General features: G+C 42.2%; 1 protein-coding gene across 1 annotated transcript; it reads left to right on the plus strand.

The window, feature by feature from the left end:
* Positions 1-23,894: 23,894 nt before the first annotated feature.
* KCNIP3 (potassium voltage-gated channel interacting protein 3) lies at positions 23,895-109,423 on the plus strand (the record flags this gene model as incomplete). The annotated part of the gene is made up of 8 exons (XM_036749983.1): positions 23,895-23,913; positions 91,267-91,391; positions 92,057-92,126; positions 92,694-92,764; positions 104,698-104,805; positions 106,684-106,788; positions 108,291-108,353; positions 109,278-109,423. Coding segments are annotated over 8 exons (609 nt in total), but the record flags the coding sequence as incomplete, so codon positions are not given.
* Positions 109,424-144,179: the final 34,756 nt, after the last annotated feature.

The following is a 144,179-nucleotide window of genomic DNA, read 5'->3' on the forward strand; positions in this document are numbered from 1 at the left end:
TTCTTGTTTACCTTTTCATGCTTCTCTTGATTCTTGTGTTTGAAAGTCAAATTTTCTATTCAGCTCTGGTCTTTTCACTGAGAAAGCTTGAAAGTCCTCTATTTTATTGAAAATCCATATTTTGCCTTGGAGCATGATACTCAGTTTTGCTGGGTAGATGATTCTTTGTTTTAACCCTAGCTCCATTGACCTCCAGAATATCATATTCCAAGACCTTCGATCCCTTAATGTAGAAGCTGCTAGATCTTGGGTTATTCTGATTGTGTTTCCACAATACTGAAATTGTTTCTTTCTGCCTGCTTGCAGTATTTTCTGCTTGATCTGGGAACTCTGGAATTTGGCGACAATATTCCTAGGAGTTTTCATTTTGGGATCTTTTTCAGGAGGCGATCAGTGGATTCTTTCAATTACTATTTTATCCTCTGGCTCTAGAATATCAGGGCAGTTCTCCTTGATAATTTCTTGAAAGATGATATCTAAGCTCTTTTTTGATCATGGCTTTCAGGTAGTCCAATAATTTTTAAATTATCTCTCCTGGATCTGTTTTCCAGGTCAGTGGTTTTTCCAATGAGATATTTCACATTGTCTTCCATTTTTTCATTCCTTTGGTTCTGTTTTATAATATCTTGATTTCTCATCAAGTCACTAGCTTCCACTTGCTCCAATCTAATTTTTAAGGTAGTATTTTCTTCAGTGGTCTTTTGGACCTCCTTTTCCATTTGGCTAATTCTGCCTTTTAAGGCATTCTTCTCCTCATTGGCTTTTTGGAGCTCTTTTGCCATTTGAGGTACTCTATTTTTTAAGGTGTTGTTTTCTTCAGTATTTTTTTTTGGGTCTCCTTTAGCAAGTTATTGACTTGTTTTTCATGGTTTCCTTGCATCATTCTCATTTCTCTTCCCAATTTTTCCTCTATTTTCCTAACTTGCTTTTCCAAATCTTTTTTGAGCTCTTCCATGGCCTGAGACCAGTTCGTGTTTTTCTTGGAGGCTTTTGGTGTAGGCTCTTTGACTTTGTTGACTTCTTCTGGCTGTACGTTTTGGTCTTCTTTGTCACCAAAGAAAGATTCTAAAGTCTGAGTCTCAGTCTGCATCCTTTTTTGCTGCCTGGCCATGTTCCAAGCCAACTATTTGCCCCTTGAGTTTTTCGTTGGGGCTTGTAGAGTAGATAGTACTTTGTTCCAAGCTTGAGGGGATGTGCTGTTGTTTTCAGAGCTATTTCTATACAGCAAGCTCTGCCACATGAGCGCTCCTCCTCTCCCAAGAACCGCCAACCTGGACCTGACCCAGATCTTAAGCAGGCTCTGCACTCCAGCTCTGATCTGCCACTTAATTCCTCCCGCCAGGTGGGCCTGGGGCCAGAAGCAACTGCAGCTATAGTTATGTAGCTGCACCACCCCTGCTGCCCCTGGGGTGGTGGCTGAACCTGGAACTCCTTTCACTCTGACCCTGCAGCTTTTCCCACTAACTCTTTGGTGTTTGTGGATTGAGAAGTCTGGTAACTGCCACAGCTCACTGATTCAGGGCACTAGGGCCTGTTCCACCTGGTCTGGTTGGTCCAGGCGCAGCCCATGCTGGGCTCTGCTCTGCTCCACTCCCAGCTCCATGAGCGATAGACCTTACCCAGCCACCATCCAGGCTGTCCTGGGCTGGAGCCCTGCTTCCCTCTGCTATTTCATGGGTTCTGCAGTTCTAGAATTTGTTCAGAGCCATTTTTCATCGGTGTTTGGAGGGTCCCAGGGGAGATCCCTAAGCAAGTCCCTGCTTTCCAGCTGTCATCTTCTGTTCTGTTTTTTTTTCTCTTTGCTAACTTTAATTTTATTAGTTCTACTTCTGAGCAGGTGCAAACAGCTTCAGACAACCTCTTGCAGAATCACAGAATTTCAAAATTGGAAGGGGTCTCAGTGGCTTTCTAGTCTACCTTATACCAAAGAAGCTAAGTACTGCTGGACAAATAGTCTTCCAGCCTTTGCTTGAAGACCTCCAGGGAAGGGGAGGCCACCACTTCCTGAGGCATTCCGTTTCACTTTGGGAAAACTCCAGGAGGTGTTTTCTACAGCCTAAACTTGCCCCCCTTGCAGCTTAGGACCATTGCTCCTGAGACCAAAAAGAAAAAACACAAAACGTGGTCCCTATTTCACAAGACAGACTTCAAACACTTGGAGTTTGCTATAATTTCTCTCTTTGAACTTTTTTTTTCCAGGCTAAATATTCCCCGTGCCTTCAGCCACTCCTTGTACTGGCGTAATCCAAAGGCCTTTCACCCTGGTTACCCTCCTCTGGACACTGTCCAGATTATCAATGTCATTCATGAAATGAAGTACCTAGAACTGAACACAACCTTCCTGGAACTATCACCTCCTTATCTCTCTCTTAATGTAGTTCAAGATCACGTTAGGTTTTTTTGGCCACCATATCGCACTGTTCCTCACACTGAGCCCACATTCCACCAAAGCTCTCTTATCTTTTTCAGACAAACTATTTTCTAGCCATTCCTTCTCATTTTGGGAAATGGATTTTTTGAATCCAAGAGGTAAGACATTATATATACTCCTATTAAATTTCATCTATTAGATTCAGCCCAATATCCTAGCCTCTCAAGGGTTTTTTTTGGTCCTGATGCTTCATGCTTCATTCTCTGTGTTATTTACCTTCTTCAGTTTTATGTCATATGCAAGTCTCACAAGCGTGGCATCCACTCTTTTACCTGGGTCGTCAGTAGAAGTATCCTGTCCTTGACTCTTGGTTTATTTTTACCTCGTCTTCTCTTTCCCTGCCTCTCTTCCTTTATATTGTCCTTTCCCAACCCTTTCCCCCTTCCCTGGCCAGCCTAAAGTGATTGGGGTAGGATGGAGGCAAGTGAAGCCTTGGGGCATGCTCCATGTTAGGGGGTGATCAGAGATAAGGATGAGATCATGTTTGGGGAACAGCCAGGAAAAGAGAGATTCTTGACCTTAGTGAATGGTTCCTTTTTCCTTTCTCCACTTTTGTAGCCCTGGTAGTGTGTGGAAGATTGGTGTGACTCTGTGTCTCTTGTCCTGTTGTTCTGTTCGAGGCAGGATTCACATTGGTTACTCTGGCTTCCCATCACTGAAGCTTTCAAGTGATGGGTCTTTCTTTGCTACAGACAAAGCGAAAGATTCCAAAGGAGTTTGGGAAGCTTGAAGTCCTTCCTGCCACCCATCTCTGTCACTTTCTACAGAGCATGCCCAGAAGCTGTGCAGAGGAGAGCCATTTGGCTGAAAGGGGTTGAAACTCAGCTCTTCCTCCTCGTTGGGGTGTCTCAGCCTGAATGGATTGAGTCATAGGGCCCTCCCCCAGCTACCTCTCAGCTCTAATATTCCCACCTGCAATGTCTTATCAGTGAGGACCAGTTTCTTGGCAAATGCCCATATTCTTGCCACCCCAAGAAACTTGCCGCCTTCCTATCTCACCAGGCTTTCTCCTCACATACCTATGTCACTTTATCTGTAGTTGGCAATCCCTCGCCAAAGATGCTTCAGCCCCAAGACAGTTGGGTTATGTGACAGGCAGTGACTTTCCAGGGATGGTGATGAAGCCATCCAGATGTGCACAAAATATGCATCCCCCCAAGCTTCCTACCCCACAGGCATGTGTGTATGTATGTGTATCTTTAAAACCTGATTCTATTCGCTTTTAATTCAGATCTACTGATCCATTTCTGGAAATCAGGGCTTTGGCAGCTGAGCACAGTGGAGCTAAGTGATCTCCAAGGGGGGAAACGCGGCCTACAGTTTCAGACCCAGAAAGACAGTGATTGACGAGGCAATTGAAGGAACTGGGTAAGCTGGGGGGTGGGCAGGCCCCTCAACACTGGCCAAAAGTCAAGCGTCAGGCTCATTTCTCTTTAAGAGAAGGCCTTTAGCTATGCAGCTCTAGGTGTTAGGGTGCTGGGAGCTGGGGTCAGAGGGTGAGGCAGTCCAAAAGGGTGATTTTAGGAAGCTCCCAGGCTCTAGCACTCCCCCACATCCCAACGAGTTTGGAGGTTCCTGCTGCAACCCCAGTATGTCTGGGTAAGAAAGGTTAGGGGTCTGGATCCTTATACCTTCTCCTTCCCATATGGGTTTAATGTCAATGGAGCCTTTGACTCTATAACTTTGGGAAGCCTCACTAAATAGCTCACTAACCAAGGTGGACTTCCATCCCAAGAAGAAAATGGCAAGGAACATGGAGGTATTGTTCCTACTGGCATACCTGAGAACACAACTATGTAAGCTCACTTAATTACTTGTTAGGGGCAGGTCTACTCCATTAGTTCAAGTTCAATGTTGGGGCAAAATAAGGCACGTCTAAGTCATTGAACAGTTAATAAAAGGAGATCTCACAGCCCTACCTTAGCGAAAATATTCAGCAGGGTTCTGTGAATGTGGCTTTCCTTATCTCCATATGGAAACACATGTGGTCTGTAGGTCAGGGTGTGGTGACTCTTATGGTCGTCAGACATCCACTAAGTTACGAGGGGCCCTCATCCCATATGGATAGGATTTTTTATGCCCTTGTGTGCCTAGGAAGCCAAATCCAGAGGCCAGAATCCAAAGCCAGAGGCCACTAGGAATCTGTGTACAGAGGTGCAATTTGAACCTTGGTTCGCACCCCCATCTCCCCATAATGAAGCCCCAGCTTTTTCCTAATCTATGTAGGAGGCAGGGAGAGGGGAAGGCCTGGTAGATATTGGTCCCATCACAGCACCTAAGCAGGAATAAGAATTGAACTGAGCTTGAGAGGTGAAAACAAGAAGAATAAAAAGAATGGGGTCTTCCTTTCTCCTCGGTGAATGTTTCAAACTTGTGCTGATTTCACATTTTTGATCAGTTTCCCAGGATTTCAGCTTATCTTTTCATAGCCAAAGTAGGGGCCTTTTGCCTTTGGCCCCAGGGCTTTTCTCTTTTCCTCCTTTCTAAACTTCCCTCTCAGGGAACTCCAGTTTCCTTTATCTCCTTAACCTTGATGGTCCTAGAAATGGTTTAGATTCAGAGATTTGCTGCCCTGATTCCTAACTCTCTGCCCCCATCTCCTGTTGTAGCTATGTGACCAATTCTGGCATCTGTTCTTTCTTTTCCTCTGACCCCTGCTGCTGCTTAGTCCCCATCACAAGAGCCTCTTACTTGCATTATAACCCAATCTAGCAGAGAGATATGATATCATGGAAATATCCCAGATTTGGAGTTAGAGATCTGTCATCTTCTGCCTCTGTTATCTTGGGAAGGTCATTTAACCTCTCTTGGCCTCAGTTTCTTCAACTATGAAATGGATGGCATTGAACTAGATGTGTGTGTGTGTGTGTGTGTGTGTGTGTGTGTGTGTGTGTGTGAGAGAGAGAGAGAGAGAGAGAGAGAGAGAGAGAAGTTGGTAGGCCTTCAGTGGTTACCATGTGGGGTTTAAGGTCTTGTCCTTAACTTTGTAGGTTCAAGAGGGCTTGATGCTACTAGCTCTACCAGGATGATCACACACTGGTGGACTGAATCACCATATTCAAAAGAGACTCACTGATAAGTAGAATACCAGTTTATTAATTTACAAAGGGAGATAGATCCATTAGGATAACTGGAGTGGATCTTGTCTTCAGGGATATTCCCTTCTGATGAGTAGGTCCATTCAGGAGGCCAAATTAGAGATTGGGAGATAGCTCAGTGAACTTGAAACTGGAATATGGGCAATTCAATGTTGTTAGGGTTGTATTGGGAGGAATGTTGTTCCTCCTTTGTTTTTGAAGAGGACCAATGGTGTCTTGACTTGCTGGTGTACTGCATTTAAGTGTGGCAGAGTTGTGAAAATTGTCAGTCTCAATTTCTCTTTCTGAGTCACTGAAGCCCAGTGGCAAGATAAAAGTCGGGATGAATGGTGGTGGCCCAGGATGCAGTGGCTGACTTTGGCCTCTTTGATGTCTGACTAAGCTCTCATCACCCCACAGCACCTGCTTTGGCTGCTTTCATGGACATTGGAACAAATTGTTCTCACCCACTCATTCTGCTGGGGGAAGTCTTCAGATGTTTGGGGTAGACATCCCTCTAACACACCAACAGATCTGAGACCTGTCAATTAACCTCAGCCTGGTTCATTCCATCTTCTGAGACTGTTTTACCGGGAGGAAATAGTGGGAGGATAATAAATACATCAGATGACAAAAGACTTTGGCCATAACTTTGGACTGAAATTTCATAAGATGAAAATGAATTGGGAGAAATGGAAAGTCTTACACTTGGGTTCCAAAAACCTACTTCACAAGCAGAAGGTTTGTCTGAAGAAGAAATGGGGATTTTAGAGGCCTGCAAGCTTAATGTGAGTCCTCAGTGTGATATGGCTATCCAAAAAACCCTACTAATGTGGTGTTGGGCTGAAAGAAGGCTGCGGAGGCTTAGCTTTCAGTGATAGGAAGGTGAGGGCTCTCTTCTGTCCTGATCAAACCCCATCTGCAGTATTGTGCTCAGTCCTGGATGCCAGAGTTTAGGAAGGCGTTGATGCAGTGGAGATTGTCCAGGGGAATGCAGCCGGGATGATTGAGGATGTTTAGTTTGGAGAAGAGAAAACTAAAGAAAGAGAGGATGCTAGCTGTTAGTAGGAATTGGGAGGGCTGGCATAGAGAGGAGGCATTAGCTTTCATCTTTTTGATCGCAACGAACCAAGAGGAATGAGCGGAAGTTACAAAGAGACAACTTTAGGCTTGATGTCAGGAAAAAACAAAAACCTGAATAGTACTGGGATCATCCAAAGTCCTTATTCTCTGGCTCTCTTCTTTCTAGACTTCAGACAATCCATCCTCCCCCACCTCCTATTATGACAACCTTACCTCCAACAAGTTGCAGTTAATTAGATCATGGCTGATCTTACATTGGTTACATTTTAGTCTCCTTAATTGGGCAACATCCTAGTCCCTTGAGGCTTGGAAGGCATATCATTAGCTCACACACTTACCAGCCATTCTGCGGATGCCTAAACTCATGTATTCTATGTTGACCCTCATTCACATCCTTTTCACAGGCCAACCTTAATTCATCATCACCACCACCACCAACACTTCCACCAACATGATCGTTTTTATAGCATGTTCAGGTTTTCAAAGCCATTTACAAATTTGCCTCATTTTGTTCTCATGACAGTCCTGGGGAGTAGGTGCTATTATGATCCCCATTGTACATATGAGGAAACTGAGACAAACATTTAAGTGCCTTGCCCAGGGTCACACAGCTAGTAATTGTCTGAGGCTGCATTTGAACTCAGGTCTTCCTAATTCTGAGAATGCTCCATCCTCTGTGCTACTTAGCTGCCTTGTCTCTGACCTATTATCCCAATTCTGTGGGAGCATCTTAACTGGAGTTTGCTGTGTTGTGGTTAGGGGGCTGGACTTGTTCTTCTGTGTCTTGGTAGACTGCCTTTGAGAGTTTCCTCCTCCTCCTCCTCCTCCTCCACCTTCTCCTTCTCCTTCTCCTTCTTCTCCTTCTTCTCCTTCTTCTCCTTCTTCTCCTTCTTCTCCTTCTTCTCCTTCTTCTCCTCCTCCTCCTCCTCCTCCTCCTCCTCCTCCTCCTCCTCCTCCTCCTCCTCCTTCTTCTTCTTCTTCTTCTTCTTCTTCTTCTTCTTCTTCTTCTTCTTCTTCTTCTTCTTCTTCTTCTTCTTCTTCTTCTTCTCCTCCTCCTCCTCCTCCTCCTCCTCCTCCTCCTCCTCTTTCCCCTCCTCCTCCTCTCTCCTTCCAGTGCCTAATATACTACTTTGCAAATAATAATAATAATGATTCAGTTTATCCAGAGTTTTAACATAGCAGGAAACTGATGACTATTGCCAGTCTCCATCCCTTTGCAGGAATATTCTGGCTGTGGATCACCTTCACTGCCATCTTACCCAGTTCTAAGCACGGCGGAATACATTGGGACCCTGGTCAAATGGAGTCCACTGGGTAGAATGAAGCATAGATCTCAGCTGTTGCCCAAGTGGACCCTGCCATGTCTGGAGCTATACTCACAGTGATCTAGGGGCAAATCCTCTGACAGATGTTCTGGTTAGGCTGGTGATCCCTCCCTCAGCCATTGTTGGGGTGTCAAGCTTCCTCTCTGAGCCTCAGTAGTTTGGGGAGAGGCATCCCTTCCCCTTCACCTCACTCTTCTGCCTCCTCCCTCCCACCTTCCCCCATTTCCTCTCTGCCTCCCCAGAGAACAGTGTGGCTGAGTGAGATCATGGCTGGCCTGAGCTGCTAACTGGGGCCAGGTGCTCTGTCCATGAGGTAGCTGTGACAGGGCTATTTTCAGTACTGATTTCACTAGGAATGCATTTGAGGTTAGTCAGTGGGTAGACCAAAAGCCATGGGAGGCTAGGTTTGGGGTATGTGTGTTTTAAAAAGAAAATTGGGTCCGGAGAAGCTGTTCTTTGGGTAAATGTGATAAGAAAAGGCCCTTCCTCGAAGTGAAAGCCCCAAACTATGAGCCAGCTGCTCGTACTGTTCCTGGGCACCGTCAGCTTGGCATGTCTAGCAATGGTCACTGTCTTCAGGAAGCATGTAGAATCATAGGCTGTGGTCAGAGCAGAGTTTCTGGACTGCCATCACAGATGATTAAATAGAAACCCAGGCTCTATTTTAGGTGCTCTTGTATTTGGAAACTGAGATGGTGCCACATGTTGCCTTCAGACTGTGCACATGAGCACCTGGACTAGGGCTGAGCTTGTTGCTCAGCCTCCAGTGGGCAGAGCAAATGAACTGAGACTGGGTGGTTCGGAGGGGCTCATTATTGTCTTCTCCCAGCGGCTCGGGGTTCAGAGATCAGCCCCAGAGCAGATGCCTCACAGAAACGTATTTTCCCGCCCTACTCAGTGCTTCTTACCCATGATGTTCATAGCTTTGGTGATCTCCAGGGAATTGATCTAACACCACATTGTAACTAAGGAAGCCAAGGGTTAGTGACAAATAGAACCAGAACCCTCCCTTCACTCCTGTCTCCACATGGATGTCTATCCGTAGGATTCTGGGGTCTAGGAGTGCCTGGAGGAATTAGCCAGATATGACTCCTCTCAAGCCAACAGGTTCCTGTCCAGCCAATACTACCCAGTAAAGAGATGGGTATTTCTCTGTGCCTAGTGCTAATTCAGACTTGGTGGAGAGAAGCCTGCAAAGTCTTATGACCATCAGTGAGGCTGCTTGGATTAGGGGTAGGAAGGGTATAGAACTGTTTGGTGGAGGGGATTTGGGGGTGCTAAAGTCCTACATCTCTCACTAGTCTCGTTTGGGGCTGTGTTACGCATCGACCATCTGTGTTAAGTACATGGTTGGCTGGGGGCCCAGGGACACAGCTACACACATCAACAATTAAGTGGAATAAGTATTTACGGCCATTATGGCAGGCCTGAGATGGGGGCTGGATTGATTGCCTTCGATCCTGCTTACCGCTGTGAAATTGTCCCTGCTTACTCATGCTTTCTTAAAAACAGCCTCTTCCCTTTTTCCTCTTTAATAATTCAGTCTCTAATTGTCTCAAAATGCAAACTTTAAAACGCCAACTCAGGGACTTCATTCCCCCTGCTTATATCTCTCGTTCACTCCCCAATATCTTTTCATCTCTTGGTGGGGACCATGGTGATTTCCATGCCCCTGCCCGCTCACTATGTCCTCTTCCCTCTCCCTTATGAACATCTCCCAAGGAAAGGCTATGAAAATCACTTGCTCAGATTTAGGACTCTACTTCATCCTCCCTTTAGCTACCAAAGTGATCTCTCCAAAGCACAGCTTTGTCACCCCCCCATTTAATAAACTTCAATGACTCCCTATTACCTCCAGGATTAAATCTGTCATGCTGTTTTTAAAGCCCTACAGAACCTGCCTCTTTCCCACCTTTCTTTTCCTTTATTCCTCTCCATGTTCTGCATGATCTAGCTATCTGGCCTCTTTGCTGTTCCTCCCACAGGACACTTTATCTCCTGACTCTGCATTTTCATTAGATTTTCACAAGCTGTTCCCCCATGCCTGGAATGCTCTCTCTCCCCATCTTGTTCTTTTGGCTTCCCTGGCTTCCTTCCAATCTCAGCTTGAATCTCACCTTCTTCAAGAAAACTTTCCTAGGTCTGCCTTCCCTTTGAGATGATCTCCATCTTAACATGATTGTATGTAATTATTGGCATGCTGTCTTCTCTGCCTCCCCATCCCCCATTAGATTGGGAGCTCTTTGAGAGAGGTCCTTTGTACCCTTAGCACTTGGCATGATGCCTGGCACATAGTAGGTGCTTTGTAGAAGCTTGTTGACTTGACTGAACCTCTAGTAGCCTTCTCCTCAGCTGCCACTAGGTTACTTCTTGGCTTCCTCTAAGTTCTGGGAGTAATTGAATTTAAGAGCTTAGACAAGATATCTGTCAAGAAGTTCTAGATCCTCCTCTCAAGACTGAAGCTGAAGAGGAAGAGAGAGCAAGAAGAGTAAAGGAACAGAACTCTGATAAATTTATCTACGGGGGAGAAATCCAGGTAATTCACTTCAATTCCGCTTAATATAATTTAATGAATGTTTATGAAGGTTCATAAAGAGGCTCTATTACTACTTGTGTGACCTTGGGCAAATCACTTCATCTCACTGGTTCTCAGTTTCCTCATCTGTAAAATAAATTCTAGATAACCTCTAGAATCCCTTGCAGATATAAGTTCATTTAAGAAAAATTAAACTTTATTAATTTTCAATAGTTAAGTATTTATTTTTTTCTCCCTCCCAACTGTCCCCACACTGAAAAAAGGAAACAAAAACCTTTTTAACAAATATGCACAATCAAGCAAAACAAATGACCGTATTGTCCGTGTCTAAAAACGTGTGGCTAATAGTCCATTACCTCTCTGCCAAGAGATGGGTGGCATGGTTTATCCTCAGTCCTCTGGCATTATAGTCTATCACTGCATTGATTAGAGTTCTTAAGTCTTTAAAAAATTGTTCATTTTTTCAATGTTGTTGTAGAATATACTGTTCTCCTGGTTCTGCTCACTTTACTCTGAATCAGCTCCTATGAGTCTTCCCAAGTTTCTCTGAATTGTCTTTTTTCATCATTCTTGTACATTGATATTGATAAATTAGGGAATAGAGAGGCAGCTGAGTGCCGTGGGAAGAAAGCTGATCTCAGGAAGTCTGGGTGTTGGAGTCTTGTCTCTGACACGGATTGATCATGTGACATGTCACTTAGCCCTGGCAACTCTCTAAGACTAAACGGGCCGATCTGTGTCCATACAGGGAATTTCCTCATTGGGAGTTTGCTATACCAATGAAATCACAGGCCAAATCCCACCCCTCCAAACAGACAAACAAACAACTATACAGCATTCAGAAAAAGGCAACCAGGATTTTTTTAAAGTCCACAAATCATCATTGATGACATTTATATAGCACTTTAAAATTTGCAAGAGGTACCTAGATGGTGCAGTAGATAGAGTGCCGGGGCCTGGAGTCAGGAGGATCTGAGTTCAAACTTGGCCTCAGACACTAGCTATGTGACCCTGAGCAAGTCATTTAACCCTGTTTGCCTCAGTTTCCTCATCTGTAAAATGAACTGGACTAGGAAATGGCAAACCACTCCAGTATCTCTGCCAAAAAAAAACCCAATAGGGTCGTAAAGAGTTAGACTTGACCAAAATGACTGAATGACAAAAGGTTTGCAAGCATGCGTTTATACCTTGCCTGATGTTTATAATCATTTAAGAGTAGAATTTCTGTATTGTGTCTTCATGGAATTTTGAATGATTTTGATGCGTGGGTAGGAGATACTATGTTGGAAAAGAGCCTTCTTTAAGGTGGACTTTTGCTTCCCAAATCAAATGCTTTTTCATAATTACAAAAGATAAGCCCAGTGGGATCTTGCATTCTCTGTATCTTTCACTCAATTATGAAGCCTTAGAAGATGTGGTCCATTGTTGAATAACCCTCTTGAGTGTCTATTTGTTCCCTATAAAATCACTCCTTGAGGATATCCTCCTCAATTTAAACAAAGATGACACAAATGCCTTGCCAAAGATATTTGCCACTGTGAACATCAGGCCAAGTTGAAGGGGGAGTCCCTGTAGATGGTAAGGGCCTCCAGATGCTCCTGTTTGTGTATGAGACTATTACTTACATCACGCCTTGGAATGTTGCCGAATCTCCTGGTGCAAGTCTCTGACTACCTAAAAGAGTCTGATCTGACGCACATAGCAAATCCAAGTGGATGAAGAATTCTGATTGAATAATGTGCATTGAGATAGACAATTTCCACTGTTGTTCAGTTGCTTTCAGTTGTGTCTGATTCTTCATGACCCCATTTGGGGATTTTCTTGGCAAAGACACTGGAATGGTTTGTCATTTCCTTCTCCAGCTCATTTTACAGATGAGGAAACTGAGGCAATCAGGGTTAAGTGACTTGCTCAGGGTCAGACAACCTATAGAGCTTGTTGATCTATATCTATCCCTGGGACAGACATTACAGATGGACAATGAGTTGGGGTTAGAATTAAATATTTATTAGCCGTTTATTAAGCACCTACTATGTGCCAGGCATTGTGCTAAGCACAGGTATACAAAGAAAGGTGAAATAAAATCCTTGCCCTCAAGGAATCACAATCTAATGGGGAGACAACTGGAACAGCAAGCAAAGTGGGACTTTTTGCTGTTTTTTCTTTTGGAGTTCTATTTCTTCTCAGCACTAAGGCAATCAAGTGCCTTTGACTGAGTCTTGCCTTTGATTGAATCAAGAGTCTTTGATGACCTGCTTAAGTCCCATGAAAGCCCAAGTCACATGAGTTTGAGTTACATGAGCCTGGGTCATGAAGGTTGTGCTGCCCTCTGACCCTGAAGAAGTATATTTATCCTCTGAGATACTCTGAGGTTACCATTTTGCTTTGGGGCTCACTCATGGGAAGAGTGTTTGTGTGATTTGGCCAGATGAGACTCTGGGTAGCCATTAAGGAGCCCCTTGACTTTGAAAAACCCAGATGTTTGTGCTTCTCTCTCTGGTAACTATGTATGTATGTAATGGTCAGACAACTAGAAGCCCTGTCTGTTGATTTGTGTTATTTTCTCTGCTTGTAATTCTTGCTTGTAATTTCTGTTTGTGTTTTCTCTGAAGTTCAGAGTGCTGACTTTTTCCCCTGAACTAAGTTAATGATGTATATGTTTAATTAAAGTAAGATTGTTGACCCCTTTAAAGTTGCTTTCCTTTAGAAAGGCATGTCAAAGAACCTGTGCTAGCAGCCCTCCTGTGTGCTGGTGTTATTGGTCTTACACCCCTACAGCAGCTGCTAGCAACACTGTTGTTACAACAACAAACAAATATGTACAAACTACACATGTGACAAATAGGAAATAATCAATGAAAGGAAAACATTTGAATTAAGTGGGATTATATAGTATCTACTATGTGCCAGTCACTATGCTTAGCCCTTTACAAATATCTCATATGATTCTCACAGAAATCTCGTGAAGTAGATGCTATTATTATTTCCATTTCAAAGTTGAGGAAACTGAGGCAAACAGAGGTTAAGTGACTTAGCCAGGATCACATAGGTAGCAAGTGTCTGAGGCTGGACTTGAACTAAGGTCTTCCTGATGCATTATATCACCTAGCTGCTTCAATGATAGGAAAAGGTTTCCTCTAGAAGGTGGTATTTTCGTTGGAACTTGAAGAAAGCCAGGGAAGCCAGAAGGAAGAGAGAGGAGGGAAAACGTTCCAGGCATGGAGAGTGGGCAGAGATAATGCCCAGACCTGAGAAATGGAGCGTCTTGTTCATGAAACATCAAAGAGTCCCCTGTTACTGCATTGAAGAGTGTGTGGGAGGGTATCAAGTCTAAGAAGACTGGAAAGGGGGTGAAGTGGGGCAGTTAGGTTATAAAGGGCTTTGAACATCAAACAGAGGAACTTTTATTTGTTCCTGGTTATGAAGAGTAAAAGATGCCTGTCAAGAGATTGCATGATAGAAAGAGAAAGGGGGCTGGCCAAATGGCAAGAGTGAGGGGCTGGTACTCTCAGAATGTCAGGAGAAAGCTAGGAAGGTCTCAAACATATTGGGTGGACCTGCGGAGTCAAATGTATGGGACAACATGGACAAGAATTGCACAGAATGAGCCAGCATTGTGATTAACCCCATAAGAGGGAACTTCCAAATGGAGGAGATCATAGATCCTTTTGGATATTAAGGTTTGCAAAGCACCCGAAAAGATTGGGGAGGCATGTTTAGATGTAAATTGGTATGAAAAAGATCTGGGAGTACTGGTGGACTGCAAGCCAAAAGGAGTGAATAGTGTGGTATGGCAGTCACAAAAAGCAGTTCAGTTTTGGGCTGCGTTAAAAGACGTATAGCTTCCAGGGATGAGGAGGTGATGGCCCTACTATGTCTAGAGCATCGACCACATTTGGAGTATTGTGTTCAGATCTGCGTGTCTCATTTTAGGGGGGCCATTTATAATCTGGAAAGCATCCAGAGGAGAACAGAAAAGATGGAAGGGTCTTGAGCTCATGCCATGAGGGGAGTGGTTTGACAGAACAGAATATGTTTGCCTAGAGAAAAGAAGACTCGGGGGATGTGATAACTGGCTTTAAATATTAAAGTGCTGCTATGTTGAAGAGGGATTAGGTTTGTTCCGTGTGTTCCCAGGGGACCAACAGAACTAGGAGAATGGATGGAAGTTGCAAAGAAGCAGATTTCGGCTTAATATCAGAAAGATCTTACTGACAATTTGATCTGTCCCAAAATGGGATGGGTGGCCTCGGGAGGCAGAAGTACTCTGTTTCACTGGAAGTCTTCAAGTAAAGACTGAGTGATCTCTTAAGTAAATTGCAGAAAAGATTCCTTTTTTAAAAATTTTATTTCAAAATTTTAAATTTTTTTCTTTAAGTTTCCAACTATCTCTGTCCCTCTCTACCCACCCCACACTACACAGGGCCACCATTTGACAAAAATATATAAATATATGTAAAACTATACTATGTATACTTCTATTTATCAGTTCTTTCTCTGGAGGTGGATAGAATATTCCTTCATGGGTCCTTTGTAATTGATTTGAATATTTACAACACTCAGAATAACTTGGTCATTTGCAATTGTTCTTCGAATGATATTGCTGTTATTGTATACAACATTCTCTTGGTTCTTCTCATTTCACTCTGCATTATTTCATGCAAGTCTTTTGATGCTTTTCTAAAATCAACCAGCTTATCATTTCTTGCAGCACAGTAGTATTCCACCAGAAGGTATTCTTTGTATGGTATAGGTTGGGTTAAATGGCAGCTGATGTCTCTACCAACTCTGAAATTTAATGAATTGGTGCAAAGCCCTGTGCTGATTATCGAAATCATCTCTGTGCGGTAAGAGAAGAGAATATATACATCCATTCTTTCCTCTAGGCAAGATTATCTGACTAGGCCACAAAATCCTTCTCGGGACAATGGGAGCTACAGTCAATCTAGCGGATATTTCCTGAGTACTCACTATGTGCAAAACATACTATGCCAGGTACTGAGGGGAATACTAAATTAAATATGACACAGCCCTTGCTTCTGCCCCTTCTTGGATTGCAGGAGTCTTTGTATATGGAACTGGGCATGATGGCTTTATAGTATAAAGGACTGGGGTCCAAGAGGATTTTCTCCATCTTTCATGAATATTAGGTGTGTCTACAATTAGGCCATATTCCTCAAGAATGTGTCTTTTGCCCTTTTTGTATCAAGCAAGAATGTTATTGACAATTATAAGGATGAGGTGTATTTTTCAAATTCTTGAAAAAAATTAAATATCTTTAGTCAGTATCAGCTCAGAAGATATTTTGATGATCTGGTTTTATTCTGATTTAAGACTGACATATGGGCTATGTTCTGGTACAAACTGTAATTAATCATCTCCAGTAGGAGGAATAAATTTGTCCTTTGAGTAGTGGCACACATTTGAGAGGGATTAAGGAAGCAATCCATGGTTATAGAATAGAATTCTGCCCTGCCCAGTCCACATTGGGAAGATTGTGTTCTGATCTAGGGCAACCAGGCTGGGGAAAGACCTTGAGATCATACCATCTGCAGGTGAGTTGAAGGGTTATGTTTAGGTTTGAGGATAAGAGGCTTAAGAGGAGCATGGTAGCTGTCGGAATTCTGTAAGTCTGCACCAGCCTTGGTATTCATGCACCCTCAGGACTCTATTCCCCTCTGATTGAAGGGCACCAGTAGCTTCAGTCTTCTCTGCCATTCTGATTGGAGGGAGGAGGGAAGAGCTCTTCTCACGGCCTCCATTTAAGGAGGGTACTCAGGTCAGCCAGCTCTTCATTCCCCACCAGGCTACACTCACTTGAACTTTTCCATCATTCCTCCAAGCACTTGATTGACAAGAATCTTACCTTGCAAGACTGCCTCAGCCTTGGTCCTCAACACATCATCGGTAGTCTCAATATTCTCTGCCTCTCTGATTGGAGGGCCAGAGCAAAGACCTCCTCCCAAAGCTTCTGTCTGTTTAAGGGGGAACACTCTGGACAGCCATTTCTTCATTTCACACCCAGCTACACTCCCTTGGACTTCTCCACCAAGTGTACCCCACCCCCTCCCCCCTAAAGATTGTAAATTCCTTGAGGTAGAGACTCTTTCTTTTTCATTTTTGTATTCCTTGCAGTTACAATGACTAGCAAATAGTAGCCACTCGTTCAGTTGTTTTTCAGTCATGCCCAACTTTTTGTGACTCCATTTGGACTTTTCTTGGCAAAGATCCTGGAGTGGTTTGCCATTTCCTTCTCCAGCTCATTTTACAGATGAGGAAACTGAGGCAAACAGGGTTAAGTGACTTGCCCAGGGTCACACAGCTAGTTAAGTGTTTGAGGTCAGATTTGAACTCATGAAGATATGTCTTCCTGATTCTAAGTCCAGTGCTCTATCCACTGTACCACCTAGCTGCCCCTGGTAGTCACTTAATAAATGTTTATTGAAAGTCTTCAAGGATTTGAAGAGCTCTCTCATAGAAGAGAAATCACATTTTTTTCTGTATTGTCCTAGAGGGTAAAACTAGGAAGAAATGTGATGTAAAGAAGTTTAGAAACTGTCCCAAAGTGGAATGGACCTCCTTGGGGAATACTGGGTTTCTGTTGCTGGAGGTCTTCATGAAAAGCTTGGTTGACCACTTGTTGGGGCTGTTATAGAAAAGATTCTTGCCCAGGTGTGGGTTGATGTAGAAAGGCCTCTGAGGTACCTTGCAGTTGAATCACAAGAGGTTTTTTTTTAAATTTCAGTGGCCTTTTAGGGGACAGATCTTATGACATTTGTCTTATCAGCACCGAGTTCTAATAACTGAGCTGAATGAATGAAACCCTAGATGCTTCTGAGTAACTTCTTGGCGCCCACGGAGACATCTCCCGAACTACTGAGTTCTTTGTTTAACATTTCATATTCTAAGTGCCATATCCAGCTGATGCAGGACTTCTCCAACAATTTATAATAAATACAACTCTCTTAAGCTTTAGCTCATTAGATACTTGGTGCCAGAGGAGGCTTAGTGAGATAAGAATCTAGCATCAAATGTCCAGGATGGAATTTTCCCAAGTCACTCTTAGAACCTTGCCTTGAGTTTAACTAAAAAAATACTTATTTAAATATGGTGTAATGGGAAGACTGCTTTAAGAAAAAAAGAGGAGTAAAGAAAAGAAAAAGAAAAAGTATTAGATTTGGAGGCAAAAAAGCATGGGTTTAAATACTACTTCTGCCACTGACCACCTATGTGATGTTGCATGAAAAATTTAAGTTAAGCCTCAGGGACCTCATCCGTAAAATGGCGATAATAATGCTTATAATACCCATCTCACAGGATTGCTGTGAGGGTTAAATGAGGCAGTATGTATGAAAGTACTTGGTAACCTTAAAGCACTTCTGAAATATGAGCTGCTACTACTCCCACCTACTAACAACACATATTTAACTTTAAAGTACTTTGGTTCTGATGCCTGGTTCTGAATGCCACAAGGAGCTCTGCTCTTATGCTTTGTTCTTAGCCAGACAACCATCTTTCCTGAGCACTCAGTGGGTGTACAGTCTTATATTGGATTCTGTGGTGGAACAGGACTGAAAGCAGGAGACAGTCAATAAACATTTATTAAATGCCTACTAGGTGCCAGGCACTGAGGATACAGAAAGAGGCAAAAGACATTCCCTGCCTGCAAAGAGCTCACAATCTAATGGAGAAGTCAGCAAATAAACAAGTATGCACAAACAAGTTATATGCAGGATAAATAGGAAATGTTTAACAGAGAGAAGACACTACAATTCAGAGGAGCTGGGAGAGGCTTCCTTTAGAAGATGAACTTTTAGCTGGGACGTGAAGGAAGCCAGAGAAGCCAGTGGGCAGAGATGAGGAGGGAGAGGATTTCAGGCCTGGGGTCAATCAGAGGAGCAAAGAGATGGTGTATCTTGTTTGTGTAGTAAGAGTTTCGAGGCCAGTGTCACTGAATTGAAGAGTACATGGTAGGGAATTGGTGTAAAAGGACTGGAAGGGTAGGGGCACCAGATTACAAAGGGACACACAGTCTTGGTCACTTCAAGGCAGTATTGTATGGTAGAAACACCACTGATCTTGAAATCAAGGTATCTGGATTTGAATTCTAGCTCTGATACTTGCTGTGTTACATCGAATAGGTCACTTTATTTCTCCATGGCTGAATTGCTTCATCTATAAGATGGCCATAATAATACTAACACTCTTTCTTTCATTGGATTGTTATGAAGAGAATAATTTGAAAACAAAATGTTAAAGTATTTTATAAATGAATACTTTCCTTGAAGACCTTTTTCTATAACAAAGGCACATAAGATAGACATGTGCCCAAGGGCCAATTGCTTAAAGAGAATTTAAATACTTAAAAAGTATTTTTAAGTATCCAAAATAATGAAAAAGAACCCTTTAAATGCATAATGAAAGAGTCCTCTGCCTGATTGTTGAAGGAATGAATGAGGCATTTATTAAAAGCTTACTATATGTTGCCCTGTGCTAAACTTTGGGGATATAGGTAGAAAAGGAGACCATCCCTGTTCTCAAGGAGCTCACATTCTAATGATGGGAGAGAACATGCACAGGAGGTTTCAGCTGCAAGTCAGATGGAAACATCTCATGGTCAGAGTGCACTGGTAAAAAGGTAGTAATGACTCTTTGATTTTATATCCACCCATGAAATGCTATCATTTTTTGATGTTGAACCATTTGACAGTGGCAAGGACTTTGGTAGCAAGAGCTTTCTTTTCTCAGTCTTCAGTAGCTGTGAGAATACAAAGAAGGGTATGGGAGACCTGGATGGACTTAGAGAAGGTCACAGCTACCATACTGGGGCCGGCTAATTGAGTTGGTAAGAAGATTGTGCTTCTGGCAGAGTTTCTCATCCTAATCAAGTTCTCATAGAACCTTGTAGACTAGGAAATTTGGGCCTTGAAGGGTAGTGGTGACAACGGCTGGGGTGATGTATGGATTTAAGGCCCCCAATTCTGAATGTCAGATAACCCAGGCCTGGTCCAGCAGGGATGCCTTCTTTGAGTGCTCTAGAGCAGGGGTTCTTGATCTAGAGTATATGGACCTCCAAGGATTCTATGGATAGCTTTTGGGGGTTGGGGTGTCTGTGAATTTGAAGGGAAAAAATATCTTCACTTTCATTAATCTTATAATTTCCTTTGTCTAAATACAAAGCATTCCCTTGGGACTCTATGTATTTTATTTTATGCATTTAAAAATGTTATTCTGAGAAGGGGTCCATAGGTTTCACCAGATTGCCAAAAAAGTGTCAGGAACCCTTGCCCTAGAGTGAGATAGCCTAGTGGCAATAAATTTGGGTTTTCTGAATCCTCCATGCCATCAACAAGCCTTTCACTCTGTGACTCCAACAACTGATCAATGCCAGAGGCTTCAGATCATAGAATCAGAGATTTGGAAGACACCACAAAAGTCATCTAATTCAGCCCATACTGATCCTTTTCTCTCCATGTGTAGCCAGAATGGCCTTTGTTTTCTTTGAATGACTCAGCTTACCTCATTGAGCTTCCCTGGATGCTGGGGCTTGCTCTTCCGGGGCAGGACCAGACAACTTCCTGTGTGAGGAGTCATGGGGCTGGCTGAGGGGAGGTGTTAATGTCTATGCTAGGGGGAGGAGCCAACTCAGGAACCAATCGGCCCTGGTCATTTGGGCGGAGCTTGATGATGTCAAAAACTCTATAAGAGGGGAGAGGACAGCTGGAAGATCCTCTCTCTCTCCCTTTTCCGGTTGGAGCCAGAGGCAGTTACAGAGGCAGTTACGACAGTTACGTCAGTTACAGACACAGCGGAAGCAGGAGCTGCCAGTAGCAGAGCTAACCTACGGGAGAAAGCTGAACAAAGACTTCAGGCCATTACAGCGACAGTTACAGCGACAGTTGGAGCCAGAGGCAGTTACAGAGGCAGTTACGACAGTTACGTCAGTTTCAGCCACAGACACAGCTGAGGCAGGAGCTGCCAGTAGCAGAGCTGATCTACGGGAGGAAGCTGAACAAAGACTTCAGGCCAGTGGGTAATCTTATTACCATCGAGGGGGAAGCATGATTTTGCTTTACGCAATCATGCTTCTCTGTAGCCTCCTGGTTACTCTTGCAAGGCGTACTTATTGGGCCTGGAAGATTATGATCAACATATCAAAATGGGGTTGCTGGTTCATGGGTTGGTTACTGTTGAGCCTAAATAAATGTTTTGATTCTTCTGCCTTCTACTTTGAGAGTTTCTTATATCCGGCGGTTCCGAACCTTTCAGACATGTTTATGATCCTCTTTGAGATTATAAACTCTGCCCTCCTGATACATTTGGCGTCACGAACAGGATCGCTAGGTATAAGATCTCTATTTAGAAGCAGAACAATTCCAGAGGAAGAGATGAATATCCCAGGATGGGAGGATCCATTTTATTCCTCCCTAGCAAAAGAATTGGCTAAAAAAGCTGGACCCTGTGAAAACTGGGAACCAAGGCTACGGAGAGGAGATCCTAGGGATTTGGAAAAGTGTTTACGAGAAGTTGGGATTCAGTCAGGGGCATCACTATCTAGGCAAAGCTGGATAGTGTTATCAGCCTACCGGCTAATATACGAAAGATTGAGATTAAGTGAAAGACATGGGGGCACTCCTACCCCACAGGAAGAAGAGGAATCTCAGATAGCAGGAGACCAAACTGACTCAAATGAGAACTTTTCTATTAATGTGGCTAAGAGCAACAGGAGACCAAAAAAGCCCAGAGTGCATTTCAACCCAGCCCAGAAAGAGCCGGCTGAGGCACAAAACACTACTGGGGTTCAGGATGTGCCTCACACAGAGAATAGGAGATGGTTAAATGATCAGACAAGGGCTCGACCCATACAAAGGAGGAAGACAGAAACCCGAGGTGAAGATTCAGTTACAAGGGAAATTCAGGAAGATTTCTCACCGCAAGAGGTCACAGATATTTTGAGTAGATTCAGCCAAAGAATTGGAGAACCATTGATATCTTGGATGGTAAGACTCAGTGATCAAGGGGCCAGTGGAATATCAGTAGATGGGACAGACTGCATGAGATTCATAGGTATCAGCCATGATCCTCTAGTTCAACAAGCTTTTAGGGAACATCATCAGCAAGGAGATGGTGATAGCAGGACTACTCTGTTGGCATTAGCCGCTGTGGGATGCAATAAGAGATATGCTACTGATTCTATGTGGCCCACTGAGCACAGACCCTGGTATTCACTTAGAGATTGTATCATGAGACTAAAGGAGGAGGTAATGAAGACTGCCATTATGACAGGAACTGCAGACAAATATTACAATGATTCAATGGAACTGCCTCATAGGAATTTAATAATTAGGACAGCTCCCCCTGCTTATAAACAACTAATTTTGAATTTATTACTTGGAGAAGTAGGGAGCCGTCTTACAACAGTGATAAATAAGATTTTACAGTTATATGACTTAGGTGACTGGGGAAGGGATAGATCTCCTCAAGAGAGAAGGGTGAATAACCAGCAAACTTGGCGCCAAAGGAGAGTAACAAGGAAAGAAATGTTTACTGCTTTATTGAGAGCAGGAGTAGGTTTTGAAATGATAGATGGAATTCCAACCAATGAATTATACAGAATGTATAGAGGACTTGATAACACGAGAAATAGGGAAATAAGAACTGCTCCTGCAAGCCCACAAGCCACTCAGAGTGAAGGTGACCTTGTGTGATTAACGGATGAAAACTTGTACATTTGGGGAAAGGCTGGGAGGACAATCTTAGTCTCTATCTAGGGTGGGATCCTCTTGGCTTCCTCATTATGTTCCTTTTGAAAAGAAACATTTCCCACCTGAGTTTGGCTCTGATGTTGGATCTTTGCATAACTGAAATCTCAACCAAACTTGAGATGATTTTATTTGAAGAATTATAGTCCATACTTGTCTATTCTTTTGTCCTTTGTTTTGGCTAACCTTGTTGCTAGTTTTGTTTCCTTCAGGCTTAAGCACCCTGCACTTTCCGGTGACTGCCTAAGCATGTAGCATTCTTGGAATTCCTGCCAGCTCGTTAAAGAAATGACCTCTGGAATGGGACTTTTTGGGGGCAGGGCCATCTCTACATCCAATTTCAGCATGAAGAAGCTATGGAAAATGAGACCTTCACCCCTCACCCCAAGATTTTGAGCCCCAATCGTTCAAGGGGGGTGGAAATGATGATAGTGTTCTGTTTACTTATTTGTGTTATCCTTGCTGTGTTGTTTTATTGTTATGATATTATTGATCCTATGTAATGGATACAAGGATTTAGGGGTGGACATTTGAATTATTAATAATTATTTTGGGGATGATTGATTGAAGAGATTATCTTGCTGGGACCTAGGGGTGGATCACATTTGAATCGTAAACCAATATTTAGGAATGTCACCAAATGATATGTTTTGCTTTATAATGAATGATATGTTTTAGTTTCCTTTGTAATTGGATCACAATGTATGTTCTAGGATACATGGCTGATTAGATTATGTATCCTATAACAAGGGGTGGAGTGTAGCCAGAATGGCCTTTGTTTTCTTTGAATGACTCAGCTTACCTCATTGAGCTTCCCTGGATGCTGGGGCTTGCTCTTCCGGGGCAGGACCAGACAACTTCCTGTGTGAGGAGTCATGGGGCTGGCTGAGGGAGGTGTTAATGTCTATGCTAGGGGGAGGAGCCAACTCAGGAACCAATCGGCCCTGGTCATTTGGGCGGAGCTTGATGATGTCAAAAACTCTATAAGAGGGGAGAGGACAGCTGGAAGATCCTCTCTCTCTCCCTTTTCCGGTTGGAGCCAGAGGCAGTTACAGAGGCAGTTACGACAGTTACGTCAGTTACAGACACAGCGGAAGCAGGAGCTGCCAGTAGCAGAGCTAACCTACGGGAGAAAGCTGAACAAAGACTTCAGGCCATTACAGCGACAGTTACAGCGACAGTTGGAGCCAGAGGCAGTTACAGAGGCAGTTACGACAGTTACGTCAGTTTCAGCCACAGACACAGCTGAGGCAGGAGCTGCCAGTAGCAGAGCTGATCTACGGGAGGAAGCTGAACAAAGACTTCAGGCCAGTGGGTAATCTTATTACCATCGAGGGGGAAGCATGATTTTGCTTTACGCAATCATGCTTCTCTGTAGCCTCCTGGTTACTCTTGCAAGGCGTACTTATTGGGCCTGGAAGATTATGATCAACATATCAAAATGGGGTTGCTGGTTCATGGGTTGGTTACTGTTGAGCCTAAATAAATGTTTTGATTCTTCTGCCTTCTACTTTGAGAGTTTCTTATATCCGGCGGTTCCGAACCTTTCAGACATGTTTATGATCCTCTTTGAGATTATAAACTCTGCCCTCCTGATACACCATGCTACAGATCCACTGCCCTGAAGTAAGACCTGTCACAAATTCATGGCTATGTAGATTTTACAGAAGTTAATTCGATCATGGGAAGAACTCTCCAGGTAAAGGGAGGTTGGATGAGGCTGGAGGGTGGGACTTGGTTGAGTAGGACAAGGCTTAAAACTCTTAGCTTATGCCTATGTGAGGTCCGTGAATTGAAATTATTCTGCTTACTTCAATCTTTGTTTAAATGATGATTATGTTTTCTTTTAATGTTATTGATTTTTGTTTCTCTTATTCCAGATTGTCATTCACTTCTATGTATTTGCATTCCCAATCAATTGTTCTCTTTTTTGCTTCTTTGTTGAGACTTGCTATCATGGGTTCAAGTTTTCCTATTCCGCCAATTATTTCTGCAGTGAAAGCCATAAATTCTGCCTTTACAATTCTTATTTCTCTTTTAAACCATTCAGGAACACCCCACTGTGGTTCCATGCCCTCTTGGGAATCACATAGTCCTCTAAGGGTAACATAAGATAAAACTGAATTTTTTATCTCCTTTGACAATTTATGGTTCTTGTTCTTATATATTTCAGTCAGTTCCTTACATCTCTTGGATATCATTCCTTTATCAGAGAAACTTGCTATAAAGATTTTCCTCTTAGTTACCTGTTTCCCTTCTAATTTTAAATGTGTTGATTTTGTAAAAAACCTTTTAAATTTCATGTAATCAAAACTGCCCATTTTATTTTCTGTGATCATCTCTATTTCTTGGTTAGTTACAAATTCTTCCCCAATCCATAATTGTGAAAGTTATTTCCTTTCCAGGTCCTCTGATTTTTTTTTTCATGATACGATATCTAAGTCATTTATCCATTTGGAGCTTATCTTAGTATTTGGTGTAGGATATTCGTCTGAACCTAATTTCTGAAAACCTGCTTCGCAGTTTTCCAAGCAGTTGTTGAATAGTGAGTTCTTACCCCAGTAACATCTACTACCATGCTGCTTGCTTCTCCCTGTTGTGTTCATATCCACCATCTACCAGTTGAGTATTCTAGTTTTTAGCCAGTACGAGGCAATTTCAATGATTATTGTTTATAGTAGAGATTGAGATCTGGTGCTGCTAGTAGGCCCCTCACATTTAAAAAAAAAAATTACTACCCTTGAGATTCTTGACTTTTTGTTCCTCCAGATGAATTTTAATATTATTTTTTCTAACTCCAAAATAATCCTTCAGAAGTTTTGATTAGTATGGCACTGAATAAGTAGATCATTGGTAGTATTGTCATTTTGTTATATTGGCAGGGCCAACCATGAGAAATTAATATCTAAGCAATTATTTAAGTCTGTTTTTTTTGTAAAGAGTGTTTTGTTGTTGCATTCATATGGTTCTCATATGTGCCTTGGTAAGTGAATTCTCCAATATTTTATATATTCTGTAGTTATTTTGAATAGATTTTCTCTACCTCTTCCTTGAGCATCAATTTCCTCATTTGTAAAATTATAATAATTAATAATATTTGTAATAGTTAACTCACAGGTTTATTGTGATATACCATCATTATTATTTAAGTTATTGGTGATTCTATCTTCTCCTTTTAATAGACTGCAGGACCTATGAGGGCAGGAACTGTTTTATCCTATAGGAGGGGGAAACTGTAGCCTCAAAGTCACATATGATCTTCCATGTCCTTGGATGTCGCCTTTTGACTGAGTCCAGGTTTCACAGAACAAATCCTTTTATTAAGGGGATTTGTTTTGAAGTTTGGATTCAGTCAAAGGGCCTAACTTGAGGACCCAGAGGGCAACATGTGACTTTGAGGCCACAGGTTCCCTACCCCGACTAAACTTTGTATTTCTCCTATTGTCCCAACACAATGTATGCAGTAGAAAATAAGTGTTTATTGAGTTATACATATATTCCAGTTAAAGTCTATGCCTAAAAAGTGCACCTACTAAGCCCAAGCAAGTCTCTTAAAGATGTGTGGGCCCAGTGTTTTGAGAGTGGAAAGTATGCTTCTTTCTTGGTCCTCATTTCTTAATCTTGTTACCACAGTTAAGAGAAGGGGCTGGGCTGTGAGAAGATGAGAGATTTGTTAGTTACAGAGGAATTTTTCTAAAGGGCCTGAAAACTCTTGATCAGGATCCATTCAGTTTAGAGCTAGAAGGAACCTCAGAGAGATCACATAGTCCAAGCCCCTCCTTTTATGGATGAGGAAACTGCGAGGAGCAAGAGCCCTTAGAGATTTCTAAGCTAGGAAGGTTTGGATAACAATTAGAAATTTGGATTATCCTTTACATGTCCTCTCTTATTTGATCCTCACAACAACTTTGGGGGGCCCGTGCTGTTGTCATCCTCATTTTTAAGATGAGAAAATGGAGAGGTTAAATGTTTTACCCAAGGTCACACGATTCTAGCCGTGGAGAAACTAAATCCAACGCCATCCACTGTGATACCTAGATGACTGGAACAGTGCTTGAGGAAGTTAATTGTGTGCTTCTGTCAGGACTTGGCTGGGAATTCTTGGGCACTACAGGATTAGAAACAGGGAGGCTGGAGGCAGAGAGGCTGTAAGGTTAATGGGGAATAAGGTCTTCCCCACCCATCAACAGGCCTCGTGTGTGGAGCCCATTAAGGGAAGCTTGCTTGCTTGTAGGAAGGCTTTACACACCTTTTGTTAATTTCTAATTAACCTATTAGCTGAAAGAGTATATATTCTGAGAGAGGTAAGCTTTTGCTTTAGGGGCTCACTTATGAGAAAGATGTTGTGATTTTCCTGGTTGAAACTCTGAGTGGCTGTATGTTCAGAGCTCTCTGACTCCTCAGAGGTAAAGGCTCTCTTAATTCAGTGGTGGATGTAAAGCTTTCATTGGGGCAGTAGAGCTATGTCTGTTGGTCTTTATTTCTCTTCTCTCTATTTTTTCTGTTTAATTAAAGAAGATTGTTGACCCCTGAAACAGCTGTCTTTCCTAGTAAAGCAAGTAAAAGAACCTGAACTAGCAGCCATCCTGGGTATGCCAGTGTGGTTGCCGTTATACCAGAATGGAAGGACATCAAGATGACCTGTTCTAGAACAGTGGGAGAAGGAAGGAACAGGTCCTGAGGACTGTTTTTAAATTCAAGTCCAACGATCATTTCTTTTTTCTTTTTTTGTTTTGTCTTGGAAGCAATTGGGATTAAGTGACTTACTTAGGGTCACCAACAGCTATTTATTGATCACCTACTATATTCTGTGGATTGTGCAAGGCACTGAGTGTACAAAGACAAAAATGAAGTTCCTGCAAGGAGCTTACATTCCACTGGGGAAAATGACATGCACATAGGTCATTACATAAAATGAATGAAAAGTAATGTGAAGGCTTGAGAACATTGACAAGGGAATTGGGAAAGTTCTTTTGCGGGAAGGGGGACCTTACCTGAGCTTTGAAAGGAGATAGGGATTTTGAGAGATGCAGGTGAGGTCGACTAGTCAGGTAGGACAGCTTGTACAATAGTATGAAAATGGGAGATAGAATGTTGTGCATGAGGAAAATCAAGAATGGTTGACTGGAACACAGGAGGTCTAGGAGAAAGGGAAAGGGTCACAGAATCTGAAAGCTAAAAGAGAACTCAGAGTCCACTTAGTCTGAGCTGTACCTCAGCAGGAATTACATCTATACCATGCTCTACAAGTGTTCATCTAGGTAACTCAGAGTTGAAAACTGGGGGCCCTGGAGGAAAGTAGCATCATGTCCTCAAAGGGAAAAAGGGTGTGGTCATAGTGAGGACCACGAGGCCAATTATAATCTCTGGTTGAGGGACATTGTTAGGAAAAATAAATTCCTTGCATTTTTGCAAGGTGGCTGATGGCCTGAATGACAGCTGAGAAAGAGAGAAACAAGGAGCCACTGCTTATTGAGTGCTGACACTGGCAAATAGCCACAGGAACAGACGGTGGGAAACATCATCATCAAGATCTCAACTGAGAACTCATAAACAAGAGCTGGGACTGATTGAGCGTAACTGAGAAGTCATTAGGAAGTGCTGATCAAGGGATATTTGGGGATTGTATCTCCTTTTGGGTGACCAATGAAATTAGACTTAAGTACAAAGAATGGCAATTTATAGAAGGGACAATTACATAAAAACAAGTGAGATCAGATAGTCCCTGTCTAGAGCCTCCACTTTGACCTGGAGGATCGGTAATTAGTGAATGAAAGGTGTTAAGCTGTTTCCTTGTTCCATTTTTCCTTTGTCTTCTTACTCTGAAGAGTCTGACAAAGTGCTGGACTGGGGTTCGAGGCTCCAAAGAGCAAGAGGTGCTTCTCTGTAATGTCCATCTCTGCACAGGGTCAAAAACTGCCAGGTAGGCTGAAATTGAAGCAGTCAGCAGCTGAAAGGTTGATGAATTAATTTTTCTATATTCTTTGCCTACAGTAAGTCCTTAATAGATACTTGTTGAATTGAATAGAACTGAACTGAATTTAGGAGAGAAAAAAACAAACTCGATAAATGTGGGCTGGCTAATGCTGATGTTGCCGTAGTGTGCAATGGAAAAAGATGGAGGATCCTAGTGAGTCACCTGAATAATATCTAGCCAGGGTTTCACGATATATGTGTTTCTTTGAGGCATCCATGGCACATAGATACATAAATAACTTGTAGGAACCACCTGCCATGTATTTAGCAACTGGTCAGAGCCCTGATGGTTTTTGTTTCAACCACCACAACTGAAGAGAGAAGTGTGGAGCTTGAAAGACCAGAGAAGAACAAGGAACAGTGGGAGGAAGTGAACTTTATGATGAAAATCATAGAACCTGGAAGTTAATTAGCATGGGAGTAGAGAAGGCTAAGGAACAATGCACCTGCTAGCTGTCTGATCCTATTTAGGTAGTATCTCACTTCTATGCCATGAGTAAGGAGGTATCTTGTATATGATTTTTCCTCTGGGACTTTGGCTTGGTTTTCTTTTACTTAGAGTCTGACTTCCTTTCAGTGATCTTTTCCTTTCTATTTTAATGGTCATTGTGTATATGTTTCTGGTTCTTCTTATTTTGCTTGGCATCAATTCATATGGATTTCCCCACATTTATTTGAATCCTTTGTATTCTCACTTTGCACTGCACAATATAACATTCACATACCATAGGTTTTCTAGAATTACCAATCCACTAGTCTTTTTTGTTTGTTTGGGTTTTTTTTTTGGAGGGGTGAAGACAGGGCAATTGGGGTTAAGTGACTTGCCCAAGGTCACACAGCTAGTAAACGTGTCAAATGTCTGAGACAGGATTTGAACTCAGATCCTCCTGACTCCAGGGCCAGTGGTCTACTCACTGCACCACCTAGCTGGCCCCAAGAAATTTTCTTTATATACAACTTGGCTCTTTGGTCATTTGATCTGTTTATCTACATCCATAACACTCTGAATACATCTAATCTCAGAAACTAAGCAGGGTCAGGCCTGGTTAGTAAGTATTTCTTGGATGGGAGACCACCTGGGAGTACTGGGTGCTGTAGTCTTTTCCTTGAGAAGTAGCATAGTACTGAACTTGGAGTTAAGAAGACCTTGGTTCAAATCCTACCTCAGACATTTACTATCTCTATGCCCCTATGATCCTGTATCTCAGTTTTCTCATCTGTAAAATGAAAGAATTAGGCTTTAAGGCCTCTAAGGTCCCTTCCAGACCTAAATCTACAGTAATTACTATGGTTCCATGGTAATTAACCAACAAGCATTTATTAACTATATACTATGTGCCAGGCATTGGCAGCTAGGTGGCATAGTAGATAGAACATTGGGCCTGGAGTCAGGAAGACCTAAGTTCAAATCTGGCCCCAGACACTTACTAGCTATGTGACTTTGGGCAAGTCACTTTACCTTGTTTACCTCAGTTTCCTCATCTCATTTAAAATGAACAGGAAAAGGAAATAGCAAACCATTCCACTCTCTTTGCCCAGAAAACCCCAAATAGGGTCCCAAAAAGTCAGACCTTACTGAAACAAATGACCAACAACAACATCAACAATATATGCCAGGCGTTATAAAAGGTTCTGGGTATACAAAGACAAAAATGAGAATCCTTACCTTCAAGGAACTTAAAATCGATTGATTATGACAACAGCTATTATTCGAAGAGTTCACATCACTGTTGGGCTTTGAGGTTTACAAAATGCTTTCCTCACAATAACCATCAGAGATAGGTAGTAGTATTTTTCCAGATGAAAAACGTACTCTCTCTTCTCAAGTTTTCTTAGAGCCCTTTGGTCTGGATCTCTATCTTTGCCCCCATTGCATCTGACCTTCTATTATACTTCTATGTATTTCTTTCATATCCCCACTAATAGAAAGTAAACTCCCTGAGGGAAGGAATTGTGTCATTTTCTTTGTATTTCAGCATCCAGCATGGATGCCTTACACTGAATAGGAGCTCGATAAATATTTGTTAACTATTTGAATAATGAAGTGCCATTCTGTGGATGAGGAAAGTGGTATTCAGAAAGGTTAAATCACTTATCCAAGATGGCACTGCTGATAAAGGCAAGGCTGAATGACCATTTGTCCACCATGTTGCGGAGGAAATTCTTATTCAGTTATGAACTAGATGACCACTGAGGACCTTTACAACTTTCAAATTTTGTTTCTATGATATGGCAGATCTGGATTTTGACCATCCAAGTCTGTTCTCCAAATCTAGTTAGTGGTTTTTCTGTCCTACCATATTGTCTCTGTGGGCATGTGTTGTGGGTTTCATGCTCTTGAGGAGCTCTAGGTTTTTAATTGGACTTAGATCTCCCTGATCAGATTTTGACTTTGTTGATGGAATAGTGGGATAATTCAACAAGGAAACAGCTGCTTCCATCCCAAAGGCCTTGTTGGGAAGGAATCCAACCTACTATCTTCTCCTTTGCTTTCAGGATAATTGAGGGGAACAGGGGAACATGAAATAGTAGAAGAAACCTTTTAAAGCTCTGCCCTGATGGGGAGTGGAACAACTTGTTCAAATCTTTTCCAGAAGTCAGTTGGAGAACTTGAAATTATGGTGACTTAAGCAACAATCCATATTGTTGTGCAAACAGCCTTGAACTTGGAGTCGGAAACAATGACAGATGAAGATACTTTGGGGCCTCTAAGTAGGACATTTGTTGATGTTTTTGTCACTAGCTACAATATAACACTGAAAAACCTTAAAAATATATGCAGCAACCCTTTTAAAAGTGGAAAGGAGGTTTGTTGTTCTGTTACTTTATTTACAAGCAGTTTTTCACTCCCCAAAGCCCTACTGTAGTGCCGTCAAAGGCTATCCAATCCAACCCTCTCATTTTACAGATTACAAAACTGAGACAAAAGGAGATTCAGTGATTTTGCTCAAAGCCATATAGGTGCAAAGAATCAGAAGTGAGATTTGAACACAAGTTCTCCCACTCTAGAGACAGTTTTTTCCATCATACTACTGTACTGAAACAGCTATTTCTAAGTTGTATCTTCACATGGGCAGTAGGGGATGCTCATCCCCCTAGAGAGTATTATTGTGGGATTTGATGGGGAAAAGATGGATCTTGGAAGAGGGATGATCATGGTGATAGCACCTTGGGGGTGGCATGGATTGGTGGAGAGCAACAAGGCCAAGGTATGGAGGCTATGGTCATTGTGGAAAGGGAGTTCCTTAGATGTTGGTGCCCTGGAGCACAGCCTTAGTAACCCCATGCTATTTGTGGCTCTAGGACCCAGTGATGGGCTGTGTATCGTCTGAGGACCAGTCTAGCTAAGTTCAGAGAGGTTCACCCTTGGGAGACTGCAGAGTAATGACTTTTATGACCTCAGCAACTCTCAGAGACGCTATTAACTATTGAGTTGAATGTCATGTGCCCCAGTGAAGCGAGACAACATCAAAATTACAGATCCTTGGAGTATCTTTGCATCTTAATTATATTGAAATACAAAGATCAGCCCTAAGAAGTGCTCTCTTTTTATTTTGAGAACATACAAGGACTTGTCTTGCATGGAAGTCCTATTCCAGTGAACTCCTCATCATGATGTGGATATGACCCTGAGTTCTCAAAGGCTATGTCAGCAGAATTCAAATTCTGGCAGGTCCTCTCAAGCAGGAAAGACTTTGAGTACAGGCCTGGCAATGTTCAGAATGACTGTTGTCTAAGAACCAGCCTAGCTAAGTTCAGAGAAGTTCATCCACAGAAGGCTGAGTCCCCCTGACTTTTTTTGTTATAGCCATTCAGAAAACCATTTCTTAAGGCAGGGAGGGCTCAGATCTGCCTCAGTGGAGGAAGAACAACTAACAATGCAAACGAGGACCCTTGAAATGTAATAAAGACTTGTAAATTTATAAAAGGACTGGATTCAGAAAATACAAAAAGCATATTATCAAGTTATTGAAATAATCATAAATATAAAACCAAAGGCAATGAATTTGAGAGTTGACAATCATTAAATAAATATTAACAAAATCACATAATATTTTTCTAAATAATATGAAAATAATCTCATTAAGTAACTCTCACAACACTGGGGGCTCCATAGCTTGTGGGAATGGGTCAGACAGAGCAGGGGAAGCACTTCTTTGATCTCAACTACGTGAGAACTCCCTCCACTAGTTTAGATTGCTCCCTCCCCATTACCTCTCATCCTGTGTGATTCTTGTCCAATTTTTCCTGTATGTCTTCCATGGTGGGGGTGGCCAGAGGTTCATCTAATATTCAGCCTTCCTCTAGATCCCTTGGCAATGTGTAGACACCAACAGAGCATGTGGACTCTCTATTTGGTTACCCCTTGCTCTTATTGCATGACTAGCCCAACTTCATATATTTTCTCTGATTCCATCCCTTGTGATTCTTTTGTACAATTCTTGGTTGATAATGACAGACTACTTATGGCTGCCATACATCTCTCCATTGTCCTTTGGGTGACTCTCCACTTTTATTCTTTGGAGACTGTGGAATTCATGACTCATAGCCATACGAGAGTAACCAGCAGCACTGGAAGAATATTGTTGTTAAAAGGAAGAAATACAGTGTCATTAAAAGCACTGCACAATTTCCCCAAAGAAAATTCAGCCCTCCCTCTTCTTCCTGTTCAATTCCGGACCCAACTCACTGTACGGATCTAGTGTCTGTCTAAGATGTATTATGAATCAACAGACCAGCTCTATGAATTATCTCTCTACTGCATATCATAATATCATAATATAGCCATTCTTCATCCACTTAGTTTTTCCTAGGTGAATAGTCAACCTAGATTCTTTTGAGATATAAATTAATTAATTGAGATCTTAATTAGAAGGCTCTGCAATTGTTCCAGGGTTAGATATCAGTACAAAATCATCTGTAGGATCTCATTAATTTGTAGGCGATCTCTTTTCCATTTGAAGTCTTCTGTGGACATCGTCCATGACAGAGACAAACACCTTGTGAGCATATGTCTCCTACTTTATGCCTCAATCGATATTAATAATAAGAGAGTTGTTGAACAAATGTAATTCTGTGTAATTTTAGGAACCTTGTGTAATTATAACATATGCCAGGGAGAAACCCTATTAGGGGAGAGCCTTCAAGGCAGCTTTTTACTATTCATATCAAATGTAACTGGAATAATATGGAATGATTCATGAATTTGTGTGTCATGTGGGGCCATCACCAGTCATCCTGACCTATGTCTTGCCACTGAACTCCGATAACTCTGGGGGAGAGAGTGAGGCTGACGCCTTTACGCAGCCCTGCCTCACTTAAACCCTCACTTGCGAGTCGAGACGAGACATCACCCTCTTGACGTCCTTGGTCTTCTTGGAGAATGAAGGATGAACAACCGCAGCAATAATAATAATAGATGATATTTGTGTGATACCTTGGACTTTACAGAGTTTTACACACATCAGCTCCTCTGTGCCTCACCATAGCCATGCAGGAAGGCGCTACAGGTATTACTATCATTCCTGTCTTATAGATGAAGAAACTGAAGCTCAGAAGGGACTGGGTGACTTGCCTGTAGTCATGCAGCTAGTTGAGTTTAGGAGGCAAGGTTCAGACCTAGGTCTCTTCTGATTCGTTGGAGGCAACTCGGTGGTGCAGAGGATAGAGGGCTAGGCTGGGAGATAGGAAGACCTGAGTGCACATTTGGCCTCAGGCATGACCTTGGGGCAGTCACTTACCTGCTATTTCCCACAGTTTCCTCAACTGGATAATAACTGCATCTTCACCAGCATCTGCCTAGCAGGGTCGTTGTGAGGATAATACCCCCCACTCTGCCATCTGCAGTGCCACGAATCATTGTTAAGATCCCTAGGCTACAACGACACATGTATAACCTGTATTGAATTGCTTGCCTTCTCAAGGAGGGTGGGTGGGGAGGGAAGAAGGGAGAGAATTTGGAACTCAAAGCTTTAAAAATGAATGTTAAAAACTGTTTTTACATGCGACTGGGAAATAAGATACACAGGCAATGGGGTGTAGAAATCTATCTTATCCTACAAGAAAGTAAGGGGGAAGGGGATAAGAGAGAGGAGAGGGGTGGTGGGGTGACAGAAGGGAGGGCAGACTGGGGGAAGGGGTAATTGGAATGCATGCCATCTTGGGGTGGGGGAGGGGAGAGATGGGGAGAAAATTTGTAACTCAAAATCTTGTGGAAATGAATGTTGAAAACTAAAAATAAATAATAATAATAATAATAGTAATAATGCTAATGATAATAATAAAGATTCCCCAGGCTAGTGTTAAGCTCAGACCAGGGCCTGAGAAAGTGGTGTCAGTTCAGGCTTGATGGGGGAGGAAGAGACTGTGGGTCTATTGATAGCACTACTTGTGCCCCATCTTTTACCCAGAGGAGCTGGGCTAGGACAGGACCTGGAGCCCAAGGCTGTTGTGGTACTAAGGACAAAAATGCAATCCATGTAATAAACCAATGGTTTAAAGCCTGTGCTATGCAATCAATCGATTTTATTGTGGTCGTTCAGTCCTTTCATTCATGTCAGTCTGTTTGTGACCCCACTTGGGGTTTTCTTGGCAAAGATACTTGAGTGGTTTGCCATTTGCTTTTCCAGCTCATTTTACAGAGGAGGAAACTGAGGCAAACAGGGTTAAGTGACTTGTCCAGGGTCACAAAGTAGTAAGTATCTGATGCCACATTTGAACTCAGGTTTTCCCAATTCCCTGCCTTGCACTCTATCTACTACACCACCTAGCTGCCCCATGTATTAAGCACCACCTGTGCACCAGGCTTTGTGGGGCAGCAAATTTTACTTGCGTTCCAGTGTGGCTGCTTGATTAGATGTGTGGCTTTGGACAAATCACTTAACCTCTCTGGTTAAGAGGATCTCTGATCCTCTGTTAGGTTCTCTGCAAATTAGGGATAATTATACTTCAGAGAACTGTTGTGAAGGCTGAGTGAGAGAATAGAGATAAAAGGGCTTTATAAACTATAGCACTATGTGAATGTCAGCTATTAGAAGTGACCTGGGATAGTCTTGGAGTCAGAAAACCTGGCCTACCCTTCATTTACTCATGACTTGTGAGACCCTGGACAAATCACTTCTCTTTGTTCACTTCACCTAAGTCTCAATTTCTTCATCTGTAAATTGGAGATGCTATTTGCCTTATCTGCCTCCACCAGTCACTAGTCAGAAAGCATTTTAATTTATTTTTTATTTTTAATTAACGGAATAAAACAAGCATTTTCACAACATAGTACCATAAAAAAAGATGATTGCACATGAAACTTCAAATCTACTATGCACAACTTGCTATTCCTTTCAAATATACAACAAATTTATCATGTAAATTTATCAGTTCTTTGGGTGCAGATAGCACCTTTCTTCATATGTCTTTTATAGAAAACATTTTTAAAATCCCAAAGCACTCTATAATGTGAACTCTTGTCATGACTTGATGTTGGCTTCCATCTGGAGTATTGTGTTCTGGAGGCCACCTTTTAGGAAAGACATTGATGAGTTGGAGGGTTTCCAGGATGATAGAGGACTTGAAACCATCTCACATGAGGAGGATTGTTTAAAGTAACTGGATCTGAATAGGCGGGAGAAGATGGTTGAGGGGCTTGGGAACAGGGCAACAGTCACCAAGTGTTTGAAGGATGGTTCTGCAGAAGAGACACTCTATTTGTGCTTCCTGACCTGGGAGGGCAGCACAGGGAGCCATTATGGGTGTAAGCTTCCTTGGGGCACATTTCTGTTCAATGTAAGGAGTTCTTTCCCAATACTTAGAGCAATTCTGGAGTATCATGGGCTGCTTCTGGAGGTCTTCAGCCAAAGATGGCCAGACCACTTTGGGGGAGGTCACTAAAGGGACATTCAGGTAGGGGTTGAAGTGGATGGCCTCTGAAGTCTCTTAGAATTGTGAAATTCTTTTTATTGTTGTTCCCGTTAGTTGACACAGGCCTTGTCATCTAAGAGTGAGGAAGCCAAGATTCAGGCATGTGAAAGAGTGATATTGGCAGTAATAAAGTACAAGAGGGAAGAAAATAAGCATTTATATTGCACCTACTATGTGCCAGGCACTAGGTATGCTAAGCCCTTTACAAATATGATCTCATTTGTTCCCTACAGCAACCCTGTGAGGTAGGTGTTGTTATTATGTCCACTTTACAGTTGAGGAAACTGAGGCAAACAGAGGTTAAGTGACTTGCCCAGGGTCACACAGTTAGTAAATTGTCTGGGGCTGAATTTGAACTCAGGACTTCGGGTGACTTGAGCTCCTGCCCAGTGCTCTAGCCGCTGCTTGACCTAGGTACCTCAAGGTAAAACATGCAAGATAATGTGATGTAGGGCTAAGCTGCAGAATCTTCTCATAGGAGGCCAGAGGAGGGGAAGAGCAATGAGGAATCAGGAAAGAAATCAGGGAAGACTTCATGGAGGCTGGACTGGAGCTAGACTTTGAAAGTTGAGCCTATCTCATGGCAAAGGGAGGAAGAGGGAAGAAAGCCTTCAAGCCTGCTTCAGGGGAGAGGAGTGTGTTGGTAAGCAAAATAGGCTCCTTATCACTTAGTTCAACAAGTGCCCTTGAATAGTTTGGCTTTTGTTCCCTTCGAGTAATTCATTGAGCCTTACTAGGTGCTAAGCCCCAGGCCCAACGCTATTAGGTGTAAAACCTTAGTGGGTGTGGATTGGCAACTAAGGTGGGGCCCAAGGTGGGGCTAACTCCAGAGGGAGGGGCTAAGTTTACATGTCTGGGAGAGCAGAGGCTTTTAGACCACATGGGTTTAAGTCCGCCTCTTTGTGATGATTCTAGGTCACGTGGGTGAGTCGCATGTGTGACTCACCCCTGACGCTGGAAAAGATATAAAAACCAGGGGTTGGCTTTCTGTTCTTGGGAGCTCTCTTACTCACAGCAGTGGTGGCACGAGTGACTCTGGGCCAGCCCTTGTTCTGAGCTCCCGGGCTGAACCTAGATGTTGATAACTATGAATCTGTATTTGGTCTGTCTATTAATGTTTGTAATTTGTTTGTAATTTGCTCTGAAGTTCAGTGTGCTGGCTTTTCCCCCTGAACTAAGTGAATGCTGTCTGTATGCTGAATTAAAGTAAGCTTGTCAACCCTTTCACCTTGCTTTCCTTAGTTAAGCAGATCAAAAGAACCTGTGCTGTTGGCAGCTTTCCGGGTGCTGGCTGTGGGTGGATCTTACACTCCCACAGAAGCTGTTAGCCGGATTGTTGAAACAGGGAGGAGTGGGAACAAGCCTTCTTCAGTGAGATTGCCTCCTGCCCCGTTTTGAGCCTCCTCCCTGGCACAGAGCTCCCTCCATCCATCCAACCATCTTTTCTCTGTCCTGATTCTCCTCCGTCTCAGCAACATTGACAGTGTACTGGTCACCAGATTCTATGCACTCTCACCCCTAGGACTTCATCACCCTCTTCTCTCCTGGTGTTCTTTTTATCTTTCTGACCATTCCTTATCCTTCTCCTTAGCTGGTTCTTCATCCATGTCATGGAGGTCCCCCGTCCTGGACCCTTTTCTCTTTTCTTCCTATATTATCTTGCTTGGTCATCCCATTTGTTCCCACGGCAGCGAGGTGGTACAGTGGATGAAATTCTGGGCTTAGAGTCAGGAAGAACTGAGTTTCAATCCAGCTATATTTATTAAATATGAGCAAGTCACCTAATCTCTGTCTGTCTCAGGTTCCTCATCTACAAAATGGGAGAAAATAATAACATCTATTTCCCAGGCTTGTTGTAAGGATCAAAACAGATAATATTTGTAAAGTGCTTAGCACACTGCCTGGTACATAGTAGGCACTTAAGTGCTTCTTTCCTTCCCTCCTTCTTTCCCTTCCTCCTTCCTTCCCTCCTTCATCCCTCCCTTCCTTCTTCCTTCCTTCCTTCCTTCCTTCCATCCATCCTTCCTTCCTTCTTCAGCTCCAAGATCTCTGCTTCTAGTCTATCTCAAGCACATACATAACAACTCCCCTCACCCTTCCATCAGTTTAGCTGAATTTGTCTCAGGTGCTGGAGTTTCCAGTTGCAGCTCTGCCTGGGGCTAACGCTACAAGGGGTTTCTGATTGTTGGACAAAGATGAGAAATCAGGAGATGACTGAGTGCCTTCAAGGGGCTGGCCAGTGGTCAGGGTGACTGCTCCGTCCAGCAAGAGGTTTGTTTCCCGCTAAGGAGGCTGACCGCTGATTTCTGGCTCTAGACCCTCAGCAAGTCTCCTGTAACAGCCAAAGAAGTGGGTGGAGAAGAGAGAGTATCTCAACCTTATCCAAGATGCCCAGGACCCAGGCAGCGAGGCAGGCAGGCAAGCAGGGAGGCCTGCTAGGGAGGCAGCCGGCTCCAGTCCATTAAGCCAATTGGCTGGGGCTGCTAATGCAGAGTGGGCGCTCTGTTCTCCGAGCTATTATCCATTTAAGCATCTTTAATATTTTACAGCGCACAACAAGAGAATCAATGTCCTGTTTATAGCTCAGTGTTTATGGGAGTCACTGACATCCCAAGGCTGGAGAGATTGAGGCAGCAAGGCACAGAGTGGGAAGGAGGCGACCTCCTTTGGGACCAAAGACCCATCCCCACCAGAAGTTAGGAGGCTTGACCTTTTGTGCATGTGTGCCCAGGAACAACTGCCAAGTGTTAATGCCCCTTTATCTGTGGGACGAGGAAGGAGATCCCTGCCCTCGGAAAAGAACCCTAACAGCTCCCTGCACAGATTACTGTGGATTCCGCCAATTTGGATTTGAGGGTGGTTTGCTTTGCAATGAGGCTGACTTGGCTCCATCTGTGGAGTGGAAGGGCTTGCTAAGGAAATGAACTGAGCAAATAAGATTGTAGGGAGCACATTTAAGCTACTTAATAAGCCATTTTAAGGACTTCAGCAAATCAGTGGGTTTAACTTTAACAAATATAATTACTACTTTCTTTACTCACCAGCAGGACCTCTGATTAGGAATATAGTGGTTTTAATCCACCAGTAAATATTTACTGGGGGTGGGTTGGGGGAGGAAATAAGCATTTTACATAGCACCTACTATGTGCCAGGCACTGTGCCAAGTGCTTTACAAATATTCTCTCATTCGATCCTCACACCAACGCCGTGAGACAGCTGCTGTTATTATCCCCATTTTACCACTGAGGAAACTGAGGTAAATGGGGAGGTGAAATGACATGCCCAGGGTCACAAAGCTAGTGTCTGAGGCTGAATTTGAACTCAGGTCTTCCTGAAGAGAAGTAGTCTGGTATATTGGAAAGAAGACTGGACTGGCCGGTTGAGGGATTTGTATTCTAGTCCAGGTTCTGTCAATAACCAGTTCTGTGGCCATGGACAAACCACTTCAGCAATTTATTTCTACTCTAAAGACATTTCTTGAGCAACCTCTGTGGATTGGGTATTGGTGGGGGGGAATAAAAAAGACAAAAATGAGAAAACAATCCCTGCTCTCAAAAAGTTTACATTCTACTAAGGGATACCAGATGTACAGAGATCAATATTAGATAATCTGGGGAGGGCAGAGAGAGAGGAAGCTAACAGCTAGGACAGGGGCTCTTAATCTGTTCCCTCTTAAGCAGTCTAGTGGAGCCTATGCCTATCTTCCCAGAACCCTCTTTTTAAATGAATAAAATAAAATACATAGGATTATAAAGGAAACTGATTATGCTGAAATACGATTGTTACAGTGAAAAAACAAGTTCATGGGTGCCAGGTTAAGAACCCCTGAACTAGAAGGATCATAAAAAGCTTCGAGTAGGTGGTGGTGGTGGGTGAGCAGGGCCTCAAAGGGGATTCTGAGAGGTGAGGATGAGGAGGAACATGCATTCAGGTGTCAGGGAAAGCCCGTGCAAAGAAATGGATGTGGGAGATAGACTAGCACATTTGGGGAATAGTGAGTAGGTCAGTTTGGCCAGATCATGCAACATGTGGAGGGGAAGAATATGAAATAAGTCTGGGAGGGTAGGTGAGAGCCAGCCACGATGAGATTGTATTTGGTCCTAGAGACAAGAGGGACCCAGTCAAGGGAAATGGTTAGATCTGTGTGTGTCTTAGGAAGATTATTTTGACAGCTGTATGGAGGATGGATTAGAGAAGGGAGAGAATGGGGGAAGAAAATATAGCACCTACTATGTGCCAGGCACTGTGTTTACACAATTATAAAAATTATCTCACTTGATCTGTATAACAATCCTGGGAGATAGGCTATTATCATCCTTATTTTACAGTTAAGGAAATTGAAGCAAACAGAGGTTAAGTGACTGGCTCAAAGTCACACATTATGCTTTTTTTTTTTTGGAGGGGGGAAAGTGAGGTAGTTGGGGTTAAGTCATTTGCCCAAGGTCAAAGACCTAGTAAGTGTCAAGTGTCTGAGGCCAGATTTGAAATCAGGTTCTCCTGACTCCAGGGCCGGTGCTCTACTCACTGCACCTCCTAGCTGCCCCCATACTAGGCTTTTAAGGGGGAATTTGAACTCAGGTCTTCCTGACCTCAGGCCCAGCAGTCTAGCTACTACTCTATCTAGATGCCTTGGAAGAGGCTGATTGCTTGGTAAGATAGATTGGGGCCAGGCAGTGAAGGGCCTTAAAAACTGAATGGGAAGTTTCCATTTGCCCCTAAAGGCATAGGGAATCTATTGTCTCATGCCCTGTTGGTTGTATCCCCTCTCCTAGCTATCAGTAACTGGTGCATGATTCCATTTAACCACTTACCATTGATTAACTTTTATAAAGGGATATTCACTTTGAAGATAAAGCAACATGAAAGTACAAACCTTTTCCCCAGACGCAACACTTAGGGGTTTGGGGTGGGGGTGGGGTAGATGACACTCTTTATCTCAACTCTGTCTCTGGGGATAGTGAGCTCAGACTTAGCACACTTTCTGTATAATGTTGATCCCAACAGTCAGTCAACAGTCAAAGGCATTAAGTGCCTACTATACACCAGGCATGGTGCTAAGCACTAAAGATACAAAGAATGGCAAAAAATTGTCCTTGCTCTCAAGATCACAATTGAATTGGAGAGAAAACATGTAAACAACTATGTATAAAAAAAGATCTATACCAGTGAAGTTTGATGAAATCTTAGAGGAGAGGCACTAAGATTAATGGGGCTGAGAAAGATTCTTGTAGAAGGCAGAACCTTAGCTGAGACTTGATGGAAGCCAGGAGGCAGAGATGAGGAGGCAGAGGGTTCCTGGCATGGGGGGCAGCCAGTGAAAATGGCTGCATCTCAGTCAGGAGATGGAATGTCATGTGAGGAACAGCAAGGAGGCTGGCAAATCACAGAGAACTTGGAGAGGATAATGTGTAAGAAGACTGGAAAGGTGGGAAGAGGCCAGGTTATGGAAAGTTCTATAAGGCAAACAGAGGACTTTATATTCCAGAAGCAACGAGCCCTTGGGTAGCTGATTGAATTCCTGATTGAAAAGGGGAATGACATTGCACTTTAGAAAGATTAATTTCATATCTGAGTGGAGGATGAATTGTAGTGGAGAGATATTTAAGGTAGGGAAACTGAGCAACGAGGAATTGCCATGGTCTAGGTGTGAGGGGATGAGGGCTTGGACTAGGTGTTGCCAGTGACAGAGGAGAGGAGACATAGATGAGAGATATTATAAAGGTAGAAGCAACAGGATTTGACCATTGATTGCATATGGGGGTAGGGTGGGGATGAAAGAGAGTGATGAGTCAAGGATGACCCCTAGGGTACAAGCCAAAATGACTTAGAGAATAGTAGCATCCTTGATAGCAGCAGGGAAGTTAGGAAGGGGGATAGTTTTGGAGGAAAGATAATGAGTTCAGGTTTGGAGTTTAAGATATGTAAGAGACAACTAGTTCAAGATGTATGATAGATGGTTGGAGATGTGAGACTGGAGGTCAGGAGAGGGGTTAGGGCTGGACAAATAAATGTGAGAATAAATAGAGATGATAATTAAGTCCATGGGAGCTGATGAGATCGCTAACTGAAATAGTATAGAGGAAGAAGGGAAGAGGGCCCAGGACAGAGTCTTGAGAGACACCAAGGTTTAATGGACATGATCTTGACGAATATCCAGCAAAGGAGACTGAGAAGGAACATTCAGACACATAAGATGAGAATCAGGAAAGAACAGTGTCATGAAAACCTAGAGAGAAGAGAATATCAAGAAGAGAATGTTTGACAATGTCAAAAGCTGAAGAGAGGTCAAAAAGGATGAAGACAGAGAAGAGGCTACTGGAGTTGGCAATTAAGAAAGAATTTGAGAGAGAATAGTTTCAGTTGAATGATAAGGTCAGGAACCTAAATATAGAGAATTAAAAGAGAGGGAGAGGAAAACAAGTGGAGAGCACCAAGTGTAGATGGCTTTCTCAAGGAACTTAACCAAAAAAAGGAAGAAGAGATATAGGACAGTCATCAGAGATGGATGGATTAAATGAGGGTGGTCAACATATGAATGTGTTTGTAGGCAGTAGGGAAGCAGCCAGTAGACAAGGAGAGATTGAAGAAGTGAAAGAATGGAGATGATCTGCTAGACAATCTGCCAGAGAAGACAGCATGAAATGGAATCACTTGTACATGTTGAGCAGATTGTCTTGAAAAAGAGAAGCACCACCTCTTGTGATGTGGGAGTGAAGCAGAAGAAAATGGCGGAAGGCATCTGAGTGAAGTAAGATAGGGAAGAAGGAAGAAGAAGTTCTCACTGAATAGCCTTAAAATATTAGGTAAGGTTTTCAACTGAGAGGGTGGGGTGAAGTAGTTTATGAGTAATTTAAAAAGGAATAAAAAGGTTTAGAAAAGCTGCTTCAGTGAGTGGGATAGTGACTCAATTAGACTAGTGTAAAAGGATTGCCTTGCTGCAGAGAGAGCCCTGTTAAGATCAAGTAATGGAAATTTGTAGTGGATCCAGTCAACAGTTTCATGATTTTCTCTAGCTCCCTTCAGTAACATGTGAGTTAGTGTAAAGGCAGAGGATGGTGGGAATAATCCAGGGCTGAGGACTGGCAGACAAGACTTTTGATAGAATAAAGGGGCAAGGACTCAAAAGAAGAGAACAGTGTACAGCTGAACGTTCACCAACGGGTCAAGATAGGGAAGAGAGAGGAGTGAATCCAGTACAGCGGTGATGGCTTGGGAAAGAATTGAGTGTCAGAAGGACTGGAGCTTATGGTGAGGACAAAGGACAAGTTCTGGGGTTTTGACGCCAAGGGAGAGGTAGAATGACAATAGTTTGTGATCAAATAAAGGAAATTCAGAATTTATCAATATGGAAGTAGGGTGATTTGAAGGTGATGGCAAGGTCAAAGTTATGATCATCTACATTTGTAACTGTGGTAGGGTGGAGGAGGTCATGTGAAATGAGTAAGTTGAGGAACTGGTAGGTTAGGGTGTTCTTCAAGAGACACCCTGTATGTTGAAGACCTCTAATTTGAGGACAGGAATTGGGGAGGAAAGAAAGACTATGAGCCTGTCACAGAACTACAGACAAGTAGACAACAGCCACCAGAATCTTGAATGGGTGATAAAATATAGATTGAAGGGAGAGCCTGGAAGTGACAAGGGGGAACAAAGAACATTCTTTTTTCCAACTCCACTGGTATGACCACTGAAATGGGGTGGGGAAGTATAAGCAAAAGTGCTAGAAAGGGTAGGCAGGGAAAGTCTGTCATCAGGAGGGAGCCAAGTCTCAGCAAGTACAAGAAAATGGAGGGAACCATAAAGGAAGAGATCTAAGATGAAAACAAGTTAGCTATGGAGCAAGCATTCCTGAGAGCACAGTGGAAGAGGTAGATAGCTTTAGAATAAGTCATTGGTGGAGTTGGGTTGAGGGGGGTGGGAATAAGAGAACAGTCAGTGAAGGACCAAAAATAAGGTTTGAAAAATGGCAGGCACATGGGGATGATATGGACTTCATAATAACCTGGAAAAACCTACACGATATAATGCTGAGTGAGGGGAGCAGAATCAGGAGAACATTATACACAACCACAGACATACGGATTCTGTGATGACTAACCCTGACAGACTTTGCTCTTCTCAGCAATACAAGGTGCAAAGACAACTCCAAAGGACTCATGATGGAGAGGGCTATCTACATCCAGAGAAAGAACTATGGAGTCTGAATGCAGATTGAGCCTTTTTCCCCCCTTTTTTTCTCTTTTGTTTTTGTCTTTGGTTTTTTCTTTTTTTGGTTTTGTTTCTTCTGTCTCATGATTCATTCCATTGGTCACAATTCTTCTTTACAACTTGACTATCATGTAAATAAGTTCAATGTGAAGTTATATGTAGAAGATATATCAGATTCCATGCCGTCTTGGGGAGGGAGGGCGGGAGCGGAGGAAAGAAAATCTGGAACTCAAAGTTTGTGGAACTGAGTGTGTAAACTAAAAATAAAAAATCTTAAGTATAAAAAATAAATAAATGAAAAGAAAAATGGCAGGCATGGGTTCAGAATCACGAAGCTTGGTTTCCTGACTTTGCGAAACTCACAAAGTTGGAGGTTCCAATGCCTTCATTTAAAATGGAAAAGGACAAATGTGAAGGCCAAGGACTGAGGCCCATTTCATAGGACCACTTCCTAGTATTGGAGGGGACAGCCAAAGGCCACTCCTCTTAAGGCATTTTTTCTCACCTCAGTGGAATTAAAGAGATCCCCCAAGAACAAGCAGCAACAGAGAAATGGGTGGAGGTGCTGGTCACTGGTGCTTTTAGAATGCCTTCATCACATGGATTTACAGTGAATCGAAGAGCCTTGCTATTCACCACGTGGTTACCTAACCAGAACCATTACAGAACGTCTACACATATTCCAATGTTTTTCCAAGAAGCAGGCTCCTTCTTCCTTTCCACATGGGGAGCCACCATCAGAGGGAAGTTTGATTAGGAAAGGCTTGCTTGTAGACAGGCCCACACCCTTTTGCCATTAGGTGCTAAGCCCCAGGCCTATACAAGGTATATATACTCTGTGGGTAGCCATTAAGTTCAGTCTAGGGAGCTGTGGATACCAGAGGGCTTGGAGACTACAGAACTCCAAGAAGAAGAGAGAACTGGAAGAGCTCTGAGAACTGAAAGGGCTTTCAGAACTTCGGGAGGAGAGGGCACAGGCAAGTAGACAGTTAGGATTCATGAATGTTTATGGGAAGGCCCTAGCAGAAGGGAAGGTTACAGGATGGCTTAGCTCTTTGCTGTGATACTGTGTTTTAATCTCCTTGCTGTTACATTGAGGTGGACATACTGGTTTTGGAATACAATTACTGCTATATCAAATTGGAGTTATTGGTTCTGAGATTTGATCCTCTGGTATCTGAATAAATGTTTTATTTCCACCTTCTATACAGTCTCTTATAGTTTGCAATTCTGAACTATATAGGCATATTCATAGTCACCATCGATAACATGAATCTTGCCTAGTAAACTCCTTGAGGGCAGGGACTGGGTCCTTTTTCATCTCTGTATTGCTAGCATCTATTCAGCAAAATGCCTTAAAACCTTACACACAATAGGAACTTAATAAATGCTTGCTGAATAGAATTGTGTGCACAGCCTCTTATTAATCACTGCACAGACAATATAAAAAATGAAACCCTGGTACCTTACCCTTCCTCCCTCCACGTTTGCAGTCCTTTGGGACTTTTGGACCTCCTTTTTCAGCACCCTATTTTCTTCTATTGGCTTTCCCCATCATGATATCTTTTAGTGTCCCATGATCAGGCACTTGTATCCACAGCATGTGTTGGTATGCAGGTGTACAGGCGGGGCTGTTCTCTCCTTATACCAGCTTATGTGGGAAGGAATATTTATGTGTGTTTTCTTTGAGGATTGAGAGACATTTAACTCCCACAAAAAGGCACCAGCAACCCCCCAAACCTCTTCCACCATTCCATCCCCCACCCCTTCCTCAGTATTTTCCTGTTCAGTTTCTTCAAGCTGTCTGGAGGAAAATTCACTCTTAGGTGTTAATGAGTGCAGAACATGGGATTTTAGAATTGGACTCTCTGAGCCACTCCCAGCCAGAAGTGTTTACACTTTGAAAGAAGAGCCTGGAATGGCAATGTTTAACCCAAGAGAATGGATTTCTTCTAATGGATATATGTGATATCTAGGTATCTGGACATCAAGGGGCCTTTTCTATTTGTGTTGTGTGTGTGTGTGTGTGTGTGTGTGTGGTGTGTAAAGGAGGGAATGAAGTTCTGTTATCAGAGCCAAGCTGAGGATTCCTTCCTAAAGTGGTAAACCAAGGTGAACTTTGTTTCCGGAGAGTGGAGCCTCCCTTCTCTCTTCTCCCTCCCTCCCTACCTCTTTCTTTCTCTCCTTCCCTCCCTTTCGCAGTCCTTTTCCTCCTGGGCCGCTAGCACAGTGTGAGATCACCTTCTCCCAGGACACCCTGTCCACTCCCTGGACTCATGCCCTCCTCCCTAAAGCACCGCGCTATTACCACCAGCGGGTAAGGTGTTCCCCTGGGATGGCTGGCGTTGTCATGGTGATCCTTTATCTCAATCAATGCAGGCAGGACCAGGGAGGGGCAGAGAAAGGGGGAGTGGAATGAAGAAAGGGGAGGAGAGCAGAATGACCCACCCAGCCCTGGCTCCTGGCTCGTTCCCTCCTCCCCCTTTCTCCCCCGCTCTGAGAGGGGTGGGACACAGGGGGCTGGGCGGGGGAGGGGTGGGTTGGAATTGTTTTATAGCGGTTCTGAGGCCAATGAGAGTGCGTGGAACTGGGATGGAGGCTGGGAGGGAGCCGAGGGGTTTCCCGGGGCTCCCCGCCGGCCCCCAGCCGCCCAGTAGTGACCCCCGCCCCCTGCGCGTCACCCACCTGGGACCTTTCCCTCCCCCTTGCACTCACTCCTCCGCCCCTCTGGTCTTGGAAGAGGGCAGCTCCCGATGGAGGCGCCTGTGCCCAGGGATGCCCGGAGCTGCCGGGATCTCCGCTGGGCGGTAAAGTTTGCCGGCTGACTCGGAAAGTTGCTGCTTCTCCCCGCTCCGCTCTCTTCCCTCCTCTCTTGCCTTCTTGGCTCTGCAAGGCCAGTTTTTCCGTCCCCCTCCCGGCTCCCGCCTCCTGCAGTCCCCTGGCCCCTGCCTGCCTAGAGATCTCAGACACAGGGGGATGTGAGCCTCCCAGCTGCTGATCAGAGGGAGGGAGGGAGGGAGGGAAGGAGGAAGAGAGGGTACCAGGGAGCCAGCAGGGTACCAGGGAACCGCTGGTCCTCTACTGCTATCGCCCAGGAGACTGGGCTTATTGCTCGGGCTGGGTCACTCTCCCAGAGAACCTGAGCTGGCCAGGGGGACAAGTGGAGTGGCCCCAGCCCCACCGGACCTCGCCCCACCATGGGCATCCAGGGCATGGAACTCTGTGCCATGGCGGTGGTGGTGTTACTCTTCATTGCTGTCCTCAAGCAGTTTGGGATCCTGGAACCTATGTCCATGGAAGGTAATCTTTGCTGTGCTTCCTCTGGGCCTCCGTTATCCCCTCTTTCTATCCCCTCCTTTCTGGGCAGATGGGACTCTTGGAGGCTCCCTCCCAGTTGTCTTCTTTTCACAGCACTCCTGGATACTAAGAGGGACCCCCACCCCCGCAATTGCTGTTCTCCTCTAGGACTACAGCTGGCATCCTGGCCTGGATGATGGAGAGAAGCAGGGTGTCCTAGCTTTTTGCTGTCTCCCCCTTCCCTGGCTGAGTTGGTGGGTCTTCCCTAGCCATCTCCAGAGGAAGTTCTGGACAGCATAAAATGTTGGTTCCTTGAGACTGGCTGACCTTTGGGGATGATGGAAGAAGAGGTTTATTATATGAAGCCACTGAGCTCCTTCCCCCTGACTGACCCCCTTCTTTTCTGTGTTGCTGTGGCCCCTTTAAGTTAGTCTCCATCAATATTAACCCTTTCCTCCTTTCCTCGCTGACTTGGTCTTGGACAACTGCAATGTTTTTGGGGAGGAAGAGGAAGTTAGGGGTGACAAAAATGAATGTGAGGAAGGGGTAAGGGGAAAAAGTGGGGTCCTGCAGCTTTTCTCCCAAATATACTTTTCCTATGACCCCAGGAGGAATGCTGGACAGCTGAGCCAGGATTTAGGGTTAACAGTATAAAGCTGGTTTTAGAGCCTTGATGTATTCTATGCTGGCCAAGGCCCATTTTCTCTGGGATACTCAGATTTCCAGCATCCTGTTTTTATTCTCAGGCATGGAATATGTGTGTGTGGGAGAGCAGCCCAGCGTGTCCTCCATGCCATTCCAAGCTATTGAGGGTGACAAAGAGTTGTGTTCTAAGAGACATATGGTGGTAACAGGAGAGGAAGGGATGCGATCTTGGGGTAGAGATTCCTAGGCCCTCCCATCCCATCCCATCTTTCCATCTGATCAAGTTACTAGCGACCAGTAACACCTGGCTTAATAGATCTCCTATCCTGCCCATCCTCTTCAACTCTCTGGCAGGAAGGAAGACCCCACTGAGGTTAAGGTCATGCGTCTCCACCTGCAGCCATCGAATCCTCCTTAGAGAGAGGACAGTCACTGCCGTATCAGTTACTACAGCGCCACCTCAGCATTAACCAAAAAGCAAAGCGGCTTCTACTTGCCCTTAAATCAAGACATTGAATCCTTTCCCAGGACCCCTCAAGGACGCTTGTCTGCGGCTCCCTCCCCATCCCCACCCCGCCTCCTGCTTCCCTCTTCAATGCATCATTTCTGTGGCATCTGACCAACCAGCCTGGTTAAGAGGAACCAGAAGGGAGGTGGGATTCCTTAATGTATTCTCCCCAGCCTTTCTAAACTCCATTCTGGACCTTCCCTCCTTTCCTTTCCCTCTCCCCTCTACCACATAAAGTACATTCCCTTTCGCTCCCCCAAACCCCTCCCCCTTTTTCTTCTCCCAGCCCAGCCAGGGCAGCTCTTAGATAGAGATATGCTGGGATTGGATCAGTCACCACTGCCACTGCATGTCCCCAGATTCTGGAGTGATAGAGGACAGTGTCCTGCCTGCCTCAGCATTGTATTGACCTTGTGTTACTGACCCCAGCCCTGTGGGGCTGTAGCTCTGAGCTCCCTAAGTGAGGTATGGGGAAGAGGGAAAACTTCACTATAGATTCTTGTGCTGCAACAGCAGGGCAGTGTCTCCAGGGACAGAGCCACAAATCCCCCTTGCTCCCTAGAAGAGGGTGGTGCTACCCCAGCTTGGACAAGGAACAGCTGAGGTCAGGTTGAGAAAGGAGGAGCTAGGAACCCCAGTGTTTCTTTGCAATGAAGGGAGGGCATTAGTTGGGGCAGTGTGGCTTGTTGGTGGGTGGGAACTGCTGATGTGCCTTCAAATGATTCAACTATCTGCCCCTTCCCCAGGGTCCCAGGCAGACTTTATCTCTACAGGGATCCAGAATCAGGGAAACTTCTTCTTTATACAAAGTGTCACAGTGATCCCATCTATAAAGTATGGGGTTATATTTCCAATGAGATTATCGAATTCTAGAATGTAGGAGCTTGAAAACGACCTTAGAGGTCAGCTTCCTGAAAAGAGAAAGGGGAGACTCAGAGAAGTAGTGACTTGCCTCAAGTCTGATCTGGGATGATATCAACTTGGCTTTCAGGGATTCTTCCTGTTTGGGAGAAGCAGAACTCATAAGACAGTGAGCCCAGGGGCCTGATGACCCAAGGCTGCGTAAAATGATCAGTCCATTGATAGAGGAAGACTAGGGGCATGGGGTCGGCTCATGACAGGAAAATGGATGAGGTGACTCCGGCACACAAAAAGCTTTCAATTTGGAGGGAGGGAGGGAGGAGAGAGACAGAAACAAGAGACACACAGTCAGATAGACAGAGGGTGTGAGCTCCCCCAAGCCGTTCCAGGGTAGATGGTTGACAGCCTGGTCTAGAGTCAAGAAGACCCGAGTTCAAAGTTGGCCTCACACATACTTAATAGCTGTGTGACCCTGGGCATGTCACTTAACCCTGTTTGCCTTAGTTTCCTCATCTGTAAAATGAGGTGGAGAAGGACATGGCGAACCACTCCAATATCTTTGTTAAGAAAATCCCAAATGGGGTCATGAAGAGTCCGACAGTAAGAACTTTGCCAAAAGGCATCAAAAATTATAGGACACTGAGCACTTGGTGTCCTTTCTTGGCATAGAAACATGGATCTTAGCACCTAATTAGTAAAAATAATTAGTTAACATAGGAAGTTACTAGAAGACATGGCATGGTGGCATCCCAGGTGAACTCTTCTCTAGCAGACCTCTTCTGTGACATACCCTCAAATCCTGCTGCACTGGAGAGGTAGTATGTTACCTGGGTCCATTTTGTGCTATTTGCCCCAGACGCAAATATTTATATGTAAAGCTCTGGAGGGAAAATGCCATCTAACACTTCTTTAAGGATTTAAATCCACACTACTGGATTTAATCAATCAACATTTATTAAGCACCTACTATGTGCCAGGCACTGTACTAAATACTTTGGCTACAAAATGAGACAAAAGACAGTCCCTGCCCTCAAGGAGCTTACAATCTAACGGGGGCAACAACACGCAAACAAATATATGCAAAGCAAGCTATGTACAGGATGAATTAGAAATACTGTTCGTCCTTTGTTTTCGAAGGGGAACAATGATATCATAGGTGATGTCTTGACTTGTTCTTGAATTGGATGTAAGTGAGGCGGAGTTGCACAAAGTTGTCAGCCTCACTCTGTCTTCCTTTTGTCCTGCCACTGGACTTCAATGACTTAGGAAATAAAAAATAATTAACAGAGGGAAGATCCTAGAATGAAAAGGAGTTGGAGAGGGTTTCCTGTAGAAGGTGGGATTTTAGTTGAGAGTTAAAGGAAGCCAGGGAGGTAATTAATTGTAGTGGAGGAAGGAGAGCATCCAAGGCATGAGGGACAGCCAAAGAAAATTCCCAGCGTGGAGAAATGGAGTGTCTTGTTCATGGAACAGTCAGGAGGCTGGTGTCACTGGATTGAAGAATATGTGGTAGGGAGTAAGACTGGGAAGGTAGGAGGGGATGAGGTGATGAATGCTCCTGGAGACCATAGGGAGCCACTGGAGTTTAATGAGTAGGAAGGTAACATGATGGGACCTGTGCTTTAGGAAAATCACTTTAGTGGCTGAATGGAGGATGGACTGGAGTGGAGAGAGACTCAAGGCAGGCAGACCCACTAGCAGGTTACTGTAATAGTCCATGTGTGAGGTGATGAGGTACTGCACCAAAGTGCATTACTAGATGGCATTTTATGGGTCAGATCCTTTCTCCTAGCTGGAACTGGATGGGAGAGGAGGGTCAGTGCAGAAGTAGATTGTGAACTCAAATAGCTGGACATGACACCTCACACTCTGAGCTACTATTTTCTATGCTTTCTTATAGTGTTTAGGCTAAGCAATCATGGGGATCGTTAGAAGGAACATTCAAGGTCATTAATAACGCTCCTCCATTTTACAGCTGGGAAAATTGAGGCGCAGAGAGGGTGTGACTTGTTCCAGTTCACACAGATAAGTAAATAGCAGATTAGGGCTTCAAAGTCAGATGCCAGTGTCTAAGGAAAAGGACTAGATTGGGAATTGGAGCAGCTGGGTGTGAATGCCAAGTCATTTGACCTGTAAGTTAGTGAAGCTCAGTTTTGTCATCTGTAAAGTGAAGGGGTTGGAAGTTTGACATCATGACCAGATGAACTTGGGTCTTTCCCAGCTCTGAAATCTATGAAACTCTGAGTTCAAATACATCCAATTCAGAATTTAACGGTGTTATCTAAAATGATGTATGCTGGTGTCCTTCCTCTGGAAGTGAGTTCATAAATATTTTGTATATAATTTTCTATGTCCACTATTTACCCTCCAGTGCAGGAAACTCCTTAAGAGCAGAATTTTGTTTCATTTTTGCCTTTTCCCCCAACATTTCACATAGTTCCAGTTACATCGTAAAGACTTCAAAAATGCTCATTGTTGAATATTCTAGATGAGGGCTGGGCTACAGTTTGCTTTTCCTTGTTATATGGGAAAAAGTTTTCTGGATCAGATACATAGCGATATAGAAGACAAGGGACTAGGATGCTATTTCTAACAGAATAAGTCTTTCAAGCATTTTGGAAGTTCCTGTTTTTATATATTCAATTTAGATATGCCAATTATGAATCATCCTTACCTATCCATTCATAGTTATAGTATCATGTTCATGGTAGGTGCTTAATAAATTCTTGTTAGATTGCATTAGATTAAAGCAGACTCAGCAAGATCTCTAGTAGGCAACACGTTGCTAATCTAGTTCAAGTTATTATATGGATTTGAAATTACATTTCTTGAAAAATTCAGACTCTAACTTATATAGATTGTCTTCCCCATAATGATTCTCAGAGGGCTTAAGGATTGATTCCATGTCACTAGTTACCGTGGTGGCTCTAGTGTAGATTTCTAGACTATGAGGCTAGCAGTTTGATTGTGAAGGTGAGAGGGAAAGGGTGAGCGGAAAGAAGAGGAAGAAATTAAATTTTATTTTGAACTTTGAAGTGTCTCCCTCCCTTTTTTTCCTTCATTACCCACTGAGAAAGTGTAAGAAACAAAATTTGTTACAAATATTCATAGTCAAGCAAAATAAATCCCCATGTTATCCTGTCCAAAAAAATTGTTTCACTCTGTACTCTGAGTTCATCACTTCTCTGTCTGGAGGGATAATGTATTCCACCATGAGTTTCCTGGAGCTGTGGTTGGTTCCATTGTGTTGATCAGAGTTCCTAAATCTTTCAAAGTTGTTTGTCTTTATAGTATTGTTGTTACTATATAAATTATTCCCTTGGTTCTGCTCACTTTACTTTGCATCAGATCATACAAGTCTTCCCAAGTTTTTCTAAAACTATCCCCTTCCTCATTTCTTATAGCACAATAGCATTCCATCACATACTTACACTATAATGTGTTCAGCCATTCCCAGTCGATGGGAATGTTTTTAGTTCTTTAGTTCTTTGCCACCACAAGAAGAGCTGCTATACGTGTTTTTATACATATAGGTCCTTTTCCTCTTTCTTCGATCTCTTTGAGGCATGGACCTAATGACAGTATCATTGGGTAAAAGGGTATGTACAGTTGAATAGCTTTGGGGGCAGGGTTCCAAATTTTAGCCCTTTCTAGTGAGGCAGCTAGGTGATAACAGTAGATAGAACACTGGGCTGGGAGTCAAGAAAACCTAAGTTCAAATCTAGCCTTAGACACTTATTAACTTGGTGACCCTGGGTAAATACCTAACCTCTGTTTGCCTCAGTTTCCTCATCTGTAAAATGGGGATAATAATAGCACCTACCTCCTAGGGTTGTTTATGAAGATCAAATGAGATCATATTTGCAAAGTGCTTAGCATGGTGCCTGGCACATAGGCGCTACATAAATATTTAGCCCCTTCCCCTTCTCTTTCCCCCTTTCTTATTATTACTGACCCAGATGAGTCCTAGAAAAGACAAAACCCCAATGAAACATGTCGTAATGGAAAAAGCACCAGACAGGAGGCACACCTCTGCCCCTGAATAGCTGTAGGACCCTGGAAATGTCTGAGTCTGTCTCCTTGTCTCTAACATGGGCTCTGCCTGACTCATGGGGTTTGTTTGAGGACTAAGTTGATAGATATGAATAATGTTTTATATACATGCATAGAAGTACATATATGCATATATATGTGTATACACACATACACAGTGTTATATATGCCTATCATACATGAATATATATACATACAAGTATATATGGAGATATATGCATATTTGTATATGTACACAGGGTTCTCAAAACATTAGTGCATATTTAAGCTCTTAAAACTGCACTAAGACTTCTATCATAGGACCATAGGCCGTAGAATTATGATCTGCGTGACTGCTTTGGGGTTACTTCGAAGATTGGGGCACGATAAAAGCTTATTGCTGAGTAATCGATTAGATTTGTGCACCATCTCCAATGTGGTGGTCAAGACTGGACTGGTTATTCAACCTTTCTTACCCAATGGATCAGATCAGTCAAGATGATTCACTTGATGGCCTGGAAACTGGCCCAGACTGAGGCAGTGTGGCATGGAGATCCCTGTGCTGAACTTGGAGCCAAGACTAACCTGGGTTTGAATCACTTATTAACTGCATGACCCTGGGCAAGCCATTTAACTTCTTGGACCCTCAGTTTTGTTGTCTGTAAAATGGTGATAATAATAGCACCTATTTCACAGTTGCTGTGAGGATCAGATGAGGTAGTGTACATAAAAATGTAAGGCATGTTATAGATTGTAATGTGTCATACAAATGTTGCTGCTATCATCATCATCATCATCATTGTTATTATTGTAAACTGAACTGAAAACAACTAACTTGATATGGCGAAGAGACAGGACCCCTTTTTCTCCCTTTCATCCTCTGCCCCACCTTTATATTCTTACCTTCCTTTCCTGGGGTGTTGAGGATTAAATAGTAAATAGGTTTCACAATCTCAAATGGGCACACTAGGAGTGTAGTGAGAGCTCTTGGAGAATTAATTAACTGAAACATTTATGAAGAGGGAGCCCTGGAACTCTTGCTTGTGTCAGCTGGGATGTCTCTGAGATCCCATGAGGGAATTTCATGTCTGCTGAAAGGGAGAGGGGAGTGGAGACAGAAGGGAGAGATTATGGCATTGTAAGAAGGTGGACCCAGCCCTTTTCCTTTCTGGCTGTAGTAGATTTACAACTAGTCAATTCACAAAGGTTTATTAAGTGCCTCCTATGTGAAAGGTACCATTCTATCTATCTGTCTGTCTGTCTGTCTGTCTATCATCTCTATCCATCTATCTATTCGTCTATGTATCATCTATCTATTATCTCTATCCATTCATCATACCTGTCTATAATATGTATCATCTATATACACCTAACTATCCATCCATCATCTTTCTATCAATCTATCATTTCATGTCCATCTGTGATCTATTATCTCTATCCATTTATCATATCTATAATCTCTATCCATCTATCTATCCATCCATGATCTATCATATATTATATCTGTCATCTATTATCTACATCCATCTATCCATCTGTCTAACATATCTATCATATCTGTATTTACAATATCTATCATCTCTATCCATCCGTCCATCATCCATCAGCTGTCAATCTATCATACCATGTCTATCATCTATCATATCTATCCATCCATCTTTCGTATTGATCATATCTATCGATACAATCTATCTACCGATCTATCAGATCTATCCATCTACTTCTGAAATGTTTTGTCCAGTTTAGGACAATGCCAAATCAGAGCTTGTCTAGAGGTGAGGGGCTTGGAGATCATATCCTAGGAAAATCAGTCAAATAAAATGGCAGGTGTTTATCCTGGAAAAAAAAGATGTATGGGAGACATGATAGTTGTCTTGAAGCATTTGAAGGGCTATCATATGGAGCTAAGACGAGGTTTGTTCTGCTCGGCTCTAGAGGGTAGAATTAAAAGCTGTAGGTGGAAGTTACCAAAAGGCAGATTTTAGCCTGAAAAGCTTCCTAACAATTAGAGATGTCCAAAGGTGGAGCAGGCTTCCCTAGACATGGTGTGTTTTCTCTTACTGGAGATAGATTTTTAAGTAGATGGCAGATGACCACTTGTTGTCATGGGGATTCCTTTTGTGTACATGTTAGATGTGCTGATGACTGATGCATCTCTGCCAACTCTCAAATTGTTATTCTGCAAAGTGCCATGTAAATGCCAGATATTATTATTATTGTGCCCAATAGTCCACGCTAAATGTATTAGAGTGCTATTTGAGGTCTGGGGGTGGGGGAGGGTATTACTGATGTGCAGGCTCAGGGAAGATTTCACAGGAGATGTGCCACTTTTGGGTTGGGTTTTAAATTTAGGGAGGAATTCAAGGTGCTAGAGGAAATACAAAGTTTGGATTAGATTTGCTCAAGATAATGAGATCTCGAACTAGGGTAGTGGGAGTGAAAAGATGAGGATGGAGGTGAGAGATATTTTGGAGGAAGAAATTCCCATTGGAAATGGAAAAATAGAACGTTAACAACCTCCAGGGGTAGCTAGGTAGCTCAGTGGATAAAGCATCACTCCTGGAGTCAGAAAGACTCATTTTCCTGAGTTCAGACCTGGCCTCAGACATTTACTAGCTGTGTGACCCTGGACAAGGCACTTTACCCTGTTTACCTCAGTTTCCTCATCTATAAAATGAACTGGAGGAGGAAATGGCAAACCACTCCAGTATCCTTACCAAGAAAATTCCAAATGGGGTCGCAAAGAGTTGGATGTTATTGAATAAACATCCCCCAACATCCTTCAGCTACCTCTTCTCAAGCCCAACCCTTTCCCTTCCTCTGTCTGTCTACAATAATTTTGTGCATCTTTATTTCTGGAAGAGGAGAAGGGAATAAAATTGAAACCATCCAAAGAACAGCCCAATTCAGTGATACTCTATTAATCACTTATTATATATCAGACACTCTGATAGGTGCTAGGGATACAAAGACAAAAACCAAAACAGTCCCCGCCCTCAAGGAACTTACACTCTGCCACCTACATTCTCTGCTTCTCTGCCCCTATTCCTCCCACCCCCATGGAAAAGATAATGTGTGAAGGCAGGTATTATAGGGATAGGTGAAAGTGATTTTAAATAGCAGTAGGACCGGAAAGTTGTGAAGTGTAGTCTATCCTGGAGATTTTAGAGGAAAAGAGAAATAGGGAGAGGAGCAAAGAGGACCAGGGTCCCGTTTCTTAGGGAACTAAATGAAAGGCAATGTGATATTATAGAAAGAGCATGGGATTTAGAGACACAGGGGACCTTCGTTTAAATCCTGGCTCTACTTCCTGAGTGGCCTTAGACCAGTCACTTGGAGTTCAGATGAGAGGCCTGGATGACCTCTAACTAAATTTCTGTAATTCTGGGTTTGGTTTTCATCTCATTTCTACTGAGGCGCCTAGAAATACTCTAGAATGCCCCTTGGAAGTCCTCTTCTTCCCTCTCTTACCTTTCTGGTCCTCAGCTGCTTAGTTTCTCTGTTATTCTCTCCTTAGGGAAGGAAGCCTAAAGCAGGGAAGAGGGAGAGAGTCATCAGCACCACTTCCCCTCCTCCCTACAGCTCCTACCTCAAGCCACGGGTAGATACATTATATTTATCAAGGATGATTTTAGGATCATCTTGCTTCAAAAAGGTGTACTGGAGCTGGGAGGACCAGATGATCTCTTTTTTACCTTAGGATTCTCAATTTTGTTTTTGCAAGACTCCTAGATTCATGGCTCTAGTGAAGGATGTTAGATCATCCTGTTCAACCCCGCTTTGTTTTTTTAAACGGGGCTGGAGAGGTGGCATGACTTGCTTAAAGTCACACAGGTAGTCACAGAATTACCATTCATACCAGTTCTTCTGACTCTTAGGTTCAGTACTCTTTCTACTATGATAATACATTGCTGTTGGGGTAATTGTTTTTTGAATTCTAATATGGATTGAACCTCCATTCCCTTTATGGGATGGGAGAAGTGGCCAGTGAGTCCAATTCAGGGTTATAACATCATAAGATCAAGATTTAGAGCTTGAAGGGACTGGAGATGGAAGGAGTCCAACCTCTTGATTGACATATGAGGAAACTGAGGCAGAGAGAAGTGAGCAAAGGCCTCTGCTTTGGGAGGAATAAGGATTTCTCCCAGTATCCTTTTAGGGGCTTCACAGAATGCCCCAAAATCTCTTCTTCAAGTACTTGTCACCTGTTATTCAGATGAAACACACTCAGGTTCCTTTACAGAAGCATAATTAAAGAAGGAGAGAAGAAGAGAGGACAGGAAAGGAGACAAGATGGATGAGATGAGAATGAACCCCCTGGTGGGCTGTCTGGCACAACTCATTAGATATGGGGAAACTGTGACCCCAAGAAATTGTCACTTGCCTCAAGTTACACAATCATAGAATCTCAAGAGTTGGTCTTCAGAGGCCCTTTCAGTCTCAACAAGGATCTTCTCTATCACAGATCTAATAAGTTGGCCTCTAGATCTTGCTTGAAAACCTCTAGTTGGGGGAATGTCCTCCCTCCAGAGGCAGCCCATTCCTTTTTTTTGTAAATTTTTAAATTTTAAACTTAAATACAAAATAAGACAAGAAAAAAGCAAATAGTAAAACTGAAATAATACAAAATAAGAAAAGGAAAAAAAGCATTACCTTGTGCACAGCAGAGCATGTATATTCAAAATATACAGCAATAAATTTCCATTTCAAGAAAGCCTGCCCTACATAATAAATACTATGCATTGTGTTGAGAGCTGTACATCTTTTCCTTGCTTCTCTGTAAGTTTTCTTTTGTTCTCTACTGTGCATTTTTTACTTTGTTCTTTTTCCCCCCTTCTTCTCCACCTCCCCCCCACCCCGAGGCTACAATCAAGCATGGATATATTTATATATAGATACACACATGTGCACATATATACACACATACACACACATATAGACATATACACATAAAGATATACATATATGCCTAAACACACATACATACACTTACACATACATAAACTTGGTTATTGATAGTCATAATCATATATGGACATATACATTCATATGCATCTATATAAGACCATACTATACTTATTTATCCTGTGTTTCTCTGAGGGTAGATAACCTCTTCCGTCATAAGTCCAAGTCCTTCCATATTTTTCAAATTCCACCAACTCATCTTTCCCTACACCACAGAAATATTCCCACCTTATATATTGTCTGGTTGTTTTTAAATAGTCCAAAACAACATTGACACATAGTGTAGTTTCTCTGTTTTTCTCTTCTGATTAAATCTATTTTAGCCTTAACTTCATCCAAGATTATGATTATCACCCCTGCTCCTTTTCCCCTAACAAATTCTACCCCTGATTTTTATTTTATGCTTGTGCATCTCTTATTTCTTATCCCTCCTGACTCCTATACTTTACTTCTACCAGCTACCTTGCCTTCCTATTACTTAACCTACGCCCCCCCCAGCATCCCTCCCTTATCCTGCCATTCTCAGTAATCTAAACACCCTTGTATACCCCCTTTTAACTTATTCCCTCACCCTCCCCTCTAAAGACCCTCCTTTATCCTCTCTCCCCTCCTTATCTCCTTAGTATTTTTTTCTCTTTCCTAATTTAGAAGACTTTTATATTCTTCTAGATATATATGTATTATTCCCTCTTGAACCCATTCCCAATGAAAGTAGGTTTCCAGAACTACCAGCCCTCCTCTCCCATCTAATTCTTCTGTGTCAATTCTTCCTCTAGCAACTAATTTGTATAAGATAATTACTCTTTTTAGCCATTCCTAAACAGTTTTACTTTTTAAAGTCATATCATACTCAGGTGTACCCCAATCTTTCTTATGAACTACATTTTCCATACATAAAAGGTAAACAGTCAGTCTTTATTGAGTCCCTTGTAATTAGTCTTTGGTATGTACCTTATATTTCTCTTGGCTCTTGTATATCAAATCTTCTATTAAATTCAGTTTTTTTAAAACAAAATCCTGAAAGTCTGACAATTCATTAAATGTCAATTTTTCTTTTCATTCAGTATTATGCTTAGCTTTGCTGGGTATATTTTCGGCCAGAACTCCAGTTCTTTTGTTCTTTGATATGTAGTATTTCAAGACCTGTGGTCTTTTAGTGTCACTGCTGCTAGGTCTTGTGTGATTGTAATTGTGGCACCGCCACATTTAAATTGTTTTTTCTTGTTGCTCGTAATATTTTAGCCTTGAGCTGGGGGTTTCAGAATTTGATTATGATATTCCTGTGGGTTTTTCTTGCAGGATCTCTTTCAGGTGGTGATCAGTGGATTTTTTCTATTTCTACTTTTCCCCTCTGGTTCTAATGCTTCGGGACATTTTCCCTTAGTTATTTCTTGTATTAAGATTCTTTTTTTGATCATAGCTTTCAGGTAGTCTGATTATTCTTATCTTTTCTCTTCTTGATCTGTTCTCCAGATCAGTTGTTTTTCTTGTGAGATGTTTCACCTTCTCTTCTATTTTTTCGTTCTTTATATTTTGTTTTATTACTTCTCGATCTCCTATAACTTTGCTGGCTTCACCTTGCCCAATTCTGATTTCAAGGAGTCATTTTCTTCCTTAAGATTCTGGATCTCTTTTTCTAATTGGTTGACTTTCTTTTCATAATTTTCTTGTTTTTCTTAGATTGTTCTTATTTTTTTAAAGTTTATCTCAATTTCTCTCATTTGATTTTTAAAGTCTTCTATGAATTTTTTTTTGGTTAAGTGACCATTTGACATTACTCTTTGGGGTAGAAGAGGGTTTGTTTGCTTCAGTACCCTCCTCAGAAGACAAACCCTAGTCTTCTCTATTCTTATAGTAACTCTCTATGGTTGGATTCTTTCTCCTTTGCCAGTTAATTTTTATTTTTATTTGTAGCAGCTTCATTTTTATAATCACCTCTAGTCTAGGAGCTGGGAGATGGTGCCTCTAGCCTTGGATCCTCCTTTAGTTCTCCCCTCTGGCCTGGAACTGAAACCAAGATCTCCAGCCTCCAAGTGCCCACAGCCAGCAGTGTCCCCACACCACTGCTTCTGCACTCACTGGGCATGTGCTGGTTCCTTCTTGGCCTCCCCTGCCCCCCAAGTCTCTGCAGCACAGCTGGGTCTGGCATTCCTTGTCAGCAGAGGTTCCCTTGATCTTCCCAGTCAGATGCCCAACTCCCCTCACTGTCCTGGGTGTAAAAGTTCCTGTGGCTGAGGCCCAGCTAACCCCAGGGTTTGCTACTTGCTGTTTCAGTGGCTAGTGTTTGCTCTTCACCAAACCTCATCCTGGGATTTTTCTTCAGATCTTCTCCAATTGTCCCAGGAGGACCACTGTTCTGCCCCTACTATTATTTATTTTTACCTCTCTATGTTCGCCCTGAGGTGCTACTATTATCTGTTTGTGGGGGAAATCTGGAGAGCTTGGAATTTTCTGACCTACTCCGCCATCTTCCCAGAATCCTCTCTCTCATTTCATTTTTTGAGTGTCTCTAAATGCTCACAAATTTTCATAATGTGTAATTGAAATCTGCTTTTTAGCAACTTCTACCCATTGCCCCTATTCTGATCCCCGAGGCCAAATAGGATAAGCCTTGGGTCAGAGGCCATATCACCATGTTGTTTCAACTATTTCATGTGGACTTGGGTTCGAGTCTGGTTTTGCCACTTATTTACTAAGTAACTTTGGCCAAGTCATTGAACCATGGCAGGTGGCAGGTGTGTTTCCTTGGCTATAAAATGAGGATAACGATAGCTACCCTAAAGATGCCATAGTGATATGCTGTGAGAATGGAATGAGATATGAGTTTGGAAAATTCCTTGAAAAAGTTAAATGTGGTACGTAAACTCATAAAATCACAGAATTTAGAACTGGAAGAGATCTAGGTGGTCATTTCGTCCAACTCATAACTGAAAGGAATCCCCATTATAATCAGTCCATCAATCGATACGCATTGATTAATCATCTGTTTTGTACTGGGCACTGTCCTATAACATAGCCAATGGTGGTCATCCAGCATTTCCTTTAAGAGCTACAATGAAGGGGAACCCGCTGCCTCCTCAGGATGCCCATTCAACCTGAACGCAGCTCTAATTATCACAAAGCTTTTTCTGACATATTATGGGAAGGGAAGCTAGCTCCTAAAAGATAGTGCCAACTGGTGATATTTGGGGGTTTGTTCATAAGAGTCTTGTGCCAAGAACCTTCCTTTGTTCAGGTCAAGGTTCTGCTTTGGAGGATGGTGTTTTAATAGCAATGCTGCACCTTGCTCTGATATCTTTCAAATTTTCAAAATTTCATCTAAATTTTTTTAAGTCACTATATTTGTCAGTGTTCAGTTGAAAAAAAAACAACCTGGTGAAATGAAGTGACAGATCTTTTTCTCAGATGTCCACTGTTCTGATTATGTGAATTTTCCTGTTCAATTTTGGAGCTATAAAATCCTCTACATCTAGAAATAATAGAAAATAGAAAAATAGAAAAAAATCCTCTATATTTGTCTCAATGCCTCCTCCCCTCCTTCCCTCATCCCTCTATAGTATGTAGATTAACCCCGATGTTACTGGTCTGAAGCAGTGAAAATATATTTGGACTTTCATTGCCCTTAAAGTTTATGCTAAGATTTAAATTGAGGCAGAATGGGGCCTGGAGGAGGAAGAGACAGATGGCTTGAGGAGGGATCTGGGAGAAGGAGGTGATACAAGTTGTGAAAAAAGTTGGGAGTTTAGAAAAAAACTGAAAGGGAAAAAAGACAGAAATTTTAGGACATGAAGAGATGAGAGAGGAAACACAGCTATAAGTGACTAGAATGGGGGAACAACTAAGACCTTTCTTGGATATTCATCTTGGGCTTTGTACCAGGAAAGGCCCAGTCCAGTTCAGGGAAATTCTCAGAGTGAGGTCCAGGAAAGCCGCTGATTCAAGGTTTGGGAGGAGAGGAGGATGGAATCAGGACCCAGATGTGATGAGAAGACCTACAAGAAAGAGCTTTGGTGTAGTGTGGGGGTGGGGCAGAGACTGACGGGGGAACCTGTGTGGAAGAATAGTGAAAAATAGGAAATGGTTCTTGGATCTATGTGGGAATGTGCACCAAGATAGTGTGAGTGATAAGACCTGATTTGTAATTACCTACTTGTGTATAGTTTAACCACTGATGGGGAGTATGGTAGATGGGGAGAGAAATACTTTAGGGGAAAAGAGACCAGCTGGCATGTGCATGTTATCCTAGCAACCACCTCGGTGCCTTTGCAAAAGTGGCCCTCCACATCTGGAAAGGTACTCCCTCTTCCCCTTTGCACCATAGAATCACTTTAGATTTACCTACCTGTGTACATATTTGATCCCAACCACACCTCTCAAAGCACCAACCATCACACTGCCCAGCCCCACCCCCTCCACCTCCCGCCAGTGGATGATTTCTTTTTTTGTCTCTATGTCCTTATCAGCATTATACAATAGTGCCTCCCATGTAGTAGGTACTTGTTAAACATTTCAAAAGTTAAATTCAGAACAATGGGGATCCATTCAGTAAAATCATAGGAATATAGGATTTAGTGGTAGAAGGGATCTTAGAGGCCAACTAGTTTAAGTCTCATAATACAGATGAGGAAACTGAGGCCCTGACAGTGGAGGTAACTTGCCCAAGGTACCATGTGTAGTCTGTTAGACCTAGGATTTGAACCCAAGTCTTCTAAATTTTTATTGGTGTATTTTACTTTTATGTTATTTTCATTTCCTAACGTATACTTTCCCACTCACCCAGAGACCCATCCCTTATAACAAAGAATTTTTTAAAAAATTCAATTTAGCAAAACTTCTAACATATCAATCATTCGAATATCAAACCTACCCAGATTTCACTTACCTTTTTAAAAAAATGTTCACTTGACCCTACTATCCCCTCAAGCTATTGTCCACTATCTCTTCTCCCTTTTGTGTTTTAGCCGAACTCTTAGAAAATAATGTCTGTTCTGGTTGCTTCCATCTCCCTACCTCCCACTTTCTTTTCAACCCCAGGCTTCCATTTATACTGCTCGAATAAAACTGCTCTCTCCATGGCCAACATTGCTAAATCTAATGGACTTGTCTCAGTTCTCATCCTACTGTCTGCAATGTTCCGCCCTGTTGATGGCCTGCTCCCAGGTAGTCTTTTCTCCATGAATTTTTGTAACACTGCTCTGTTGTGGTCCTCCCCATTGGAGTGAGCCTACTCGGTCTCCTTTGCATGTTCTTCAGCTATGTCCGACTCCTTATTCATGGGGATACTCCAGGTCTCCATCTTGGGTCCCCTCCTCTTCTACATTCTCCATTGGTTATCTCCTTAGCTCCTTTGGATTCAGCTATCCTCTCTGTACAGTTAACTCCCAAATCGATATATCTAGTCCTCATCTCCCTCTTGAGATCTGATACTACACATCTCCAACTGTCTGCCACGCATCTCTACCTGGATGTTCCACTGTCGTTTATCAAATTCAACATGTCCAAAAAAGAACTTGTTTTCTTTTCCCTTAAACCCACTAGCTTCTCTGTTTCTGAAGAGGGTGTTAACGTTCTTCCAGTCACCAAGAGTCACCTTGACTTTCCACTCTTGCTTCACCTCCCATATCCAATCAGCCAATCAGTCAATTGTGTCAATTTCCTCAGTGTATCTCATATCTGTTCCATTTTCCTTACTCCCATCACAATCACCCTAATCTGATCCCTCATCACCTCTTACCTGGACTATTCCAATAGCTTCCTAATTGGTTTTCCTCCATCTAGTCTGCATCCTTTTCAATCCATCCTCCACACAGCTCCCAAACTGATATTCCTAAATTACAGTTCCAACCATGTCACTTCCTTGCTCAAGAAGCTTTAATGGCTCCCCATTGCCTTTGGGTTAAAATGACTCCTCTGTTGGCATTCAAAGCCCTTTGTAATCTGGCTTCAAACTATCTTTCCAAGATAATTATTCATTACTTCTCTTTACATACTTTATACTTCAGCCTGGTCTGCTTTGCTTCCTAGACCCTGTACCTTTACACATCCTAGAATGCTCCCCTGCCTCATATTTGCTTCTTGGTACCCCAAACTTACTTCAAAACTCAGTTCAAATGCCACCTCTTTCAACAAAGCTTTTCTGATTCCCCCACTTAGTGTCCCCTTTGGAATCACTATATATTTATTTTGTATACATCCTATATTTATTCATCTGTGTACCTATTGCATGTCCCTAGTAGAATCTAAGGTCCTTGAGGTCAGGAACTGTTTCCTTTTAGCATCTGTATCCCCAGTACCTAACATAGTTCTGAGCCCATTGTAATAAATATTTGTTGATGGATGGATGGATGGATGGATGGAAGATTTCAATTATCAAAGACACTTCCTATACCTCTTACTCTGCCAAATGCAGAACAATTAATAATTTCTTGACATGATTTAATGATAATTACCTCCTTCCAATAAAGGAAATTTCATTTCTGGATCTAAGTATTAATCAATAGAGAAGAGCTAGCTGCTGAGTTGGAAACGATAGGAACCTTGGAGGGGGATCGATCTTAGAACTAGTGACACAAGAGAAGAAAGTCTGAATGAACCCCAGATTTTGGGAAAGAAGACTTAAGAGGGTTCTAAGAAAGAATTAGTGGGATCCCATAACTTAAAATTGTACAGGGGAAGTCAGCCCAGGAGGGATGGGAAGCTCTTAAGAATGAAATTCTGGAAACTCAAACACAAAACCAGTTCCAGTTAAAAGGAAAAGGGGACATTGTCTTAAGAGGCTGATGTGAATGCACAGGGAATTCTGATCAACTTGGATTTTGAAAAGGCACCTACAAGAATTGTAAGTAAGGGCAAGTAGTGGGTGACGAATGCAAAAGCCTGGCATAGTCTTTGAAGCGTAGTGGCTGGAGTACTCAAGCTCGAATAAACTGGTATTGCAGAAGAGAGAATGGCCAAAGAAGGATCCAGAATGCTGTTCGGGGCAGTGAAAGCTACGAAGGAGAGCAGGCAGAGAGTGCCTCAACTCCTGTTTTGCTCCCACTTTTCATCTCAAGGAGAATTGCCTTTGGACCAGTGAGAACAGAACAAAAATGACTATGGAATTCATACGTGGGATAAACAAGGGGCTAGTGATGAGAGCAAGAGCCAGCACTTATATAGCACTTTAAGGCCCACAAAGTGCTTTACATATTGGGTCTCGTTGGGTCCTCACAACAGCCCTGTGAAAAAGGTGCTGCTGTTATTCCCATTTGACATATGAGGAAACCGAGGCTGAGAGGGGTTAAGTGATTTCTTCATGGTCACACGGTTAGTAATAATAGCTAACATTTATATCATGTTTTAAGGTCTACAAGGCACTTTACGTATATTAACTCGTTTGATCCACCCTATGAAGTAGTTAGTTGGTAGTAAATTGCCCAGGCTCATATGGCTATTAAGTGTCTGGGACAGGATTCGAACTCAGATCTCCCCAACTCCAGGTTCAGCATCGGGTCACCTAGCCACCTCTAGATGATTTCAATTCACCAGGCCCTAATGAACTTCATATCAGGGCCCTAGAAGAATTGGTAGATGCCATTGCTGAGAGACTGTCAGTGATCTCTGAAATATCATGAGCGACAGGAGAGGGGCCACAAGACTGGAGAAACACAAATGTCCTGGTTTTGCAAAAAGAAAAGTGAAATGGAGCCTTTAAATTATAGGTTGATGAGCTTGACTTTGATTCTTGACAAAATTCTGGAGCACATTACTAAAGGGATGGATGGTAAATATTTAGAAAGGAAAGCGACGATCACGAGGACCCAACACCAAGATTTTACAAAGCTGTCATCAAAAAGATGTTTCAACATCTAGCATTCCAGGCTAAGCTCATTTCGTATCCTGATAGGGTTACCAGTCTGTTAGAACAGGGGAATGTTATGGATATAATTTATCTAGATTTTAGCAATTCATGCCATTTTGGGGGGGCAAAATGGGCAGACATAGACTATGCAAGTTATCATTTGAGGCCCTAGAAGGCTACATGTGGCCTCAAGGCTGCAGGTTCCCCACCCCTGGACTACATAGTTAGGTAGATTTGGAAATGGTTGTGTGGCTGGATCCAATGAGTAAGTTATTAATTGGTTGATTCCAATTTGGAAGATCTCCAGTGAAGTGCCCTTAGAATCTATAATTGACCCTGTGTTAATTAAGATTTTGGTTAATGACTTTGATAAAGTGATAGATGGCATGCTCATCAAATTTGCATGTGACAGCAAGCTGGGTTGGAGAGCTAGCAAAATGGAGTCAGGATCCAGCTCTTAACCTATGCAGGGCTAACTGGTGAGAGCTCAGAACATGGAGCAGCCTCCAGCTACCCAGCCACATGATCTTCCTGCCATGCCATCATGAATGTACCCCCTCAACAGCTTTTGTGCTAGGAGTGGTTAACTAATCATGACTACTGTTGCTTCTGGAAATCAATTGCTTTCTGGCTCCACTCATTGAAACTTTTCTGTTATCCTTGACTTATTCATTCACATTCAACCCTTATGTCCAATCTGTTTCTGAATCTTGTCTGTTTTACCTTCACAAAATCTCTCTCATGTGCTCCTTTCTCTTCTCTCACATAGTCTCTGCTCAAGTACTGGCCCTTACCACCTCACACCTGGACTGCAATAGCCTCCTAATTAGTCTTCCTGCCTCCAGTCTGTCCCCACTCAAATCCATCCTCCACTGGCTACCAAAATAATCTTCCTAAATCTCAAGTCTGATCATGTCACTCCCCACCCCCACCTCCCACTCAACACACTTCAATGACTTCCTATGATCTAGCATCAGATGGTAAGTCCTCTGTTTGACAGTGAAAGCCCATTAATGTCCTTCCTAAATGGTGGCATCGAGAGCTGAAAAGTTAATGCCTTTTATGAATCTGGAACATAGCTACTTATTGTTAAAATATCAGATTACGACTTGCCCTGTTCAGAGTTCTTAAGGGGTGGGGTGCAGCATATAAATAGGTAATACTGTATTGATTTCTGATCTAAATGTTCTGTCCCTATTTAAAACATAAATACAAAGACTATGCTCCATATTAGGGTGAAGAGTTTCCAAAGTTTTCAATAACTGTGGCAGAAACAGCTTTGTACCATTTTCCTGAAAATGTACTAAATGTTCATCTTGACTAGAGGAAGCTTGGAGAGAGCTGTGGCGCAGCAGAAAAAGAATTGCATTTGGAGTCTGAAGACCTAAAGTTCTCTTCTCAGACCTGAGTTCTGGCTAGGTGGTACAGTGGATAGAGTGCTGGGCCTGGAGACAGGAAAACCTGAATTCAAATCCAGCCTCAGATACTTAGTAGCTGAATGACCCTGAGCAAGTCACTTCACCGCTATTTGCTGTAGTTTCCTCATCTGTAAAATGGAGATAATAATCATACCTACCTCCCAGAGTTGTTGTGAGGATCAAATGAGAAAATATTAATAAAGTACTTAGCACAGTGCCTGGCACATAGAAGGTTTCCTTCCTTCCTTCCTTCCTTCCTTCCTTCCTTCCTTCCTTCCTCCCACCCTCCCTTTTTCCCTCCCTTCCTCCTTCCATTCTTGCTTCCCTCTTTCCTTCCTCCTTCTTTCCTTTCCTTCCTCCTTCCCTTCCTTCCTTCTTTCCTTCCTTCTTACTTCCCTCTTTCCCTCCTTCCCTCCCTCCCTTCCTTCCCTCTTTCCTTCTTCCTTCTTTCCCTTCCTTCCTCCTTCTCTCTCTCCTTTCCTCCCTCCCTTCTTTCCTCCCTTCCTCCCTCTTTCCCTTCCTTCCTTTCTTCCTTCTTTTTCCAGCTCTGCCACTAGGTGACCTTGGACAAGTCTCTCAACATTTCAACCTTTTCAAGTATAAAATATGAATAATACCTGCATTGTTTACATCACAGGGCTATTGTGAGGCTCAAACAAGATAATGAATGTAAAGTACTTTATAAATCACAAAACACTATATAAATGCTATCAGCAGCCAGAACCATAGGAGAGATAACTGTCAATGATCCTGCACCCCACTCCTCATTGTTATATCCTGGACTTTTTTTTTTGCTAATCTAGGGTTATTCATCATTGCTTCTATCCTATTGTAAACTCTGCTTTGGTATACCCAAGCTAACAAGAATTAAGCTAAGTTCTTAAGATCATAGCTGAACAAGTAGTTTAATTAAATTAGAAAAAAACACCCCAAAGTAAATAGTTTCATTTATCATGGAGGATCAGTCCACTCACAGTTCAGTACCAAACCCCTATGGTAAAAAAACAAACAAACCATAGTTTAAGTTAGAATCTAGTTTGCTCAGCCGCAGTCTCCCACATGCTGCAGGGAGAAAGAAACAGAAAGTCATTGACTGATCCTAAGCATCTCAGTTTATGATACAGAGACAGCCTAAAATAAATTGGTGGCCACATAGAGGAGTGCTGGGTGAGCTTTGGCAAGCTTCCTGGTGGCACCTAAATGGGCCATTAGAAAATCAAGATCCCTCTCAGAGGCCTTGAGGTGCATCAGTGTGATTCATGTACTTGTTACAGAAGCCCCTTCTTTGGGGCTTAGGGGCTCCTAGGTTCAGTCCTGCCCAGAAACCTATTCATCACAAAGCTAACACTGGCAGCCAGCAGTATAGAGGGGGGAGGAGGGGAGGGCAGCATTACTAGGCTGCCAGCCAAGCCACATTGTGTCTCTTTTTTCTCCTTCAAATCTCCCATCTCCAATCCAGTTTCTGCCATCACATCTGCGGTATGACCAGTTTGGGCCCTGCTGGCAACACAACCAATCAGGAAATATCCCAGGCCTAGCAGTCTCTGCAAAGACATGGTCCCAAACAAATGCATTCCCTGCATAAGTCTTTGAAGGATTGATTGCCTTATAGAAGAGGGATTCAATTTCTGCTACTTGGACCAAGACAGCCAACCTGGGAACAGTGGGCTGAAGTTGCAGGAAGACAGATTTAGGCTGTATGTGAGGAGAAATCCTCTACTAAAGCTATCCCAAAGTGGAATTGTGTGCCTCCGCATGTAACAAGTTTCCCTTCATTGAAGATCTTTGAGCCAACTTTGGATGACCACTTGTTGGAAGGATTAATGGTACAGCTGATGATTGGACCGGATCGTATCTGAGGTCCTTTCCAATTCTGAGAGTCTTTAGCTGTATGGGGTGTTTACAGCGCGGTAGGGAGATAAAACAAGCACAGAAATAAGTACAGTCTGGGGGTAATATGGACCTCAGTGCCAGATGAATGAAACAGATTGTAAGAGATGAGGGAATTAAAGGGAAAGAGATTACTTCCAGCTGGGATAGTCAGGGATGGCTTCAGGAGGATGAAGGATTTGAGCTGGGTCTTGAAATCAGTCAATAAATTTTTATTAAGTGATACTACAAGTATTAGGTGCTGGGGACACAAAGAAAGGCAAAAGACATTCCCTGCCTCCCAGGAAGGGCAGCTAGGTGGTACAGTGAATGTAGCACTGGACCGCTTGTCTTCCTAAGTTCAAATCTAGCCTCGGATACTTACTAGCTGTTTGGCCCTGAGCAAGTCACTTAACCCCCGTTTGCCTCAGTTTCCTCATCTGTAAAATGAGCTAGAGAAGGAAATGGCAAACCACTCCAGTGTCTCTGCCAAGAAAACCCCAAATGGGCTCATGAAGAGTCAGACATAACTGTACAACAAAAGTCCTCAAGGAGTTTATAGTTTAATGGGCTAGAATGGGGAAGAACAGGCAGGATCTGAAGAGGTAGAGAAGGAGGAAGCCATACAAAGGGATGAGGAAGGGAATGGGGAGAGTAAAGGGCCTGAAAATATAAGAGGTTTGCAAACCATTTATGATATCTGGACTGGAAGAAAAATATCCTGAGGTCTTCTGCTAGTTCACTTTTATGTAGTATCTTACAGTTTACAAAGTGTTTTCCTTACAACAAGCCGGAGAGGTGGGGGGGGGGGCGCAGATATCATTATCACCCTTTTCCAGAGAAGGAAATAGGGTCAGAGGTGAATTACACCAGTCACATTAGTTAGAATTTAAACCCAGATCTTTCCTCTCATCACTATACTTTCCTGCCTCTAAAGAGGGTTCAGTCCTTATGACTCCCGAGGGTGGGTCCTATCCCTCAAGTTTCTGAAAAGCCACCTCAGCTGAAATTGGCAACACACCTAGGGGACTTTCCTTCATCTACCAGCTCTAGTTGACTCTGGTTGGAAGCTTCTTGTTCCCCTAGAAAAATGCTTCTCCCAAGGTGGTTCAGCAAAGTCCTTGGGTCACTCTGACTTTGCTGAGCAATAGAAAGTAATGGAATCGGACCAAGAGAAGAGGGGACAGCTGGTGTTGGGGAGAACTGTGACCTGGAGAAACAACATGCTGTTGGCACCCAGCGTGAGCCTCAGACACGAAGGCTAGGGGAGGGGCTAGCTAGGGGTGGAAACACCTCCTGCTCTTCCTTCCCTCCTCTTCCTCCCCCTCCTCCCCCCCACCAAACTACCTCCTGTGTCCTGTCTTTGCTTGAAACAACATATTGATTCAACAGAGCAGATACCCGAATAGCCTTCCCATTTTCTTTATCCCACCTTTCCTTAACCTCCTCTCCTCTATCACCCTCCCCTCCAACAGTGGGCAGAGCCAAACTGTTAGACAGGGCCTTGGTACCCTTGCTCCATTGCAAAACAACAATTCTAGCCTCCCTGCAATGCAGAAACTATGCAGGCGCTAGAGTCCCAGCTCCAAAATTTATTAGCTGTATTACCATATGGGAAAATCCTTTAATCTTTCTGAACCTCAGTTTCTCTCTCTGGAAGGCAGTGCAGATTAGTGGGAACGTGCTGGCCTTAGAGTCAAGAATATCTAGGCTTAAAGCATGAATTTTAGGACTTACTAGCTATGTAACCATGGATGACTCACAATCGCCCTCTACCTTAGTTTCTTCCTCTGTAAAATGAGTATTTTGAATTAGTGAAGATCTGGGTTTAAATCCTCACTAATGTGACTTGGTATATAATTCACCTTCTCTTACTCTGTTTCTTCCTCTGTAAGAGTGTCATAATGATACCTGCACAACCTGCCTCTTGGGCTTGTTGTAAGGGAAGTACTTTGTAAATCTCAAGATGCTGTATAGATATTATGTAACTGTAGTACTGCCTCCAAGGGCTGTTGTGAGGGCCAAGTGAGATCATCCAGAGAGTGTCACCAAAGTCTTAGTACAGTTTTAAACTATTAAAGATTAAATTTAATTTAAGTTATGAAAGCTTAAAGCTACACTAAAACTTTTGGGACGCTGTTTTTAAGACATGCCCTGGGAGTTAGGTGGCAAAATGGGTTGTGCCTGGAATTAGGAAAACCTAAATTCAAATCCCACCTCAGATACTTACTAGCTGCGTGACCCCGGGAAAGTCACTTTAGTTCCCTGTGCCTCAGTTTCCTCATCTGTAAAATGAGGATAATAATGGCATAGGTTGTTGTGGGAATCAAATGAGATAATAATTATAAAGTGCTTAGCATAGCACAGCACCTGGCACACAGTATGTGCCACATCAATGTTAGCTGTTGTTATATATTAAAGCGCTATGTCACCTGTTATTATTGGCTATAACAGGGAAATCATCATTTTTCATAGGACCACAGGGTCCAGAATTAGAGTGGGAGGGAACCTCACTTGGCCATTTTGTTGAACACTTTCCTCTTACTTGTTTTTCCTTTTTCTCACTTTTGTGTCCCCCTGCTTAACCCAGTACGTGGCACATAATAAGTGCGCAATACATGTTTGTTGATTGACTTACAGATGAGGATCCTGAGGTTCAGGAAGATTAAATGAATGGGTCAAGGTCACATAGGATAATCAACCAAAAAGTGTTTGTTAAATGCCTACTGTGTGCCAGATACTGTGCTAGACTCTGGGGGTGCAAGAGCAAAGAATGGAAGAATTTCTACTCTCAAGGAGCTTATACTCTATGGAAAAGGTCATACACATATATGTAATATATACTTATATATATACACACACACATATATAATACACACACTCTATAGAGATATATGTATGTGTGTGTATATGGAAAAATGGGATACTTTTATAAATCTTAGCTTACAGGGCTGTTGGGAAGAAAGTTCCTTGCCAAACTTAAAGCACATCACAAATGTGAGCTGTAATTATTAGTAATTGATCAATAAACATTTATTAAGTGCCTACTGTGTGCCAGGTACTATGCTAAGCACTAGGGATACAAAAAGAGGGCAAAAGCCCTCAAGGAGCTTATAATCTAAAGGAGTGAGACAATATGCAAACAATTATATACTAAGTGAGCTAATTACAGGCTAAATAGGAAATTCTATTTCTAGTTACAGAGAGAAAGAATTCAGGCTCAAGGAGGGAGAGAGGAGAGATTTTTCTTCTTTGTTCTGGCTCTAGCTTCACTATCCTGGCTGCCTTACCAGCTTATCAATGTCCTTCCCAAATAGTGGCACCCAGAACTGGAAAAATAATGCCTTTTATGAATTTGGAAGATAGCTACTTATTTTCCAAATATCAGGTTACAACTTACCCTGTTCGCAGTTCTTGAAGGGTAGAGCATGGAACATAAGTGGGGTAGCTAAGGGGCACAGTGGATAAAGTGCTGAGCCCGAAGTCAGGAAGACTCCTCTTCCTGAGGTCAAATCTGGACACTTACTAGCTGGACATATGGGTCTTTTATTGCTGAGTCATTTTCAGTTACGTCTGACTCTTTGTGACCTCGTTTGGAGTCTTCTTGGCAAAGATACTGGACTAGAATGGTTTGCCATTTCCTTCTCCAGCTCATTTTATAGATGAAGAAACCGAGGTAAGCAAAGTTAAGTGACCTATCCAGGGTCACACAGCTATCACGTGTCTGAGGCTGAATTTGAACTCAGGTCTTCCTGACTCCAGGCACTGCTCTCTATTCACTGGGCCACCTCACTGCATCATTAAGTGCTCCACTAGCTGTGTGACCCTGGGCAAATCACTTAGCCCTGTTGCCTCGGTTTCCTCACATGCAAAATGAACTGGAGAAGGAAATGGCAAACCATTCCGGTATCATTGACAAGAAAGCCCCAAATGAGGTCATGAAGAATCAGATATGACTGAAAATGACTGAACAAAAACACAGAACACAAATAGGAAATGCTGTCTTGATTTCTGATTAAGAGTCCTCTCCCTGTTTAAAAAACAAATTTTTAAAAAATGCCTTATGTTAAGATAAAGAATTTCCAAAAGTTTTCAATTACTATGTCAGAAACTACTTTGCACCATTTTCAGGCTCTTCATTTTAATGCTTATCTTGAATAAAGGAGTCTTTGAGAGAGCTGTGATGTGGTAGAGAGAGAATTGGGCTTAGAGTCTAAACTTAAGATCTGAGTTCCAGTCTCTTTTCCGAGGCTGGGTGACCTTGGGTGAGTCACTTAACATCTTGGCTTGTTTTCTCAACTATGAATTAGTGCTAATGCCTGCATTACTTAATATCGCAGGGTTATCATGAAGATCAAATGAGATAATGAATGCAATGTACTCTGTAAACCTGTTTGGGGTCAGGGCCATGGGACAAATGATTAGCAATCACCCTGCGTCCCAGTAAGGAGACTGGTATGTCCTGGTATGTCCTATTATTTTTTAGTCCTTTCCGAATTCATATGAGGCTCCATCCCAAGAGGAAGTTAGGGAAATGCTGCAACACTTTGTAAAGTTCTCCCCAAGCCTTCTTTGTGCTGGTGACAGGTGTATTGGGGCAGCTAGGCATTAGAGCGGATGGAGGGCCGCGCCTGGAGTCAGGAAGACCTGAGTTCAAATTTGGCCTCAGACACTTACCACCTGTGTGACCCTGGGAAAGTCACTTAACCCTGTCTACCTCAGTTTCTTCATCTGTAAAATGAAGTGGAGGAGGAAATGATGAACCACTCTAGTATCTTTGCCAAGAAAATTCCAACTGAGGTCACAAAGAGTTGGACACAGCTTAAATGATTGAACAACTGGTGTATCGCTGGACCTAGCTTTGCCTTACCTTGTTTCTTCTTTATCATAAGATTTTAATAGTCCGTGAGATTATTTACTGCCTCCCTCCCCCCACGGCGTCATATCTCTGATTTGATAATGGAGTCTATTAGAAAAATGGGATTCAACATACCTGTATTCATGTATCCCCACTCTGAGAAGAGAGCTGGGAAAGAAAACTGTTTACAATCAGATGGAACATCTGGCCCAGGGCACAGAGAAGATTAGTAGAAAGCAACCGGCACGGTGAAGGGTCCTAGAGATGACACCCTATCAGGAACTGGGGCTTTTTAACCTGGAGAAGGAAAGATTCAGGGAAAATATGATATCCGTCTTCAGGTATTTGAAGCAGATTTATTGGCTTGGTTTTAGTAGGAAGAAATAATATCAATGGCTAAAAGTCACAAGGAGGTGGATTTTTATTGAATGTATATATATATATATATATATGCACACACCTGTATATCTCTATATAGAGAGATCTAGTTATATAGATCTATCCATCTATCTACACATACACACTTCCTTACAATTAGAACTGTCCAAAAGCAGGATGAGATGCTTCAGGATAGCCTTTTGTTAGGCATATAGTACTAAGGATTCCTTTTGGGTGTGGATTGGACTACATGGCTTCTGAAACCCCTTCTAAGTGAGATTCAGTGAGGTGGTGATGAAGAATCAAACAATCTGTCAATTAGCAAGCATTTATTAAGTGCCTATTGTGTGCCAAGCACTGTGCTAAGGCACAAGGGATATAAGTGCAAAGAATGAATCCCTTCTTGCAATGAACTTACATTCTAGTGGGGGAGATATTATGTACATATATAAATATGTATGCAGCATAAATACAAAGTTAATGAATACAGATGTTCACAAGGCAGTTAAATACAAGGTAGTTTGGGAGGGAGAAGGAGGTCACAACTGATCAGGAAAGCCTTCATGAAGATGGTGCATGAGTAGCATCTTAAAGGGAGAGATTTAAGAGGTGGAAGTGCATGGAGGATGGCCAATGTAAAGGCATGAAAACTGAAGATGTGGAGTATTAGACATGAGAGGCAGGGAGAAAGCAAGGGGGAAAGAGAATGAATTTGGATTTAGACATACTGAGTTTCAGATGTATGCCTAGCACACAGTGGGTACTTAATAAATTGACTGATTAACTGTAGGATATCCAGTCTGCAATGTCCATTAGGCAATTGGCAATCCAGGACTGAAGCCTGGGGGAGAGACTGGGACTGGGACTAGACATATGGATCTTTTGTTGTTGAGTCATTTTCAGTTATGTCTGACTCTTCATGACCCCATTTTGGGTTTTCTTGGTAAAGATACTGGACTGGAATGGTTTCCCATTTCCTTCTCCAACTCATTTTACAGATGAGGAAACTGAGGCAAAGTTAAGTGACTTGCCCAAGGTCACACAGCTATCAAGCGTCTGAGGCTGAATTTGAAGTCAGGTCTTCCTGACTCCAGGTCCTGCTCTCTGTCCACTGCACCACCTAGCTGTCCTGCATCATGTATATAGAAATGATGGTTAAACCCGTTAGATCTGATGATGGATAGAAGGAGAAGAGGAGTGAATACAGGAGGGAACCTTGCGGAATATATACCCAGTTGGGGACTTAAAATGGATAAAGTATCAGCAAAGGAGAATGAAAAGGAGTGGTCAGATGGGTAGGATGCTAATAGTAATCAAGGTGGGACTTTTTGCTGTTGACCTTTAATGATTCTGGCCTTTGTCTGAATGGGGCAGATAAAGTGGGATGTTTTTGTGTTTCTCAGCACTGGGACATTTGGGAGCCATTGATTTGTATCTGATGTGATATTGGGGGCGGGGAACTTCTCCATGCCCAGCCTGGGTGAGGTTGCGGCCCTGAACAGGATATATAAGCGCAGAGGTTAGTGTTCTGTCTTGGACCTCTGAGCCACAGCAGGAGTGGTGTGTGACTCTGGGCCAGCCGTTATAATGAGCTCCCCGGCTGTACACTCAGATGTTGATAACTATGAATTGTATTTGGTCTGTAATTCAGGGAGCTGGTTTTTCCCCCTAAACTAAGTAAATTATATTTTTATGCTGGATTAAAGTAAGATTGTTAACCCCTTAACGTTGCTTTCCTTAATAAAGCAGATGAAAAGGACCTGGGCTTGCAGCGTTCTGTGAGCTGGCTGTTGGCTTTACACCATCACGGCAGCTGCTAGACGGATTGTTCATACGGTTGCACGAGTGTATAGAAGAGGAGAGTGGTTCAACGGGGTCAAGTACGGCAGATAGGTTGAGAAAGAGTCGGACCAAGAAAAAGCCATCAGGTTTGTCAGTAAGGAGATCATTGGTAACTTTGAACAGGGCACTTTCAGTTGAGTGATGAGGTAAAAAAAACATTTCGATAAGAGTCGGGTGAATGAGAGAGGGGGACATGGAGGCCATGAATATGGATGACTTTTTCAAGGAGTTTCACGAGGTATAAGATGATAGTGAGGAGATGGTAGAGCCTAGTGAAGGATATTTAAGGATGGCAGACGCTTGGTATGTTCGAAGGCACTAAGGAAGGAGCCACTTGTTAGACATGAGAGGATGATGGAGGCTGCAATCTGCTAGAGGAGATGGGAGGAGAGGGGATCAAGTGTATAGGTAGAAGGGTTAGCTTTGGCAGGAAAAATAATTACTTCCTCATCAAATCCTGGGGACAAGGAAGACAATGGGAGGTGAGATCAAAAGATTTTGAAAAGAAAAGAAGGAGAGAAAAGAATGTTCACATGAAATGGCCTCAATTTTCTCAGTTAAGTAAGAAGTAAGGTCCCCAACTGAGAGTGAGTGAGGAGGAGAAAGTGTAGGGGAGCTTCAGGAGGGAAGAAAAAGACTTGGAATAGCTTCTGTGGGGAATGAGATAGAATAAAGTGCTTTATAAACACTATAGCATAAAGTGCTATATAAATGCTAAATAAAGTACTACCATTCTATTCTTATATAATAATGTCTAGTATTCATATAGCACTTTAAGATTTACAATGCACTTTACACGTATCAGTTCATATTATCCTCACAGCAACACTGGAAGGTAGATGCTTTTGTTATCTCTATTTTACAGAAGAGGAAACTGAGGCAAATAGTGGTTAAGTGATTCATCCAGGGTCACACTGCTAGTAAGTGTCTCAGGCAGGATTTCAGCTCGGGTCTTCCCGACTCCAGGTCCAGTACTCTGTACACTATGCCTCATAGCTCTGACCCCTAATACGCAAATCCTCAGGATGAGGATGAGTGTGGGATGATCTGAGTCAAACGGAGCTTCAGTCCTCTGGAGTATGGCCCCTTCACACTTGATTAGCAGTCAGAGGAGTCAGGGGAAGCAGAGCCGCTTCCTCTTCACCTAGACGCTGTGAAGTAAGTCTGTCTGCCCGAGGCACAAGTACGTAATTAGAGGCTTAATTGGCTGTATCTCTCCAGGGGCTAGATCTCTCTTCTTTAAGGGATTGAATCACAGCCGTACTCTGTCTGGAGGTGGTCCCTCAGGGCCGCAGGTTGGAATGTGTTTGGTGTTCTATGCTGTCAGCCTCCCCCATTCAACCCATAAAGGGAGGGATTGCATCAACGCTTAACTTTCCCCTATTATAGTCTGAGCGAGAAAGTCCTAAGTCTGCAGCAGGAGGGTGTCTGCTCTTATATGGTCCTAGTATTGTACCTACTGTCAATCAGATCGAACCCGCTTCTGTCCTGGGGATGGCTGGAGCCAAACAGAGCAGGCTAGAGACAGGAGAGGCAGGAGTCAAACGGAAGTTTAACTTCAAAGTGAGGGAAAGCGCTTGCAAGCAAGGAGGCAGATTAAACACATGTGCCAGGCCCTGTCCCTGGTGGAGGGACCCAAGGCAGTGTGGGGAGATCTCGCACTCACAGCAATGGTTGCGCAGTGAGCTGTAGCCCTGACAATGAGGGGTAACAGCAGCAACGTGACCAGTCTGATGCATAGCAAGGCTTCATGACCAGAACGTGGGTACTTGTCTGACCTTGTCCGGAGCTTGTCCGAGCTCAGAGAGTACCTGGTGCTGATCAAAGCAATACAAGAATTATGGGATTTTCTTTGTTATTGCTCAGACCAAAACACCCCTCCTTGGCTGCCACTCCCCTATATTTCTTTTCTTCCTCTGTTAGAAAGAATATAAGCCACCTGGAATCAAGGACTCTTAATTTTTTGTATTTGTGTCTCTGGTAGTTTTGTATAGCACCCAGCATATAGTAAATGTTTAACAAATAAAAAAAAAATAATGATGGGATTTTACCAGAGGGTGAAATCATCCAGAAGGTGAGCACAGAGGATTGCTGTGATGCCAAGCTCAGGGCACAGCCTGATTGCTGGGCCTTAGCTCTGGTAAACAGGGCATCTCCTCATATCTTGACACTACTCTATGCCCAGAATCAGTTTTGTCCAGTAAGGCTGCCTAGGTGTTGTGATCCACCTCACTGAATGATTTGATAAGTAGAGAAATAGCCCAATTTCTCTTGCCTTTTGAGGTTGACAAGATACCTTCCTCACAGGTTGAGAAGAAATATTATTATCTTTACACTCTCATTTTACAAATAAAGAAACAAGTTCAGAGAGACTTTTGTTCATGGTCATGCAGGTAGCAAATACTGATTTGAGGCAGCGGTAGTACAATAAAACCTGGAGTCTGGAAGATGTGAATTCAAATCCTGCCTCAGATACATACTAGCTGTGTGACCTTGGGCAAGTCACTTAACGCTGTCTGCCTCAGTTTCCTCATCTGTAAAATGGAGATAACAATAGCACCTCCCCCTCCCAGGTTGTTGTGAGGATCCAATTAGATAACTGTGAAGCTCTTAGCTCAGGCTCTGGCACAAAGGAAGCGCTATACAAATGTTAGCTATTAGCACTTATTATTAATAATAATAATAATCTTTCCAGTAATCTTCCCCATCCCTGCTATATATCATCCTGCTTCTCTGTCCTTAAGCCTTAGTATGACTGTGTGGCCTTGAAGCCTGTCCTGCAATGACAAATGAGACCAGAAAACATGAGCCAACCTACCGAGCAGCTCAGATGGGGGAACTGATGATGAAAAACACAGGAGGAGAAAAGTAGGAGAGGCAACTTCATCATCATCCACATCATCATTGACTTTCTGTGGCCATTTGGAGTTTGCAAGAAACATATTTGTAGGGGCAGCTAGGTGGCACAGTGAGTAGAGCACCCGCCCTTGAGTCAGGAGGACCTGAGTTCAAATTCGGCCTCAAACACTTGACATAATTACTAGCCTTGTGATCTTGGGCAAGTCACTTAACCCCAATTGCCCTGCCTTCCCCCCCTCCAAAAAGAAAAAGAAACATTTTTGTTAAATATGTAAAATTATATATATATATATATATATTATACATACAAGATTAGTCTTAATGTCATAATACCTTATAAGGACAACTTGAAAAAATTGGGCATATTTAGCCTAGAGAAGGGAAGACTCAAAGGCACACAAAGGCTCCTAGGGGGCCTTGAGTGTTTGAAGGGTTATTATGTAGAAGAGGCCACACATTTATTCTACTTGGTCTCAGAGGACAGAAGCAATGGCTTCGGGTACACACTGCATACAGTTATATTTAGGCTTCATGTCAAGAAAAACAAAGTGAAGAGTTCTCCTAAAGTGAAATGGCCTCTTCTGTAAGTAATTGATTCCTTCCCAATGGAGCTCCTTAAGCAAAGAAAGTTTGGCTTGCTAGACTTGTTGGGGTAGTTGTAGAGGGGATTCTTGCTCAGGTATGGGTTGGATGAGGTGGCCTTGGAGAGCCCTCCAACCCTGAGATTCTCTAACTTTATAAATTCTGTGATTCAAGGGACAGACTAGGAGAAGGAGAAAAGGACTTGGCAAGAGGAGAAGACTTGTCTACTTACCAGACTTGCTAAGAACATTTATGAAGTACCTAACTTATTTCAAAGAAGAAATAGGACCTAGGCATACTGTTGATCTCACGTGATTTTTGTTTTGATGGGATGTGGCTTTGGGAAGAGTCAATAGAACACATGGGGAGATGAAGTAGAAGGTGATAGGAGCAAAGGAGAGCCAGGCAATGCCTTGTGGACGAAAAATTAAAAATAGTCTTCTGGGAGGCTGAGACCGGAGGAAAATTGCTTGAATGACCTGTCAGGGAGAGGAAGCTGCAAATGTTCAAGATTTTTAAGGTAAAGCTCTGACCCCAAGGTAGAGGTGATGACTTCCTAGACTTTACAGATAAATTCAACTCAATTCAATGAACATTTATTAAGCACCTCCTCTGCATCAGGCATTGAGAATCCAAAGACAAAAAGGAGATGATCTTTGCCTTCAAAGAGCTGGGTACAGATAAATAATTATAATGCAATTTCATGAGACATCAGATTCTCGCAAGAAATCTGATCTAGTCCATGACTGTGTCTCCAGAGAAGGTTCGGATTTTGTCACCCATATTCACCCCCCCCCCCCAGCAACCCACGTGTCAGAGCTAGAACAGAACCTTAGAGATCCCTGGCTGTCCCCCATTCTTGGAATGCTCTCCCTCCTCACCTCTGCTTCTTTGAATCCCTGAGCTCCTTCAAGACTCAGCTCAAACACCACCTTCTTTAGAAGGCATTTCCCAGAACACCTAGGTACTTCTGAAGTATATACACATGTTTGTATACATATGCACATATGCATGTAGTTATACATACACATATATGCACATACATACATGTTGTCTCCTTCATTAGAATGTGGACCCCTTGAGGGCAGGGATTATTTTTGCCTTTCCTTGCACCTCCCACTCTTAGCCCAGCGCATGGCACATAGTAAACACTTGAGCAATGCTTGTGGGTTGTTTGATTATCTTCTAGCAGCTGGCAGCAATGCCTAGTTCCTTACACCCCAGATATTACACTTTAGAGCACACCAGTACGACCCAGCTTTCCTGAGTCTGCAGGTCTAACAGAACCAACGTATTTCTCAGATGGTAGAAATATACTGGGATCCTTTCAGGTCGGTAGGTACATAAGACACATAGAACAAGAATCTATTCGGAAAACCTGGGTTTGAATCTTAGACCTGTCTCTGAGTCAGACACAGTTTAATTTCGTTGTTGGGACTTAATGGGGGCAGCTAGATGGTGCAGTAGAGGGCCAGGCCTAGAGTCAGGGACACCTGAGTTCAAATCTGGCCTCAGACACTAGCTGTGTGACCCTGGCCAAGTCATTTAACTCTATTTGCCTCAGTTTCCTCATCTGTAAAATGAGCTGGAAAAGGAAATGGCAAACCACTCCAGTATCTTTGCCAAGAAAACCCCAAGCGGGGTCATGAACAGTCGAGTACAGCTGAAATGACTGAACATTAACAAAAAGGTTGGTTATGATAGAATCCCTACAACAGAAAGGATCCCTCCTTGTCTCTATATCTAGTCAACAAGGCGGGCGTAGGGGCTCCTAAGGTTTGGGGACATCCACCACGTCTGAAGGGCACTGACTCCACACAGGTGGGCCTCCTTATGCCCTTAGGTGACCAGGCAGCCACGTCAAGAGAGGTATAGTTTGAGCCCTACCTTCTCACAGCCAATAACATCCCAGCTTTTAGTTTGGTGGGTTGGGGGAAGGAACCCTTGTAGATATGTCTGTCCTATCACACTCAGTCAAGGTCACACGGCTAGTAAGGGACAGCGTCAGATCTTCCACCCCAATTTTCAGGCTCCAAGTGTTCTTTCCTCTACACAAGGCTACAGTTCCTGTTGGTATCAATTAGCTAATCAATAAGCATTTATTAAGCAGCGACTATGTGCTAGGCACAAGGGCTAAGGATGGTAAGCCCGCATGTGGGGAAAACAGCTGTGTACCCAAAGTAGGCCACACACATGGTGGCCCACAATGTAAATTATATGTAACCCCCTGCACTGAGGCAGCCTTGGGTTGTACCTTTGACAGTGAGGATCCAAGGCTTGGTGCTAGAAACTGGGTGTGTGAATCAAAAGAACTGTAGTTCTGGGGGAACGGTTTCTGAGTTTGTTAGAATAGGGGAAGTCATTCTGGAAAATGACACACAAGGGAGAGTGAGAGTATCTTTGGTCCTAGAGGTTTATTATAGTGACTGTGCATCTGAAGGTCTGTGGTCAACAGTCCAATTGAGTGTGAATACAGGGGCCTCCTGCGAGAGTGACTATATGTGCATTTTCCAACATGGCCATTGTGGGGATTTATTTTGGCTGGACTATGCACATATGCATTGAAGATTTTTTTTTGTTTATGTTTTTATTTTGCTCAATGGGGAAGGAAGGAAGGGTAGCAAGAAGGACAGATTAATAAAAGAAAAATTAAAAGAAATAAACCATTTTGGCAATTTGTGGGTGGGAGAAGGGGGGGTGAATGATAGGGGTGACCCCAAAAACAACATCAATAGACATTTTATTTAGTGCAAGTCCTGTGCTAGACTCTGGGGATACAAAGACAGAAGTAAAATAATTCCTGCCCTCAAGAGCTTACATTCTCTTGTGAACAATATCTCATCCCATGTAGTTGTCAATCATATTCTCCTATCATTTCTTCTCAAGCTATTCCTCTTATCCCTCCTTCTCCCACAAGACTGTCCCACCTCTTTTCACCAGTCTCATGATTCCCCAGAAGATACCTGATATGCTACTTCTTGCACCTAGGTTACCGCTGGAAATACTCTATGTGGTTGTGACATTGAAATGTTACATATAATTTCTGAAGAATCAAGGTTATGAGATCTAAAATGAATTAAAGCAGCAATCATCAAAACTACTTGGTACTGGCTAAGAAACAGAGTGGTGGATCAGTGGAATGGATTAGGTACACTAGACACAATAGTCAATGACTATAGTAATCTACTGTTTGATAAACCCAAAGACTCCAGCTTCTGGGATAAGAACTCACTATTTGACAAAAACTGCTAGGAAAACTAGAAAATAGTATGGCAAAACTAGGCACAGACCAACATCTTATAACGTGTACCAAAATAAGGTCAAAATGAGTACATGATTTAGACATAAAGGGTGATACTGTAAGCAAGCTAGGAGAGCAAGGAATAGTTTACATGTCAGATCCATGGAGAAGGGAAGAATTTATGACCAAACAAGAGATAGAGAACATTATGAAATGCAAAATGGATAATTGTTATTATATTAAATTTAAAAGGTTTTGCAGAAACAAATCCAATGCAACCAAGATTAGAAGGAAATCAGAAAGATGGGGAACAATTGTTATAGACTGTCTCTGATAAAGGCCTCATTTCTAAAATATATAGAAAAAATAAAATATATAGAGGACTGAGTCAAATTTATAGGAATACAAGTCATTCCCAATTGATAAATGGTCAAAGGATATGAATAAGCAGTGTTCAGATGAAGAAATTAAAGCTATCTATAGTCATATGAAAAAATGCTCTAAATCACTGTTGATTAGAGAAATGCAAATTCAAAGAATCTGAGATACCACCTCATACCTATCAGATTGGCTAATATGACAAAAAAGGAAAATGATAAATGTTGGAGAAAATGTGGGAATATTGGAATACTAATGCATTGTTGGTGGAGTTATGAACTGATCCAACCATTCTGGAGAACAATTTGGAACTATGCCCAAAGGGCTATAAAACTGTATGTGTATACATATGTGTATATGCATGCATGCATATGTATATATGTGTATACACATATACACACATATATACATGCATGTATATATACACATATATAATACATATATTATAAAATATTATATATACATACATATATATACACATATATACATATATACGTATATACACACATATATATATACATATATATACATATATATATATCCCTAAACCCTTTGATTTAGAAATACCACTACTAGGTCTAGTTCCCTGTATCCGTAGGGCAGTAATAACAATGTAGATGATAATTGTCAGAATGCCTATGTAGTTCTGTAACACTAAGTATACGAGACTCTCCACATAGAAGGTAGAAGTAAACCATTTATTCAGACACCAGAGAACCATATGCCACAAGCCATTTATCCAGTCTATCAGAGCAGTAAAACATTCAATATGCAATATCAAAACCTGGAGCCTCGTCATCCCAAAACCTCTCCGACCCCCTGCTGAGGTCTTCCCAAAAACAAACTCACAGTACAGCTAAGTCAGCCTGTTCAGTTCTAACCATCATGAGGGCGGCCATTAGCAGCCATAACTGTACTCACTTCTCTCTCTCTCTCTCTCTCTCTCTCTCTCTCTCTCTCTCTCTCTCTCTCTCTCTCTCTCTCTTCCCCCCACCCATTTCCTGTGACATAACTTCCTTTTCCTGTCAGGAAGCTCCTCCCATCACATGTGACTTCAGCTTCCTGTGACATAAGCGGGTCACATGGCCTATTAATGGGTGGGAAAGATCTTCAAATCTAAATTGCTACTACATTCTCAAAGAGATTATAAAAAAGGGAAAAGCAAAAAAGAAAAGAATTATCTACAAAAGTATTTATAGCAGCTCTTTTTGTGGTAGCAAAGAATTAGAAATTGAGGCGATGCCTATCAACTGGGGAATGACTGAACAAGCCATGGTATATGAATGTAATGGAATACTGTTGTGCTATAAGACATGATGAGCAGGTGGACTTCAGGAAAACTTGGAAACACTTACATGAACTGATAATGAGTGAAGTGAGCAGAACCAGGAGAACATCGTACGCAGCAATAGTAACATTGTATAATGACCAACTTTGATAGACTTAGCTCTTCTCAGCAATACAATGATCTAAAATAATTCCAAAAGACTCATGATGGAAAATGCTATCCACATCCAGAGAAAGGACTATGGAGTCTGAATGCATATCAAAGCATACTATTTTCTCTATTTTTTTTCTTTCTTGTGGTTTTCCCCTTTTATTCTGATTATTCTTTCACAACATGACTAATGTGGAAATATGTTTGATATGATTGACATATATAGCCTATATCAGATTGCTTGCCATCTTGGGGAGGGGGAAGAAGAGGGAGAGAGAAAAAATTTGGAACTCAAAGTCTTATAAAAGTGAATGTTGAAAACTATCTTTACATGTAATTGGAAAAATAAAATACTATTAAGTAGGAAAAAATTAAAAATAAAAAAAGAATCAAGGTTATGGGTGGTGGGAGATAGGAAAAGATGATGAATACCTCCTAGCTCTCTTTCCATTCACATAGTCACCAGGATAGGACTTTGAGACCTCGTCTGTAACCCACTGGAGTAATTGGTTGCACAGAGGATAGAGTGATAGAGGATAGAGCCTGAAGTCAGAAAGAACCGAGTTCAAGTCTGGCCTCAGACACTTACTAGCTGTGTGATATTGGACAAGTCACTTAACCCTGTTTACCTCAGTTTCCTGATCTGTAAAATGATCTGTAAAAGGAAATGGCAAACCATTGCCAAGAAACCTCAAATGAAGTCATAAAGGAGTTGGACATGACTGAAATGCTTGAACAACAAAAAGAAAATGAGCTGGAGAAGGAAATGGCAAGCCACTCTAATATCTTTGCCAAGAAAACCCCAAATGGGGTCATGAAGAGTCAGACACAGCTGAAGCAAATTAACAATAACAATGACAAACAACAACAATCTACTGGAGGGACTAGTGTCCCTTAATCTCCTAACATCAGGCTCAGCTGCCTGCTGTGGCAGTGGGAAAGGGAAGCACAAATTAGTGCCCTTAGATCCAAAGGCAGTTCAACTTTTTTAGCTGTTCAACCTTCTTGTGAACTGTTTCCTAGGAATGGATCTGTCTCTGATTCCTTCTCTGCTAGATCAATTCTGTCCTCGTCATTTTAAATCTCCCCTTACCTTGGTTGGCTTTCCTGACTGCACCACCTTGGTTTCATTCACACTGTCAGCTCCAAAGCTGCCTGATCCCTGGTCTTTCTGTCCCTGTGGGTCTATGCCTGTATACTCTTAGGAATGTGCTCAGATGCAGATAGGTGTGTGACATTCAGAGAGTATCTGCTATTGCAGTCAGGCACATTAATCTTGTCTAGGAATGGGGAACATGTGTCCTTTCTAAGTTCTTTAAGGAAAGGAATTACTTCTCCATTCTCAGCATCACTGCGTGAACACCTTGTGCCATGCTCAGTAAATATTTGCCCTTACTCAGGGTGGAGCTCAACAAATATTTGGCGATTGATTGATCCATCTGGCTTGTTTGTTGATCCTGGCGGAGTTGTTGCTGATTTAGGACCTCTGTTGTTCTTCAGAGAGACAAAGTCATGTTTCTATGTACTCCGATTGTGCTGGCTCATCTCATCCTGAAGGGCAGTCTGACCTCTGTGTCCTAGAGGTCATTCAGAGAGCAGTACCTGTCTTCTCTTTCCTTTGCTTTATTACTCACTATGGCAATGTTGCTGCTCTCCTTAGTACCTGTGTCCTGTTTCCTCTGTTTCCCTAGCCATCCCCACCTCTACCCCCACCCTTATAGACCATTCTTATTGCCATCTTGTTGTTTCAACAGGATAACCAATCAACGATCAACATGCATATATTAAGAACTTACTATTTGTCAGGCACTGTGTCAAGTACTTGGGGATACAAAGAAAAACTAAAACAGTTTCTACCAGGTATGAGAAAACAGCTACATTAATTGGTGAAACTATGGATTTGTCCAGCCATTTTGGAAAGCAATTTGGAACTGTGCCCCCAAATTTATTGAGCTATGTATACTCTTTGACCCACCTATACTACTACTAGGCCTAGACCCCCAAAGAGATCAGAGAAAGAGGAAAAGGACCCATATGTACAAAAATATTTATTTGTGTATATATATATATATATATTTGTGTATTTTATACATTTATATGTAGTGTCAAAGAACTAGAAACTCCAGGGAATGCCCATCAGTTGGGGAATGACTAAACAAATTATGGTATATGAATGTAATAAAATGCTATTGTGTTATAACAAATGATGAAAGGGATGGTTTCAGTGAAACTTGGGGAAGACTTGTATGAACTGATACAGAGTGCAGTGAGCAGAACCAGGGAAACAATTTATACAATAACAACATTGTAAAGACCAACAATTCTGAAATACTTAAGAACTCTGATTAATTCAATGACTAACCACAATTCCAGAGGACTCGTGCTACTCCTGACAGAAAGTTTGTAGATTAAGGATATAGAATGAGACATATTTTTTGGACATGGCCAATTCTGGAATTTGTTTTGCTGGACTATGCAAAAATAGGGTTTTGTCATAAGGGCTTTCTTTTTCTTTTTTTTTTGGTGGGGGAAAGTGGGAGAAAGAAAATCTATTTTTGTTCATTGAAAAGAATTAAATTTGTATTAAAAATAAATCCTTACCCGCAAGGAGCTTACATTCAGTATATCTCTCTGTGTGTGTATATGTGTGTGTATATATATATATATATATATATATATATATATATACACACACACACACATATATATACACATTTACATACATATGTATGTGTATATACACATACTATATATTATATATGTATATAATATACATGTATATGTGTATATGTAAGATACAAAGTTGTTGTTGAGTCATTTGAGTCATGTCCAATTTTCCATGACCTCATTTGGGTTTTTTTTGTTTTGTTTTGTTTTTATTAGTTAATCGATTTATTTTTAGTTTTCAACATTCACGTCCATAAGTTTTAAATTTTCTCCCCCTCCCTTGCCCTCTCTCCATTTGGGGTTTTCTTGACGATGATACTGGGGTGATTTGCCATTTCCTTCTCCAACTCAGGTACCCAATAACCTTAGAGAAGACACTGGTATTTAAAGGATCTGCCTGCTGCAGAGGGTAGAGTTTGAGCTGAGTCTTGAAGGAAGCCAGGGATTCTAAGAGGCAGAGGTGAGGAGGGAGAGGCATGGGGAGACAGCCAGAACAAAGACAGAGAAATGGGAAATTAAATATCACCCGTGAGGAACATCCAGGGCTCCCATACTGTTGTACTGTGGAGAAGAGAGTAATGTGTAAGTATCCGGGAAAGGTATGAGGAGACCCAAATGCCATAAAGAGCTTTATGTGCCGAAGGAATTTATATTTGATTATAGAAGTAAGAGAAAGCTGCTGGAGCCTAATGTGTCAGATGGTATCATGATCCGGCGACTTTAGGAAATTTTCTTGTCAGCTTTATTTGGAACAGAGAAATGTGAGGCAGGCAGACTAGAAGGCTATTACAATGAGGCAGCTATTGCAATCATGTAAGGCGGTGGCTAAATGAGTATAGAGAAGGAGACGTACACAAAAGATAGTGTGGAGATAGAAATGACAAAATTTGGCCTCTGATTTGATATGTGGGATGAGATTGAAGAGTTGATAATGACACTATCAGGAGGATAGAGTGACTTCAGTAAAAATAAGGAAGTTCTCTAAGGGGAATGTTTACGGCAGAAAGTTGCGTCGTTTTTAATTTGTTGAGTTTGAGATGTTTCCAGGACATCCAATCTTAAGTGTCCCGTAAGCAGTTTTTGATGAGCTCAGGAAAAGAAACAAGGGCTGACTATGTAAATCTGGGAACCATCACTAAATAGAGATCATAAAAAAAAACCCATGGCAGTTGATGAGATAACCAAGCAAAAACGTACGGAGAGTAAAGGGAAGAGGGCCCAAGATAGAGGCTTGCAGACACCCGAAGTTAGTGGGTATGTCACGGGTGAAGCTCCAGCAAAGGGACTAAGAAGGATTAGTGATGTAAGCGGGGGGAGGACCAAGAAGATAGGGCCATAAAAACTCAAAGAGAAGAGAGTCCTAAGGAAAAAAAATGGTGTTCAACAACATCAAATGCTTCGAAGAGATGAAGAAGGATGAGGATTGTGGAAAGGCCATTAGATTTAGCAATTGGGAGATAAATGGCAACTTTGGGGAGAGCGGTTTCAGTCAAATGATGAAGTCAGAACGGAGATTGCAGAGGGTTTGGAAGAGAGAAGAGAGGAAATGAAATATATGTATACATACATATGTGTGTGTGGATATATATATATATATACACATATACATACACACACACACACACACACACACACACACACACACACACATATATATATTTCCTAGGAGTTTAGTGAAGGGGAGAAGAGATTTGGAACCATAGCTTGTGGACATAATAGGCTTAAGAAAGAGTTTTTAAGGAGAGGGAAAACATTGGGCATATTTTGAAGAAGCAGGGAAAATCAGTAAATCGGGAGTGATTGAAAATTGGAAGATGATAGTGGGGGCAACTTGCCAGAGAAGACAGGAGGTAATGGGATTGAGAGTGTATATATAGAAAGACTGGCCGTGGCAAGGTGAAGGGCTATCTCTATCATTAGAGATTGGTGTAAAGGAGAGGAGAACGTAGTGGAATGAGGTAAGGAGGATACAAGATGAGGAGGAGGAGGGGAAGAAAAGGAGTTTGAGATGAATGACTTCAATTTCTTGGGGGGGGCGTGAAGCATGAGATAAGGTCCACAATCCAGACAGTGGGGGAAGTGGATGCTGTTGTACATTTGAGAAGAAAATAGATTTATAATAGCTGCTGTGGTGAGTGGGATAGAGCATCAATTAAGGAGGAGTATAAGCTTCAGTGAAGTCCTAGGTGAGATGAGATAAATGTAAATTTGTAGTGGGTGCAGTAAGCATGGTGGTGTGACTTCTTCCAGCCCCATTCAGCAGTTCCTGAATAGGAGCAAAAGAAGTGGTGGGTGGTGGGAGAAATCCAGGTATGGGGTTTGGCAAGGTGTGAGTTCTGTTAAGACAACAGGACAAGAAAGAAAAGCATTTGAGAATAGACAGCAGTTTAAAATTGAACTGCTTTTTTCAAGGGGTCAAGATTTGGAAGGAAGGAGGGTATCACTAGAGCAGAAGTGATAGCCTTGGAACCTACCAAGGAGTGAAGATTATCAGGAAAATGAGAGATGAAATAATCAGAGATGATCAGGTAACAGAATTTTGAGGTTCTTGAACATGGAAATGGAGCACTTGTGGGTGATTGCATGATCAAAGGCTTCTCCCCTTAATTCGGTCCTAGACCCTTGTTTCCCATAAACTGACTTGGCATGGGTGGGTGGCACTCTCACATCCTTCCCTCTTTCTCTCGGTTCTACTTTTTCACTTCCCAAGGGGAACCTGGTCTCTCATAGAATCACAGACCTAGATTGACCTCACAGATCTTCTAGTCTGGGTTTCTTAACCTTTCTTATGTCGTGGACTCCCTTGGCAATCTGGTGAAGCCTGTGGGTTCCTGCTCAGAATAGTATTTTGGTAACTACCATTCATAACAGAAGGAAATACAAAATTTCAGTTAGAGGTTAGAGCAGGGGTGGGGAACCTGTGGACTTGGGGCCACAAGTCAAATGGCCTCACTTGAAGACCTAGAGGGCCGCATGTGGCCTCAAGGTCACAGGTTCTCCACCCCTGGGTTAGAGTATGTTTTTCCCATCCAAGTCCTTGGGCCCCTGAAAATTTATTCATGGATCTTTGGACCCTAGATTAAGAGCTTCTAATCTAACCCGTTCATTTTACAGATAAGGAAAAAAAGTGATAGAAGTTGTGGCCTGCTCAAGATCACACAGATCGGAAGTGAGAAAGGCAGGATTTGAACTCGGATCCTCCAACTCTCAAGTCTGTTGCTCTTTTTCCCACACTGCACCACCACTCACTGAGCTGTGTGCCTGTTTCTCTTCTTCCAGATAGTAGTGACAGTGAACTGGAGCTCTCTGCTGTTCGCCACCAGCCAGAGGGGTTGGACCAACTCCAGGCTCAGACCAAGTTCACCAAGAAGGAGCTGCAGTCTCTGTATAGAGGATTCAAAAATGTGAGTATCTCTTGGGTTGTAGTGGGGAAGGAAGGTCATAGTCATAGTCTGTATCTCTAGATCTCCGGGGGTGGGCTATGGATCTGACGATGACTCTCTCTGTAGTAACCTCTGAGTTAGGTCAAGAAAGTGGCTGTGAGTAACTCAAGAGGCATGAAGTGAGAGGCACAGCCCAGTGAGGCAGCATCAGAGTTGAATTCAGCATGTTCCATAACCAGCCCTAGTGTTTCTGTTGCCATTGGCTGCAACTCACTTGGCTCTCATTTCTAACATTGATGCATTGGGTTATATGGTTTGTGGAGGGCCATCTCCCCTTCTCATGGCTCAGGTCTTTTCTTAGCCATAGAAGAAGGGGTGATTGGGAGGACAAAGCAATTTGGAAAGGGGAGACCAATCACGGCACCACCATTTCTCCCCCTGCCCCACAGTCCTTTCCTCAGAGCTGAATGAAATGAAAACTTCTTAGATGGCCAAGAGGTTATTACCGAAAGAGAAAAAGAAAGGGGAGGAAAGAAGGTGGCATATGATGAGACTCCATATATAGGATGAGGCATGATAGGGTGGTCTGGGACAAAAAAGGCTGGAGAACTGCCATCTGCTTTCCTTGGGTTTGGGGAGTGGGGGCTGTGGACCATGTCACTAAGAAGGGTGACTCTTTGTTGTAGGAATGTCCCACTGGCTTGGTGGATGAAGACACCTTCAAGCTCATCTACTCCCAGTTTTTCCCTCAGGGAGGTGAGTTTTCCAGTTATGAACCTGTCATTTCGCCAATCAAGAAGGAAGATTGGCATCATTAGTCCCTCCTCCCATTTCCATTCCCCTAGGTGCTAAAGGCCCATTCACCCTTCAGTTTCATGTCTCCAAGGTTAACAGCAAGGTAGCTGAGCAAATTCACCCCTTCATCCTTCCCTCGCCTTGACATCTACAGCAAGGGCTGACTGAGGATTCAGGGCATATTCTGGGGCCAGTGCTGACCTGTTGGCACATTGCTCACTGGAAGCATATAAAAGCTACCCCCTCCATGTGCAATTCTCTCAATTTAGGCATCCATGGAGGTGAGAGAAATGTTGTAGCTGTCGGTTTTAAAGCACCTTGCCTGACACCAGAGTCTTGCACTCCACTCTCCAGAGGGCTCTAAATTCTTTCTACCATCATGCATCATGCTCCAGGCTGTGAAGCATCCCTTCCCCTGGGCATGCCCAATATAACTATTCCTGGTGGGAGCAAGGCAAGGGGGTGGGAGGCCTCTTGGCAGGTCCCTGGCACTCAACACCAGCCCTCTCCCTCTGTCTGTCCCTGCAGATGCCACCACATATGCACATTTCCTCTTCAATGCCTTTGATGCAGATGGGAATGGGGCCATTCACTTTGAGGTAGGTCCCTTGTTCCTGCTTTCCTTAGTTTGCTTGGCTGTGGCTCTGGAGGGATTTCTGGTCTTGCTCCTTCCCCCTAGGCTTCCTTCCTCTCTCTTGTGAAAGAATGCAACTAATTCTCTGTTGCCTCTCCCCTCAAGAGGCATTTCTCAGATACTGTCCCCAGCAATAGTTGGTCATTTCCAAGGTAGCAGTCTTAGAGTCAGGAATTTCATCTCAGCCACTTGGTGGCCAGGCACTATATTAAGCATTAGGGATGTAAAGACAAAAGTGAAACAGCCTCTGCACTCAAGGACCTTACATTCTACTGGCCCACAAACTTAAGCTTTCAGAGCCTCAGTTTCCTCATCTGTAAAATGGATTAGTAATAGCTTGTCCCACTAAGTAACTAGTTAGTAAGTTGAGTGCTGGGCCTCGAGTCAGGAAGATCTGAGTTTGAATCCAGTCACTTATTAATTGTGTAATCCTGGGCAAGTCACTAAACCTCTGTGTGCCTCAGTTTCCTCAACTATAAAATGGGGATGATAGCAGCATTCACTTCCCAGCGTTGTTGAAAGCATCAAATGAGATATTTGTTAAGTAGTAGGTGCTTAATAAATACTTATTCCCTTCCTTCTTCCCCTCCTAATAACTACCTCACAAGGTTTTTGTGAAGAATGTGTTTTGCAAACTTTAAAGCGCTACAGTTATCCCTTCCCCATTGTGACTTTCCTCATCGTGGTTTTGATATATTGAGGGTTGGCATAAGAAATTAAATAGAAAGCTTGGGAGGAGTTTTGTGGGAGCCCTAGATGACATGTGAAGGCCAGCAGATGACACAGAAAATGTTTAAAAACTCAGAAATTTATGCATAAGTAAAAATGAATAAAATTTATTAATTTAATTTTAATTTAATCAATTTAATTAAAATGCATAAAAATGCATAAGGTATATGAATAGTATTGTATAATACCAACATTTTTTATCTTTTAATACTATAATAATTCAGACTTCCTCTCTGGTATGAAGGAAGGGCCAAAAAATTTTACATGGATTTTCCATATCACAAGGGCACTGGGCCCCTAGCCCCAGTGATGTGGAAGGGGTAACTGTATGTTATCGGCCACTTTGTCCAATCCAAGGCAGCTTGGATAGGGCTGGCCTAAGAGTCAGGCCCAAGTCCTTACCATACCTTTTTGCCCTTCAAAAGGCATAAATTTCCTATCTGATTATATTTAGATTTTCATTTGAAGAATTTATTCTCCATGGCTTGAGTCCTACTGTTTGACCCTGAGTAATTCTCTGAACTGCTTAGCTCCCCATGCAACTTGCTAAGATGAGAAATTAAAGGGAAGGTTCTGACATTCCATAGTGAAGGAAATTTCTCACTTAGAGCTCCCTGCACCAAAGAAACCAAAAGTTTGGTTAAAAAAAAAACACTAAAGATCAAGAAGCTTGTAAGCCTCTGGTACACTGGACATTTACTGGATCTTAGTGGAGAGAGGGGCAGCCTAGCCACAGTGATCACAATGCATCTACTGAATCAGAACATCCTAGGGCTAAGAAGTCACCTAGGCCAGTGTCTCCCAGCTGTCAGTACCCAGATCTATACTGGTCTGAAGCAAATTCTTCTCCATCTACAAAAATGTTAATACCGAAGGCCCAAACTTTGTTTTTACTTTTTAAAATAATATACTTTAAAAAAACCAAACAAACCCTAAAGCCTTTAATGCCCCTAAAGCTTTCCTTCTAAAAGCTTTATCCTTTATCCTTGCTAGCCTGAGCTGAGGCTGGGGAGGCAGAGCAGCCTGAGGCAGAGAATCTAAATATTTCACACAATATAGGCTGGTTGACAAACACTGATTTTATCCATCTGCCTGCCTCTGGGTAGTGTCATATCTAAGCTATATAAAAGTATATCATTATCTATCTATAGATAGCTATAGTCTGTCTGTCTCTCTGTCTCCATCTGTCTCTGTTTCTTTCCGTCTGTTTCTGTCTTTCTCTGTTTCTTTCTGTCTCTGTGATTTAATGCAGGGGTCAGCAAACTTTGGCTAGTGGAACCAAATCTACAAACCCCTTTCCCCTCTTGTTTTTGCATATCCCAAGTTAAGAATGTTTTTTTTTTTATTTGCAAATGTAAAACCCATTCTTAGCTGGCAGGGCACTACAAAAATAGACTGCACGCACTGGATTTAGCCCTCAGGCTGTAGTTTGTCGACCCTTGATTTAGTGTGTAGAAAACTGGCCTCAGAGCCAGAAAAACCTGAGTTCAAGTCCTGCCTCTGACACATACTGACTCTGTGACCCCTGGGTGAGTCACTTAAACTCAGTGCTGAGGCAACTCCCAAAGACTTAATTTTCACAGAATGTGCTGCCCTGCTTTGGTGGATGAAGTTTCTTCATTTTTGTAGCTGTTCATTTGTTTCAGTTGTGTCCGACTCTTGACCCCATTTGGGGTTTTCTTGGCAAAGCTACTAGAGTGGTTTGCCATTTCCTTCTCCGGCTCATTTTACAGATGAGGAAACTGAGACAAACAGGGTCAAGTGACCTGCCTAGCAGGGTCACACAGCTAGTAAATGTCTTAGGCAGGATTTGAATTCAGGTCTCTCTGAGGTCTCAGAGACCCACTGTGCCACCTAGCTGCCCTTCATTGGGAATTCCCTATACCAGTGGCATCACAGTCCTTAGCCTCTCTATCTTTAGGCACCTCCAAAGGGTATCACATCTCTTCATTCCAGTAACTAGCCACCTTCCAAATCATCATAGATTTAGAAGTGGGCAAGATTGTAGAGATGGTCTAGGGGGGGAAACCTCTTCATGTCATAGCACAGGAAACCGAGGCCCAAAGAAATTGTTACATGCCCAAAGTCACACAGTTAGTAAACAGGAGGAATAGGATTCTCACTGGGAAGAAATCTTTCCTTTTGTCTAACTTAAACCCCTTGACTATCAGCCAGCCCTCTCTGCTCCTCCGTCTCCCTCCCTATCTTGAGGAGCAGGAAGAGGAATTCGGCTGTCTGTTGTTATTACTGTGTTGTTGTGGCCGTTGTCTGAGAAGTCCTCTCACCCCCAACCCACGCAAACCCCAAGGCTTTGCATCAGCCCTAGAGGAGTGGAGATGAATAGGAAGCTGTGTTCTTAAGAAAGGACCTACAGGCCTTACATGGTGTGGGCTCATTCATGTACCTTGTGACCTAGAAGCTTATGATAACAAATGGAATGCAGTCCTCGGCTCATTAGAAATGCTGTCTTTTAAACCATGTTGATAAATTTTTAAATTTGCCAGCTCACTCTAATTTGTTTTCATTGGCCTTCACCCAGAGGACATGTCGAGAAGTAACATCGCTGAAATAATTCTTTCTTTCTCTTTTTTATATTTTTATGGGTGCCTTTGTTTTAAAATCACCATCTTTTATAGATATTCCCTTTCTTACCGACCCCTTGTGAGAAGAAAACAGTTAAGCAAAAATGTCGGAGAGTTTTCAAGATTCCACATCCCTAATCTTCCACCTTTCAGAATCTTTTATTTAGAGCTGGAAGGGCCATCAGAGGTCATCTAGCCCTAACCAGGGGCATGCTAGAGCCAGCTAGAACCTGCTCACTGGAACAGATTGTTAAATTTTCAGTGTGAGCATTTATAACTTGGAAATCCTCAAATGCCACCAATCAGGGCTTAATGTACTGTTTTTTATTGGTCATGTAGACTTAAGAAAGTGATAGAGAAAATGCTAATAATGAAGATTAAACTGAAAAGTGTGTTGTAGTATACTTTTGGAGAGCTGGTTGTTAAAGATTTGCTAGAACACCCCTGAGTCTAACCCTCTCATTTTGAGGAAATAGACCTGGTACAGGTGTGATCCTTACCTAGGATCACATAGCTAGAAAGTAGAAATTGACTCAGGTCCTCTGACTTCAAATCTTCTTTTTACTGGGCCAGCAGTGGCTTTTATAATAACACAGTTCTTTCCTCCAGTTTGCTGTTCTTTTTATTCCTATTACTATAGTCGTTATGTGTATTTTCCTGTTGCTACTTATTTATCAATTCATATAAATCTTCCACAGGGCAGCTATGTGGCACAGTGGATAGAACATTGGGTCTGGAGTCAGGAAGAGTTCAGATCTGGCCTCAGACACTTAACTAGCTGTAGGACCCTGGGCAAGTCAATTGACCCTGTTTGCCTCAGTTTCCTCATCTGTAAAATGAGCTAGAGAAGGAAATGACAAATCACTCCAGTGTCTTTGCCAAGAAAATCCCATGAAGAGTCAGACACGACCGAAAAGCAATTAAACTGAACACGTCTTCCTATGTACCTTTGAATTTCTCATATTTGTTATTTCTTATTGCACAATAGCATTCATTGTAATCATGTACCAGATTATTCATTCATTCTTCTGTTGATAGGTGTCTTCTTTGATCCCTTTTCTTTGCTACTGCATAACAGTTTGAGCATTTTTTTGGAGGGGGCAAGGCAGGGCAATTGGGATTAAGTGACTTGCCCAAGGTTACATAGCTAGTAAGTGTGTCAAGTGTCTGAGGCTGTATTTGAACTCAGGTTCTCCTGACTCCAGGGCCAGTGCTCTATTTACTGTGCCACCAGTTTGAGCATTAAAAAAAAAAAGAGTTTTGTTGATGGGAGGAAACAAGCCTTTTATTTTTTATACCAGTCATTTCCTGAAAAGAGGCAGTGTGGTATGGTGGATAGAGAGGCCCCCTCAAAGTCTGGAAGACCTAGATTTAGTTTGATCTCGGATATGTACTGCCTTGCTGACCCTGGGCAAGTCTCTCACCTCTAGCAGCGCCCTGAACAACTCTAAGGATATAAGCTGTAGAGAAAGTACCAACATGCATCAGTAGAGCCTCTTCCAAGTAGAGGAAAGCGGGCCTGAGTCTGCCTACTCCCCCAGCAAGTGCAGATGGCTTTTTTTCTAGGAGTGTGGCTGAGAACGGGAGATGATAGCTTGAGGGGGTGGCAGGTTTTCAAGGATGGGGGAGACGAGTACATTGGAAGGTAGAATGGAGTAGGGTGGTAGGTGGTGGTCCCTCCGTCATAGGGGACTGCTGTGTTGGGGCTCCAGACTACTTTTTTCATGATCTAAGGAAGGAAAGAAGGAAACAAGCATTTGTTAAGCACCTACTAGGTGCCAGGAGCTGTGCTAAGTGTTTTACAAATATCTCATTTGAGACTCACAAAAACCCTGGGAGGTAGGAGGTAACCATTTTATAGTTGAGAAAACATAGGCAAATAGAGGTTAAATGGCTTATCTTGGTTTGCACAGCTAGTAAATGTCTGAGGGGGGATTTTAACTCACGATTGAACCCAGAGCTCTATCCACTGCACCACTCAGCTGTTCCTAATGTGTTACTCTCCTTCCCCCCACCCCATATTTGTGCTTTAAAAGGAGCATGGAGAGGGCCAGTTCTTAAAACAAAGAAATGAATTGTTCATGGTGAAATTTTAGGTACCAATTAACATTTGGGTGGGTCTGAGCCTTTCAGATCCCACCACTGTCCGAGTAAGACTGCCCTAGATTCAGGATAAAACACAAGCACTGTGTTCAAAGGGTCATCTCACTTGGGGACCAGTGGAATGAAGCCCAGGTTCTGAGTCCTGCCAGGAAATAGAAGCCCGCCCCTAGGAGACAGTACTGGATTGCTCTGCTCGGGGCTCCCACCCCTGGCCAGGCATGGAGGTCTGTTTCAAAGAGGCCCCTGGTTTGGTGGATTCCAGGCCTCTAAAAATAGCTGCAGCTGAAAGCTCAAACCTCATCACAGAGAGGAAAACCTCGCCGAGAGTCTCGGGATCGATACCACCTCAGACTCGGCTTTCTGAGGTTCAAGGGCAGCTAACGGGAAAGAGGCAAAGCCAGCATATTTGACTTGAAAAACCTCGGGATTAGTGGTGGTGTTAATAATAACTATATCGATAATGCTTTAAAACCCTTTTTTAAATATTACTAGCAAGCTCCAGGCGCTCTGGAGGCACTATCACATTACCGTTGAGCGATGCTTGTGAAGTAGAGGGATGAGCCCTGTGCTGTCCTGGGAATCAGAAATCCTCCCTACCAATGTAGGTCAGCACCTTCTCTGCAACTTGTAGGCTTATACAGGTGCCTAGACCGGGTCAAAGGCAGCTAGGTGTTATAGTGGTTAGAGTGCTGGGCCTGGAGTCAGGAAGACCTGAGTTCAAATCCAGCCTCAGACACTCACTAGCAGGTTACTTAACCTTGTTTGCCTCAGTTTCCTTACCTGTAAAATGAGGTGGAGAAGGAATTGAAAACTACTCCAATATCTTTGCCAGGAAACCCCCAAATCGGGTCACAAAGAGTCAGATACAACTGAAAAATGACGGAACAACAACAGAATGTGTTGAACTCACAGCCAGTGATATGCGATGGGAAGGATTTACCCAGAGTCATACAGCCAGCATGTGCCAGATGGGGAATTCAAACCCAGGTCTTCACGGTTCCCTATTCACTACATCATACTGCCTCTGAGAGGCAGTGTGGTATAGTGGATAGATACATCAGTGAAGCAATATAGCATAGTAGATAGCTAGCCTTAGAAGATCTGGGTTAAAGTCCTACCCCTGACACACACTGGCTTTATGATTCTGGGCCAATCTGTCATTGTCTTAGGCAATCTAAGACCATAATAGATAAATTGCAGCAAAGGTGATAACCTGCATTGGTACAGGGACTTTCTGATTGGGATTTCATTCTTTTGTAATTGCAGGACTCTTTCTCCCTCTCCTCCTTCTACTTCTCTCTCTCTCTTCCTCTCTTCCCACCTCTCTTCTCTCTTTTCTCTGTCTGTCTCTGTCTCTGTCTCTCTGTATATATATATATTGCTATAGAATATATATATATATATATATATACATATATATATATTGCTATAGAATATATATATATTCTAACTTCTTGAAGCAACCAATTTAATTTCATTTATGTGATTTAATCTGCAATTTCTTTTGTATTGGGGCATGGTACTTTTAAGAAGCCAAGCTATAAAAAATGATAGACTTTGCCACTGGGAAGGAGTTCTGAGGAAATGAGTTAAAAATAGCTAGAGGCGGATATATTTACATTCCTTCAGTGCAGCAGAGAGGGTCCAGTTGAGACTGGATAAATTAAATTTGTAGTGAACCCAGTTGCCTAATTGCATGATCCCTATCCCCCATGCAATGAAAAGAAGGCTTTTTTTGTAGCATATGAATGAGTAGGAATGGAGAAGGCAGACAGTAAGGGTAACCCAGGATCCGAGTTTGGCCAAACAGGACAGGCAATAGAACAAGGTGGCAAGAGATTCAAGGGTAACTGATAATAAGAGAGAGAAGTAAGGCCAGGGAAGGGGTGATGGAGTGGAAGAACAGAGATGAGCAAAAGCGCTGGGAGTCAGAATAGGCATGAGGAATAGGTTTAGGAGGGGTGAAGCAAAAAGAGAGATGGTAGGGTAGGAGATTGTGGCAGGATGGAGGAATTTCAGAATTCTGGCCCATGGAGCAATAGAAAGATTCCCATGTGACTAAGAAGAAGTGAAGATGATGGTCATGGCAGTTGAGGAAGTTGATGAACTTGGAGGCCAGGGTATCAAGGGGGCATCACTATATATGTTGAAGTCTCCAAGTATAAGGGTAAAGGTTGGAGGAAAGAAGAGGAATGTGAGCTAGGTTCTGAAGTCCTGGAAAAAGGAATGACCTGGAGTATATGACTGAACTGAAGTAGATGATAAAGATGAATGGAATGAGGCTAAAAGAAGAGAAGTTGATGAGTAATGGTGGCAAGAAGACAATTCAGAAAATGAGGGTGTAGCATATACTTACTCCTCCTCCTGTCATAGTTCTTCTGAAGCAGGCACTGTGGAGCTCTTAGAGCTTGGTCAGGCATCGAAAAAACACCAAGGTCATTCATGTCATCCTGGGCCATCGCCGGTAGTCTTGACTTTTGTTCTGCCACTGGACTTAAATGATTCTGGAAGAGAGAAGGAAGCTGATGACTTTGTGCCAATCCAATTCATGCTGAAGTCAAGACATCACCCATTATGTCATTGGTCCTCTTCAAAAATGAAGGACCACCACCACCATCACCACCCCACCACCGCCACCACCACCAACAACAGCAACATGCTGCTTCTAGGAGACAAAAGAAAGGAATCATCCATTACTAAAGGGGAGGCCAGAGCTTCAGTGTTTCCTGGAAAGGGCCAGGGTTCTGTTAGTGCAAGATGTAAGAATGTGTTGTGAAGGTTACAGGGAAGCTTGTTTAATAGTAGAGTGAACATTCAATGGAATGCAATAAAATGGGTGGGTAGAAAATTATATGGAGAGGAAGTCTAAGGTGAATAGGGATGAGGGTATGGGAAAAAGACATTGATTCTGAAATATGGTGATAAGGGAAGTGGGAGTTGGTAATTTGCCCATCGTAGGATAGGGAGTAACTAGTTGATAGGAGCCATTGTACCCTCTAGGGTCATATGGTAACTAAGTACAGAGTTGGTATGGGTCCTCACTGCCTCTGACTCACAAAGGGTCAGGATCTTTTCAAGTTCTGAGATATGCTAAAAACTGAGAAACACGTAGGTGATTGGGTTCCTGGACCTGACCAGATTTATATACAAGGAAGATTAGTCTGACAATAGTATGAAGGTCTGATTAGAGAGAGAAGAGAATAAAGGTGGAAAGATCTGCTAAATCCAGATAGGTGGTAATAGGTGCCTGTACTAAGATGGCAGCCATGAAGAATAGAGAATGGGCAACAGGAGAGATACTGAAGAAGTCGAATTGATGAGGTTTGATATTTGATTAGAAATGAAAAGGGTGTGGCATAAGGAAGAGTCAAAAATAACTCCAAGGTTACAAACATGGGAACCTGGGTTAAAGTGATGCCAAAGACAGAAATAGTAGAGTCAGAAAGAGGCCCAGGCAGGTTTAGGGGAATAGATAGTATTTCTGCTTTTTTGGAGCCTTGTGGAAATGCCATCATAAATTACTGCCTCACTGGGGGAAGCATTTGAGACAGTGAAAATGCCCTTTGTGGGATACAGTAACACTTACATTCATAGTAGCATTTATAAGAAACCTACTATGTGTCAGGCACTGTGCTAGATACTTTACAAATATTATCTCTTTTAATCCTCAGAATAGCCCTGGGAAGTAGGTGCTAATTCTATTTCCATCTTCCAGTTGAGGAAACTGAGACAGCAGATGTTATATGACTTGTCCAAGGGTCACAGAGCTAAAAGTGGTGGAAGTTGGATTTGAACTCGGGTCTTCCTGACTCTAAGACTAAGAGCTCTATCCACTGCACTGCCAAAGCTACCTCTAAAAATAAAACTTAATTCTATGTGAGTGGTAAAGCCCACTAGGACCCTCCTTAACACTCTCCTTTTATTCAGCACATAGTATCATAAGATTATAGAGTTGGAACTGGAAGGAACCTTGGGGTGAATCTAATTCAGCCCCTTCATTTTACGTCTGAAGAAACTAAATCCCAGAAAGATAAGTGACTTATCAAGATCATACGATTATTAAATGACAACATCTGGATTTGAACCCAAGTCCTCTGACTCCAAATCTAGTGCCCTTTCCATTGTGCTACACGCTCCCTGCCAACCAAGCCTACAGAACCCAAATCTCCAAAAAACGAACATGGGACATGGAGATTGATTCACTGGAAATGTACTCATTGAGTACCCAGTCCCAAGGGTCTTATGAGGCTTAGTCTTAACATCAGAAATGTTGAGTTTAGCCTATTTATTTTTACTCTTCCAAGATTCCTTAAAGAAATAAAACTCTCTTATCTGCTGAATGTGGCAGGTTAGGAACTGACCACTGGAATTATTAGCTTTGCAGAAGAGGGTCATGAGCCAGGAACTTAAGCCCCTTCTGGTCTTTGGGCTTTGACATAGTTGTTGATTTCTTGGTAGCAGAGAGAATCCCAGTGTACCGCTGCATGTCTCTTGCAGTCAGAAAAGCAGAATTGATTGAAGACAGAAGAAACAGCTACTGGGCCAAATGAACCCTCAAAAGGTTTGGTAAACAAATGAATAGTGTTAACGAGATGGCAGGAGAACATTTAAACCACTGAAGAGAAAGGAAAAGACATACATCTGTTTTATCTATCATCCTGGGAGATAGGATGGGTAATGGTGCCATTAGAGCTGTTATTTACAAATATTAGCTATATTTTTTTTAAAAATTGATATCATTTGGTTTTACCTCTCCCAAATTTCCCACTATATATTCCTTTCCTCATCTCCTCCCATAGAGCCGTTTCCTACAACAAATAATTTTTTTAAAAGGAAGAAACAAAAAAAAAAGTTTAGCAAAACTAACCAACACATTGAAAAAAGTCTGATTATATACCATGATTCACATCCATAGTCCTCCAACTCTGCAAAGAAGCAAGGGGAAGTGTCTTCTAACATCTCTTCTTTTGAGTCAAGTTTGATCATTATGAAATCATAACATTCAGTTTAATCTATTTTGGTGGTAATGCTGTTCTTTCTTTTTACATTGTTGTAGTTTTATGTATATTGATTCCTTGGCTCTTCTTACTTCACTTTGCATCAGTTTGTGTAAGTCCTTCCATGCTTCTCTGTATTCATCATAGCCATGATTTTTTACAGTGAAGTAATATTCTACTATATTTGTATACCACAATTCATTTAGCCAATCTCCCAACTGATGGACCTCAACTTTGTTTCCAGCTGTTTGCCACCACAAAGGAATATTGCTGCTATACATATTTTGGTGTATGGGGTGGGGTCTTTCTTTTTTTCAATGACTTCCTTGGGGTATATACCTAACAGTGCAATCCCCGGGGCAAAGGCTCCCTAGCCTTTTTTAGTCACTTTTTTTAGTCACTTTCTTTGCATAATTCCAGATTGCTTTCCAGAATGATTGAGCTAATTTAATGTGTTAGTATGTCCATCCTTCCACATGTTCTCTCTAGGATTCATTATTCATATCCTTTGTTCTTTGCCAGTTTGCTACACATGAAGTGAAATCTTAGGGTTGCTTTGATTTGCATTTCCTTAATATTATGATTTAGAGCATTCTTTCGTGTGTTGCTATTGCTTCCAATTCTTCTTTTGAGAATTTTGCTCAGATCTTTTGACTACTTATCTATTGATAAAAGGCTTTTGGTCTTATTTATAGTTAGTTGTCTTTATATCTTTGACATCAGTTGCTTTTTTTTTCCAGTTGATTCTCTTCTTACCCTAGTTGCATTGATTTTGTTTGTGCAGAAGCTTTTCAATTTCACGTAATCAAAAATGTTCTATTTTATCTTTTGCTCTGTCCCTTTTTGATTTAGAATTCCCTTTATCCCTTTTTGGCTTAGAATTCACCTCCCCCCCTAAAAAAAAGCTTTGAAAAATATGTGATCTGTTTCTCTTCTAATTTTGTTTTATGGCATGAGGTTTTTTTTTTTAGTATTTAGATCATAAAATGCTTGCTCAATTGAATAGCCCTGTCTACTAAAGCAGGTCCTGTAAGACCTCTATTCAGCAAACCATTGTTAGCTTAGTTCTAGTTATTATTTGGACCTGAAAATAATAAAAATTGTACTTCCCCCAAATATTCTGTAATCTAGCCTTTTTACATCAGGGTATCATCCTAAATCAGTGTAAATTAGTGAGTTTTGATGAATTTTTATTACTACCAGATAGCATGGAAAATCTGGGTTCAAGACTTACATACTATCTGTGTGATCCTGGGCAAGTTACCTAACCTGTCAAGGTTTCAGGCAACTCTCTAAGATAAGAAATTTCAGAGAAGGTGCTAACCTACATTGGTAGAAAGAACTTCTTCATCTGAGAGCTCCTTATATATGGTACCAGTGAAATCACAGGTCCACTCCCTCATCCCATATTATTGCCAATAATCCCCTATTAACCAAATCCAACTGCCTTTAGCTCAGTGCTCTTTTTTCCTCCATTTTTTGGACAGGATTTTGTGGTGGGTCTCTCAATTTTGCTTCGAGGAACAGTCCATGAGAAGTTGAAATGGGCCTTTAATCTCTATGATATTAATAAGGATGGATACATCACAAAAGAGGTACCTGCTTGCAAGTGGTAAAGAATGGGAGGTGGGCAACAAAGTAATCAAAAACATTTGTATTAGTCACTAGAATGAGGGCAGGTGTAAGGATTCTGGTCTGTGATTGGTCCAGAGTCAAGGTGAGGCAGGTGGTTTGTTTCAAACGTGCAGTTCTACTAATGAAGGAGATTCTCAGCTTTAGAGTCTCAGTTTGGTTCTGAAGCACTGGTTGCTTTGGGTTCTTTTATGGGGTAAGACGGTAGGACTTGTGAATTATTTGGTTTTAGTTCTTAATTCCTTATTCAGCTGATGCCACATTATGGAGATGATTTGATGTTTCTGAAGGCTGTGCCAGAGAAGGGATAAGACCTGCTGGGTCTTCCCAAACTGAAAGGCTTTGAATATGAGCCCAGGGACACTTGGCCTGTCAGCCAAGGACCAGCCTATGTCAAAATTCAAAGCAGCTCATCTCTAAGTTGTCTGCGGGATGATGAATTTTTCAGCCCTAGCACCCCTTGGAGACAGGTAGCATGAATAGAGAACAGGATTTGGAGTCAGAAAGATCTGAGTTCAGATGTTGTCTCTAACATTTAGTAGCTCTGTGACCTAGTTAAGTCACTTAACCTCTCTCAGCCTCAGTTTCCTTGTCTGTTCAATGAGGGGGTTGTATTTGATGGCTTTTAGGGTCACTTCCAGTTCTATATCCCCTAGCCATCTAAGAAGCTACAGAGGACTCACAATCAATTTTGGTGGTGTGCCCCCACCAATCATGGATCCTTGTATTATTGAAGTGGTGTGATATTGACTACTGTAGTGTGATGTGGTAGAAAGAATCCTGAGTTTGAGTCTTGGCTCTGATGTGTTAGTTATATGGCCTTGGGCTTAACCTCTCTAAGCCTCAGTTTCCTTAATTTCAAAATGGGGATAAAAATACTGGCACTACACATCTCATAGGGCACTTAGGAGACTCAAATGAGGGGCTGCATATAAAGCACTAGACACAAAAGCCTCGTTACTACTACTACTTCTGTCAGGCACCTAACTTTGAGGATTCACTCATATATAGAGTGTCTGATATATGGTTCTTGACCTGAATTGAATTGTGCAGTCCCAGAGGCCAGTGGTTTTGGAAGTCTCTCAATCTTAGAACCAGAAGGAACCTTACAGATCAGCCAATCTAACCCCTTTATTTTACAGATGAATTAACTGAGTCCCAGAGAGGTTAGGTGACTTACGATCATATAAGTGGCAGGGTAGGATTTGAAATGAGGTCATCTGACTCCAAATCTCTTTTTTCCTCCCTGTTTTCCTGCACTTCCATAAATGCCAAAGGCCTGCCAGAGTTCTGCCACCTCTGTGTTACCACTGCTTAGGTCTCATCAGCACTTGGAGTTCACAAGGCTTCTGACTCCTAGCCTAGTGTTGGCAATCACCTGGTAGTTCCATAAGGGACACTGCTGGAATAGTTTTAATACCAATGAATTATGAGTACAGAAAGAACACCAAGAACAGGACAGAGAAAAATAGGATTCTGTTCTTTTGTTTACTACCAGGAAGACAGGATAGCCAAGTATACTCCTGGGTATAGGAGAACATAATAGAAGAGCAAATGGCAGAACTGATGATAGGCCATTAGCGGCTGCTTCTTTAAAGGGGCTGTAATTTTCCTAAGAGTCCGCAGGACCCTTGCCATTGTACCTGCTATTGTCCCCTCTGTTGCAGAAAGAAAGTGTGGAATTCTGCAAGTATGGAAGTAAAGAATACTACCAGAAGCATCAGAACAATCCCCAAATGAAGGTCCCTTCTTAGTTCTCCAGACTTCCCATTTCCCCCTCCCCAGTATGTGAGAGCCCTCAGGATGCCCCAGACCTTACGCTACCCTGTTCCCCATTCTAGGAGATGCTGGCCATCATGAAATCCATTTATGACATGATGGGTCGTCACACCTACCCCATCCTGAGGGAAGAAGCCCCATTGGAGCACGTGGAAAGGTTCTTCCAGGTAATGTCCCAGCTCCTGGGAAATGTGATGGAGCCAGAAATCAGAAAACATGGAGAGGAGTGTAAGAGTCTCTCAATTACGGGGCTAAGTTTGTGATTTCTTAGAAAGGATTCCTGAGGAGCCAAAGTCCTGACAAGGTGATAGCAGACATGGTCTGAGACCACCACACGTGAAATGTTTTAGGGAGTTGTTACGTGCTGACACAGAGACTGCTAGTCCCTTCCATCTCTAGCCCCCTTTGCCTTTCTTTCCCAGAGATGGCCCTCAGACTTTGGAAGCAACTCCATGAGAAGCAGTGGGATGTTGAGGAAAGACTACTAACCTGGAAGTTAGGAGCTCTAGGATCCAGCCCCAGCTCCACCATTAAGTATCTGTGTATCCTTAGGCAACTCATTTGGATTCTCTTGGCCCTCATCAGTCAACTCAGAGACTTGGACCTCATGATTTCTAACATCTATGCCAGCTCTAAACAAATTTACAAGTTTTTAAGAATAGGGAGTAGTTTAAAAACTAACTTTTGCTTGAGATGAGAGCAAAAGAGTAGTGAAAAGTAAGCTGAACCATCCAGGTTAGAGATGGAGGTCAGTCACAGTTTTAAGGAAACCTGAGTTCTTATTCCAGTGAAGCTGCTGACTTGCTATAGTATCGCAGGCAAATCTGTTAACCTCTCTGGGGTTCAGATTTCTTAACTGTAAAATAGGAATAATACTACCTGTCTTGACTACCTCAGACAACTACTTTGAAATGTGAAGCCAAATAAGAATTTGTAAAATACAAAAATAAGAGGCATTATTCATATTATCTAGAATTGTTCCTGAGAGAAGGAGACTGAGGAAGATTTGGAAGTTGCAGGAAAGATTGGTGGTGAGGGCAGGAGGTAGGTGGGAGAGAGACCAGAAGAAAGAAAAGAGGGAAAAGGGAAGCATCATTGAACGTTTTACATTGGGATGGGAGGGAGGTGATGGGGAGAATGGCCCAGGAAAGCCCAGGTCCCCAGAGGTTGCCAACAGGATAGTATCTTTTTAAAATTAGTGATATGGTATCCAATACCTGCTTGAAAAATGTTAAATCAGTGACAACTGAAGGATTCAGGCCTGAGGATGTTTTTCAGATAGATGAGTGCCTAAAGCAATGCCTTCATATTGTAGGCACTTAATGAAAGTTTTGAGGAAGGGGGAGAGAGAGAGAAAGAGAGAGAGAGAGAGAGAGAGAGAGAGAGAGAGAGAGAGAGAGGTGAGGAAAGGGAGAGGGAGAGGAGGGGAAGAGAGAGAGAGGGAGGGAGAGAGGGAGGGAGAGAGGGGGGAGGGAGACAGAGACAGAGAGAAAAGAGGGAAAGGGAAAAGAAGGAAAGGGAGGAAGGAAGGAAGGAAGGAAGGAAGGAAGGAAGGAAGGAAGGAAGGAAGACTTGACCAAGTGAGTTTAAGGCATGTAGTTTAAGGCATGATTAGGAGATTGCTCCTAGATTTGACTTGTTTCTAAAGAAGGATATACATGTGTTTCAGAAAATGGACAGGAATCAAGATGGAGTGGTAACCATTGAAGAATTCCTAGAGACTTGTCAAAAGGTGAGCTTCCTTCCCCCTTTAGCCTAGCCAGAAGCATAACAAGATGCTAGGTTCCACTTGCTTAGAAATTTCCCCTTCTGACAATCCTGGGAAATAGAAATATTTTGGGGATTTCTCTTTTCTTCTTCCATATCTTCTCCACCTCTATCTTTCCTTTGGGAAGGTTTCAGGGCATCTTGCTTAGTCCTGGGTCCTCAGAAAGACTCTATCCTGTCCCCTCTCCTCCCAAGAGACATTAATAATCAACTCTTAGGCAGGGAGATGACTTAGGACTGTTGTGATTCTCTTAGGACTTCAATAGGAGTCTAAACTCTCAGAGCTCAGGCTAAGTGAGAACAGCCTAGAAAGTCTAGTTACATACATTGTTTAAGTCTGAGTCTATTCCTGGCCCTCACCTAGCTTGGGTTCATCTATTTGGAGTCATTTCCTGGAATCCTTTTGAGAGTCTTGCAAGCCTAGCATTTCCTCCTGGCCCATTGCTATTGCCCCTGCCCGTGCCTCTGCACCAAAATCCTGACATCATAGTTTCCAGATCCTCCGTTCATACTCTTGGGTAAAGAAAAGGTTGGTATATAGGCTCAGACAGAGTTCCTTTGAGTGCAGTGGTTTATTTGTGACTGTGACCTTTGGGAGATTGGACAGATCTTTGGAGAAAAGGTCACCAGAAGCCTCTCTCCCAATCAATATCAACTGGCCTCAAAACCTCTTCCAGCCAGGCAGCCCCTCCCCTCCTCACATGACCCAGTAAACTCTAAACTCCTTTTTAATCTATGTTTTCTCATGATGAAATTATGTTTAATTACCTAATCACTGTCATCATTTTTGTAACTGTTCCTAGAATCTGTTTACAATGAATTCTACTGTCATGCTGGATAGCTCCTAACAATGTCCCCTCTTCACTTTTTTCTTTCTTACTCCAAATAGGATGAAAACATCATGAGTTCCATGCAGTTATTTGAGAACGTGATATAGAAGGGAGAAGCATTCAGTTGCCACGCTCCCCAGCCTCTGCCTCAGAAGGCCACCTTCATACTGACAGGCGCCACCATCACAAGAAACTTTTTTTTTTTTTACTAATTTACAAAAAAAGAAGAAAAAAACCAACAAAAGTTTAAAAGTTTGCTACACACATACACAAGATTCCCCTAGGCTTGAAGAGGGAGAGAAAGAGACAGAAGGAGAGAAGAAGAAAGAGAGAGAGAGAGAGAGAGAGAGAGAGAGAGAGAGAGAGAGAGAGAGAGAGAGAGAGAGAGAAAGATCTGGGCTGAGTATCACATGTACCAACTTCTCTCCTACTAGGAAGACTAGAAGATGGTATCTTGTGGGTAATAGAGTGCCATCTATCCAGTCCACTTCCCCAAGGGGAACCAATGTCTCAGGGACTGGGTGAAATCTACACATTTCCAAAAGGAATCTGTAGTACCTTCTGCCTGATTAGGGAGGTGTTCCCCAATTTCATCGGACAACTGGGTTTTACCAGGAAAAGGGCTTGAATTCCCACAGAGGACAGACAGCACAGTCATTAAAGGAGGCCTTCACTTCTTTTCCTGAGGCCAACAGTTCCTCTGCAGCCCTTAGAGGACATGGGATTAAGTTCACACAACCCTTTTCCAGTCTTGCAGCTCTTGAGACAAAATTGACGACTCTGCAGTAATGGGTCAAAGCTACTCACAGAGCTCTCTCCTCTTTTTCCTAATTAGGATAGTATCAAAGAGCTGTTAGGTGCCTTTAGAGGCCATTTAATTCAACCCTCCTCTTTTTACAGGTGAGGAAACTAAGTCCTAAAGAAGGGAAGTGGCTTGACTAAGGTCAAACTGTAGTAAGTAACAGAGCCAGGATTCAAACCCCAGGCTTCTCACTCCAGATCCACTGTTTTTCTCCCATGATGCCACGCTGCCTCCTCAGGCTGCAGCCATCCTGTCCTGTTTCCATTCTAGAGCAGCCCTCACTATAGGGGTGCATTGTCCCCTGCTGGGAGTGTCTTGATCAAAAAGAAAAGCTCAATATATGCTTTGTTCCTGCCCTCTGTTAAGTCACTCACAACAGACAGAACCACACGAGAGAACAGGAATTTCATAGTTACTAAGTTCAGGACAGATGGAAGATGCCTGTGAGCCAGAGACCATGATGGGGCACTTGGCAAAAGGGTGAGGGATCCATCCAGGATGGCAACGAGGACATTCCTAGCCACTCTGCCGCCCCAGGAAAGGAATAGCCTTCCAAACTCAGGGACCGGGGTCTACTTGATGTAGAATCTTCATGACAACCATCTTCCACTCTTGCCCCAGGATAAGGAAGGGAAATCCTTCATCCTGGCTCAAAGACCAGAGTCCATTACGTGCAACCCAGTTAGGGAGCTCAGACTTGAATTAACAAATTGTCTGGATCTTCTTCTCTGTCAGAGAGAGGGTAGCTATTGCAGCTCAGGGATTGGTGAAGGTGAGGTTTGGGTTCAATTGGTTCAGGAAGGATGGGAGCTCCCTCCTCGGGAGAAGAGAGACGCATATCTGTAGGATTTAGAGCTGAAAGTGACCTTCGAGGTTATCTAGGCTGGCTAGCTTGTTAGTCCCCAAAAGGAGAGAGCTATGAGACCCTCTGTCCCCTCACTCCCACCTATAGCAGTGAGGATAACTGGCTGTCTCACACCTCTTCAAAAAGCACAAACCTTAATTGCAGCCCCACAAGTGTTTGCCAACACCAAGAAGGCTTCTAAGGAGGCTGATCATTAGACACCCTCTTTTTTCCAAGAGGAGGCTGTTCCATTCTCTCCCTGATGGTTTTTGTTTAAAGTTTTTGTCCTGGTGCCCTCCCCTCCCTTCCCCACTCCCCCCAACAATCAGGAGAAGTGGGAAAGAGAGTTCCTGGAATGAGTCCTGTATCTCAGAGAAATGAGGACCCAATTCCTTCCCCTTCCTAGTGATATTCAAAAGCACAAACTTCTTGTTCCTGAATGAGTGACAACTAGTCAGGTTCCACGTTTATATTACCCAGGCCTCAAGAGTCAGACTGGCCCCCTACAGCCCTGGGGATGGCGTTGTGATTTTCAGGGAGGGGTACTCAAGCCAGCATTAGAAAAAGGAGAAGAGTAGAGCCTAGGGGTGCAGTTTGTCTGGGAGACCATGTTGCCAGAAACCTTCAAGAAAAGGGATTCATACCATCCCCTAACTCTTTCCTTTGCCCCAAACATCTGATGTGGAATAAGAGGATTGGATATAAGTTTATATAGGCTATATATGACTTAAATTCTACACCTGGCTCTCTAAGTTTAAAGGCTGATTAATACTGCCAGAGTGTTAAAATAATTTGGATTACTGTGGTAGTTACAATCTACTGCTGAACGACCTCAAGAAAAGCCAACCAGTGTGATTTCTGATCAAGTATCCCATGGGAAGTAGAAGAAACCTTTCTGTAACATTCTTCTCCCTAGGAAGAGGATCCTGGCTGACTCCACGCAGTCTCAGAGCCAGCATCTGGTTTTTAGGGACTAACAAAGTATAATGGGGAATCGTGTGTGTGAGGGTGGTGTGAGGGACACAGCTGCTACCCCCAAGGAACATTCCAACTAGATACATTCCATTCCTCCACAGCTTCTCCTCCCCACTCAGGCCCCAGCCTAAGCAGTTCAGAGCCCCGTGTCCTGCCGGTTCCCCCTGACTGCAGGGGGATTCCCATCCCTACCACTTGTCTTCTGGACTCAGCCTGGCTCTGTGCTCACCACACCAAATGCAGGGCCACTGTGGTCCTGGTTGTTAGACAAGTAGTTTTGGTTCAAAGCACAGCCCTTCTAGGCCTCCTACCTGATGTATACTCAGGGGAAAGAGTATCCCAAAGGGGACTTCAGTAACTGAGCTCAGTTCAGCCTCTTGTTACCTTTCTTGCCAACACAAACCCAGGTCTTCCTGTCATTTCTCTAGGTTCACCTTCTCTCCTCCCTCCTTGTTCTCCAGTCCACATTCTGAGCCTTTCTCCCCACAACCGTAGAGGGGCTCTCTCAGCCATCCTCAGGCTCTGGGTGTCCTCTGCCCTTCCTCAAGCCCCATTCTGCTCCCTTCTCTAACTCTCTCTCCCCGCATCTCTAAGCACTAGGGCCAGTCTGTCTTTTAGGAGCCAACAGCCTGCTGAGAATTCTTCAGCCCTGGTCCCTCCCCTTAGGGGCTCCCACCGCTGAATGACTAGCCCCAGGGACCACAGATTTGCACAAGATGCTCCTTGTTGTGTGTGTGTGTAGTATAAGGCATGGCCGCATGTCTGATTGGCAGGAGCCTCAACTCTGGTGTCTCTACCTTCCTCACTTGCAGCCAGAGGAGACTGTTCCTGTTCACAATACTTACTTGATATTCAGTCACTGTATATTTTAATAAAATAAATTTGAAAAAAGGAGAGAGAAGTATCTGGTTTATTAATGCTGAGTCTGGACTCAGGAGTCAGGACTAGCTTTTTTTTTTAAAGAAATATTTTTCATAGGCATCTTCTGTTTTTACTTAACAGGAGGACCTGACCTTTATTGGCCTGTCTCTGCAGTGTAGGTGGGTGTTGGAGAGGGAGGGAGGGTGCTTATCAATAAGAACCCAGTTCTTGGTGCCTGTGCAATATTCTCTGCAGGCACACATTGTACATATATGCCCCGCATTGCACTTCCATAATCTACATTTCCCAACGTTTTTCTTCCCCACCCTCTCCCAGAGGTCCATTCTTATAACAAAGAATAAAAAAGAGGGGAAATTAATCAAGAAAATTCATCGACGTATTTAAAGAATCTGACATGCTATGCAACATTTCCCACCCATAGTCTCCCACCCTTTGAAAGAAGTGGTATGAGGTGTCTCTCATAGCTCTCCTTCGGGGCCAAGCTTGGTCATTATCATTTCACAGAACTGCATTTCTCTGGTTTGGTTATTTTTGTTCTTTTCATTTACGTTGTTGTAGTTATGGTGTTTATTATTTTCCTGGTCCTGCTTACTTCTCCTGACCTCAATTCATATGTCTTTCCAAGCTTCTCTTTCTAGTCATCATATTTGTGCTTTCATTCAGCACAGTCACATTCCACTTAGGTACCACAATTTGTTTTTCCATTTGCCAGTGGATGTGTGTGTGCTCTGTTTCCACAAAGAAGAGTTGCTATAAATATTTTATTTTTAGAGGCAATCGGGGTTAAGTGACCTGCCCAGGTTCACACAGCTTGTAAGTGTCTGAGGTTGGATTTGAACTCAGGTCCTCCTTACTCCAGGGCCATTTACTCTATTCAGTGAACCACCTAGCTGCCCCTGCTATAAATATTTTAGTATACATGAGGCCTTCCTTTTTGTCATCTACCTCTCTGGGGTATATCTCAGGTAGTAGAGTCTGGATCAAAGAGTATGGGGAATTTAGTAAATTTCTTCATATAATTCCAAATTGCTTTCCAGAATGGTTGAATCAACTCACAGCTACACCATAAGTGAATTCCTGTGCCTCTCTTCCCACAGAGCCTCCACTATTGACTACTCCCATTTTTTGTCATTTTTGCCAATTTGCTGGATATGTGGTAAAACCTCAGAACTGTTTTGATTTGCATGTTTTTTTTTTCCTTTTTAGGGATTTGGAGCTTTCTTTCATATGGTTATTAATAGTTGCAATTCTTTTTGGAGGTAATGGGGGTTAAGTGACTTGCCCAGGGTCACACAGCTAGTAAGTATCTGAGGCTGGATTTGAACACGGGTCCTCCTGACTTCAGGGTCAGTGTTCTATCCTCCTAGCTGACCTGGCAATTCTTTTTGAGAATTGTTTGTTCATATCCTTTCATCACTTACCTTTTTTTGTTGTTCAGTCACTTCTTCAGTCATGCCTCACTCTTCATGACCCCATTTGGAGTTTTCTTGGAAGATACTGGAGTGATTTGCCGTTTGCTTCTCCAGCTCATTTTATAAATGAGGAAACTGAGGCAAACAGGGTTAAGTGACATACACAGGGTCACACAGCTAGAAAGTATCTGAGGCCACATTTGAACTCAGGAAGAAGAATCTTCCTGACTCCAGGCCTGGCACTCTATCCACTATGCCACCTAGATGCCCAGAAGAAGCATGAAGTACTCAAGTAGCCCACAGGCTACCTCCTCAATGCCCTCTCCATACCCAGGGGAAATGAACTTGGGGTTGCTCTTAAGGCAACCCCCTGATATTCCAGTGAGTTCCTCTTTCTCAAAGAATCCGACCATCCTGTGTTATGGCTTAGATCCTTCCAAAAGGTAAATGTAGTGAAGACTGCTGAATAGGCAGACCCCCTTCTTACTCCACTGTCTGAAGAACTCTGGAGCCATGTGGTCTGTTTTCTCCCTTCTTCAAGGAGCACCATGCATCAGGAAACCTTATCTTTGTACAAGGTCCGATGCCCAAATTCTCAAGCATTAGGCTATTGTCAAAGCTGAAGTAGTCAAGGAATCTCCCTTCTCTGCTAGAAAGCTGGATTCTGAGGTCACAGTGCTTGGGGTATTCAAAAATCTGCCTGGACCTTTACAAAAGGGGTTGGAATATTAGGAACAGTATTCCTAAAAACATGCCTTAGGCTGTGCAAGTATTTGTTCCTCACTTGTCCTGTGCTTCTGCTAAGTCACCTTGGGGTGGGGAGGGAGGATGGGAATGGGGGCTGGGGGAGGGGTGTGAAGAGAGAAATCCTATGCTTCTTGCTGAACTTTTGAAGAAGACAAAATGGAAAAAGCAAAGAGCAAATCTTTAAGAACTCTGAGCTTGCTTTATAGGCTATCAAGGAGTGGCTGTTACTTCACGACTACTCCTACTGACTAGGAGACCCCTGTGTCCCCTCAGTTTGATTGGGGACTCTTCATTTGATTAGGGACTAACAACAGCCCATCCCACACCATTTCATCTGGTTGATTGATGTAGTCCTCCATTTGATCAAGAACTCCACTGATCAACCCCCTTTCACACTTGAGGCAGCCAGATGGCACAGCAGATACAATGCTAGGCCTGCATTTGGGGAGACCTGAATTCAAATCCAGCCTCAGACATTTACTAGCTATGTGATCTTGGGAAATCCCCCTCTGCCTCAGTTTCCTCATCTGTAAAAGGGGGACCATACTAGCACCTGCCTGCCCGGGTTGTTGTTTAAACTCAGATAATATTTGTAAAGCATCTACACAGTACATGGTACATAGTAGGCATTTAATAAATGCTTGTTCTTGTCCTCTCCCCCCACTTGCAAGTAGTACCCTTTTGAAATGATGAGCTTGGCCCATATTATAGAGAATAAATCTACCATACGTCTATCAGTATGTTTGTCCTTGGATTTCAGTATAGACTCTGATGATTACATAAAATAAATCAATAGAACAATCTATTTTGGAGTTGACAACTGCTTTGATTTCCACCCCACCCCAATTCTCTCTCCTTTTCCCAATCACACAAATGCACTTTATGTTACTTATTTTTATTTTTCTTCCCTGCTGGTCTCTAGTAGCAGCTGTTTGTTCATAGATGCAGTTCCACTGGGTACAAGGTTGTAGAGCTTTTCTGCTTATCTCCATTCATACATTATCTCATTTATACCTCGCAACCATGAGGTCAATGTTACAGATGTTAATATTATCATTTAACACATGAAGAAATCAACACTCGGAGAGGTTCAGTCACTTTTCTAGGGTCCTATAGCTAGTAAACCTCTGAGGCTGGATCTGAGCTCACATGTTTCTGACTCCAAGTCTAGCATTCTATCCATTCTACCACACTTCCTTTCAGTGCTGATATTCCCCCACTATGGCTCAATAAGTCAGACTGATGAGGACCCAGCCTACGAATTATCAGAGGAGCCCTCCCTGCCTGCATGTTCTTGGTCCTCAGCCAGCATAGGCTGTCATCTGACTCCTAGTTCATCCAGGCTCAGTAAAGTTTCCTGTCGCCCTTCAGTCTCTGAACTTAATGAATTGCTTTTAAAGGAAACCCAAGCTCTGCCAGGCAGGCTCTGTTGCCTCTCCCGTTAGAAGCAGTAGACAAGGTCTTTGGTTACTGGGAAGCTGTGATTCCTGCTAGACCTCCCAGCCAAGGTCCTTGTTAATATTTGATAGGGAGTTACTTTGGTCCAAGTGAAGAGGTGAACCTCCTAGCCCGATAGATTCCTGTGGTGATTTCCGAGGATGACTGTGAACTCATTTTCTATACAAGTGTCTCAGGCCATGAACGACCTCATAGCACAAGACAAAATGGTAACCAGGGGCACTGACTTTAGAGGAAGCTGAATAGGGTGCTGACAACCCCCTCGCTCCTTTAGCGGCATTGAAACAATGGAGCTTAGTACCTAATTAGCAGGATTCATTCATCAAAATAGAAAACTACCAAATGCTGGACTGGGGTGAGCTCCCCACCCCATCTCCTCCTGATCTCTATACTGTACCACCCTTATGCCATACCTACCTTCCCTCCCCCACATTCCTTGGCCTCATACTAGTGTCTCAGGGTTGCACGATCCCCCTCAACTTGAAGGCACAGTTTATGGTACTTGTACCAGCCAAAAAAATTCCAAGTCACCTCTCTGTGGGGGAAAATTCTTAGTCTGTAAGGAATTAAGGCATTTATTTAAAATCACACATCTGGATAATAGCAGAGCCTGAACTAGAATCCAAGTGCCCTCTTTTCTGAGCCAATGAAACAGTCATTGCTGCTCCTTTATACCATGGGTCCTGGGGCAGCCAGTGATTTTACCTTCTAGCTTCACCTATAGTAGAGCAGGTATGAGGGGCTGAGCACAGAACATGCCCTACTCTGACAACCACAAACCTTCAGACAGTTTTCTCGGATGTACATCCAGGGTCTGAATCATACCAGATCATTGATCCTGGGATTCTGGTTGATAGGACTGCTCTATAATAACTCTAGGAAGCATCCCTGTATCCCAGCACTGACCAGTGAAGACCATGCAAGTGTAAAGATCCACATCTTAACTCCCACTCTAACAGAACCAGGTTCCCACAGCTAGGCAGCATCTGCCTCTTAGGGTCCTGGGGTATCCCTGAGGGAGTCAGGAGTGATTCTCAAATACTATCAGCTTGAGCCCCCACCAGTGTGCTTATCCTGAACACTGTCAGTAGCCAGATAAGCAGCTTTTAGAAAGGGGATATTTACTAGGGTGGTACAATAGGAGTAGTCTGTACAAAATATCTCCTCAAGGGTTTGGGACACTCTCCCACCAGTATATTCAGAGTCCAGGAGAAATTGAGATCATGCTTAGAAAGGAAATGTGGCAAAGGAGTAATTCAAAGCTTTTGGTTTCTGGAGGTCCTGTTCCTCATATTTGTAGGATCTTAAAGACATTTCCTTTAGGCATGAGGTGGTTTATTTGCTAGGCTCCCTTATAGAGCCACAAGTCCACTGTGTCTCTGGCCCCAGTGATACTGATAGTGCCTACAGCTGATTTGGAGATGCTGTTTAGAACACTGATGGAATATTTCCCACAAGTCAGCATCCTCTAGAACCTTTGAAACTGGAAAGTTCCCCTCTGATTAAAGTAGAATAGGGAGTGGGAGTTGGCAAAAACCCAGGCTTTCTTCCCCTCCCTTCAACTCAGGGAAGTTTCTCCCTCAGCAATGTGTTGGAAAACCACACTTGCTCCAGTTTCTGGAATAGCCTCCCCTTGCAACTAACTTGATGCTTTTAGACGAGACCCAAAGGACACAATAAAATCCCACAATCAATTGGAATAGACCTCTCATCTAGGATTATTAACCCTCATCAAATGGCTTTCAAAGGCTTTTCACACTTAGTCTATTATTCTTGAAAAATCTTTAGTTCATGTGATAGCCTGGTGAAGTACTCTAGCAACCAACTAGCTCTAACTCTGTAACAACAATGCTTCTTGCAGCTGCTGTGGAGGTGTAAGGGCAATAACAGTGGCACATAGGAGGGCTGCTAGCACAGGTTCTTTGATCTGCTTTTCTAAGGAAAGCAACTTTAAGGGGTTTACAATCTCACTTTAATTAAACATACATATATCATTCACTTAGTTCAGGGGAAAAAGTCAGCACCCTCAACTTCAGAGAAAACACAAACAGAAATTACAAGCAGAAATTATATAAACAGAGCAAAGAACACAAATCAGCAGACAGGGCTTCTGTCTGTCCATAGCAATACATACATAGTTACCAGGGAGAGAAGCACCAACATCTTGGTTTTCAAAGTTGGGGGTGCTCCTTAATGGCTTCTCAGAGTCTCATCTGGCAAAATCACAGTGAGCCCCCAAGCAAAATGCTAACCTCCAAGTGTATATACACGCTTCTTCAGAGACAGAGGGCATCACAACCGTGTGATTCAAACTCATGTGACTCAGGCTTTCTTGTGATTTAAGCAGGTCATCAAAGACTCTTGATTCAAACAAAGACTAACTCAAAGGCACTTGATTGTCTTAGTGCTGAGAAGCACTCCAAAAGAAAAAACAGCAAAAAGTCTCACTTTGCTTGCCATTACAAACTCAAAGGTGCTTATTTAAGGCAGGAAGTCTGGGGAAGCCCATGGATCATTTCTCTGACTGATGTTTTTAAATGCATAAAATAAAATAATGAGATTGCAAAGGAAGCCAATTATATAAAAATATTATCAAGGTATTTTTAATAAAACTAGTTAATGGACCCCAGGTTAATGTTCTCTACTGTAGCTAGCAGGTCATTTAGCTACTCTGAGTCTTAGTTTCCACATCTGTGAAATGAAAGGCAATTTGGTAGTGGCAAGCACACTGGATTGGTAGTCAGAAGACTTGAGTTTTGGTTCCCAATTCTTTTACTTGCTCAATCTAGGTGACCTTGGGCAAGTTACTTCGTATCTTGAGGTTTTATTAAGGGGGTATAGTAGAAATAGTTTGCACACAATCTCTCTCCAGAGGTCCAGGACACTCTCCTACCAGTATATGCAGAGTCGAGGAGAAAGTGAGACCATGCTGTCTGCCTCAGACATCTTACTAGCTGTGTGACTCTTGGAAAGTTACTTAACCTCTGTCTGCCTCAATTTTCTCAACTGTAAAATGGGGATGATAACAGCACCTACCCCGAAGGGTTGTTGTGAGGATCAAATGAGATAATATTTGTAAAGCGCTTAGCACATAGTAGGTACTTAATAATGATATATAATAATAATTAAATGATTTAACTTCTCTGGGCTTATTCCCTTCTCTTCCCCCCTTCTGAGGCAGCCCCTTATGCTTTGGAATAGTTCTACCAGGACACTTTTCTTGACATCAAACCTAAATTTTCATCTTTTAAACTTCCATGAATTGCTCCTGGGTTTTCCCTTTGAAGTCAAACAGAACAGGCCTACTCCTCTTTTCTCATGAGACTCTTTTGAGTACTAGAAGACACTATCACTTCCCTTCCCTTCTCCTCTACACCTTCCCCCCTTCCCTCACTCCAAGTCTTTTTTGGCTAAAGATCCTCAGTGGTTTCAACCATCATCATAAGTCTCAACTCGAGGCCCTTCATTCTGGGTGCCTTTCTCTGGATGTTCTCCTGCTGATTAGAGTTGGAAGCCTTGCTTCTCTTGCTGGAGCCCAGCATCTTAGTTGATTTTGTTGCCTCTCACATCACAGTGTTGACTCATCTTGACCTTGCTGTTCACTAAAAAACCCCTTTTCTTCCCAACTACTAATTTTACTAATTATGCCCCTCCTATCCTGTACTTGCAGAGTTGATTTTTTGAGCCCACGTATAAACTTTTACATTGATCCCTATTATATTTTCTCTTATTGGATTTGGCCCAATTGATCTAAGAATACCTTCCTTCCTCACTCCCACCTCCTCCCAATCCCCAAACCCACAGGCTCCTTGAGTCATTGGCCAATGCCTCAAAGGTCAGTATGTAGGGTAATCCCTGGATTTGGATATAGCAGCTGCTGTGATAACTTGGATATTGGGCTTGGCAAATACAATCTTATCTTGGCAAATACAATCAGGCCTTGAGGTGGGAGATAGGAGTCACAGGTTTTTTTCCAGCAATTTCGCTCACTGATGGTGCTAGGTCTTCCAAGGTTGAGAGGTTCTCAACCTTCTTGTCAAGAGCGTCTACCCTTAAGGCTGAAAACGGGTAGGTGGTGAGGATGATGGCAGTGAAGCCCCTGGCTAGGGAGCAGGAATTGGTGGATGACAAGTTCCTAAGTGGAGTGATCAGGGCTGTACACTTCTGGGAATCCTAGGAAGAAATGGAGAGTGGGCCTGGGAGGGGTGGCACCTGACAAAAAGGGTTACAGTCACACCTAAGCTCTCTCTTGCCAACCCTTTGAAGCATACAGAGGCTTTCCCATGGGCTTAAGAGGTGCAGGGTACATTTAAGAACAAGTACACCCCAACCCTTATCTGAGCATTCTTAGAGCATCTGGCAACTCAGTCAGCTCCGGATCCACCAGGCACAGTAGGTCCAGCCTCACTGTCACTTACATTTCTGGATATTACAATCTATAGGAAAATATAGTAGAACATGTATTATAGTGGAAAGAATCATGGCTCTCCTTTTTACTAGGGCTATGACCTTGGGAAGTGATTTAACTTCTCTAGGCTTAAACCTCTTTTTGTAAAATGAGGGAATCAGACCAGATGGTTTCAAAGGGTCCTTTTATGTTTGTATAGGCAATGAATTACCCTGGCAATTCAAGATTTTTAGAGAGCTGATGGCAGGGGTGTGCTGGCAAATGCTTCATAACTGGCCCTCCAGGAAAAAGAAATGTACCCACAGCACACTTTTAAGTTTAGTCTGTAATGTTAATATTTTCTCCATCGCTTTTTAAGGTCTAAACAATCAACACAACAACAAATCAAATCCTGATTTGTAATTTAACAATCTTGTTGGAGTAGCACGCTCAGCTGCTAAACTTTCATCCTGGCTGAAAAGTTCATCCCATTAAGTGATGAGGCCCTCTGTGAACCACTTTACATACATTACCTCATCTGAGCCTTACTACAGCCTATGAGTAGGTATTAGTATCCCATTTTACAGATGAAGAAGCTGAGATGCAGAGAAGTTGAAAGACTGCCCATGGTCACAAAGCTAGTAAGCATTCCAAGCAGTCAGGATGCTGTATACATGCTTCCTTTCCATCCTAACCCAAATAGTCTTTTCTTGGTGGTTTTAGGGTCGTGGTTAGAAAGATCACTTATTGGGCAATGACATAGTGGTTTAATCTAATAAATATTTTCAAAATATTTACTTTGTGGTAAAAGGTTCTATGTTAGGTGTTGGTAATGCAAAGATGGAACCAAAATATGTCCTCACAGCTACTGAAGTATGGCAGCTGAGGTGCGTTTGCTGCCCCCTCCCCCAGGCCTCAGAGTATTGGGAGTTTTGAGTTCTTTTACCTACTTTTTATAGGTTTTTTCTGTCTCTTTCTTTGCTGGCAAGCTACCAGTGTGTACCAGTCACTAACAGCCCCCTTTTCCTACCCTTCGTATTGCTTTTGGCTAAGAAACCAGTGTGTCTTGTATAGAAATGGGCCCTGCCTCTGAGTGAAGGCCTCAGGGGCTTTCTCTCCTAAGAGTAAAATGCATTAATATTCATGTACCAGCTTGGTTTGGGTCTGCTTTGGATTCCTTGAGACTTCTTGCTTCATTCTGGTCCTTGATGGTATTCCAGATAGGTGTGAAGTCACAATATTAATTAAGGCTTAGATATCCATTGGCTTGGGTCCCTGGTCTAGGTATTAGTTCTTTTTTCCTGCCCTGTGACTAGTTTCTGTATACTTTCTGTTATCTTGATGGTGCTCTCCCCTGTAATGCCACCTCCTCATCTCATGCGCTAAAAAAGAGAGAAAAAGTCCACAAACAGTATCCTTACCCTGAGGCAAATGAAGAAGCCCTAGACCCAATGCCACCCTCAGCTCCCCCAATTAGACTGACACCAGATCTTGGTCCTTCCCCATCCTTATTCCCTTTCTATCCCTAAGACTGCCATGGGGACAGGATGAAATTTTAGAATAGAGATTGGATGAGTAAGTGGCTAAAATCAGCTAGGTCCCGATCATGGGCTTTGTCAACAGGTTCTAAAGTTCAGTGGGTTAATATTGAGTAAGATGTAGTCATACAGTGTTTTGTGTTGTTGTTTTTCAGTTGTGTCCAACTCTCTGTGACCCCATTTGGGGTTTTCTTGGCAAAGATCCTGGAGTGTTTTGCCATTCCCTTCTCCAGCTCATTTTACATATGAGGAAACTGAGGCAAACAGGGTTAAGTGACTAGCCCAGGGTCACACAGCTAGTAGATATCTGGAGCCAGATTTGAACTTAGGAAGATGAGTCTTCCTGACTCCAGACGGCTGCTTGACATAGCGTTTACCTTTCCCCTATGCTAAGATAGTTAGGTGTTGTAATGGATAGTGTTGGGCCTGGAGTCAAGAAGCTATGAGTTCAAACGTGGCCTCAGATACTTACTAACTGTGTGATCCTGGGCAAGTCATTTAACCTCTGTTTGCCTCAGTTTCCTCATCTGTAAAAGGGGGATAGTAGCCCCTCCCTCACAAGGTTGTCATGAAAAACAAATTTCATGTATATATACATATATATACATACATATACACATATACACACATACACATATATACATACACACATATGTATGTATACATATGTATGTATATATGTATTTACACACATATGTGTGTGTCTATGTATGTATGTATATGTGTATATTATATATACATATATATTGTGCTTTGCAAGCTTTAAAGTACCCTATGAATGCTATTAATCTTATTATCACTATTCAAGTGGCAGACTGCAAACACAGTGTGAGAAACAGTAATAGAGGAAGGGCAGCCAAGAAAGCCGCCAGGCATTTTTTAATAAGACTTCAGTCTTCTGGCAAAGCTCTTTGGAGACTTGGTCCATTACCGAATGAATCCCAGGGCTCAAGCTAAGCGATAGATTAGCATTCTCACTAATGGCCTCTGTGGCTATCAAAACCTCCCTGCCACCCTTGGGTGCTTATGGAGGAGGGGACTATGCAGGACTGGGGCAGGGATGTTGGGAAGGAGCTGATGCTTCTCTCTGTATATATAAATAATACACGCATAAATGTTTTTACATGTAAACATACATATCAGAGAAGAGATACATTGCTATTCAAATGTACATATATACATATACATATATATACATATATATATATGTCAGAGAAGAGATATGGCTATACATGAAGGGACAGTCAGCTCTTTCCCAATAATCTCCCCTCCTGTGTGTGTGTGTGTGTGTGTGTGTGTGCATTTGTATATACGGGTATGTACATTTATGTGTGACTATATATACACACATATATTTTTATTTGCTGTTCTACCCCTGTAAAGAGAGGCCTTGCACCATGAGATTCTATATTGTTGTTTTTAAGTTCTGTCCCACTCTCCGTGACCCCATTTGGGGCTTTCTTGGCAGAGACATTGGTTTGCTTTGCCATTTCCTTCTCCAGCTCATTTTACAGATGAAGAACTGAGGCAAACAGGGTTAGGTGACCTACCTGGGGTCACACAGCTAGTAAATGTCTGAGGCCAGATTTGAGCTCAGGAAGATGAGTCTTCCTGACTCCAGGCCGCTGTTCGACATAGTGTTTACTCTTCCTCTATACTAAGATAGCTAGGTGTTGCAATGGTTAGTGCTGGACCTGGTGTCTCTTTTCAGAGGCAACCCAGTGTGGCAGAGTCTGAGGGTCCAGGTTCAGATCCTGCCTCTGCTCTTTCTTCTTTCTACCTGTGTGAGCTTGGCTGTTATTTCATCTTTCTGGGAATTGGTTTGCGGCATCAAAAGTGTTGGAGGATATGATTTTGTACAGCTCTGAATCTATGAGTCTCCTACTTCTTGTGCTTAGTTTTATTTTTTTTAATTTAGCATTCCTTCAGTTATGTTATTTTAATAGTGTTTCATTTTTTCCAACTACATGTAGACAATTTTTAGCATTCATTTAAAAAAAATTTTTGAGTTCCAAATTTTCTCCTTCCCTAAGATGATAAGTAATTTGATATAGGTTATATGTGTGCAATCATATAAAACATGTTTCATATTAGTCATGTTGTGAAAGGAGAAAGAGACCAAAAGAAACACACACATACACACACACACACACACACACACACATGAAAATAGCATGCTTCGATTTGTTGTGCTTAGTTTTAAATGTCTTTCCTGATATCACCATCTTTTCTAGGGGTGGGGGAGATGGAGGGAGAAGACAAAACTAACAGAATCTTAGACATGGATGATGGCTTAAATATTCAGGTTTACAAATGAATGAATTTAGATAGAGAAAGGGCAAACGATAGACCCAATTTCACACAGCTAATAGCAAAACTAAGACTCAAACCTCCGTCTTCTGACTCCCTGTCTTTCCCCCACACAGACCGCCCTTTAGTCAAGAAATATTTTTCCACTAGAAAATTATCAGCAAGTATAGTAAAATACTCAGAAATGAAAGACAAGGTAAAATTAGCCTCGTTATCACGTTCAATGTATTGCACCATGTGTTGATGAGCTGTAGAAACCAAGGAAAGGACTTTGGGCATATTATCTGAAACGTGACTTGGGAGATATAGGATGGAGAAATGGGGTTCAAAGTCTTTGGCTATTGGATTGTGCCTAGAATCCTTTGAATGAATTGTCCCTTCAGTCCCTAAGGAATGAGCTGGTGAGGGAGCACCTGGGAAAGAAGCCCTTAGTTTAGGGGCTGGGGCGAGGGGAGGGTGAAGCAGAGAAGCCGTTTGAGAAGGTGAACACTATTGCGGGAGCCAGGCCTAAACCAAGAGTGTGTAAGCACAGGGGCCATGCCAGTTCTTGACCCTCTTTTCTGTTTTGTTTTGTTTTGTTTTTGGAGGGGGGAGGTCAGGGCAGTTGGGGTTAAGTGACTTGCCCAAGGTCACACAGCTAGTAAATGAGTCAAGTGTCTGAGGCTGGATTTGAACTCAGGTCCTCCTGACTCCAGGGCTGGTGCTGTACTCGCTGCACCACCTAGCTGCCCCCTTGACTCTCTTTTCTGACTAGATGACACTGAGATAATTGCAGAGGTACGTGGGAAGACTTGTTTGAAATGCTGTAGAGTGTAGGGAGCTGAACCGGGAGACCAATTCAAACAATATTGTAAATAGTATTGAAAGATTTAAAAACTCTGACCAAGGCAATGATTAACCATGATTCCAGAGCACTGATGAAGAATGCTGCCCATCTCATGACAGAGGGGAGCTGAACTAATACGTAGAATGAAAAATGAATGTTTGGATATGGCCAATGTGAGAATTTGTTTTGCTTGACCACACTTGGTTTTGTGATGTTTCCCCCTCCTAGTGGGGTGGGAGGGGAGGTAGGAGGAAGAAAAATTAACACTTGATCATTTTAAAAATCAAATTTATAATAAAAATGTAATATAAGGCTCTTGAGGGCAGGTACTCTCTTGCTTTCCTGTTTATACTCTCAGCGTTTGTCACAGAGTACAGTTATCCCTTCCACATCGGTGAGTTTAGGGGTCTGCCCCCCTTCCCCCGTCTGGAAAATCCTCATAAAAATTTTTGGCCATCCCTTTGCAATTTAAACAACACAAGACAGGAGAAACTCAAGATGCAAAGACTACTTCGAGATCACTGTGAGATGTCACATGAGAGATTGCCATAAATACGCTTGACATCCCAAACCAGTGTGTAGAAATGCAGTTCTTTTAACTACAAATTTAATTTTAAGAAAAAATTGTGTAGCTGTTCATTTATGTTATTAAATAGTAAAATACATACTGTAAGGTAATATAATACATAACAGTACATACATTTTATGTATTTATTAGTTAGTAAACTTTCAAAGATATCTGTATATGTCTAGCCTTTGTGTATCATCTGCTGGCCTTCACTTTTTTTTTTTGCAAACTTTAGCTTTTTATTTATTTTAACTTTAAAAAAGAAATTGTGTATACTTATGGTATTAAAAGACAAAATATGTTAATATTATATAATACTATGCATATATTTTATGCATTTCTGAGTTTCTAAACTTTTCTGTGTCATCTGGGGGCCTTTGCATGTCATCTGCAGCTTCTGCAAAACTCCCCCAAAATTCCCATTTAATTTCTTATGCCTACCTGTGATAAACCAAAAGCCTAAGGGGGAAAGTTGCAATGTAGAAGGGATAACTGCACATGCTTAACAAATGGGTTTAAATTTTTAAAAAAAAAAAAAAAAGGAAAGAAAGGACATTGAAGTTGGAACCCAAAGACCCGGATTTAACCCTCAGGTCTGTCACTTGGAAAGGGAATAGAGGCCTAGCCCTAGATAAATTCTCCTTCTGGAAACCTTCCTTGAGTCTTCAAGCCTATATTGATTTCTTCCTTTTCTGAGCTCCTACAGTATCTACTACACACTTCCTTTCTTTTTACGTAGTGTTTTATTGCTTTTTGGTTTCACATCACCTCTATTTTTTTCCAATATTCCTCCTCCCTCACCTTCCCAGAGAGCCATTTCTTATAACAAAGAATTTTGAAAAGAGGAAGAAAAGAAGTCTAGTAAAAATGAACCAGGACAGCAGTGGATAGAGATCTGGATCTGGAGTCAAGAAGACTTAATTTGCCTGAGTTCAAACTTAACCTCAGACACTTACCAGCTGTGTGACCCTGGGCAAGTCACTGAATCCTGTTTGCCTCAGTTTCCTCATCTGTGCTATGAGTTAGAGAAGGAAATGACAAACCACTCCAGCATCTTTGCCAAGAAGACCCCAAATGGCGTCACAAAGGGCAGGATTTGACTGAACAACAACAAAGGGAGGAGATGAAGATACCTGGAGAGAGGCAATGTTTTGAAGTCCGGAATGTCAGGAGGAAGTCACAAACGGGAGAAGTGGGGTGGGCCTTATGCAGGGATATTCCAGAGTGAGTGGGCAGCAGGGGACTAGGCTGTTGGAGAGCAAGGAGGTCTCAGGCATTGAGGGACCCTGCAGGTTGACAGAGCAGGAGGGGCATGAAAATCAGAAACAGGTCAGGGAGGGAAAAGTTAATTTGCTAAGAAGTGAGCTTCAGTTTTCTCAACTAGAATAGTATTAGCAGCTAGGAAGTGTACTTGATGGAACTTTTGTGTGTGAAAGTCATTATAGACCATAAATACTATTTAAGTATAAATTACACTGCTGAGGTGATGTGCAGGGAGTAATGACAGAGGTGAGATCACTGACTCCTCTAAGCATCACATTTATAATGACATCTCCCAGGTTCTCAGGAACCAGGGGGGAGAAGGAGAAGAAGAAAAGGCAATCTGCGGAAATAACTAGTACAGGTTGACAAGTAGGTGAGTCGTTTTTTCCTAATGGTATAAGGAGCATTACCGTGTCTCTTTCTCTTCAATAAAACCTCTGCCTTGCTGGCTTGCTCAGAATGCTTGAAATTACTCTATTTGAATAAATATTTAGGTAAAACATTAATTTTTTTCCAAGCTGTTACTTTAAAAATGCAAGCCCTTCTGGGAATAAGAGCATATTATTGCTTTATCAGAGCCCTCCCAGGAGGCAGCTAGGTGGTTCAGCGGATAGAAACACTGGGCCTGGGTTCAAATCCAGCATCAGACACTAACTAGCTGTGTGACCTTGAGGAAGTCACTTACCCTCTGTTTAATCCACTAAAGAAGGAAATGGCAAGCCATTCCAGTATCTTTGCCAAGAAAGCCCACCATGGACAGTATGGTCCATGGGGTCACAAAGAGTTGAACAACAACAATAGACCCCTCCCATCTGGACAGGAAAGACTGGGAATTTTAGACCTTTCAAACTAAACTTCTACTATTGAGGAAACTGAGGCACAGAGGAATTAATCTACTTGTTTGAGGTCCTGCAGGAAGTAACTGAAGGAGTCAAGATGTTTTTTGACACTAAGTTCAGTATGTGTTCCACTTTTCAGTTCAGTTTAATAAACATTTATTAAGCACCCACTATAGCACAGGCACTGTGCCAAGCACTGGGAATACCAAGAGACTCAAAAGAGAGGCCCTGCCCTCAAGAAGGTTACAATCTAATGGAGGAGACAACATGTAAACAAATATGTACAAGGCAAGCTATATACAGGATAAATGGAAAACGATTAACAGAGGAAAGGCGCTGGAATTAAGTAACCAGGCTGAGGCTCCAGGATCTGGCTGGGAGGACTTCTGGGACTCGAGGTTCCCAGAGGAAGGTGAATTTCTATAAAACTGGGAAGGGGAAGGACTCAGCACTGAGGTAGCTAAGTGTGAGATATAGCTTTAGGTTGGAGAGGGGCTGTTTAAATCCAACTTTGTGTGACTAGAGATTGCACCTAGAATGTCACCCTAACCTTAGTAACCCCTCAGGAATACTGGGAATGGATACAAGGAATTTTGGGTTCCCCCAGGTGCTGGATTCCCCCCAAAACGTTATTGCTTTGGGTCCACCCAAGCTTGTGTTTTGGGTTCCCTTTGTGTTTTGGCTCCACGCAAATTTTATTGAATGTTTCTATTTATTGATATCCATCTCAATCTACCTTGCTTTCAAGTTTCCCTCTGCAAAATTGCAGTGCCATAAAGCACTCTTAGGGCACCTAGGTGGTACAGTGGATAGTCAGGAAGATTCATATTTCTAAGTTTAAATTGGGCTTCAGACATTTACTAGCTGTGTGACTCTGGGCAAGTCACTTAACCCTGTTTACCTCAATTCCTCATCTGTAAAGTGAGCTGGAGAAGGAAATGGCGAACCACTCCAGTATCTTTGCCAAGAAAATCCCAAATGGGGTCACGAAGAGTCATGACTGAAATGACTGAACAACAACAAAGGTACCCTTGTGTGAGTACCTTTGTCTAAATCCTATATAATGTAAACCCTCCAGAGGCTGGATAAGAAGGAGTCACACCTCCTTTCCCGCTTGCTCTCCTCTACCAAATAACTTAATAAATTTCTTTCTAAAACTATTTCAGATTTTGAGGTTTGTTCTCAAGGATAATAAGAGGTAGAGTAAAGATATTACCTAAATCCTCAGGGCTGACCAGACCACAAAATTCCAAAAGTGGAGATGAGGAGGGAGTTCCTCTTCCTTTAATTTTCCCCCCTACAATATTAACCTTGCAAGATAATGCCAACACTGGTTACTCTATGAAGAGCCAGGCTAGGATAATGAGCAAACCCTCGTTTCCCTTTTCCAGTCTTTGCCAGTCCAGAATGAATTTTCAGCCTAAAGATCTACAATCCACTGCAATATTCTATCCTAAGGATACGTATAGTTTCTGTTTATGGTTCTCTTTTTACCATTTTGTCACAGACACTTCTTTCTTTCCTTTCTTTTTTTCCTCTCCCTTCCTTTAATCTCCTGCCCTTTCATTCATTTTTTCCTGTTATTTGCCTATGTTTTGGATTTGTCAATATTACTACTACTAACAATATCTGCCTAAAACAAAGAAGCCAGAAACCTGCCAGTTTTCCTTAAGCACAATTTTAGTCATAGTATAGCCTGGCTTTCAATAGTCTTCAACAACACCCTACTTACTACGAGGTATGTAATGATGGGCAGATTATGAGATTCTCTACTCCTCCAAATCTGTGTCTAAATTGGAATGGTGGCATGGCAGTTGTAAAAGTACCTTTTTGACTTTCCCTTTTTATAGGAAAGTTCTCACCTTTGACATGATGGAGATGATACCTCCTTTGCAAGGAGTCCAGGATGGTAACTGATAGACCGAGGTGCCATCTACTATCTCTACTTCCAGATCTATAATTTGGGATGTTTGACTATAGGAATTGGTTGAAGGAGATGAGAGTAGGGGATTTGAGTATTTCTGGGATGTATGTAACATTAGCCAACAAAGGGTTTTGGAGAGTCCTATTTTTGTTGTCCCTTTCGATGGGGTTGTCTAGGACCACATGGATACTTTACCTGTGGAGTTATTAGGAAAGGAAGGGGAGACCTTTTCAACTGGTTTTAAGAGTAAAAGCAAAAAAACAAGGGACAATTTATACTTATAGGATACATGCCAATTATTCAATGACTGCTAGGAGAATGCCCTTGCGCTTTCTCGAGTGAGAAATCAAAGATTTTACAAAGGTGCCTATGGTGGTTTTTTAAAACATTCATTTACATTCCTCAAGGTGAGAAAGGATGGCACTTTCAGTCACAAAGTTCTAATAAAAACCAATGCTCAGACACATAAAAAAGAAAGGAGTAAAGCACTATAGAGACCAGACATTCTGGAAAGCATAACAAGGTAAAGATGAATTGGCCCCACCCAGCAAAGGGCTGGTAGATGTTTAACCTAGCTCTCTAGTGGGAGAAAGGTACTTATGACACACATTTAAATTTATCTGCATTATTAAGATTTTTCCATCACTTTCTTAAGTCTAGACAATCCATAGAACAATAAATCAAGCCCTGATTAACAGTATTTGCTAATTTCTGAGGTGTAAAATATTCACACTGGAAATTTAACAATTAACTCTATCGAGCCAGTTTGGCTACTGGACCAATACATGATGAGAAAATAAGAATGGCTTGAGACCTACATCACTGGAAGGAGTACCCACATCAAAATGATCAGTATGAGATGGCAAGTGGAAAAGATAATTGTTTTAGGATGTCTTAAAGGAACCATAGTGAGCACATGTCCCAAGGAAATCAATGACAAATAGGAAGAGGTCTTATCCAGTACAATCTTCATAGCAAAATATTTTTGTAGTAGAGGATTTGGAAACAAAGTAGAAGCCCATCAATTGGGGGAATGGCTAAACAAGTTGTGACACCTAAATGTAAATGGAATATTACTGTGATGTTAAAAAAATGCGGGTATGGGAAGACACAAGATGTCAAGGGAACTAACCAGAAATGGGAAAACAATATATGCAGTGTCTACAGTTATAGATGTGGAAAGAACAACAGTAAAGCAATTGAAACTCAGTGCTGTAAAATTATAATGACTAAATTTGTCCCCAGAGAGGCTGTAAGAAAAGACACGTCCTCATACTTCTCTGCAGAGGTGGGGGACCATGCGTATGGGATGCTGCAGAGAATGTCAGATTTTTCCATATGTTTGCTAGCTTTGCTGATCCATTTCCCTTTCATCTTTTTTCTTCTTTGTTATAAATGATAGGTATCTGACGGAGGAAAATTGAAGGGATACACTGGTAATGTTGGTGGTGTAAAAGCAAAAGGTATCAATAAGAATTTATTTTTTAAAAGAAAAAATAAAAGACTAATAAAGTATCTACGACTGTGGAGGTTATAGATCTAGTCTACCCTGCCCTGGTTGATCCACAGCTGGTGTATAGGTTCTTATTTCTGAGAAAATTGATGCTTGAAGAAGAGGCCCACATGGCATCATTACCATCATCACCACCACTACCATCATCATCATCACCATAGCTATTTATTTATACAGTGCCTTAGGATTGTTGTCATATTTGATCCTTACAAAAATCCTGGGAGGCCGTTTTTAATCTCAATTTTGTGGATGAGAAAATTGAGGCTGAAAGGGGCTAAATGTCATGTAGGGGTTGACTCAACAAAGGTTACAGAGGTAGTTAGATTTTGAGGGAAAATTTGAACTTGGGTCTTAGTCCTAACTCCAAGCCCAGCACTCTAGCCATTGTACCAGCTAAGTGCCTCTTAGCTAGTAAGTGTCAAAGGCAGGAGGTAAATGCCAGGTGTCTCCTAACTCTGAGGCTGGTTATCTATCCACTACACCAGAGGGGTCAAGCAAGTGGCCTTCAGGATTCATGGGGCCCACAACACTCCTGAGTGCAGCCAAAGCAGATTAAAATGTAGTTCCTATCTGATTTTGAGGTATTAATTAATTAATATTTTTAACTTTTAATTTTAAACATTTTATTTTTATATTTATATTTAATTTTTTCAATTATTAATTAATCTATAAACAGAAATTAATTAATTAGAAATATAAATGTGTGGCTTTCTAAGTCAATATGTGGCCTGCAGGCATCCTTGTGTATGGTTTAGTGGCTCCTGTTTCCATCTGAATTCGACATAGCATCATACTGTCTCTCAAGGGTCAGGAACTGAGATGTTTAGCTTAGAAAAGAGTAATAGCTCTTTTCAAGAATCTGAAAGGCTGTCATACTGAAGGGGAATAAAGCTTCTGCTTAGGTCCAGAGGTCTGAACTTGGAACATGGGAGGAAGCTTCAGAGAGGTGGAATTAACTTTGTTATAAGCAAAAATTCCCTTAACAATTAGAGCCTTCCATAAGTCTTCAAGCAAGGTCATTTGTTGGGTATGATGTAAGAGAGGTTCTTGTTCATGTAAACGTTGGATTGGGTGGTTTCTGAGGCCCATTAACACACAGCTTTGAGTGTTTGTGATTCCATGAATGGGACAGGCCTGTTGAGAGGAAAGTGGTTCATGAAGTTTAAATCTCCATAGAAATGTGAGATACATATTGATGAAACTTTCATTCATCAAGTAATAGACCATGGTTACACAGTTAAGTGTCTCAGCTTGACTCTGAACCTGAGCCTCCTGATTTTAAAATCAGTGTATCATAGCAAGATATTTTTGTAGTAGAGAATTTGGAAACAAAGTCAATTGGGGGAATGGCTCAACAAGTTGAGACACCTAAATGTAAATGGAATACATGCTGCTTCCCAAAGTGTATTCACTGAGACTCTACAATGTTCAAGACTATTGGAGGGCAGAAAGTAAAACAAGAATAAAACATGGAAGGTGGGCAGCCAGGTGGTGTCAGTGCATAGAGTATTGGGCCTGGAGTCAGGAAGACTCCTCTTTCTGAGTTCAAAGATACTTACTAGCTGTGTGACCCTGGGCAGGTCACTTAACCCTATTTGCCTCAATTTCTTCATCTGTAAAATGAGCTGGAAAAGGAAATGGCAAACCACTCCAGTGTCTTTGCCAAGAAAACCCCAAATGGGGCCACAAAGAGTCAGACATGACTGAAACGACTGCACAACAACAACAGAAACATGGAAGGATTGAGATCTCAATCAATGGAAGGAGTACCTACCTCAATGATATTAGTATGATATAGTGAGTCAATAAACATTTATTAAGTGCCTACAGTATGCAAGCCACTATGCTAAGATTTGGGCAAAAAAATATAGTGGGGGGAAAAAGCTTCTCTCATAGAACAGACAATGTTGCATTATTCTTCTGCCTATTTTTTTTTTGTTTTCCATTACTCCCCAGCAATATAATCTCTGGAAGTGAGATTTTTAACCTCTTTGTGCATGTTTCATGGACCCCTCTGGCAGTCTGGTGAAGCTTATGGACTCCTTCTCAGAATAATATTTTAAATGCACAAAATAAAATATATAAGATTACAAAGAAAACACAATATTTTGAAAAATATTTTTAAAAATCTTTAAACAATTTTTAAATTTTTAAAATTTTAAATTAATTTAAATTAAATATTTTAATTTTAAATTTTTAAAATATTTTTTAAAACAAGTTCATAGACCCTAGATTAAGAATTCCTGGTGTTGAATAAGAAATATTTATTCCTGCCTCTAGGAATTGACTCATTGCTATTACCTTTCCATGAACACTATCCTTTCTACTCATCTACCTCTCCAAATAGGTATCTATTTAAAGGTCTGCTGGTAAATGTTTAACCACCAGATCTTTGGTGGGGGGATGTATCCATAGCACATTTTAAAAGTTTAATCTGCATTACTGACATTTTCTCCATCACTTTCTTAAGTCTAGAAAATCAACGAAGCAATTAAATCAAGCTTATGTTTGCAGCATTTGTTTGACTTCCATAGTACAAATGCTTATGTTGAAAATTTAATAACCAGCTCTTGTGAATTAGTATGAGCCAGATCCCTCACAACACTGTGTCTATCCAAATCTTGCACATAGTTCAAGGATCAATGAAAGTCCTGTTTCCTAAAAAAAAACTCTCTAATCAAGGTAGAGCTAGACAACCTGGGTACAAATCCTTCTCATAACTTATTAGCTGTGTGATTGAGGGACAGTAATTTAATCTCTCTGTACTTCAGTTTATCTGTAAAAATAGAAATAATAAAATTTACTCCAGGCATAGCTAGGTGGTACAGTGGATAGTGTTGGTCCTTGAGTCAGGAAGACTCATCTTCCAGAGTTCAAATCTGGCCTCAGACACTAGCTGTGTGATTCTGGGCAAGTCGCTTAAGTCTGTTTCCCTCAGTTTCCTCAACTGTAAAATGAGCTGGAGAAGGAATGGCAAACCATTCTCGTATCTCTGCTAAGAAAACCCCAAATGGGGTCATGAAGAATCCGACACAACTGAAAATTGATTGAACAACAACATTTATGTTACCTATAGTGCAGATTAATGCTGGGGAAAACACTCTGCAAACTGTGGAGCTCTACATAAATGTGAGCTATAATGATAATAGTTAATTTTCATTATACTAAAATATACAATATAATAATTGTTAGTGGTAGCATGACCGTTATCTCATTCTTCCCATCTTTTTTAATGGGATTCGTAGAGAAATAGTTTGAGGATAAGTCTTTATCCTAATATTATTATGGCATATTCCATACAACATCACAAACATCAATAAAGTGACTGCTTTTTGAATAAGAGTATTGGAATATAAACACATCTTCTGTAGACTCACTGGAAGTATCTTTGGGACAAGTTCAATTGCAGACAGGGCAACAAGGGTGACATGTACCTTGCCCTGTTCTCAAATAGTTTTAATTTCTTCCTCTAGGTCTCTATATTTTGAAAGCTTTTCATTTCTTATAGTTTGGAAATTATGAATGTTCAACATAACAGCACATATTAAAATGTTCTTAAATTTTTATGATCCATGTTATATCAAAGCAATTGTGGGCCACAGTTCTATCTATAGTGATGCTCTGGCTCTGAGAGAGTCTTTATTTGCTGAGTTCTCAAGGATATTTGGGGGGGGTGTTGTATTTGCTTCATGAGAATTTGGTTTAAAAAATATAATTTGCAGTCTGGTGGTTTAAAAAATATGCTTCTGGCATATAATTCTAACCACTTGACGTTGTCCTTTTAGGTATCTAGTAGATTCTAAACTCTTGCTACCTACGATGATATGTTGCACAGTTTTTTTTTCTTTTAATTGCATAATTTCCCTCAATCAAATTGTCAGTCCCTTAAGGATAACCTTTCTGTAATTTCTAGTGTCAATGAGCTGATCCTGAATTGCTATTATAAAGCCCTCTATTCTACAAACAAGTAAGTTCATATGGAAGTCACCCATGAAGTATCTTTAATTTTACTCTTGGATATTAGCTGCTTCATGGGCTCCTTCTGGAGATAAGTAACTATTGAAGGAAAAAATATATTACTTTTATACTCTGCATTTAGGCACAAGTTTGCCAGAAACAATTTAATGTAATTTAACAATAATCTAATATCTAAAGATTTCTAGCTTGGAACGAGAGATGTCCAAACTATGGACAGATGAGAACAATTTGTTCTAAGGGCCATGAAGGCAGCTGAAGCTGGTGCTATGGCCAAGGTCATTCACTGCATCCTGCACCATTGCTAGTCACCTTGACTTGCTATTGGACTTGATGCCTCTGGAAGACAGAGCGGGGCTGACAACTTTGCCTTAATTCAAATCCAATTCACCTAAGAGTTGACATCACCTGTGGTCTGTTTCCAAAAGAAAGGACAAAACAACAACAGTTCCCCAGGACTTCTAACAGGACTCTCAGCCTCAAGATAATTTAAGATAACATTTTTAGGACTCTTGAACAATGAATGTATTAAGATGCAGTGTTGGGTTAAAATTACAAAATAATTTGGTATGGAAATCACCATTCATTTCCCCCAGTTGGACCAATCTCCTCACTCTAGGAATAACAAAAGGACGTTTTCCCTTTGATCAGCATCTTAATCATTTCCAGTTGGAGAAGGGTGGGTCCTAACCCAATCACTTTAGGGACCAGCGAAAGACAACGATGTATGCAAGGTGAGGGTTAAGTTTGGCTCCTTTTCCTAAGAAAGTTCTTAGTTTTGGTCCTACCTACTTTCCTAAAGGGAAAAGTCTGGAAAAGTTTTGGGGGTGGAGAAATATTATTCCTAGAGAAATTAAAAAAGAGCTCTTTAATAAGTTTCACATCAGCCAATAACTATTTATTAAGTGCCTTCTATGCACCAGACACTTGTGCTTAGTGCTGGGCATACATATATGAAAAATAATTTCTGCCTTCAAGGAGCTTCCAATCTAATGAGAGAAGACAACACAAAAGGAAGCTAAAAGGGGAATTGGGGTGGGGAGAGGGTTTGATGGGGGGGAGGGGAGAAGGTAGGGGTTCAAAGAGTGATGGGGAAGTCCGAAGGAGAGTATCTACATCAGAAATGAAGAGATGACTAGCTTGGGCCCCCTCCTTAAATGGAGACTTTGGAGCTCATCACTCAGCCTTCCACTCAAAGAGGGAGAGTGCTCACAGAACTCATGGCAAGCCACTTAACCCCTATTTGCCTCAATTTCCTCATCTGTAAAATGTGGATAATAACAGCACCTACCTCCCAGATAGTTGTGAGGATCCAATGAGGTAATATTTGTGAAGTGCTTAGCACAGAGCCTGGCACATAGTAGGTACTTAACAAATGCTTGTTTCCTTCCAACATATTTTACTTTATCCATTTAAAAACATTATTCTGAGAAGAGGTTTTTGTTTTGCATTTATTCAAATGTTCACTTTTGTTGTATCAGAATTTTGTGAACCATAAAGAGAACCAGAAATGTCCACATCTACATCTTTCAACAGACTACCAAAGGGGTCCATGCAAATGTTTAAGAACCCCTGTTCTAGACTCACTGTCGTCCATTTTATCATGCCAAAAGTATAGGGTAAGAACAGTTTTCTATAGGTGTTAATTGCTCTAAATATGTTCTTCTGGTTAAGTTTTGATTCAGGATGCCAGTCAATATATTATTTTTTTTAAAGTGCAAAGAGATTTTCTTTTAGTAATACAAGCTACTAATGCTCTGTATAAAATGCATAAACACAAAATTGTCTTATATTTTGAGGAGTCACTGATATTTTTATCTTTTGGTAATAAGTATGTGTAACCCAGCTCCCAATTAGGGAGGAAGCCAACAAAGTGCTTTGCTAGTAAGTAATTCATGCAGCACAATATTTCGGCATCTTGTCCAGACTCAATGTTTTCCAGTTTTTCAGGGAAATTGGAGTTCCAGTCATCTCCTTTGATGTAACTGTCTTGTTGAATTCTATTAATGATATATAAGGTTTTTGTTTTGCATTTACTGCAATGTATATCTTTTGTCCAATCCAATGTGGATTTTTGTGAAACATAAAGAGAACCAGAAAATATCTGCGTCAGCTATGTTTTTCTTATCTGAGGGAGGAAAAGAGTATCCTTTCTTCTTTGGCTTCTCAAGCCTCTATACTGAATTTGATTGCTGGGTTTTTTTGTTGTTTAGTGTTGCCTCTACCTTTTGGCTTTCACTTTCAATTGTTAATTAAGGGTATTAAGAATTTCTGACAGATTATTGCTTTCCAGAGCCCATTCCGTGTTTCTTTTTTGTTGCTTTAATTGCATGATATAGTGCAAAAATTTTCTCCTGCAGGTAACAGCTAGATATCAATGTAATCTTCCAATGTTTTTCCACAAGTCTTCAATAGTTATCTCAAGGTATTTCTGCTGTTTGATGCCTGTCCTGAGGTGTATTCTTTGATAGTTCCATTTTTGCCACTTTGGTCCTTAACTGCGGCATTATTTTTGCCATCTATTTCAATATTAGGTAGCATTTCTAAGGTTTGACACCATTGCCTTCAGGTGTTTAATATTTTCCTTCTTTAGATTTAAGTGCATCAGTGAGTCCCCTTGTCCCACACTGCCTAAGGGCCAGGGATGTTTCATTCCATCCTTTCCCACGGTTCTCTAATATCTTTAATAGGGCTTGGGGTATCTAGTCTCTCTGTCATTGGCTTAAACCCCAATGGGTGGAATTCCCCCAATCACAAGGGTTCTTTAAACCCCAGTTCCATTTAACCAATTACTAGATCAGCTTTTAAAAATATTTATTTCAAAGATATAATAAGAATAAATATGCAAACATCTCCCCAATACATGAGGGCATCATCTCTGCTTATATCACCTCAGTATCTGGGGAAGGAAGGAGGATTAGGATCACAGCTTATCTCAATTTCTACAGAGCAAGGTCCCACTGAGTGCCAAGTCCACAACCAACCTTGGGCTGGAATACCAGGCATCCTAGCTTTTTAGATCTTCCCTGCTGGGCTCAGCAGCAGCATTCAAGCCTGGAATCCTGCCTCCAAAGTCACCATGGCTCAAGCTCCTGGGTCCAGGGACTCCATCATTTAAGACTAGAACTGAAAAGGACAAACAAAACAGATGAAACCCTAAGCCTGGTTCTTGGTGCCATAGGGCCTAGAAATATGCATGTGTATGGGGGAGGTAGTCTTCCCCCCATATTCAGCTCAGCTCATGGTGTCCTAAGCTTCTGTTGAACAGAATCTTTACCCCTTGGATGCTCCTGGAAAGAGAGTAAGACTGGCCTAATCCAGCAATTTAAAAGATGCAGCCTACTCTGGCTATTCAGTCAATGGAAAAGGCTGCCCCTATCGTGTGCTAGGGGAATGCCAAATATCTTCTCCCAGATGTGGGTCACTGGTGTCTTCCATATGATGCCATCATCTAGATGCTCTGGGGATGCATCAAAGCCCTTTACATAAGTAGTTTCTCAATTTTTGCTCTAACTATCCAATCTAAGTTTTAGAATAAAGTTGTTCCTTACAATCATCTTATGTTGGTCTGTAGCACATTACTGAGGATACCGTTGACCAAAAGCAGTCCGAAGTCCTTGCCTATAACTTGAGGAGATATTTCTAGTTTTGTTATGCCATAGAATTGGAATATAATGAAAATATTCCCCAACTTTGATCCATTTCATGTGTACATAAAGTTTGCTTGCTTTAGTGATCAGCCCCATCAACACTGAAGGCATTTCTAGAAGGTGGCATATTGGTATATCTGATTTGTTCTGATGTTCCTTGCCTTTCTGGGATACCAGATCACAAAGGTGCTCCTTTGTTCCACTGTCCCCTGTAGCAAGCTGATTATCACTATGGCTTTAATTAGAATCAATTGGCACAACCCTAATTCCTCAGAAAGATTCCTTTTCTTTACATTAATTTTAGGTTTGGAAACTTTGCTCCTATGTGGGCTTGCTGACTTTGGAATCCCCTACTGTGACTCTGCCTGGGGAAATGATCATCATTACTACAGCAGCAGGGCTGCTTTCTCTCCGGTTGGTAAGGAAATGATGGAAGAGAGTAAACAGGCCAGAGGCCTCTGATTAAGCTCTGTTCATCATCAGAGGGGCAGGAAGCTGGTTTTCAGTTTGTAGTCGCCTCCAGGTTTCTTTCCTTCACACTTCACATTCATTATTATGAAAGCCTAGCTTTGTGGTTTTTATTTTTCTCCCTAAAACCATAGCTGTTTGAGTTGAAAGTCAAAGGGCTTGCTCAATTTCTTAAGTACCTCCTGTGGGGATGCCCAGTAAGCCTGAGGATGTGCATTTGAAATGACTCTAGTAAGTTTAAAACCTTCTGTTTGAATCTTTTCCCCATTTAGGCTCTAGTAAGCCAGCAGTTTTAAAAGATCTTTATCTCTGGGTTTTCAATTCTGACCTTCTGTCCCTAGAAGGACTAGTTACTCAATAACATCTCCCTCCCCAGGTAATAACTTCTACCAGCACTCAGCCTTAAAGAGTATTTTACCTCCTCTCCTACATCTCCCTTCTGAGTGATAGCTGAATAATACAGTTTGGAGGGAGTTGGGACCCTCTAACCCATCACACACTGTTTTGTCTTGGTTGATAGCTGAATAATTCACAGTTTAGAGAGGGTTGGGTTCTTCTAACCCATCACAGTCTTTTATCTTGAGTAGAGGAGGGAAATTGCCTCTCTCAGATTTTTGCAAACATCCTTGAAAATCCTCCATTCTTCTGTTGGGAGCACAGGAATGTATTTTGGTTGCTGGTGGGAAGTGAGGCAAAAGTCAGAAGCCTTTTTCTGTCTTTTTTACCCAACCGAGGCCCTGTGATCTTAATGGAACCCTAGGGACCTGATACAGGTTGGGGTTGAGAAATTTCTTCAGCATAGCTCCACCATCTCCTTTGTAATTTTGCTAAAAATCCTCTTGGGAATATGTGCCTTGACCAGAGGTATTTTCTGACCTTAATTCAGGTGAGTTATACTGGGAAGTTTAAAAAGACAAATAAAAATAGGTAAAGACTTCTCTAGGTATCTAGCTGGGCACAACTGGCTGAAGGATGGAGTAGTGAGGAGGAGTTACACCCCAAAAGTGCTAAAAATGGTCCCTGGGGCTATCTAAAAAGCTGCAGGACAATTCCCCCAAGGCCCAGGAAAAGTAGTAACAGTAGAGATGTCCAGAAGCAGCAAAGCCATCCAGGAGAGGACAGTTCACCCAAGGACATGTCCGAAGGACATCCTTGACTCTGCACCTAGGTGGCAGGAGGAAGCTGGGTCGAATAGCGAATGGAGCCTTGGGGTTAGTGTCAGGAAAATCTGAGTTTAAATTCTGCCTCAGACACATATTAATTCTAGGTAGGAAGCATCTGAGCAAATCACTGAACCTCCGTCTGCCTGTTTTCTCAATTGTAAAATGAGGATAATAACAGCATCTCTACGTCCAAGCATTACTGTGAGGATCAAATGAGGTAATACGATGTGCTTAACAAGCACTTGTTCCTTCCCCCACCCCGGTTATCAGAAGCATGAGTTGCTTCTGTATGTGATGTGCCCACTTGTATTCCCTACACGTATTCCTTGATCATAATATTTTCTTCCTGTATCTCTTCCACCATTGGTAATGTGGTAACATGTTGGAAGAGTGTTTTCCTGAGTCTTAGATCTGTGGGATGGAGAAGGGATCAGGCTCTACAATTCATTCCCCAACCTTTAGCAACAAAGGCTCTCTAAATAGGTGTGATATGTGACCTCCTTGCCACTTAAAGGTATAGTCAAGTGAAGTTTAAGGCTATGTTACAGTCAGCCAGATGGACAGCAAATGAAGGGAATGTAAAAGCTATTTGTGCCTCACTTGGGTGCTTTCAGTTGTGGGGCATGCTCTTTTGGGCCTGTAGAGTTCTTGTTCTTCTCAAATATTGTGATAGAGAGGGACTGGATTGAAGTAAACGCTGTAGATGTGTTCTGTCTAGGATTAACATCTGAATACCTGCTCAGCTGATACTTTCCCTGTTTTATGGCTAACAATCTCTCTGCTCCTGCTTCTCAAATCCCTGTGATTGAGAGTTCCCCTCAAGTCCCATAAAATGGTGAAGGGACAATCCCTTTTACTACTGTTTACTCTCCCAAAATTTCATGTGTGTCTGGTTCACTCCTGCCCCTCTCCAGTCCCTGTCCTCCTAGAACAGGGGTGGGGAACCTATGGCCTCGAGGCCACATGTGGCCTTCTAGGTCCTTGGGTATAGCCTTTTGACTATGTCTAAGTTTTACAAATCCTTTTATTTAGGAGATTTGTTCTTTGAAGTTTGGATTTAGTCAAAGGGCTGCACTGGAGGACCTCGAGGGCCCCATGTGGCCTCGAGGCCGAAGGTTCCCCACCCTTGTCCTACAATAATAAATTTGGAAATGGAAAGATCCCTCAGTCTAAACCTTTCATTTTAAAGATAAGGAAACAGAGGCCCAAAGAAGTTTAGTGATTTGCCTACAAGTGAGACAAGTAGTAGCAGAGTCAGAATTTCAACCCAGTTCCCTGACTCCAAATCCAGCTTTATTTCTATTACAGAATTGTTGAAGGAAAATAAAGATAGTGTCTCCATATTGTATGTGAATGTTCAGATCTACTTAAAACACATTTTCTAATATTTCAATCATTTTCTGGAAGGATTTTCAGTTGGCATGAAGTCTAAAAGCTTCCAGAAATCCTGACTAACAAAGAAGTCCGGGAGTTTTAATACCTTACGAAAGGGATTCTAGAGCATTCTAAGTGGATATCTCTAAACATACAGCTTATATGAAAAGTTGCAAGTTAGAACAGAGCATTTATCAAAAGGAAATAGACAAACAATTCAAATATCTTTATTTATGTTAAATCATAACAAATCAGTCACATATATTCTTGGGTTATCTAGGGTGTGATAAAGGTGTTGCAAATCACAGCATTTCAAAGACAGTATAATTTTTTTTTACTTTTTAAAAAATATTTATTTTTTCCCAATTGTATGTAAAAACACTTTTTGACATTCATTTTAAAAAAATTTTGAGTTCCAAATTTCCTTCCTCCCTTCCTCACCTCCCCCCTCCCTGAAATGGTAAGCAATTTGATATAGGTTATACATGTATGATCATGCAAAACATAGTTCTATATTAGTCATGTTGTGAAAGACACAGACAAAAAGAAAATACACACACACACACAAAATAAAGAAGGTAAAAAATTGTATGCTTTGATCTACATTAAGTCTCCATCAGTTCTTTCTCTGGATGTGGATAGCATTTTCCATCATGAGTCCTTTGGAATTGTCTTGGACTATTGTATTGCTGAGAATAGCTGTCGTTCACACTTGATCATAGTACAATATTGCGGTCACTGTGTACAATGTTCTCCTGGCTCTGCTTACTTCATTTTATATCAGTTTGTGTAAGTCTTTCTGAAATCAGCCTGCTTATCATTTCTTATAGCACAATGATATTCCATTACAATCATATACCATAACTTGATCAGCCATTCCCCCATTTGGTGGGCATCCCCTCAATTTCCAAATATTTTGCCACCACAAAAAGAGCTGCTGTGGGTATTTTTGTACAAACAGGTCTTTTCCCCTCTCTTTTGATCTCAATGCCTGTAAATTAAAGTGGAAAAGGTATTGTCTCTGGAATCAGAGGACAGAGGTGAGAATCCTCACTACCTGTGATCTGGAAGTCATATAACCTCCTTGTAAAATGAGAGGTTTGGATAAGATGACCTTTGGCATCTCTTTCCAACTCTAGATCTTACTAGAACAGGTGACCTTTGTATCTAAAACAATCTTATAATACTTTAGAATAGCCAAGTTAATTGGCATGTAGGCAATTAATCTTGATCAATATCTAGTGCTCCAGTTAATGACCTAGTCATTTCAGCTATGGCATTTAGGTCTTTTACTTCTGCTTTCACTATAAATTTAACTAGAGGTTGAAGATTTTCGTATTCTGCTGCTTTCCCACATTCCTTTAGTATCTCTCCCCTTGAGCCCTGTGGAACCACTAACTGACCTCTGTATTGTTCCTTGCACAAGATCCTCCATTTCCCATTTTCACTGGCTGACCCTCATGCCTGGCCCATTCCCTCTCATCATCTCTACCTAGTAGCTTCCCTGGCTTCCTTCTTGTCAGTTAAAGTCCCACCTTCTTCTTCAAGTCCTTTTTGATCTTAATGCCTTCCCTCTGAGATGACCTACTGTAATGGTAATGGGATAGGAAGCCATTCCCCACCCATCAATAGGCCTCTCACTGGAGCCCATTAAGGGAAGCTTGCTTAGGGGAGGCCTGCTTGTAGGAAGGTTTTCACACCTTTTGGTACTAAATGATGCCTTCTGGCTCTGAGAAGTGTATATATACTCTGAGTTGGTATTTTGCTTTGGGCATTCCCTTATGAGAAGGACCTTGTGATTCCCTGGTTGAGACTCTGAGTAGCCATGTGTTCAGACCCCTGACTGCTCAGATGTAAAGCCTCTCTTGATCCAGTGGTGTATGTAAAGCTTATAGCAATATTGCTTTGATCAGGCAGCCAGAGTCCTGTCTGTTGGTCTTTATGCTACTTTCTCTGCTTGTATTTTCTCTGACGTTCAGGGTACTGACTTTTCCCCTGAGCTAGTGAATGGAATTAAAAATAGGATTGTCAACCCCTTTTTGA

Source organism: Trichosurus vulpecula, chromosome 3 (genome assembly GCF_011100635.1).
Source record: "Trichosurus vulpecula isolate mTriVul1 chromosome 3, mTriVul1.pri, whole genome shotgun sequence".
Lineage (NCBI taxonomy): Eukaryota > Metazoa > Chordata > Mammalia > Diprotodontia > Phalangeridae > Trichosurus > Trichosurus vulpecula.